The sequence below is a fragment of the Channa argus genome, chromosome 21 (assembly GCF_033026475.1).
Source record: "Channa argus isolate prfri chromosome 21, Channa argus male v1.0, whole genome shotgun sequence".
Classification (NCBI taxonomy): domain Eukaryota; kingdom Metazoa; phylum Chordata; class Actinopteri; order Anabantiformes; family Channidae; genus Channa; species Channa argus.
Genome location: NC_090217.1, coordinates 10,874,773 through 11,009,699, shown reverse-complemented (window position 1 = coordinate 11,009,699; position 134,927 = coordinate 10,874,773). Strand labels below are relative to the sequence as shown.

The 134,927-nt window shown below is 38.4% G+C and overlaps 7 protein-coding genes and 1 long non-coding RNA gene across 13 annotated transcripts in view; 4 read left to right on the top strand and 4 right to left on the bottom strand.

Annotated features, from left to right (window-relative positions):
- Window positions 1–32,368: 32,368 nt before the first annotated feature.
- Window positions 32,369–36,721, bottom strand: pus7l (pseudouridine synthase 7 like). The gene is made up of 9 exons (XM_067490901.1): window positions 35,941–36,721; window positions 35,619–35,778; window positions 35,242–35,461; window positions 34,839–34,937; window positions 34,530–34,611; window positions 34,054–34,219; window positions 33,748–33,877; window positions 33,087–33,140; window positions 32,369–32,991 (listed from the first exon to the last, which is right to left on the bottom strand). The coding sequence occupies exons 1-9, from the start codon at window positions 36,719–36,721 to the stop codon at window positions 32,662–32,664; spliced, it is 2,022 nt and encodes a 673-aa protein (XP_067347002.1). The 3' UTR covers window positions 32,369–32,661.
- LOC137106885 (uncharacterized) lies at window positions 34,594–35,396 on the top strand. Its single transcript, XR_010912034.1, has 3 exons — window positions 34,594–34,740; window positions 34,857–34,999; window positions 35,257–35,396. It is a non-coding gene; the product is annotated as an uncharacterized lncRNA (long non-coding RNA).
- Window positions 36,722–42,232: 5,511 nt separating the features above from the next.
- LOC137106716 (tetraspanin-8-like) lies at window positions 42,233–48,918 on the top strand. 4 transcript variants are annotated; one of them, XM_067490415.1, is made up of 10 exons: window positions 42,233–42,926; window positions 43,569–43,671; window positions 44,722–44,787; window positions 44,945–45,061; window positions 45,153–45,227; window positions 45,335–45,430; window positions 46,427–46,519; window positions 46,843–46,914; window positions 47,221–47,304; window positions 47,882–48,918. In XM_067490415.1, exons 2-10 carry the CDS (start codon window positions 43,639–43,641, stop codon window positions 48,023–48,025), a joined length of 780 nt encoding a protein of 259 aa, XP_067346516.1. In that variant the 5' UTR covers window positions 42,233–42,926; window positions 43,569–43,638; the 3' UTR covers window positions 48,026–48,918. The 4 variants fall into 4 exon arrangements, with proteins under 4 accessions (XP_067346516.1, XP_067346514.1, XP_067346512.1 ...); XM_067490413.1 differs by having other exon boundaries at window positions 42,234–42,926; window positions 43,544–43,671; XM_067490414.1 differs by having other exon boundaries at window positions 42,925–43,037; window positions 43,544–43,671.
- Window positions 48,919–49,248: 330 nt separating this feature from the next.
- On the bottom strand, window positions 49,249–55,509 carry LOC137106717 (tetraspanin-8-like). 2 transcript variants are annotated; one of them, XM_067490416.1, is made up of 9 exons: window positions 55,275–55,509; window positions 54,582–54,647; window positions 53,730–53,843; window positions 53,457–53,531; window positions 53,226–53,324; window positions 51,456–51,542; window positions 50,823–50,882; window positions 50,622–50,705; window positions 49,249–50,530 (listed from the first exon to the last, which is right to left on the bottom strand). In XM_067490416.1, the coding sequence occupies exons 1-9, from the start codon at window positions 55,353–55,355 to the stop codon at window positions 50,426–50,428; spliced, it is 771 nt and encodes a 256-aa protein (XP_067346517.1). In that variant the 5' UTR covers window positions 55,356–55,509; the 3' UTR covers window positions 49,249–50,425. The 2 variants fall into 2 exon arrangements, with proteins under 2 accessions (XP_067346517.1, XP_067346519.1); XM_067490418.1 differs by lacking the exon at window positions 55,275–55,509 and adding an exon at window positions 54,725–54,868.
- Window positions 55,510–56,252: 743 nt separating this feature from the next.
- On the top strand, window positions 56,253–61,078 carry LOC137106763 (ras-related protein Rab-19-like). Of its 2 annotated transcripts, XM_067490537.1 has the most exons (5): window positions 56,253–56,268; window positions 56,817–57,230; window positions 58,985–59,168; window positions 59,831–59,934; window positions 60,028–61,078. In XM_067490537.1, the coding sequence occupies exons 2-5, from the start codon at window positions 57,036–57,038 to the stop codon at window positions 60,214–60,216; spliced, it is 672 nt and encodes a 223-aa protein (XP_067346638.1). In that variant the 5' UTR covers window positions 56,253–56,268; window positions 56,817–57,035; the 3' UTR covers window positions 60,217–61,078. The 2 variants fall into 2 exon arrangements, with proteins under 2 accessions (XP_067346638.1, XP_067346637.1); XM_067490536.1 differs by lacking the exon at window positions 56,253–56,268 and having other exon boundaries at window positions 56,320–57,230.
- On the bottom strand, window positions 58,707–84,843 carry lrrc17 (leucine rich repeat containing 17). Its single transcript, XM_067490535.1, has 5 exons — window positions 84,491–84,843; window positions 76,005–76,361; window positions 74,062–74,542; window positions 66,991–67,146; window positions 58,707–62,809 (listed from the first exon to the last, which is right to left on the bottom strand). Exons 2-5 carry the CDS (start codon window positions 76,275–76,277, stop codon window positions 62,367–62,369), a joined length of 1,353 nt encoding a protein of 450 aa, XP_067346636.1. The 5' UTR covers window positions 76,278–76,361; window positions 84,491–84,843; the 3' UTR covers window positions 58,707–62,366.
- Window positions 84,844–106,179: 21,336 nt separating this feature from the next.
- Window positions 106,180–134,927, top strand: part of ccdc146 (coiled-coil domain containing 146) — a 43,820-nt gene continuing 15,072 nt past the window's right edge. The window contains exons 1-16 of the mRNA XM_067489635.1: window positions 106,180–107,901; window positions 108,988–109,184; window positions 123,434–123,516; window positions 124,634–124,849; window positions 127,228–127,285; window positions 128,858–128,940; window positions 129,171–129,264; window positions 129,354–129,427; window positions 130,168–130,395; window positions 130,506–130,595; window positions 131,011–131,107; window positions 132,280–132,372; window positions 132,722–132,889; window positions 133,541–133,629; window positions 134,503–134,667; window positions 134,817–134,892. Coding sequence (XP_067345736.1) covers window position 107,901; window positions 108,988–109,184; window positions 123,434–123,516; window positions 124,634–124,849; window positions 127,228–127,285; window positions 128,858–128,940; window positions 129,171–129,264; window positions 129,354–129,427; window positions 130,168–130,395; window positions 130,506–130,595; window positions 131,011–131,107; window positions 132,280–132,372; window positions 132,722–132,889; window positions 133,541–133,629; window positions 134,503–134,667; window positions 134,817–134,892 — 1,812 coding nt within the window. The 5' untranslated portion in view covers window positions 106,180–107,900. The remainder of the gene's footprint in view (window positions 107,902–108,987; window positions 109,185–123,433; window positions 123,517–124,633; window positions 124,850–127,227; window positions 127,286–128,857; window positions 128,941–129,170; window positions 129,265–129,353; window positions 129,428–130,167; window positions 130,396–130,505; window positions 130,596–131,010; window positions 131,108–132,279; window positions 132,373–132,721; window positions 132,890–133,540; window positions 133,630–134,502; window positions 134,668–134,816; window positions 134,893–134,927) is intronic.
- On the bottom strand, window positions 109,822–119,652 carry fgl2a (fibrinogen-like 2a). Its single transcript, XM_067489637.1, has 5 exons — window positions 118,826–119,652; window positions 117,826–118,030; window positions 113,101–113,320; window positions 111,571–111,741; window positions 109,822–111,482 (listed from the first exon to the last, which is right to left on the bottom strand). The coding sequence occupies exons 1-5, from the start codon at window positions 119,414–119,416 to the stop codon at window positions 111,167–111,169; spliced, it is 1,503 nt and encodes a 500-aa protein (XP_067345738.1). The 5' UTR covers window positions 119,417–119,652; the 3' UTR covers window positions 109,822–111,166.

Below are 134,927 nucleotides of genomic sequence, written 5' to 3'. Positions count from 1 at the left end.
ATGCAAAAATAAGTTTTTATATGAGTCCCTGGTTTGCTGTTAAACATAGTTAAAGCACCAAACCAGGCTCTAGGCCCATGTCTGCTGGGCCCCACAAAGGTTTTCATGTCCTTGAGGCAAGGACAAAAATGTAAAAACTGTCTTTACAGTGACACACATTGTCACTAGGTCTATTTTTTTTTTAAACCCCCATCCCCTAAAAAGACCAAATGATCACACTTATTCTGGCATAAATAAGCCTTCAAATCTCTTTGTTTAAACAAATACACAAAGAAGTGATGAATATAATGACCCTGCTGTCCTACATACTGCAGCCTTGTTTATTGTTTTTCCTCATTATTACAGAACACGCACACACACACACACACACACACACACACAAAATTACTTGTGATGGGCAATAGTGTACTGTGTAAGCGTATACTGTACAGTGTGAATCAACAATGTTTTACTACTATATAATACTATATTTTTGGACACTATCCAGATACTAAAATTACTTTCAACAGTTAGTCGATTACATGTTCCAATCTTTCTGATGGTCACTCCTAATGGATATACAGTCCATTAGGACAGTCCATCAACTGACTAGACAACTCTTCCACATCCCCCATTATTATATGCTGTCATCCTAAGAATACACAGATTGACCCCAGCCACATCCCAACCCCCTCTCCCGTCTGTATGCCCAGATGATGTGGGACAGCTTGAGAAACAATAGGGACGTTTTTGAAGTCCAGTCTCTTTGTTTGCATTCTCCTACTTATGCAATGCCTGATAAATTGTATCTCAGTGTAAAATCAAGTCTAAAGGCTGCGGTGGGAATTTTGACAAGTTGCAAAAAATATCACTAATAAAACCCATGATCACAAGTGATGATGGAAACTTAGGTCTAGTTGTAGCCAGGGCAACATGGTGGAGTGGTTAGTGCTCATAGCTAGAAGGTCCCTCCTTGCATCCGCTAACAGTTAAGATAATGGAGAGATAGTTATAGCCATTACTACATACTGAATGTAGTGCACATGTATATAATGGAGGTTGATGTTACTATATGTTGGTTTTATCTAAGATAGAAACGGGCCCAAAATGTAAATACACATTCCAGCATAGAGGTGTTTTAGGGAAATGAAAAAGTTTTATTTGATCTTTTTTCTGTTTACCATTTTTTATATATATATATATAAAATATCTCATACTTGCTACCACTATAACGTACACTCACTGGCCACTTTATTAGGTACACCTGTACAATCTAATGCAATCCAATACAGCAGCTCTGCCATGAATTTTACAATTTTAGAATTTCTCAGTTTTATGAGGTGAAAGTGTCAAAGGTGATGATTCTAATGTTTATTATTGAGTTCATAGTGGGTAGTTGAGTTGTACTGAGGTGGTTCTAATGATTTGGCCTTCTTGCGGAGGCCAAAATTTTAAAACCACCTCTTTGTGTAATACACTACAGTACATAATGTCTGCTGACAAGTGGACTTGAGTACATTTCCTTACAGTACAGACATACATCTCTGTAGCGTCTCTGAGGACTGGAGATTATTCAGGAGAGAGGTTGAGTTGCAAAGGTTTTGGTGACAGGACTCTATGTCTCCATCTCTCCCTACTTGACCCCCTGGAGTCTCTCAAAAAAAATCCAAAAAGGCCTCAGTTGGAAGCAGGATCTCTACTTGAAGCCATACCACACACGTTAAAAAAGCATGAATACAGTATTGTCCGACACACACAGGATATAACACATTCAAGCTTTTCTATGCAGGGGTTAATCAATGAGCATGTCTGCCCAGCAAGGACATATCTGTGGACAGCTGGAGGATGAATCACAAAAGAGAGGCAAATATTAGGACAACTAAAAGATGCCAAAAAAAAAGAGAGAACAGCCATGATTACAGATCAAATTAGTAAAGAGTAGACGGAGAGACAGATACAATAATGCTGCACGTGTTCTTCATGACAGCTGTTACGACATACAGCTTTAATTTTATTTGGACTTAAGGCCACTTTGCTGTGGCCAGTGTTCATGCTCTGCTGAGTAAAAATCAGTCTCATGTCTAGAACGTTTGTAGTAAAATCCCCAATGATCCACTTTACAAATTGGAAATATATGATTTTAATTGATCCCAGGGAAGATTTTTTTTTTTTTTTTTTTTTAAGAGTCGACTATAGACAAAGGTATCAGTAAAGCTTTTTATTTTAAGGGCAATTATGTATGTGAAAACTTTAATCTTACAAGCTTTCATATAGAAGTCAAATGTCTAAATTGTAAATAAAACTTACTTTTTTTAAGCCAAAGTAAGTAAATTACTTAACTGTTGCCTAACATGCAGTACACGTGTTTAAAAGCATCTGCATTAATTTTTTCAGATTTTTAAAATCCTGCATTTGTCCCACTGAAAATACAGCAAAATTCTATAATATGCTTTAAAGGAAGCAGCAGCCACTACATATCAGCATGCAAGAGATTCTTTATCTGGTGTGTCTGTGTATATACAGTACATTAAATTTACTGTCCATTTGTACCCTATGTATACTGTATAGTAGCAGCAACAGAAGTAGGTAGGAGGAGAAACACCAATAGTACTAAATGTGCAGTGAAAGTTTACAAGCATGTCATGCTGTTTGAGTTTCCATATGGGATAGAAAGTATACATGTAAAAACTGTACATGTGTATGCATGTACTGCAAGTACTTGTATACAGAGAGGCGCTGTTCTCAGGCCCATGTCCCCATTCCTCTACAAGTCCACATGTGTTTTACTAGCAGCCAGACCCATCGGACTGTAAATTCCAGCGACAGGCTTGCCTGGGGATATGCACAACCGGAGGCTGAGAAGGAAAGATCACAGAAAAAAATGACAGGCATGGAAGGAAGCACCATTCTCCTGTCCACGTTTTGCATGTCCTTCCTCCAAAGTGTCCTTTAATTTCACTTTCTTGAATTGTCTCTGCCTTTCGTTGCATGCACAACCCCATTCTGCTTCTCTTTTACATGTACTGATAATAAACTCTGGTTTGCATACAAAGTCTTGTAGGCTCCTTGTTTTCTGTTTTTCATTGTCTGTTGTCTCAGCAGGTCTGCCTCTGCCTTCTCCTCCTCCCTCTATCTGCTTTCCTTTTCTCCTCACTTTGTTTCTCATACTGTGCCACCACGTTCTTGTCCTGTGACTCCCAAACCGCAGAATTCCCACAACAGCAAACACTTATAAGACATGGGTTGAGGCCTAAACAATGGTTTCCGTTTGCCCCGGGATAAAATAACTCACTCTTCACCGCTGCTACATGAACTCAAAGATGCGCACACACACACTACCACACTCCGACATAGACATATCCACAGCCCAGCACCTATTATTTAAAATTGGAGCGTGGCACTGTGGGTCATGACCTGCACCCTTCTGATGTCCCGTGAACCCTGACAGCCTCTGTTGGGTGACTGGCTTATACAGTATGCAGAGAGTTCTATGGGGTCCAATAGTGGGCTCTCACTTTGATTGTACAGATGATAAAGGGAAGGTTTGGTGAGACGGAAAGGGAACTAGATGCTGTTTTGTTTTTTTTTAAATAAAGATATTAGGGTGCATTATTATGATTATGATGATTATTATTGTTATTTCTTTAATCAGCAACTTGGGTGAGAAGATCAACACAACACTAAAATATAATCGCCTTCTAAAAGTTAAGGGCCATAAAACCAAAGCAATGAGCTGAGGACACTAACACATACAGACGAGAGGAGCTGCTGAGTTGGGTGATTATTCTCATGAGTTTATAGAAGTGACCACTTATGCATTTCAAAGTCACATCTTCCATGGTTATTATCAAAATGCTGCTTATTGTAGCTTTAATATGTCAGATCAATACTGCACCACCGCAGAAACTGTAATTCACTTTAATTGCTACATAACTTCATTAGACATCCAGTAATTGGGCTACACTTAGCTAATTTCAGCTGCTGGCTTCCAAAAGTAAATTATAAGCAGGGACACGGGAAACAGCATCCATGGGAATTGTCTGCTTCTAGGGAATAGAAAAACTATTACTAACAATCATGACAAATCATGACAAATGAAAAATAAAAAAGCAAAAGTGGACAACACATCAGTTCTCCATATTTTTACTCTAGATAAGTCTTTCACGGGGGACAATTTAGCTCTGTCATCAAATTAGGTGTAAGTACGTTTTACAGATCTTAGAATCAATAGGAAAAGAAGGAAGAGTAGGGAGATAAAAACTTGAATTGAGGAGCAAACGTGTGGTGACGCCATTGTGCTGTACAGTTTAATTACCTCTCTACCAGCAGGTCTGGTTCCCATTATGTCTAACAGCCAGCTCTCCTCTGTGCTGCTCTCCTCCCTGCTGCCTTGTCCTCAGTTGGCATCTCCTTTGCCACAAAAATACTCTTTTCAACATGTGTTTTACTCTGGCATTCAGATTTACAGTCACTGCAATAAATAAAATTGTTTTCCGGCAAAGTTGCACCTCTTTCACTTCAGTCTTCTAAACCAGCATGTGGTGTACTCGTGTCAAATGTCAGTCACAATGGGATACCTGCATCATAAACGGCATTAGCTAGAACCTTGATGCTGGGTCATGAGTGTTTTTCTATAGGACAAACTTGGCACTGGAGAAGGCGTTGCATTCCTTCGTGATGTGTTTGAAGCTTTACAGCTTGACAGTTCACTGGCGTTCACCCAAAGGATGCTAAAATGGACATGGTGGCTCCAACATACATGCATGTGGTACTGAAGGCATGTTCATGCATCCCTTTCCAAATTATTCTTGATTTCCTAGCAGCTTCAAAGGCAGGATGTTAGGGTTTTACACCACTAGGCTGCATACAAACAGCAAGAAAGAGGAGTGAAATCAGACGAGAGGATTTAACACAATCCTTTTCTGGCATGACCGGATGTGGTTGCTCTCTGAAGCTAAATAGAATTATTCAACACAGCATCTCAATGACGTATGCATTTGCAACATTATGATGGTTTTGTCTGTCTTTGGGCTTTCAGAACAATGAACATTTATCTTCCTTACACAGACCTATGTTGTCTCGGAATGAGTTAGTATGATGTGTTGTGCTAAGAATGTGCACCAAATTGAAGTCCTTGGCGATGTCTGAGACATTTCTCAGCACCCACTGCTCGTTTGTAGTGATTTAGTATTTCTTTTGAATTATTGTGGAGCTATTTTTGTTTCTTTTAAATAAATATTGTGTCTATTCGTGGTCATCATGTGTCTCATTTCCCAAATTTTACATCTCTTCTAGAGGCACACTCAATAATCCATTCATGTCCCCACATGATTAAAATTTGTTTATTTAAATAAATATCTTGATAAGTGCATGGCTTTGATAGATTTAGACACGTGACTGATATCCCTATAATGCTTAGCTGTACGTTGTGTTTAGTGCTAGAAAATGTTAGTCTGCAAGCATTGTTGTTTTGAAGATTTGAGCATGCAAGCACGTGCAAGCTCACAGAACTGCTAGAAAGACTTTTTGAATGAGCTTTTTAGCAGCTTCTGATAAATAGCCTTTGCCTGTTTTTCATGTGGTTATATCCAAAGTCACTTGTGTGTTTAACTGATGTTTAATGGCTTTTTCCTCTATCATCTAATATTTTTTGGACACAGATGATAATGATAAATTTCATTTTCGTGGCAAAAAAAGGCCACATATTCAGTTCTTCTCTGGTTTGTTTTCCCACGGTGCTGCCGATGACCAGTCAAGATAATTAGCTGTAAACGGTGGTCACTCACTAGCTGGAGGCTCAGTACCTTTCGAATCATGCTGACATGCAGACACATTGCAGTCGGTGGCTGCCCAATCAGGCATTAAAAAGCAAATTAATGTTGTCATTTGTGGCAAGGCCTTGGCCGTTTGCATGTTTCACTTTGATCATATTCAAATTACATTTGTGTTTCTGCAGCTGGGCCCCCGTGCAGAGGTGAGGATGTGCAACTGAAGCCAGTTTTAGATTTGACGACGCAGCTAATAATGCTATGTTAAACATTTGGGTTAACACGCATGCACGCACCTCTGTTTATCATTACACATTCCCAGCTGTGGGCATTCTCATCAGGCGAACAGTAAAGTTGTGTAATTTCAAAACTTTTCCTCAGGTTAATACACCATCTAATGATTTGGAATGAGACCACAAGATAAAATGCGGCAATAAATTGAGGGTTAGAGCCGCTGTCTTTCCAAGTTTAAAGAGTTCTTACTGTCAACCCTTTAGATAGTAGAAAGTGTTTTTTGGCAATAAATTTTACTTGCCCATGCCATTTCCTGCTGCCTCTTAAAAATGCACTGTAACAACACCTCCTGTCTCATTACCTGTGGGGCTTTAGGGTGAAGAGTATGTGGTCCGCTTAGCCAGGATTTACTAATGTTTTCCCCATCACAGTGTTCAGACTCCAGCTGTGAGCACAGACAGACAACTGTGGCGCACACACACACACACACACACACACACACACACACACACACACACACACACACACACACACACACACACACACACACACACACACACACACACACACACACACACACACACACACACACACACACACACACACACACACACACACACACACACACACAAGTGTAGTCCATGATGTGTGCATGCTGAGCATATCACCCTGCAGATACCTGTGGTGAAGGTGTCAGGGTGAAAAGACAGATATTTTAAATAAAGCTGAATGCCAAAAGGAGAATGAGAGGGAAGTAGATGAGCCACGATGCCCTTAACTTCAAAGTCTCATCACTCATCACTTCAAACTACATTATTAGTCATCTGTGGATGAATGTTTATCATGGGGAGTGGGCGTGCCAGTGTAAGCAGGCGTGGGTGCCGTACATTTGCATTTCAGAATATTAGTATGGGGTCAGCCATGAGTGTGTGGGCAGACACAAAAATAGACTGAAGTCCTATTGTAAGGCTCCTTTTATAGATATACATTGAATTTGGGTGTCACAGGACTTTTCCTGGCCTCCTCTCAGCTGAAGTGAGAGAGATGGACACAGAACACATGAAGTGAAGAGGGTGAGAGAAGACTAAAGCTAGAGCACATGAAAAATGGGGTAAAGAAATGAGGAGTGTGGTGTGGGAAAGAATGGGGGGAAGACAGATATGATTAGTGCATAGTTTTAGCTCTCTTTGTAGGTTGTCCAGGCAGTGTCCTTATTAGGGTTGGTGCCACATTCCAGACAAATGCAGCACTACATTTCCTCTCTCTGTCTCTGGGATGTCGCTAATGTAGCCATTATCTCTGTGATTTGGTGAAAGGGGATGGACCTAAACTCACAAAGGTCCAAGTAAATGATGAGTTCAAGTAACAAAAAACATTAAAGGTTTCGCATGACAGCAACTAATTGCTATAAACTCCCTAAATGTGAATTATTAGTAGCAATTTGTGTGAGTCATCTGGGATGCTGCCAAAGTTTGAAAACAGTCAAACATGCCTAGTGATAACTTTTAAAAGGAGAAGTGGAGCTAAGTGGTAAATATGACCTCCGTGCAGAATTGTGATAACATTCAGGAGCTCATCGCTCATTCCCAGGGGGTGAAATGTAGCTGCGGGCAGAAGAACCAGCTTGACCCTGCTGTTGTCTGAATAATTGCCGGAGGGAGAACTATCTGGTTTGATTCTGCAGATGGAGAAGGAGGGATACAAAGATAGAAACTACATCAGGCAGGTGGAGGCAGAAATTTTCTATCATATAAAAATGTTGATTAATGTTAAGAGAGGAATAAAGTTGAAAGACAGGGAGAGATAATGGACTAATGGGCTGGGATTGGCTCTAATAAGTCTGCAGGTAGGGCTGATACAATCTCTCTGGCAGGCAAGTAGACAGTAAATCACTCACACACTGATTCATAAATTCCTGAGGAGGTTGGCCTTGTGCAAAAGCCAAATCTTTAACATTACATAGTGTGTACAGTATACAGTACAAGTACAGTTTCAGAACGTACACATGCAAACTTGGCTGTGTAAACTGCAAGGGCCTGTGGCTATATTCTTCAGACCATGCAAGAAAGAAAAGACTCAAATTCCTCTTTGCCTTGTTGGAGTAATGTATCCTAATTTAAGCTACCAGTGACAATAACTAAACCCTTTGTGTAAGAAGATTGATATCACTCTCACATCTATGCGCAAATTATGGAACTAGAGCCAGGAGGTAATTTTCCTGGTATAAAGTTTAAGGGGGACACAGGTAGGCCTTCTCAGTTACCTAGAGTACCTGTAGGTGTACAGAAAATTGTTTAATTTCCAACTACACTGAAATGTAAAAGTGCACGTGTGGTATGTGGTTTTAAGGTGAATCACATGGTGCTAAAAATTGACCAATAGGAGATTTTTAATTAGTCTAAGCTTGATTGTTATCCATCTTACAGTCAGAAAAACAAAAAAAGGATAAGCCTATCTAAAACTATGTGCAACAAATTGCCTTTTGAAGAAAGTCTTGCATTATAAAGTTTTAAAATGATTTAAAGGCTGCTGTTTTGCGATTGTCGTGAAAATTTCAGTTTTTTACTTTTTTAAATGTATTTTTTAAAGGCTGACCTCACAAATTATGAACTTGCTTCCTATGGATCTATCGAGGGAGGAGGCAAGTTTAACATAAAGCAGAAAAAAGTGTAATAGCATTTATATGCATAGCAGCCTTGGTTGTCCACACATAGACTGAGTTTCCTTGGTGACTCATCAAAAGGAAGTAAATGGACTTCTGCTGACTTACTGATGGTGTTGTTTGCAGTGTGAATGTGGAAACACCACCTTCTTTTTTAGTTTTCAGTGTTAAACAGATGCTTGTGGGAAGTGTAAGTTCTGTTGTTGCAACGTCACCACTGGAAATCGGACAGAAGCAGGTTAAAAAATACTGAGAAAAATATTAAAAGGCTGCCTAATTTGTCAAATGGAAAAACTACAGTATTTGATTAAGATCCACATCATCATCTCACAAGGGTTCATCCCATCACAGGATTCTGGCTCCAAATCATTATTGTCACACATAAATGAAGAAGGACACAGTTGGGTGAACAACATGTATGTGTTTTTCACGCGGCAGGAAAGAGTTGTGAAAATGCTTTTCACACTGGCCCAGACCTCCTGCTGGTTTTCTGAGTATGTGTGGAAAGGCTCATTGGATAACACTTTAGAGGGCAGTATTTCTTCCTTTCAGTTAGCTGTAAAGGCTGCACTTCTTCCAGAAACATGTAGTTTGTGTGCAAAATTATTAAAAAGAGGGAGAGGATAGCATGAAGGGAGGTGGACAAATACAAGATAATGTAGAGCGATAGAGCTGGGAAGACGGATACGAGAAAGATAAAATTAAGTAGGAAATCCAAGCAACAAGACGGTGAACTTTTTATTGCTGTGATTTAAGAAGTGGTCATCTGTTCCAGGGCAGGGTGATGTGGTTTTTGGACAGAGCAGTAAAAATGAGCTGGTACCTGAGAGCATTTTAAATCAAAGAGATGTTTACAGAACAGTACTGGGGAAACAAAGTAATGGATATTGAAGGAGGAGGGCGACACATCAGACGCTTGTGGCTAGTTTTACTTTGTACCGTGGATTGTTTACTTTGATTTTATTTTCCAACGACAGCTCATCAGATTCATCAACAAAGGCCACGATGCAGCGGCACCTTTTTTAGGAAAGAAATGATCTGGGTAAAATAAACAGCCAACCATAAACATTGCAGGCCCATTCAGACTGATAACATGCACAAAGCAGGGCTATGGTAAGATATACAATGTCAGCTGCACTTTCTCTCTGTTGTTTTATAGCTTCACCATTCATCTTCCCATTCACATAACTATGCACCACCATTTGTCTCTGTTATGTTGGAGGATGTCATAAATCTGAGGGCTGTGTGTGTGTCAGTGTATGTGTGTGTTTGCATGTCTAGTTTAAGTTACTAAACAGACGTGATATGAGTGAATGTGTTTTCATCGATGTTTTGGGTTCTGTTTCCTTAGCCCTATATGTCGGTTTCCTGGCAACACCTTACCTAAAAGAAATATTTAAATAAATTATAGGCTTATGTTCATTTGTCCATTCAAACACACTTGTTTTAATGATGCCGAGGCCACTAATTGTTTTAAGATGCTTCTGTGCTCTCTGGCCATACTGCTAAGCTTAACAATCAACATCAGCTGCAGGAGCACAGCCGGGATTTGGTGTGATGAGAATGGATGTGTTTTGTTTAAAATTACAGAGCAACTAAAAAAAGTCGTAGAGAACAGTTTAATTGGTGGCATTAAATATTTACATAAATGACACTTGTGTAAGGATAACCGTCTAAATCCGTCTTTATTTGCTACTTAAACCACTTAACAAACTACTGTAGGTGGCACGCTTCTTGCTAAATTACTAGAACTATAGCTAAAAGCTTACTTCTAGATCCTTGATACTATGCAGTTGATGGTATTTTGTTCTTAAAATGATCCAGTATTTCCTCCATTCATTTACAATTTTACTGGAGAAGGGGAAAAAAATCTCTTTAGCCTGCTAAAGTGGCATAAAGGTGACACAGTTGAGCTCCTATTTGTACCATTCATTCCTGTTCCTCAGCTGTCAGACAAGGTTATCAGCTGTAAAAACACTCTCCATTTTAAACTCCGATTCTCAGTCATTCAAAGATCACTAGTCTCGTGCTATCAGTCAACAATGTGAACCTGGAGGTCAGTCAATTTAAAATTTAACATGACCTGTAACTGCTGAAGTTTTGATGAATGTGATGAACAATTTTCTTGTGGACTTAATGTCAATGCATCTGTACCACATGTTTCTTTGTCACATTTGCATATTTTTGCACTTAAATTGCAGGAAAGACATCTGAATGAAACATTGCCTCTAGTACAGTAGGTAGTACTTGCCACTCACTTAGTTTTGACCCTCTCTCTCTCTATCTCTCTCTCTCTCTCTTCTTCCTTAGACTGAGTGACAGTCTGGTATGGCAAGAATGTCACACTTCACAAATGCAAAGGCAGCAGCCATCAGGGCGACCACACACTTGCGACTTTACGGTCAGTTAGCAAGTGGATTATTGGACTTTGAGAACCATGTAAATCATGCACGTACACAGACACACACCAGTGGAAGAAAATGTACAGTTGAGGCTGCAAATACATAAACTTATCATGTAAACTTCTTGTAAATGATATATGACCTGTATGTATAAATTTGAGCCTCTGTTGTTAAAAATTAATTACTTCAATCCTTCGCTTTTTGTTCATTAAAGATATGTTAAACTGTACAATCATTCTGCCTCAGCAGAAAAAAAAATTCCAATAAATCATTTAGTCCAATATTGACAGTTATGACTGCATGTAAATGCTAGATCACAGCTGTAGTTTCTTTGGTTTATGTCAGTTCTGTAAAAAATTCACATCGTGCTGTGTTTATTGTTAGGCAGAACCATCTATGTGGTCTGTTTTCCTGTGTCTGCTACAGTGGTTAAAATGGATTCCTGCATTTTGTTTGACTAAACAGTTATTTAGACTGTTTAGAATTGATGGAGATGGGAAGAGATGAAGATGAACGAAAGGGACCCTACATGCAGAATTTAGGCCTCAATAGCAAGCAATGGTATTCAGAAGTACTAATAATGATAAATAAATGTGTGTAAACAGTTTCTAGTGGCTCTGTTGAAGAGCTGCTAATGTGAGCTAACACTTGTCTACTGACCTACTATGGAAAGTGGGAGCACAGACTCCTAACTCACCAACAGGAAGGCAGGGGAATCCACATAAGATGGTCTCCCAACAAATTTGCAATCTTTAGACACAGTGGATGATAATGTTCTCACCCCAGACATACAACCCTCAGAGCAGGTCAGCAGGCATGGGTCAAGGGTCAGTCTCTGTATCTAATGAGAGACAAAGGCGGATGGAGATACAACACTAAAGTGAGGTAATCATTATTGGTATGACATTGAAGAAAAATGGCATCACATGAAAATGTTTAATGCTCTGAGTGTTTGGTGAGTTTTGAGCGCTGGTCCGATTTATTTTTTGGCATGTTATGCATAGCCGGAAGTCTCCCTAATATTTGACAGCAACATGGACATGGTTTTCAGTTATTAGTTTTTCAGATGTTTTTTCTTTCGTGGGACACTGTTTTAATTAAAAAGGCCACCCAACAAGTAGAGTGATGTAGCCCGAATAAAAGTGCAGCTTAAACTGTAGACCTTCATAAAGCTGACCACTGTCCAGTCATGGAGATATGCTGATCTTGAGTTAAACTTTAGGAAATGTCATAATGCTTATTTAAGAGTTCAGTGCTCATCTGATGAGGTGTATATATCCTCATGCAATGGGTTAATGTGCTTTCAAGATCCACTTAAGTATTTTAGGAGTGGACAGAGAGCTCATAGCTGCTCCGCAAAACCAAAGAAGGGGGAAAGCAAATAATTATAAAAAGACAGATGTATAGTTTTGTCTAAATTGAAAGAAGAAAGGAACATATCTAAAGGAAAGGAGTGAAAACAAAAAAAACAAAGGAGGTGAGGAAGAGTTAAGTGGCTTCAATTAAATTCAGAGGGAGACTTACAAACTAGAGCAGAATGAGAAACTGGCTGAAGCCACTTTGTGACATTTAGACGAGAGCATGTTTTCCTCATTCAGTACTGCATGTATGGCTTTGTCAAATATTGCATTGCATATTTCCTAATTGCCCATCTCTCTCTTTTTTTTTTTTAAGTGCAGACATATGACTTTATGTTTTTCACATCAGATACATTCTTTTAAGCAATCTTTGCTGTATTGATTCAAAGGAAAGGGACAGTACTGTAAAGACCATACACACAGTTGCAGCTAACTCTTCTTGCAGAAATAAGTAATTGATGATAATAATCAATATGGCTGTATATTGTTCATGTGGCTCAGTTGGTTGGTAAACTGAATGTGTCATTCTGATTGTATCATTCTGATTGTAAATTGAAAAGCTGAGAAAGGAAAACATTTTCATTTATCATAATCAATAACATCACCAGTGATATCAGGGCCTATTAAAATACAGTGCTGCTGATGCCTTAATTTTTTTTGTGTCTACCACTACAATAGTATTTAGCCTCACCATAAATGCAGGATTTTTGAAAATGAAAAAGGTTTACCCAGAAATGAGGGGGAGTGAAAATGGCATGCTGATGAGTCAAGATTATTGTACTTTAACTGAAAATCACTGCATATTCTAACCATCTGTTTTCTCTTTCTGCTTCCACTTGTATAAACATTGTTCCACAGAGCTAATAGTGGACGAAAAATATGACGGGGTACCTTTAAACTCAACTACCGACCGAGTTTAGAAGTCAACCCTTCTTGTTGACACTCCCTGATCTTTGTCTTGAGTCAGGTTGCGCTCCAAAAATCCCAGAGCTTCAAAGTAAAGGAAGAAGTTAAAAGAATGAAAACAATTCTGCTAAAAATGTTGAAAAAATGTCGCCACCACTACAATTCTCTCCACATTCTCTCTGAACAACTGATACTGATATTATGGAGCAAATGAGTGGTCAGACCATTCTTCCTCTGACTTCATGTTGAAAACAAAGTGAAGTGTTTTGAACACTGAAATATGTAGATGGATGATTGTTACAGTGAATACTGTCTACTTACAAGGAAAACATTCTTTGTGAACCCCTGCCAGTTCCTTCATTAGGCCCTGCACTAGATCTCATGCAATCCTGTGCAACTTTGTGTTCTTTGTATAAACATTTACATGTTAGGCGTCTCCCTGATACATTCATTCAACATGATTTACACTGAAAGTAACAATAGAGTGAGCTTCATTTCTCAAATGACCAACTTTGCAGCCAGCTAGATAGCTAAAAGTAGACAGACTAAATAGTCAGTTTCTCAGGAACTATGATAGTGCTAGAACAGATTAAAGCTGATTGCAACTCAAGAAGCAGCCTGAATGTACTGTACAATTCTAATTTTCACAGCTGATACACACCAAAAATGGCAGCACAGTCAAAGAGCAAAAGTGATGCAGAACAGAAGAAAAGAAGAAAACACAAGGAGGGAGACAAAGCCAAGCTAAACCCCATTCAACACAACCATGCTGAAATGATCAGATCTACCTCTCAGCAGACATCTTATCAATCAGGGACATAAGACCACAGCGTGTGTTGTGTGCGTGCGTGTGTATGAATAGGAGAGAGAAAGCATGTGATGTGACCTGCCAGGAGATGTTTGTCTTAAGGCTGAGTCCAATGAAATGCTAACAAATGCTGTGGCAGACGTCCGAGTTTGAGCACACATAGACTGAAGCTCAACACACACATAAAGAGATGCACACAAAATGTGCACACACATACATATGCACGTGCAATCACAATGACAAATTACTCTCTGAAGGTCTGCAAATTTGATAGAGATCTTGCAGATTTGGGGCACTTAGCCTTGGCAGCTGAACAGACAGAGTGATTGCATATGTGTATATGTGTCCGCATGTGTGTGCAGGAGTCTTCTGGCTAAAGACGCTCTTCAGAACAGGAAGAGATGAAGAGCAAAAAAAAAAAAAAAAAAAAAAAAACATACTCACAATGATCTCACAGCTGGAAACATGAATGAAGCCAAGGTCAGGCCTGTTTTCTTTTTCACTGTCTTCCCTGTAAAAGTATCTTCAGCTTCTTCCACGAAATGTCTCAACCACTATTGTATCTTAAAAAAACAACAACTAACACACAATGTTAAAATATGTCATCTACCACGTTTTGCCAATAGCTCTCTGCCACTTTGGGAATTGATCACTCTAACACAACAAAAAGGGAGGGATTTGGGTTTTAACTTAAATGAATGGCTTCAGGTTATCACGGTGTCACCACACTCAGCTAGTCTTCCAACAAGGAGTCAACTCTTCAAGAGGGAGACTATCATATTATGCAACGTGTGTAACTTGTCCAACCGAATATCATCATTCAACTAAAGCTCTACACTGAAGATCAGTGTTTATTTTTCCATCAGAAATGATGTTTTCCTGATGTTTAAATATATGTCAGACTTTGTTGTGCAATATTGGATTTGTGACCTTTGATTTGATCCATGAATGATGATGATAATGTCTAAGAATTTGTATTAGCAGGAGTTTACATGAAAACTGTGTACAGTTTAAGGATTTTCCTTGTTTGAGGTGTGAGGAAATGGCTGAGTGGTATGACGCTCTGCCAAAAAACAATTATCTTCCTGAACATAAACCTAAAATTTTAGCAAGTCTATAACGTGCTCCTTACAATTGTGGAAAGGGGATATCTATGAACAGCATGTTTTAGATTATCCCAAAGATGAAGTATTTTCATACAACAGTAAATTTTACAGCATGTGCTAGGTACTTTAAAATATGCTCTTCTGGTTTTTCTTTACTTTACAAAGACATTATGAAAAAGGAAACATTACTGTGTTTGTGTTTAGTTAGAAATGTGTGCAGATTCCCAGTTGTTTCCAGCCAGGATGCCACAGTTTATTGAGGCCTAAGCTGCTGACACACTACAGGACTGTGATTCAACCATTTGCAGATCAGACTGTCTTTTTTTTCAGTGCTCATGTGGATCCAGCAGTTCTCCAATAAACCAAAGCCCACTATAAGGTCTGTTTCTCTGTCTACCATTTTGTGTCACTCGTTCCAAATTTCTAAGGGGAGCTCAGGTTCAAACACACACCTTATTATCCACAATTGACTTCAAAGTTTGAAAGGGGAGCAATTGTAAGGAAGAGGAAAGGTGGCAAGAGGGAGGAAGAACAGATAGAGATTTAAAAAAGCGACATACAGACGAGGTTAAGAGGGGTGATCTCCTGACGTGTTTGTATGCGTGTGCGTGTATGCATGTGGACGCTCTGCTCCCCTGCAGTCGTCTAAATCCCAGGGAAGATTGATTGCGTTCCAAGGATAATCTATCCCAGACACTTACAAGCACCTCCCCACAACTTCATGCTCCGCTCTTCTCCTCTCCCTTTTCTCGCCCTTGTCTACCTTCTCTGCCCTTTGCTCCTCCACTTGCCGTATAACCTCCCCATCCTGTCTGCACGCCCTGAAACCTTCTGCCCTCAAGCATTTTTTTTCCACCCCCCCCATAAGGTTTGTTTTCTTCATTCACACATGCACACTTTCACAGAAGTAGAAGGGAACGTGATAAGAGTATTATCCAGTTCCTGCCTTTCACCTAAATCTGAAATCTAAGTGATGACTTATGTGACAGTTTACATGTCCAATGTATCAGCTGCTCTGTCTTTTCTCAACTTTCTCTCAGCCTGTTCTGCTGTCTGGAAAAAGGGAAAATATCACACTCTTTCCATGGTCATTGTGTCTAATAATGCTTGATTTCCATCTCTTCATCCCCAACCGAAGCGGATGTTTCAAAAGTTTATGACAGGCTGCGTAACAAACCTCTTCCATCTGGCTTTAAAGGAGAAAATGAATAAAACATCTGACAGAAAGGAACCTCCTGCCTTTTTTTTGTCTTGTTTACCCTCTTCACCCTGTCCCCATAAAGGTGTAGAAGGAAGAGTACACTGGGTGATAAATAACAGTGATAAACCAACTGTATGAATGATTCTGGCATCCATACAAAAAAATAAACTCGTGATTTCTATCTGCAAACACCCTATTGCTATGACTTAATAAGTAAACAGACACGCAAGAACACCTATAACCTGAAGCATAGTTTAGTCCAGCACAAAGAGGCAAGAAAGCAGACCACATGAACTGGTCAAACCAGATCCGGTTCACCCGTAATGGGGCAAATAAGCACTGAGCTCTAAACCAAAAGCCATAATCATGGTAACAGGTCTGAGTACAACAGCAAGGCTAATTGTGAAAATGATGCCCTCTTCCCTTGAACTCCTCCTGAACCTCCTCCCAGCATTCAAATGATGCCCCTATATTTGCGTTTGACCCCTGCATCAGAATAACCTCCTCCAGTTATCCTTGGAAAATTATAGGGTTTGGGTAGAGTTGGCCGGGAGCTCACATGGCTATCAGCTGTGCAGGCATCTGCAGAGAGAGAAAACATCACTACCATTAGTGTGTGACTCAGCCTTTAACAAACGGCTGATCTGTTGTGACATGCTCTTCCTGTCCTTGGTGGATCTGTGACTGGGCTGCTGTCATTGATAAGACTTATTAAAGGGGAATTTAAGCCCGGTAAGTTTAGGTTTTCTTTCACGGAATAAGAACGTTTTAAGTGGAAGTTTGATCCTTTTACTTTGAGAGTTTAAAACCAAAATAACTCATATCTCATGGTTTTCATTAAAATATTTGTTTACTGCTACGATATGAATATTCAAATATCTACAGTATCCCAGTGTGATTTGTCATTGGAAATAGTAAAACTGTTTCAAACAAAACAAAAACCTTTCATGACACAAAATAAGTACAGTAAAACTTATTTCAACTTTCACTTTGCTCCACATGTACACAGCTCCACCTAACAGGAGTGCAAGAAGAGTTGCATGGAATGAATCTACTTTTGATTTTTCTTCAATGGAAAAAACATCCACTACTTAAAAAAAAAAGGTGACAGCTGCTCCTGCAAAATGATTTATACTGATGCTCAAAATGAAAGCACGTTGAGGTCACTTAGGCTGACAAACCAGCAGAAGTTTTCTTTATGAAGTGATGACACCAAACTTTCCTTAAGAGCAATGTTAAAGTACACACATGTTTTCGATCCTATTGGGAGATGTAGGGCAATAACTTACAATAAAAAAATGCTGATGGATGGTTTCATCCTTATCTCATGTGTCAAGTGTCTCCAAACACACCGTTAGCTAATTCTATTACAGCAAGTACTTTAATGCCACTAGGTATTTGAAAGTGTATGTGTCACTCCTGTCAGATGGTGGATATGGCTGTGTTGGCATAAACTTGCGTTTTGTCTAAAACACTGAGCCAGGAGTCGGATATCAAGATAAAGGTTTGTTTTGACCTCAGTCTGGAAAGCCTGCAGTAATACTGCACAGTAAGAAGTGTTTCTTCTTTGTGTGAAAAGATTTTTATTTACAAATGTCCCAGAAAAATGACTGTAGAAACAACTCTTTTGTACACATTCAGTTCAATGTTGCTGTTCCTCCATTTACAATGCGGTGAATTTATTTTTTAAATGCTGCCCACATCTCCAAGTTGGAATAGTGTGACCCTAATAGTCTGAGTGTAGATCCTTATGCTGCCCTGATAGTAGGTAGGAGTACACTAGTGATACAGATCTCCTGCTGAGGAGAGAGTTCATCCACTCCATTAACGGGTGAAAGGGAAGCTTAGCCCCTAATGGGACACCACTTGATTTATGTGCTGACTTTGCTTGTACAAAGAAAAAAGATGAGTTAGAAAGGTCAAAGAAGTGGCACAGTTCCTGAAAACTAAGCATACGCTTGTCACTCTAAAAAAAAAATCACTATTATTATTGATACATTTGAGGGTCGTGGTTTGAATTCTAGATGAATATAATGTATTCAGGGGAACCTAATGCCTTCCAGGTTTTTCTCTACAACTCTGTCATTTCTGTTCATAAAGCAGCCTACAGTGTTTCTTTATTATACCAGACAATAAACCAGCACATGATTCGCTGTGGCGACCCCTGAAAGGGAACAGCCGAAAGGAAAAGAAGAAACCACTCTAGTTTCCTTGGGTGTTTTTTTTATATTTTTTTTTAGCAGAGTCACAGAGCTACACTGGCCAACCTTAAGCAGTGTAAACTGCAGTACCTCGTCTTTCTAACCAATCAGAGAAAAGTCAGAAAACAAAAGAGTGAACCTTCTGCATACCTATGATATACAATGGTGTGTTAGGTTGATCTTGAGTGACATGCTACAGTTAACTTGATTCCTAAACGTTACATATTGTAGCATTTAAAAAACCTAAGAAACACTGTTAGAACATCTTTGCAGTGCAAAGGACATATAGTACAGCAATGGGCCAGTGCTCATCCCAATTCTCCGAGACATGGTAGAGCCTGACAGTGAGGTCTCATATTACTAAAAAATAACATCCATTAGTGATGGAAATATTAACCTGATCCTGTTTCTATTGGCTGGTTTTGCTTTTCAGTAGCTAAGGAGGAAAAATTGGCAAAGTCAGAGACATTAAGGCACTATCACACTAATTTAAGTGTATTCCACGAAATCCTGATGTGTGGAGCTTAATCTTGGACATTGCTCAGGTCCTTAAAGAGATTAATTCCATGCTGAAGGGGATGGCCTGTGCTACTAATAACCAGCCATCCAATGACATGAACTACCACCTTAAAAACAATGTCCTTATTCTGAACTTTAGAGTCAGAGTACATATTATACTGTATATGTACTTTTTTTGTCCGTAAAACATTTGCCAATGAATGAGATCATTTCATTTATTTTCCAGGGCAATTTAATTTTTTAGCTGTGATTTTCCTCCGTGGACATGTGACTGTTAGCAACTAAAGACCATCATCTCACTGCTCTGACATGGAGCCATGGGTGGAGGTGTGCAATCAGGGTAGCGGTCCCTTTGGGTTGACAAGGGTCTGGTGGCCAGAAAGATGAAAACGACTGTTTCCATCACATTTATCCCCTAAGTCCAACTTAATTTACAGAATGTTTTTCTTATAAGTTGGGCTAAAATGACAGACTCCACGCCTCAGGATCAGACGATACAATGAGAGGCATATCAGTAAGATATAGCATATCCAATTCTATGACTCTGTTCCTAACAAAATCAAAGTCTTTGTGCAGTTTTAACATTTGGACATTTTTCTTGAATCTTGCGTATTGTTATACAAGCAGATCTGTCCTTAATCAGTACTGTGCTCTGAGCGATGGTTTAACAATACTTTTCATGATGAAACTGTATGCTCAATCGTAAAAACCTCAAGCCAGAAACCATAAACATCACAAACACATGTTTGTTTACTGGCCAGCCAGCAGTGACCATGTGGATGTGGTGTCGTAAACTGGTGATACTAAGATGTTAGAGAGTCTGTTGGTTGTGGGAATGGATTAGTTACAGATTTAGTGCAGGCCCTTCCTTTTTTTTCTCCTCACACTCTCAAAGACACACATACATCCACATAAGCCGTCCACTAAAACCAGCCCTCAAAGGTATGTGTGAAGCCTTTCCTTCCAACGTTAAATGTCAGTCCATTCATGTGACAGTGCTGAACTTTGATGTCTGATTCTCACCCCTTACTCCATCAGCCTATGGAATATGAGTCCCATGTGGGTGCTGTAAAAGCCTCAGGAGGGTTTTTTTTTTCCTTTGGAGGCAATTTACAAACCTCAAAGACCTCAAAGTAGTGTGATCAGACAAGTAGTCTTTTACAGAAACATCAGCTCCTGGGTTAAAAGTCAAGGACTTATTTCACTGTCAGGGCTATTTCCTTTAAATAAATAATTGGGCAATTTGGGAAACACACACTTACTCACTTCCTCAAATGACAAGTAATTGTATGCTAAGTATTGAGTAACAGCCAGCAGCCTTTATCTCAGCAGCTACCCGGGTAAATTCAGATTTTTACATTCTGTTGTCTGTATGGATTAAACAAAGAGACGTGATGATGTAAAAACAAGAAAAAGAGAGTTAGAGGTGCTGACATGTAGATTTGTTAATCATGGACAGTTAGGTAAAACACGTGCTTAATAGCTTCATGTTTGCTATAGAAAAACGAATGCATATTTCCCAAAATATCAAATGATTGTTTGAACATGACACAGTCTTCATCATTAGTTTTTTTCTCTATACTGTTCTTTCTTTCATCTCTCGTATCTATCTTTCAGCATTGTCTGTGTCTGGAGACTTTCTGCCCTGTTTTCCACAAGAATGTGATCATTTTAATCTTGTTGACAGGCTCGTAGGTGTCTTCTAACTTATCTTAGTGTGATGTGCATATGAGTGCATGCTTTTTCATTTCTTACTGCAGTTTATACACGCACAAGGACATCACTGTGACTTATCTGCGTAGGTGTCTGCATCCCTACAGTATCTGTGTGGGACAGTTCTGTTCTGACTGATGCAGTGAGGCACTTGTGAGGCCTGATCGCACCGTCTTGCCCACCCACCTCACTCTCCCACGCTCGACTGGGAGTGTGGGAATGTGTCATCCAATATCATAACTCCAGCAGGACCTGTGAGTACAGGGAAGGTAATGCAGCAGGGGTGAGTCCCGATCTAATCTGATCAACACAGCTCTGCTGATGGGAGGAAAGCTAACGGAGTGATATTTCATAGGCTATTACTACAGTTGACTTTATGGTGCAATGTAGTTCACAACCCTGAATTGGAGAAGGGTCTTGTTTTAGCATGCTGAAACAAAAGATGCCCAGCAGATGTATGAACTTGGACTATGTGTCAATTTACATTCTTTAAGAAGAGGTAACAGCTGCTCAGGTGCTGCAGTCTGCCACTTCAGCTGCAGTGAAAACGGATTCGTGGACTTCAACCTCAACCCAAATGAACTGTGCTGGGGTCATTTTAAATCAGTGTCACAAACTTTATATACAATCAAGACCTAAGTAAACTAAAGCTGTTTGGCAATAATGAACCGCCACTCTATCAGGATACTTAGGTAGGTGTTTTCTTTAGCTTAGGGGTTTCCTTTAGTCCACATTTGCCGGTCACACTATTTTCCATAGTGGTTTTCCAGTGTTGCATACTTTTCTCACACTGAGCCATGCTGGCGTACAGTAGAAATATTTCCAGTGCAAAAGGTGCTTTTCACAATAAAACATTTGAGAAAAATAGAAAATACTATATAAAAAATATAAATATAAAAATCGTTCCAAAATCTGTTTATTTACATTTTCTGTATTTATTTATTTATTTTTTTTACAATTTATACAGTATGATAGCCTATAAATATTTAAGCTTTAATTTAATATGTTTCCTTGTTTGAAGCGGTGCAACACCTTGTTGAAATGGGCCCCTAATTTTAGTTGGTATGGTGAGGAGGAACTTTGGGAATCATTTTTTAGTTGTGTTTTTGGTATCTAATGAAAATAATATCCTCTCCTGCTCTTGAGGGAATTATCTGGTTCCCCAGCTGCAAAATGCTCCACAGCTGTGGAAAACTATACCTAACTGTGCTGGCGCTGGGCAGTGTATGGTGGATTTATAAGACTTTATGCAGAAGCAAGCTAATAAGGCTGATTAGAGCCCAAACATTAGAGTTGCAGGATCTGAAACTAAAACAGTGAAACAAAGGCCCTAAAATGTTCAGAAGAGTTGAGTGGAATTGAATGAGCTTCTTCTGTTGGCTTATAACTAAAAAAAGATTTGTTCATATTTCCTATAAGCAGACATATCATTTGACTTTGTGCACAGGTTTTGGTTTACGTAAATTACACCATGTCACATAAGAAAGCTTTCAATGGCTGTACCCTGCATTATGCTTAGATATTAGCAATAGTACAGAATGTCGGTCAAATATATGAAAACATTAAAAAGTCCAATTCACAGGGATTGGGTGAATTTGCATCAACAGCAACACGACAAATTCCTGAAAACGTACGTCTTAGAGGAGTAATGATGCAAATGTATGACACTCAATTCAAAGTCCATTAAGTCACTAAGCAAAGGAGACGGCAAAAAGCACAGGACAATATGCTGTAAGTAAAATAATGCAAACGATAAACTAGAAAAATGGTGTGTAGTCTAAACACTACATCTTTGTTATTGGGTTAATGAGAAAAAAATTCTAATAGTCAAAGGGAGTTTGAGTTTCGACCTTATCTGTGTCCCTGTAAGACCATCAGCAAGGTTAATCCAAATAAGCTCTTCACAAGAGAGCACGGAAATCAAACTGAAGAGTTACATAATCATTCACAAGCACAGTTTTATTATTCTAAGTCTTATCGGTCATATTCTTTACATAATGTTTCTTTAGGCACCCAGTCTAAATATACCCAAATAAGGCATTTCTTTCCCTTATCCTTGTATCACACTGTATATACTGCAGCAAATGTTAAGATGTCTTCATGTTAGAATCTGGGGAATTTTCCTTGAATGCTGCATGCTCCCATATGAGAAGGTTTCCTTCATGTGCTCTGACAGATTGTACATTGTACATTGAAACAAGGAAAATAAGTCTTCAGATGTAGGTGATTGTTACTCAGGCTTACTCTTGGTAAATCATTCAGACTCTACAACAATAGGAAGTATCAAAGTGAAGCCCTGACAAAGGCCAGCACAAAGCAGCAGAATTTAACTTTTGAAATAATCTTCTGAAATGCTGTGTGATAATGAATTTCACACACTGTCATTTATTACAACTGTTACTCAATCAAAGAAAGTTCAAAGATTCTATGCATGGATGTTTTTAAAGATAACCAGCTGTTCTCCCACAGCAAATGCATAGTTACTTGCAATGGAAGTTTATAAATTGAGGCAGTTGCTCTGGGCCACAAGCTGCAGCTTTGTGAAGTATACACGACTTTTATCACCAAAGTCAGTAGAGAACATCTTTAGAGAGTCCTGGATGCCTGTATCAGACTTTCTGTCAATCTGTTGCTTTCATTCTTCACATTTGTACGAGCTATTTAAGAAAACATGCTCTGTGACCTGCTACCCTGAGCATTTCTCAGGCCAGAGCAGTGAAAGTTTCCCTCCTTTAACGCTACATTTCTTCTTACTTGAATGCGTGACTACTCTAAAGCAAACATCCAGCCCAAAGATAACCAAGCACCCTGTCCTTGCCCTCTGTTGAGACATCTTTTGACAGCTTGACTGTTGACGAATCAATTTGGGATAAATTGACTGTAGCGGATGTTCTCATGTCTCTCTCTGAATGTGGTGAACTCGCATTGGAGATCAGTGAGACATGCAGGCTTTGTGCCCCACCAAAGAACCACATTAGGGAGGACATGGCATGGTTCTCCATTGAGCCTGTGTATTCACACAAATCCTAGCAGGGAGCTGATAAGAGAGCTCAACAATAGAGGGAAAATGACTGAGGTGGTTTGGATTAGTCATGGTATGGCAGCATAGCTACAAAGTAATTATGGTTAATCACTTCGAACATCTACAAACAGCAATACTCATATCTGTTTGAGTTTCATCACCAATTGTAGATCATCCCATCTGTTGTGCTCAGTTGATTCTATTCAGCAGAACACCACCAATTTTGTATTTTCATCTTCATTAATGATGAATGGTTTTCTGCCTTTTTTCCCCTCTAACCTGCACCTAATTCATTTCCACTGCAGAACAATAGTTTAGAAAGAACTACACGCACAGATGCATGTCAGCTTTTTCCACATGCTCCAAAACAATGACTCCATTCTTGGCAAATTTCCCCATGCTAAATTTAATTAGACATTGTTCCATTGGAGAATTTGTTCTTTCTGTTCTTGCTTCTCAAACTCTTTGTTTTTGCCGTCTCACTCTGTCTCTGCCCTCTCTCCACCAGCACTTTGTGCCATCTGGGTTTACAAACCAGCCATGTGAGTGCACAAGAATAAGAACTGTAGACATGTGGAGGCTGACAAAAAACGTGGGGAGGCTTAAATCTACTGGTACAGTGGAGGCTGAGGAACATCTCAGTAATGTTTTGCAATGTAGATCATACATAATGGTGGTCTTCCATGTTTTACTACTCCACTCAAATCACGTAACAAAATCACGTTCAAAACATAACAAAAATATATTTTATAGGCCAAATTTAACCTTTAAAGAGTTGGCTTCATTCAGTTTTTTTTTAATTACCAAAATACTGCCGCACATGAAAGTAGTTGCAAGAATGATCTTGCTTTTAGTGCTTTTAAGTTCTTGGGGAAAATTCAAACCTCTGACACCAAAACTGTTTTTACTTCAGGATTTGAATGCATAACGTCCAGTGAGATGAAGTAAAAATCAATGTTTTTGAAGAAGACAGAGAGAATAAACATTTAAGAAATCCGAAACACCTTTTAAAATAGAGGTTAATGTTGAAATGAAGATTGAAATTTAATTGAGGACCGCAAGATAATTAAACAGGAAGCTAAAAAGAGGGGGGCAATTAGGGGCTCTGATGCTGATGAACTTGTTTCAAATAATTGTGGGAACAGAAGATACAATGTATTTCTCTAACATGGGCCTCACTCAATTTATTAAGTATATAGGCTGGTAGTTACAGTGTTTGCTCAGGAAGTAATGTGATGTGTTTTTACTAGTTTTTATGGAGTTAAACGAGAAGAATGGTACTGTTTTAATGTTTGTGATGTGAAGCCAGAAGCAGGAAGTGGTTGGCATAGCTTATGCAAAAAACAGACTACAGACGAAAGCCTAAAGACCACAGCCAATGGCCCAAAAGCAAGTTTTTGTATCCCTGGAATGACACGACACCCAGCAACGATCGAGTTAAAAACAGTCTCTGCACTAAGTGATGTTTGGGAAGTTGGAAGATTTACAGTATAAGGTGGAAGTTCATGAGCTTTCAAGGTGCTGGTAGCTGAGTTTTGTTAACCAGCTGTTTCCAGTCTTTGTGTTAAACTAAGCTAAATATATCGTAGCCTGAAGTTTTCTTGGCAAAAAAATCTAAAGAAGCATATTTCGTCACAGTTTAGGCATGAGGCAGAAAGGAGAACGAAGTAGGATGAGAAGCGAAGAGAATGGGAGCCGAGTAAAATGGTCAAACACAGAGATAAATTTGGTTGATGTCTGACTGTATGTATAGACAAAAAGTGATTAAATGTGTACCATATCTAATTTTAGGCTATAACGTGTCCATTAGTTTACATCTCTGATAAATAGTGCTTTTACTTCGGTCAACATATTACCTAATGGTCTAAGCATGCTGTGAGATATGGTGTAGATAATTTAGGGTATGGAGATATCAGCAGGCCACATGTAAATGAACGTGTCTGTCATTACTATGTAAAAAAGGAGGGAGAATGAGGGGTGAAGGAGTGAAAAGGATGGAGAGTTAGGGTGGGTTAGAGCAGAGTATTTAAGAGCTTTGTGAAATACCGATGTCCCTCAAAGCTCTTCAATAACCACCACCAGGACAGGAAGTGGTTCAATCTGTCAATGAGTAGCTACAGCTCTGTTTCTCTCTCCCTCTTCTCCTCAGGCACTGAACCCAACAGATGTACTGTTGCAGCTGCTCCAAAGTGGACTGCCTCCTATTTTCATTCCTATCTCTCTATGAGCACACACACACACACACACACACACACACACACACACACACACACACACACACACACACACACACACACACACACACACACACACACACACACACACACACAGCTGGGATTTGGTCAGCAAGGTAATTACAGGACAACAGTCAGGCTCCAAACCAGCTCCACCACTGAGACACCGCTATGAAAGTGAGATGTCTATGGCAATAACAGGGCACAGAAACATTTATGTGAAACTAATTTAAGAAAACGAATGTCACGTTTTCCGACTTAACATTCTGATATGATATGTATAAAATGCTTCACATCTGAAATAACCTCTCTCCGCTCTTCTATCTTACTAGTCTGTAAATGAAGATGCCCACCATGGAAGATTTGGGGCTTGGCATGTGATGTGACTGCATATAAAGTCACTGGAAAGACATAAGTGGTTATGATTTGCCTGGACCCAAACCTAAATCTAAACCAAAAAACTGGTTTAGTTAAAACTACATACTCATATGTATGTACTAAACTGCTTTTGCAAATACCTTGTAGTTGGACACAGTATTACAGCTGCAATACTTACATTTTCTCTCATAAAAATAAGGATTTGTTGATGGCTAACGTTGAAGGCAAGTTGTAAATACAAGTATTCGATCTTGCAGCCTGATATGCAGCTTGTCTGACTGCAGCATGATTAATCGTGTTTATGGTCATGTTTATGCTGTCACAACACTTGGTTATTGTAATTTACTTTCAGAAAAAACCTGAAATCCTCTCTAACCTCACCCTAACTGCTGTTGTTACCTAAACCTCAGAACACTGTCACTGTCGGAGCTGGAGTCAAACTTGAGTTTTTTTTGTGAGACAATCTTTGTGCACCTGCCATCCACTCCAACTACACTATGACTCACTTTCCATTAACAAATGTAGCACTTCATTCATTGAAAAGATCAGTGATTATTTTCCCACAATCCTACAATCTTAGGAAAGTGGATTGAAATGAAAAGCCTTATGGGCCTAAACCTGCTAGTTTTCATGTTTATTATTGTAACCGTGGCAAGGAATGTCTGGTGTGTCTTACTGAGGCATCGCAGTACAAAAGCAAAGTTTATTGCAAAAGCTTGAAACAATGTACAGTATACAATACCTCCTACTTATGGCCTTACAAACTCACAGCTGTTGTCGCTATCGCATCAGGTGCCACAATATCATTCAAAGCAGTTGATATAACATACCGTTTTCCCCTGTGTCTATCAAAGACAATTGTGTCATGTTAAATTCATAAATGGAAATGGTATTTTCAAGTTAACTTTGTTTGCCAGGTGAGAATTTATGATGATGGAAGCACATTGCAAGTCCATGTTTTTGGTTTGTACATGACAGCATGGTGTGCATGCTTGCATTTATATTGACAAGGTCTCAGTGTTGCAGGCTGGAGTTAGGCAGTATTATGCTTCAGCCCTCTCTGTCTCCAGAGAAGAGGCACCATTAAAAATAATGAGCTTTCCTTCACCTCCCTGTGCTGTGCAGCAAGTCAACAGATTCTTCCACTCTGGCACAGACTGTTCACTGTACCCAGGCAAAGTTTTTTTTTCTTTCATTTTACAGTGTGAGAAAAATTCCCAGTTGTAGCAAAGTCTGGTTGTTCGTTAGGTCACAAACAGGGTAGGAAATTATCCGCAGACTGGACATGATGACTAGTTGGATCCAAAAGTCAGACAGCACCTTTTTTGTATTTTAGCAGCCATCTGATTTATAGCTTTTTCTTTATTTTATGGTAGAAAAGAGCCGTGCTGAGATTACATTTACCAACACTTACAGTATGATTAATTGTCCAACCAGGTCAAATCCACACTGTGGCGGTGCTATTCAGACCAATCTAATAGCAGGATAAAGAAACATTTTGGATATTCAAAAACGTGTAGACTCAAGCATCCGAATTGAATTTGTCACGTGATGGTTTTTAAATCCTTGTTACTGACCTTTTTAGGGACAGTTGACTGAGCATTTTGCAGGTTGGTATTAACCAGGGTCTGGTACTGTGCATGGGGCAACGAGGTTTTCTAACACTACTACTACAAGATCTTTCTGATTTTTGATGAAAAAATATACATTTAAATTATTTTTCCACATACATCTATTTTGGTACCTTCAGATTGAGCGAATAGCAATAACAGTCCAACAGTTGTTCTCCTTGTCCATCAGATTAGACTGCTGTACATGTTCAGGAACAAGTGATGCTCACAAAGCAACACACCATTACTTTATCCCTGTCGTCAATATAATACAGTCATTGTTTTTTCTTTCACTTTCCGCTTGTCAATAACTCAGCTGTAGTTATCAGGTCAGTGTATTTTCCACATGCAGACCTCTCACATGTGGGACACTGTCTGGAGTACTCTAAATGGGTGACTGAGCACCCTCTGGGCAGCAGAGAGGTCCCGTGGTTTTATTGCTAAATGGCACTGTCCCATAATGAAAAGATCACAGTTCAAGTCTTGCACATGGCTCGTGTGTCCAGCCATGTGTGCCGTTCATCTTCACTTGCATTCTTCTTAGAATGCGTTTTAAGCTAAATGGATTAGTTACAATTACTCTGAGCTTCCCTTAAACCTGTTAAAACAGGTTTCCTGCTTTAATAGAAGAAAAACATCTCCACATTATATTAAGCGCTTTATTTCACTTTTGTAACAACAGTTTTGCTTATGCTTATCTGACTGTCTTGATCACGCTTAGCCACCTTGTGTACACATCTGCCTCGGAAAACAGACACACACTCTTTCACTCTCTCTTTCACAAGCACACTCAAGCTCATACACACACACCTGTGCTTTTTTTTTTTAGAAAAACAGTCTCATATCAGTGTCTAGTAAAAACACAGCGCCAATCAAGGGCGCTGTGTTTCGGGCAGGTCACAGGCCTTTGGAATTTTTATGTCTATATACATGTTGATATGAACTGCCTGCATTGCCGGAAGTGCTGATGTATTTATCACACCAGACAAACTAGTGGGCATATAAAGTCCTTTATTTACTCGCTGCTTATAAAACTGAGTTAAGATGAATTTAGCTCAGCTTCTTTACCTCCACACCAGACATTGTTCTCTCCTTCCATCAATTTGTCATCTCCATCCAGAGGTGATCCTAGACTCTGGTGGGAGAGTATAGGGAGCCTATCGAGGCCCCCTCAGCAGCGAAAAGGGATCCCAATTAGGGGGTTTCTGGGGCAGCAGTGGTGCACTTTAGAGTGTTTTCATGGGAGGTTTAAGGGGTTTCTACTGCCGTTGCCTTTGCAAAAGGTGCTAATAGATCCCTATGCAGACGTGGGCTTTGGTTTTCAAATTCATTGGCCCTGGGTTCAGATCCAAAGTTGTTCATGGTGACATTGCATTCTCATGACTAAATAAGCTGCAAACAGAGTTATAAATTATTACTTTTATTGCTGCTGTTATTGGTTCTTATTGGTCAACTGATGCTTTTGACATGTTTTTTTTTCCAACTGACTGTTCACTTCCAACCAGTGACAAAAAAAGTGCAGGAAAAAAATCTCTCAAGCGAAGTAACTGTAACAGTACTGGGAAAATCATTGTTAATGCAGGACCCCACTACTCATAGTAAAAAGCTGATTGAGAATAAATGTTCTCAGGGTCTTTTGAAAGCCTTGTTTTAGGCTTGCAGGGGCACATATCCAGAGAAAGCTGTACTGCTACCCCATTCCAGTTTAGTATACTCTGCTGTTTGAGACATATAGTACAGTTGTCATCGTTGTTGCTGAAGTGGGTCAACATTCATCAACATCCAGCTGGATTATGAATGAGCCTGAGGTTGAGGTGAAGTCACTCACCCATGTCTGTCAAAGTAGAGAAATCCTAGTTGAGCGAAGTGTTCATTAGTCCTGTTCTCACTTTGTTTGATGGAGAATATGACCGATTGTTCTTACTTTCATATGTTACCTAAAGTAGGGGTAGTGATAGGAGACTGTAAGTGCATCATAAAGGTTATGCAAGGTTTGGGAAATCTATAACTGATTAAAATAATGTTGTGATGTGAAGGAAGTGCAGTTAGGGTGAGATAGATTCAGTAGTATCTGCCTCACATATTTACTACCCCAAATAAAGATTCTATTCACAAGAGGTCTCCACTTGACTTGAATCTTATGGTTTTATGCAATAGAGGTTTATGGTTAGGACACTCAGGAAATGCTTTATTTCACATCTGCAGGCAAAGTTTAGAGCATTTAATGAGGCTGTCCCAGGGGCCTCATGATTAACCATGCAGCCTTTGTTCCCAACATGATGGATTCACCCAGCACATGACTCTCATTTAATATCAGAACTATTCAAAACAAAAACCAAAAAACCAAAAATTACTTTATTACAATGAGCATAAGAGCCATGAAGATGAATTTGCACATTACCTGCCAAGATTAAGTTTGCCTCCTGAGGTTAAAAAAAAAAATCATTTGTTTTAATCCAGTGTAGGATTTGATTTGAAGTGTTACTACATGGATCTCAATTATCCACTCTCCTGTCTGTTTGGGTAATTTGTTATTTAGTTACAAAGTCTTCAAATTGCGAAGAAACTCATTAGTGCTAATGCGTCTCTTTGGCAGACAGTTTGGCTCACAGGCAGGCTCTCTATTACACAGCGCTGTGGGTTGATGACAGGCTGCATGTCAGAACCCACCTACAAATAAAGCATCCACAGAGTCACTCACTTCTCACAGTAACAGGTAGTAAAAACAGCCCGGAGGCAAATCCAGTGTGGTTTATTCATGAGAGGGGGGTTTCTGTGCTCCTGCCTTTTAAACATTCCCATCAAACTTGCATAAATTAGTCATAGGAGGCAATGTTCCTCAATTTTTATATACTTTAGATACTGCAGCATAATTACACAAGGGGTTTTGGGCTTCATCATAATTTATATTGGTTCTTAAAATGGCTTTTTCACTCTGTGTTGAGGATCATATGAACTACGTAGCTTCATTTCCATCTCAGATTATGTTCTGGACTTTGGTCACGTGGCACAGATGCTGTTTACTCTCTGATGATGAACTCAAGATCCTGTCAGGTTGCCCAAAAATAAATTAGTGATAGTTGAGCAAATAAATATTCAAATACAAGTTAGTATAAACAACCCTCAAGTGTTACACTTGAATCAAACGCAGTACCACTGGTGTGTAATGTGCCTGACAATAATTGTAGGGTGTCTCCACCTAGTGGTGATGGGTGCACAGTCATAAGAGCTTTTGTACTTTATGTGATTTTTTTTTTAAATTTGACCAGATTTCACCATATGGTGTTTTAACATTTGTGAGAAGAATTAAAATGAATATACCTAAAGAAGTATAGTCACTAAATCTGCTTTCTGTCAGTGCTGATGGGTTGGCCCTTTATTCACTCCAGTGTGTTTTTGGGCAGTGGCAAAATTTCTTCAGGAAGCTTCCAGCAGACAAAAAAAGTATTAAATATATGTTTTTTAATATTTTTACATTTGTTTATAAAAAATTGGAAAGTATATCTCTATACTTTAAAAGCCTTATTGTTAAAATTACTTTAATAATTTTACATTTAACTATCAAATGTATTTTGTTATTTTTAACAACTATTTCTTGAGCACATTTTACCACAAGATTTTTAACAACAAAATAATTACTCTGGAGGTAAATGTGAACACTTTTGGGGCCTTTTTTTGTAATATTTGTAACATTTTCATGGTGTGATGTCATGAGGATTTATGTATGTAAAATGTATTAAAAATAAACGGCTTTATTTCTATTCTTTTTTACTTTGTGAATAATCAGAGTATTGCCAGACTATTCGGGCAATTTAATATGAGCTAAATCACAGAATTCACAACTTGCAATTAAGAATATAGATTTATTTGAAAGCGTAACGAACTGTGACCATTTAGGGTCAGATAGGTGGCTTGTGAAAGTGCTCCACAGCCACCATAATAATATTTTAGTTTGGTTCATTTATCTACCACTGGTAAAACATTGCATGCAACCTAATCAGATCACTTCCTTGTAGTGATTTGCAAATAATTAATAAGCAGTAGGTACAGTTCAATATACAAGGTATTTGTACAATATATTGCACCAGCAACAAAACAAACCACCAAATATCAGGTATCAACATCAGAGATGCACCTAACTGTTTGTGAGGTAAGATACTTACTGTCCAGTAGGATATAAATAAATGTAACGCTTTATGACTGTTTATTGTTAGATGCAATTATGATCACTTCAAAAGGCTGAGAGGAAAGCAAAAACAAATGTATGTAGATTTCCAATAAACAAAGATTTATTCATGTCACAGATGTTTCCATGCTTTTACATTTAGATTTGTGCAATGGCCCCATTTCAATCAAGTTGTATCAATTGCACATTCTGCTTCGTCTTCTCGTTTTCTTCTCAATGACAAACTAAAGTGCTACTGACAATGTATCACTATCACTGTAGGATCAAAGAAGGTACAAAACAGTGTTGAGTGAGTTACAAAAAGCTGCCTCTTTTACACACAATAACCCCTTTCTCTTTTAAATTATACACAATTACAGTGAGCACCTTAAAGCTTAGGGATCACACTTCATGGTCTCTCTGAGGCAGATGGTAGCATAGCACGAGGAGTCTAGATCAAAGCTTAAGGCGAGAGCGAGTGAGTCCTGCTTCCTTCCTCCTGATGCCTCTCCTCCTCCCTCCCTGCTTGTTTCTCTCTGGAGCTGGTAGCGTAGGTTGCGTGGAAAGGCCAGCAGGGGGCGGTAGCAGCCAGGCAGATTCAGTTTCAAGCTGCTGACTCTGAAGCGACAGTCACTCAGTCCGTCTCTGGTCAGTCTCTCTTGGTACCAAGTCCCTATGGCATTTTCCGGATACTTGACAGTGTTTCCTGGCATTGGTAGTAACACCTGATGGGATAAGAAAAGCACAGTACCAATAAACGTGCAAAACGTGCAAATGTCATATTTAAAGTACAGTCACAGTAGTTTCCTGAACTTCATACTTGTCCCAGTGTGTAGATTCCTTCTTGCTCCTCTTGGTCAGTCACCACATGGATCTAGGAAAGCAAAAGAAATGTCAGTAGCATAGACAGCGTGTCGTAAATATGGTGTCTTGCAATTCCTGAAAAAACTGTCCTTAAGCAACACTATTCCCAACTGAAATGTCCTACAGCTAAATGCGTCAACATTCTTCAAAATGCCTTCAAAATGAGTATATATTATAACTAGTCTGAGTGAAGTTTAACCACAAATTTCAAAAGACTACAGGGGCCTGATTCAACTACTTATTTTAACTACTTTGGAGAGATTATTATCCTTGTTACTGGTGTTATTGATGAAAACACTTTCCAATCACACAGACAAGATTATCTTAGTAAGCATATGCATAACTGTTTTCCTTCCTACTTGTTGCAAACATCCAACAACTTTATGCCCCTCGTTAAAGAAAAGGGACCTCATAAGAGCAAAAGCCATCACCCTACCCTGCCTTCTTTTGCATTTCCCTTTTACACTGTCAGGCCTAGATTAAAGTGTGAGCTACCACACTGTTTGTGCATACACTCTCAACACTGACCAGCTGTGTATATTCAGGGTGAGGGGAGTGAACGATCTGAAAGCTATGTCACCAGCATTTGTGGACACGTATTCAGTCCTCTGTCTTACCTGAGCCGAACAGGTTTCTCCAGCATCCTCCAGTTTGTTTTGCCCTTTCTTCTCCACCCACACCAGGTCTCCTCGCTTGGCTCTGTGGCCCAGGGTAGATAACCTATGAGCCACCGCCTCATTCCACACTCTGACAACCAAAAACAGAGTGATCAGCACAATTAGCACTATTAAAGAATTAAAGCACTGTGAGCCGGCTCTCCAAAACCTATAAAATAAATATAATAAACGTTCAGGTCCCAAGTCATTAAAATGCTACAATATGTTTGAAAAGGGCAGTGTTGTATTTTTTCCCTTGCAGCTGACCTGCTACAGTAGGCATGTAGGTAGAAGACTCTCATGCTGTGGGGCAGACTGAGCCAAGCTTGAGTACAACCATCCGGACCTGTACCGTAACGGTTGAGGGCCCGTAGCATTAGCCGCTCCCTGGCCTTGGACAATGGCATCAATGCTAAAGTCTCCTTAGCATTATCTGGTGTGGAAAGCAACACAGACAGGTTTTTTAAGCTAAAACTATAAAACTGTGCATTTTTCTATTCCAACCTATGTTAGCTACACTCAATGGTACATAAAACATTGTGTTTTCTGAATAATGTGATAAATATCAGCATAATCCTTAAATATAAAAGTAGAATTGGATAGTTACTGAGGTGGTCGTCATAATGGCAAAAAAGCACCCAAAGAAATTCTTAGCTCCTGTAAACCTGGCCATAAAAGCTTTGGAAAGAAACTTTCACATCCCATTTGATCATTTTCAGGGGAAAAAGAAACTTAGATCGCACTTGTTTGGAGGAAGTGTCTCTTTGCATGACTCGGAGGATCATCGCCTTTCTCTGGAGTGAAGAAAAGACGGACAGCACTCACCTGCAAGACACAAGATTCAGTGCATGAACAAAATACAGCAAGTATTTAAGGGCATTTTTATTTTACTGGCTTGAGACTCTTTCGAGCTTCTGGAGATGTTATAGGCATCACGTAACCACTGAAGAACAAGTAAGTTCAGCAGCAACAGCAGCTCACATTAATTTCATATCTTCATAGCATAGTATTATCCTATTCTGTGGTATATGATATATATCTGCATCGCTTACCATGTCTTCTTTGAGTAGAGCTAGCCCTACTTGGTCAGATTGAACACTCTGTCCGCTCCCAAACCTCTGTGGTCCATAGTAGTTGACGAAACCTCTGGCCTGGAAAGAAAAACAACCAATGGCACTGGGTATTGGCTGTTACTACAGACGATTATATGATGGTAAAGCTTGAAATTATAACACAAATCAAAACATTTGTTGTAAAACTCTATTATTATATTTAAATGTTGACATAACATCCGTGACGTGACCTAAATGTGGATAATTTCTGGTGGTTCATATGTAAAAATTATATAATTTCCTATGTCTAGATAAAGCTAAAAGTTGTGTGAAAAAAATAAAAAGTAACATGCATGTAACAGGAAGTCAAAAAATGACTATGGTCGACAAAAAAGAATAATACTTTGACATTCTCCAGTGCTTCCTCCACAAGGGCTGCCAGTCGGGTGTGTGTGTGTGCACCAGAGGAGTGTGCGTCACCAGTCCCATGCGGTCGCAGGTCACGCACTACCAGGTCAAAATGGTTCCCCTGCAGTCGTCCAAGCCTGAGAGGCTCACTGACAGAGTGGATCTGAGACAGGTGGATCCCTCTCTTCTCAAACTCAAATGTCTTCTCTTTTAATCTTGATACATGCAGACAAATAAATAATGAATGCTCTAGAAAACAGGACCCTAGTTTCACAGGAAATAAATTTCACATATAGGGACTATTGCAAGACTATTGCATTATTTTTTGACAATGACAAGACCAACAATACTTGTGAAGAGATGCAGCATTACCGTTGAGGTGAGACTTTTTTGATCACCATTGACTGGTAGGTGATGGCACGCTTATCCTTGATCCCAGCGTAGGTGAAATCTGATGGCAGGACTCCCAGAGCTGCTGCCATGTAACTGATGGCCTCCAGAGTTTCCAGGTTCTCCTTACACAAAATGAATGCTGAAAGAGTGCACACACATTATAGCACTTGCAAAACCTTTGAGTTTTAAGTTGTTGATTTAGCAGGTGTTACCTTGAGCAAATGTTTTTCAATTTTATAGACCAAATGTGAATTACATATGAAATTAATCAATTATGAAAAGTTGCAGTCCTGCAAGTTACCAGTGTAAACTTCTTCTTCCTTTCGCTCATCTGCACATCTCTTCTTCGGCCTCCCTCGCTCTCTCAGCCTCACCGAGATCGCTGTCGTCCCTTTGTCATTGAAGCTTTTAGTCTCCACCAGTTTCCCAAACCTCTTGCTCAAAAAGTGATGGACCGCCGTCCTGTGCTCCTTGCTGTCATCAGGACCAAATGTATAAGATGATCCTTGCACTTTGGCATCTATGAACCTGAAGAAGTCCTCTGCTTCGTCCTCTGTGACCAGCTGGGAGAGCTCTCTGTAGTCTGGATCTTCTCTCACCCTGATCTCCGGCTGAATGGTGACAGTCATGAGGAAAGGAAAACGGTGTCTGATGGCCCGGTGGACATTAGCTCTGTGGTGTTTGTCAGCGAAGGATCCCAAGGAGAGCTCCTGCTTGGCTGGATTCTCATCTTTGAGAGTCAACACAAACTGCTCAAGCTCATCACTGACTGATTGGCCTAAAATCACACCTAAATCAAAAGTCTCTGGACTAGGCAGGGCGATATCCTCCCCATACTCAGCTGAAAAATCTGTACCCTGTGAGACTAATGAATGACTATTCTCCTTACATTCTGCACTTGTTTTATATGAGCTTGAACAGTCGGATGTTTGTTTATCTGCTACTGTATTAACCTGATGTCCATTGATGTCTATTTCAGTCACCACAAAGTCTTTAATAAAGTTTTTGATGCTTCCATGAAAACCTTCATGGCTAGATACAAAGCAAGCAGGCACATTCACAGCATCACTGTCCTGCTTCATTGTTGCTTCATTCAATCTCTGCAGGGTTCCCACAGACAATAATGTAAAAAATAAAAAAAGAAATAAAAATTGTTACTAAAAGAAAAAAAAGTTAATAATTCATATGGTATAAATCGAACAGTTTATAAAACGTATATCAGGAAACGACTGCAAGTAAGATCACTTATAATGTGCTTAATAAAACATCAGCAATAATAAAATGTTTAAATCTGATATAAAAGGCAGTCGTAGTTAGGATAGATCTTAGAAAATACCATTAGTATTCTTAAACACTAATGTTTATAGGAGCTTTATTTCTAATTAAACATGCGTTAATCATGCAAAACAGTCTTATTAAAGTAATAACCGTTTCTTAGACGTTAATCCCACCTCGAAATTGATGACAAGGGGGTATATCTGCGACACTACAGAAAATAAAGCGGATCCTTGTCTTTAAATGGGAATATTAATGTATTATAGGAGAATAATAGCTCTGTGTTTTTTACTCTACGAACCTGGGAGAGTATGTAAACGAGAAGCTTTCGATGTAAATACAACCGCGGTGAAACCGTCCAGTCTACTTCCGCATCATGTGATCAAATCACGTGACGTTTATTAAAGCGACACTCTTGTCAGCGACCTGACCACATACATGCTTTTTTGATTGTTTTTATTCGTTTGCTTGTTGTCTTTTATTAATAATGTATTTTCAAATTATTAAACCACACAATTTCAAAACAGTTTCCTTTTCTCCCGCCTCCCGTTTTATGAATGAAGACATTTGCTTACAGGTTTTTTGGTTCTGTGTGCACACAGCTTATAAACATTGTTGTCATTGGTTCAGTTTCTTCATTACAAAAATTATATCAATTTTATGACATCTGGGCAGATTTGTTACAAGGGTATCTGTGCTCAGTAGTAAATGAAACATCTTTCCCTTAATTAGTGAGGAGAAACTGATGTGGTGGTACTAACTGACCTTGTAGTAAGACCCATTCAAATATAGCTGCTGGGGAGGATTTCCTGTTCAGTAGTTCTCTTACTTTTTTGTTTCTATGTTGTTTAAAATAAAAATAGTTTCTTTTGGCATCAAATTATTTTTGTTTGGACAAATGTTGATGTTATATTTTTGATTTTATTCATGCAACAGTAAGAGGAATTGTCACTATTCAAAAAACGTTTTTAATGAGACAATGTCAATGTGTCATTTATAATACAGTTATTGGTCCAGATTTAACATTTGTGTAGAGAAATGTTGTAATTGCACAGTAATGCAAAGCATGTTAGTGCTTGCTCATGAAATTCTGGAAGGAAGTTTACCCACAGCATGGGGACGTCAAATAAGAAGTTGAGCCATCCTGGCTGTAAAAATATTCCACATGCTGAGAGGGATTTTATCAATGCAGTTTTCAGAGACTGATTAAACAGTAAAAAGTCAATAATATTTAAGCCACCATCGGTGATTTGATGTCTTGAATTTTTTCAAGACATTGAATTTCTAAAGTCATTTATCTAGGCCAGTACATGATGAAGGTGTGATTTGTTGGAGTTGGCCCGCAAACAGATGCAAACACAGAGACACAACCATAAATGCACAAACTGCTTCTAAGACAAATAACATACGTAGCTACAAACTGACCGCGATACACTCAAAATAGCCACAAAGAGACTCATAACAAGCCCAATGTTGTGCACAAGGGCCCATTTGCTCATAAGCTGCTGAAGTAAAGGGACATGGAAAAGCGGCCTAAATATTTAGCATCAATGATAATTTGGACTATATAAATATTATTGAATTTATATTATTGCAGGGATATTAGTATTTAACTCTGCAATGGTCTGAAGTAATGAAATAAAATGTATCCTAAAGAACTTGTCCTAAAGACCTTGTGGATGAGTGCTGGGAAACTGACTGGGGCATTTGGATGGTGCATAGTGCAAAGCTGAAAAATTCATTAAATTATATTGTGTATTGTACCCTAGTAACACAAACTTAAATTCAGGGATTTAGAGTACATTTTAAATAACAAAACAATGCAACAGAAATTACAAATTCATGCACGGAAAGTTCTTCTCCTAAAGATTTGGTTGCATAATGATGATGATGAATGATCCTGGAATTCTTAATTTGAGTATCTACAACCTTTTGGTGTTTTGCCTACAATAATGCTTTTTTCTACCTCCTTAAAGCCTTTGAGCCATATTTTGGTTCATTATTATGTAAATACACTGTGGAGATATTATAAATACTATAGATATTGTGTTGTGACAGGTATCCTGAACGTGTGAGAACAAAAACATTAAAAATGAAGAGTGGAGGGAAGTAATGCAAGAGCTTCATGGAAGTGGGTATGTGAGCTGAAACTAGTTTGGGATAACTTGAGCAGCTCCTGGAAATGGCAGTGTTCAAACTGTACTTTGACAATAACCAAATATTACGTTACAGACTGACATGAAATAGTCAATAGGTCAAGGCAATAGGTCATCTGAAAAATGTTCCACAACAGCCAGACCCTATAACCAGAGCCCATTTCTCCAGAGTGAAGATGCATTTCCTGGCTGAGGCTGACCTCCATGTTAAGCTTTCAGTTCCAGATTAGTTATATAACTTCCTGCAAAATGTTAACCCACTGACTCACAAGTGCACATTTTATTATTTATATTTTTAGGAAGTGTCGCTGCTCCTTCTGGACAAGAATTAAACAAAGAAGAGTAAGAATTAAGTTAAGAGTTTGAGTTTTATGGCGGTACATTTAATTCATTAGCAAGACTTCAAACTAGTGAAATAAGGCAGCTAAAACAAGTAAAACTTTAAATTATTCATTTATAATATATTCTACTGTGTGCTTTTTTTATTCATGGTTCAGGTGTCAGTATACTAGACCACTGTCAAGTCATGCCATATTTCCTTATAAAGTAACTAAATGTAATGTAAAATATAACTCAAACTAACTAAATGCCAAATCTTTCACACTCTATGCCCCAGTTTGACAGACTTTCCATGCAGATTTTTAGTCTTCAAGCTCAAAAAGTGATAATTCGCATGATACCACCCAGGTTGTTTTTCATAAACTTTTCCAGAGCCAAATAGGAGCTGATTTTTTTCATATGAAGCAATACAATTCCTGTGTGACACTAAATATTCATTTTTATCTTTCTCCATTTATCATTCTAATTTCTTTAAGATGTTATGCAAAAATGTGAACACTTGCACAACATTTGTTTCTAGAGAAAATATTTTCTTTCTCTTTGTGTCTTTCCACCCACTAACATCCTCTGTGCCACAGAATGTCTCTATGCACATACAGTACAGTGTGCACCAAAGATCTTGTTGATGTATGCTGGGGATTTGTTTGTTACCTAATTACAGCCAAAAAAGTTTTTCCAACAATGTGAGGACATTCTGCCGATACAAGTCTGAAGGCCTGTTTAAAGGTTAAGACTTTATTTTAGGGTGAGGGTTAAAATTGGGTTAAAGTAATGGTAAGGGTTAGAGATTTAGTTGGGATGGTTATGGCACTAAAAAATCCATCATGTCAATGACAGTCCTAACAAGAATAGAAACACAAATATGTGTGTGTGTTCGTTATCCACTCCAGATGTTCAGTGCTCCACTCTGGATCTGCTTTAACAATTGAATGTGAGCCAGTAATGTTGCATGTGTGGCTGTGTGTGTGTGTGTGTGTGTTTGTGTGAATGACTAGATAGATACATGGTACAGGTGTGTGTCGGATTCATGTGATGCAGCTTTCCCCTTGTTCCCTTGGCTCATGTGATAATGGGTGATTGAGCTAAAGGGAAGTTAATTCATTGAAACACACACAAACACACACATAAAAAATAAAATCTCTAGAGACCTTTTTGATAGCAGTTTGCCTCTTGATTCATCTGCCTAACAGTGTCTTTGTCTCGTGGTCTTTCATTGGTAACATTATCAGGTTTGGTAACCCCCTGCCATAAGTCTGTTGGTGCAGGTTGTCAATCTTTTTTCCACTTTTTCCACAATGAAGTCAACACAATAAACTCCAAGCTAATTGTCTAATTAAAAGCTAAACAAACACAACGTTCTTCTGAGTCTTGTTTACTCATGGATGGATTGCTGTATGGTTACTGTTAAGACACGGAATGACTACAAAGAGTCTCAAAACAACCAGAAAATGACATAAATCAGGTACAAAAATACACAAAATGACCAGAAAGAGATGCAAATAATTAAATAGACACACGGTGACTGAAAATACACACCAAATCCTTGCAAAAGAGACAAAAGTAGCAACACAATAACCAAAAAGAGAAACAACATACAAAGACAGTACAAAGAGTACAAAGACATGCCAGTTTTGTCAAAAGTTGGGGGCCTTTTGCTTTTTTGTGCCTTTGACCCCATTTTCTCATAATCCGTCCATGAGTTGCTGCAGGTGTGAATACAGATGTTATCCGTCTATAGATTCCTCACCAATAAAGCACATGGCAGAAAAAAACATACCGAAAACAAAATGGTTGTAATTCCTAAATAGTAAGGCCCACACTAATGAGCTTAGTGCCACTGGAAAGGCAATTTTTACATTTTCTAGTTTTATAATAAAAGGATGCAAACTTACAGAAGCACAAAATTAGTATAAATTTTGGGATAGCTTATCTATCTGTTCCTGTGTGCTAAACTCAATGTTGTGCATCCTGCATGCGCACTGCAGTTGTGCGTGTCCGTTATTCTCGGTGAAAGATGCGCATTTTACTGAGAGCAAGGGGCTTCTGCCATTTACAGAGTGCCAACGAACTATACATCGCCGAAACCGTTATTTCATTGGCTATGGAACATTTTAACGTCATCGGTTGGGTCGATAATCGTCACCACATACGTAAAGTGCGTCTGTCACTGTCGGGGGCTTTGATTAGTTTATAGGTCCCCGGAAGGGCCAATCCGTGTCCCAGAGCCACAGGCGAAGACTTGTTTCAAACCAGAATGTTCGCCCAGTTCAAAAATGGTTCCGGTAGCGATGTTTTTTTTATATATATGCAGCGAAAATAAAGAAAAATACAAATTTTGTAGCAACGACTGAACAGTGAAGAACAACAGTTTTATGGCTTTTTCTCTTGGAAACGATAGTTTTTGGACTGAGAACTTGGTACCGTTTTATTCTGTGGAGTCTCACGTAGACAATGGTGTGCAGCACTTGAGGATTCAATAACGTTATGCGCCTGCAAACATCTTGAAATACAAGGGACGGCAATACGCAATTTATGAACTCTTGTTACATTTTGAGAAACTATTGTTGCAGTGGTTCTTTAATCTTAGATTGCTTTATATAATTGGAATCGTGAGGTTTCTTGCTTTTTACTAAGGTGCAATTGTGAAATATATTAGCTGGTTGTGCCTTTGTACCGCGGGCGACCCAGGCTACAGCCATCAGGTTAACTACGGTGGCCCTGAGAGCTCAATGCACTGCAATCTGAGAAAACAAATGCAAATAGGAACAAAAAAACGAAAACAACTTCATCAATTTGATAACAGAGGCGCAACCTTAAGAAAGGCAGTGGAAAAGCCACAACACGATGAAAAAGGCGTTGTAGATAACTTTCATAGCAATATTTCCAAGGGACACTAAAATGTGACGGACATTCAACTTTGTATATGTATTTGTAGTTGCTCACAGAGGCATTTGTCATCATTTTGTGGCTTCCAAGTGTTTCTTAATGCTGCGCCGGTGTTGTCAAATTGATAAAGTTGTTTCGGTTTTTTTTTTCTATTTGCATTTGTTTTCTCAGATTGCAGAGGGCCACCGTACTTAACCATCACTACTGTCAACACGAATCAAGGACTTTCATCAAAAACACATTTATATGAAGCTCATTTTGCGTCAGATACAGATTCACATTTTCCATGACCAGGTTTGTTGAGGTGCTGGGTTGCACTGAGGTCTGTGTTGTGCAACTCCCTCACTGAGATGAACGGCTGCCTTGGTGGTACCACGCTAATGTGGTCACCTCCAAAACTCCACCCACACTCCTCAGACCTGGAGAACCAGCAGACCATGAGTTGACATTTGCAGTTCTTCATCCGTTCAACGCGACTTTAGACCGGGATTATCTCTCTGTTATTCCTGGATTTTTTATAGATAAGAGAGCTTCAAAGTTTGATATTGACAACGTGTTCAAGCTTAACAAAATGACAAGAGTAAACGTTTGGTTGAAGAGAAGTTACATAATCGCAACAACTTTAATCGGGGTAAGTGTTTTTTGGGTTTTGTTTTTTTTGTCCTTTTGGCTTAATAAGTTTTTATTTATTACTTTTTTAATCCCTTTTTTGGCTGCTGGCCAACGCAAACAGGACTCATAGGTAAGAAAAACATGTAAGCAGATCTTTGGGTTGGGATGTGTCTGAGTTGTGAGTGTTTTAATGGACCTAGTGGAGCCGTGTAAACAAGCAGTCAAAGCAAAAACTAATAAACCATCTTTCAAGACATTTGATCTCTGTTTACAATGTACTGGGAACTTTATAATGTGTTTGTTTGCTTCCAGTTAAGCAATTAGGTTTTATTGCCATGTTCTAACTGTATTCTAACAATAGACTATTAATATAAATTAGTACTATCCTGCTGATTCCTTGCTTAGGTGAGTCATTTTGTGGCTCATAGATACCGTGGACGTCTTGGGCCACTATTAAATTTGTTGTTTTAGCAATGCTACCCTGACCGTACGTTTTTATTTTCCAGTCTCTGTCTTAGAATAATAACTAAAACAATTGTTGGAAATGTCTACACAATGTTAGAAAAACACAAACATGTTGGGAAGTAAGCAGGTTTTAATGTGACTTTTTTCGCCTTGTTCCCCACCCAAAAAAAGGGGTTTCTCTTCTGCTTTTATAAAGAAAATGCCACTCCCGATCAAGCTTTGTCCACCGGGAAAGAATCAACTTGCTATCCAGATGAGGCTGCCAGATGCTGAGCCAGCTCCTTGCTGGACTTCTTCCGGTCTGGAATAGAAAATTCTGAGAAACTTTGTGGTTTCCACTGCAATTGTTTTTGTGCCCAAGAGACTTTAATTCTGTGTAAATATTTCCTAGATTTTCTAGAGACTATGAAATATCATCATACCGTTGTTTAAGCAACAACAATGTTGGCCTAACACATGACACTGTATGTGTAGACTATTTATTGTCATTCATCTAATTACAGTTTTGCAATGTGTCAGCTTTGAACCCACAGTATGTCACTGAAAATATATTCTTATTAAAATCCTGATTAACCTGCTTATTCATTTTTGAATGAAATTTGATTATATAAAATAGCCACTGCAGTCATTCAATGTGATGCAAATCGAAAACTGATCAAGTTGCTTGTTTTGGTTGAATAACAGACAAAAAACCAAAAAATCTTGTTAGTGCAAATGGGGAAAATAAATGCAAAACGAAACTCTGAGCATGTACATGGAAGTTAAAACCTATAAGTAGCTGGAGACTGGATTGTGCAACATGTGGTTTTACTTGTTTGGGTGTCTTACCAGCAATAACTGTCACTGCTGTTCTTCAAGGCTGACGTTTGCCTCTCAGGTTTTTGGTTTCATAGATCCATGACACAGTTTAACTTCAGTTATAGGCTGCAACATGCTCTTTCCCTGATTGACTCAAAGCTCTTACTGTAAAAGCAGACTTTGTGAGGTCTCACTAGGTTTAACAGTACCAGCATTTGGGCAGGTCTTTTAATGGCCAGACAGAATAAATCCAGGAAACAATCAGCCCAAATCTTACCAGCTTTATATGTATAAACTTGAAGAAATGAATAGCAAGTTACAGCAAGTTACAGCTACATACCCATTATTTTAGGATAACCTCAAATAATGCAACACATCAATCATCACATTGTAAACTTTTAAGTTGTTGCTTGCTGCCTGGATATGCAGGTTGAAGACAACCCTTTGGTCTGTGGATACTATAAAAATCTTTGACAGATTGATCAATAATGTAAAGTGCTGGCTGCAGTGCTGACAGTAATGAATAATGCAGTGTGTTGTTATTGTTGCAGATCATCAGTACCCTGCTGTTGGCCCTCACTCTGTTTAGCCATGGATACTTACATGAAGAGGAAGAGGTATCATGTAGATTTACTGTAAAAAAGACACATTCTGTCTAACTTGCTGTCAAGAGTACACAGTCATCTGCCCATCAGACACTTCAGCTGTGTAATACGCTCAGGTTGATCAGGTTTTATCTCTGCTAACCCAGTTTTCTGTGTGTTTTCATCACAGATTGAGAAGGTACTCATAGGCCTACATTTCCTGTATGGTATTTCCATTGCAACTCTGGTCTTGGCCATCACTGGTGTGTTTGGAGCATGTAAAGAGAAGAAGTGGGCACTAATTGTGGTAAGTAAAGAGAGGTAGCAGTAGAAGAACAACCATAGTTGTTTAAATCCTTTCATCTGATCGTTCATGTTTGTGTATGTGTCTCTCTCAGTATGCAGTTGGAATGATCCTGGGCTGTCTGTTCATGTTTGTTTCTGAAATTAATGGTCTGGCTGTACAGCCTAAGGTATTATAAAGTCAGCTTTGAAAAGTGTTTGCAATTGTCTTCTATTCTACTGTATTTTAAAAAAAGAAACTGCTGCTTGTCTAATTATACTTTGTTTTGCTGTTCAGATGATTAGAGACATGAAACAGCAATACCTGGATTTTATGCCCCTGTCTAACGCTAGTGAGGATTTTTTAAGAAGTTTCAATCAAGCACAGGCTGGTGTAAGTAGCCTTGTGTGGATGTCTGAGTGTGTGGATGCGTTCAAGCCTATTTTGTTCACAGCACAATCTCTAAACACAATGTTCTAAACCAATAAAAAGAATATACAGCCACCACGTACTGCCAAAACCCTATATAAGAAAAGACTAAAGTGAACAAAAACACAAACTAAATAAATCCGATTTTTGTGAGAGAAAGCATGACAGGGACACTGATGACACGGTGGCTCAAATACAGAATGAGCTACAATTTTAGAGTTGCTCAGAATAAAGACAGAAATTCTGTGCATTGCTATTGTTGTTTCTCTTGACACAGAAAATTAACCCAGGCAGGTACAGGATTTCTTTTTCTTTCCAGACAAAGCTCAGAATAGCACTGTAGCTGAATATATTAGTGGTAGTGGGAGTAAGAAAGTAGAGATGTAAAAAGGGGCAGACATTGCTGAAAGATATTGCCTTTGTGGGGTCACCTGCAGAAATTCTAAATGGGGTGGTGAGTAATTTCTGTGGGAAAATATACAAGTCTGATTCTAAAGATATAGTATAGTTATTAGAAACACACTGATGTTTCACTATTGAGTAGATCATTAGCTCAACACATACATATTAAAATTAACCATCACTGTACTAACAGAAATTAGAATAGCGACACCCACTGTATCTGTTGCGTGTATGCTCACTGCTTCATTAGTTGCTCTTTGTGCTGTGAAGGTAGAGTGATTCAGCTCCTCATCAGTGAGAGGCTGTGTGCTACTAAGCTGAAGTTTAATAAATAAAATGGTAGGTTATATACTGTTAATTTGGTGCGGTAAGGGCTGTATGAGCACCCACAAGCCCATTTGATGTTTGTAGGTTCCGAGATATTTTATTTTTATTTTCAAAACTAATGAAACATTAATGTGTCTTGGAACAGGTTGTAGGCCTTAGATGAGGCAGAAAAGCCTGTAAAGTAAATTGATTGTGTCTCTATGTATTTTAATTTTATCCTCTTGTTTTTAGATTCAGTGTTGTGGACTGGAGCAGGGCTACGTGGACTGGGGCTACGACATCCCACAATCTTGTGTGTGCACTGAAGAGTCCACACATCCATGTGTGAGTGGGCCACTACAGGGGAGACATTGGTGCCTCAGGATGTAGTGTCTCAAAAACCTCTAGTACACACATTCAGATAACTTAACTAGAGCAGTCATAATCAAGTGAGATGTAAACATTTGTTCCTGCAAAACTACAGCTGTGCTTTCTGATGTTAGCATACAAAACTTGTAAGGTAAATGTAGTTAATGTTATACATCCATCAGCATGTTGGTATTTAGCTCATTAATATGCTGCTGGTATTGATGTAGACAACGTTGTTCTGGTTCACCTGTTAGGCCTCATTAATTTTTGGGATAATGAATCATATCTGTGTGTTCCAGGTGGCAGCTCCTAGAAACAGCAGTCTGTATGAGAATCACACTGATGACGTGCCCATCAGGATCTTTCAGGAGGTAATAAAACCATTGTAGTTTGCCCTTCTCCATTGATACTGCACAGCACGTGTGCATGCTCACCCATCTTTTAGCACATTTTACTGTGCATTGATAATCTGGTGAATATTAGCTAATGGCTATTACAAACATATACTCGGTATATTCCGCATAATGCTGTGCAATAGTTTTTATGTTTGGGAAAACAGTCACTTAAATGATGCAAAGGAAGCATATTAAAGCAAACAAATACAAAATGATGTACAAAGACATGTAGTTAAGATGTCTATGAAAAGTGACATTGTGTTATCCACTCTCTTGTTTCAGCCATGCTTTCGATACTTCACTGAGTATGTGGTGTATCTTCTTGGTATTACAATCGGCGTAATGGTGGGAGTCACACTACTCTGGGTATGTTGTGTTGGTCTGTTTTTCCTCACTTTTCGCCTCCCTGTTTCTTCTCTAACTTTACCATTTCTTGGTCTTTGTTTATCCCCCGCTTTTTTTTTTTCATTGATGACCTGAGCATTACAGTATCTCCAAACTGGCCTTTTTTGTCGGTTTGATTTTACTAAACTAAAACCTCAGTGAACATTGTTCTTTGGCTGCAAAGCTGCCAGCATCCAGACCTGCTGATATAATGACTGCATTAATAAATGTTTAAGGTCAATGACTTTTTAACCAAAAGCAGCTAGTTTTGCACAGGCAGTAATGCAGTGCAGCTAAAAAGCATGCAGAAAGAAATCTGGGGTAAATCTGCTACCCACACAAATTATTTTTCCCTTTCATGACCCCCTATATGTTTAATTTTGACCAAGACAGATCCAGCTGTTCTGTGAAGGTCCTTGTGATATTTACTTTGCTGTGTGTTTTCTGCCTCCCTCAGTCTCTTTTTGAAATTGCAGCTCTGCTCAAAACTGTATTGGCATAGAATGAAATGCTCTAAATGAACAGGAAGTAAATAGTGTGTGTTTCTCTGTCCTTATAGGTTTTGTCAGTAGTGTTGTGTATTATCATCTTGTGCCGGCTAAATAGGAAGGTAAGTAGTGGTCCTGGTCCTACAGTGGTCTACAGTCAAGAGGCAAAGGCTGGAAATTACAGCATTCTTACAGAACCTGCAGAGTTGACCTGATTTCTTTGTTTTAGTTTAGTTGTCACAGTGGTAAATGTCTTTGTTCCAGCATATTTACCAAACAAAACAGTGGTACCAATGGGCTTTGTACAAGGATATGGTTTAATAATGTTTATGGTTTTTTTAATATACCAAAAGTTGCCTAAGAGTTGTTGTTTTTTTTTTTTTTTATGTATGTGATGGGTGATGTTTCTCTTTTAAGCTATTGTTGGTCATTTCTCTCACCCATTATGATACATGTGGATGTCTTGCAACGTGGTATTTGCAAATTGTATGAAACAAAATGTACTGTGAGAGAGGAATACTTTGACATAATAAAAAAAGCACAAGCTGCATATTAACTCATTCACAGAATAATTTGGAAGATTAAATGTTTTTTTTTAAATTAAATTTAGAATTCTGGTTTCATTTCAGATGGGATTCATGGTGATGACATTTAAAATATAGTACTTAATTAAATTGAAAATTATAAACATTATTCAAAACTCACTATACAAAACATGAGTGCAGACATTTACATTATGGATGTATTACAGCTTTAGTAAGACTTTATGTTATTTGTGTTTCTTTCACTTCCTATGCTTTTCTGTACCATGTTCTGCCAAATTGAATTTATAACATTTGATTTGAAACTTCTTGTGCAGTTATGCATGTTGACATTTTATATTACCATGTTTGTGTCTAGTGTCACGGATAAATAAGCTATAAAACTTTTTATATTGCATGAGAGGGTATTTCCAGGAACAAGCGTTTCTCTACTTTGCACAGTTCAGGGAAAAAGACAGGAATACCAAAGAAATGAATCCAAAGTCTTATGAAACCTGTCTGTTCTTCTTTGACGTGGCTGTACCGCTGATTTTTTTTTAACCTGCATAAATCACAATGTACATGAACACTGTTTTTGTCTTTTGGCCTCTCATTTATCTGTCAAACGTAAGCAAAGATCACACATTTTACATCAGCAGTGTATGGATTGCTGTGTTACAAGTTTACTTCTCTAATGCGAAGTTATTGTTCCTTCATAACCTTAGGAGTGATTATTAGTACATGTAACACTACTTTATGTCTCATATACTGCAATGTAGTCTATAACTTTTAAAAAGTACATGTTATGGGGAAAAACTAATACTGTACATGATAAGTACAGTTTTAGTGCATCACTAAAACTATAACACTTTTACTAAGGTAGGACTTTTAAAATTAAAGCTAAAATAGCAAAGGAACAAGAATCACTTATTTTTTATTCCTGCTATTTACAAAATATTACATAATTCCATTCCATAAATAAAAAAAGTTTATGACAGAAATAAATATACCAGACTTTCCAGAACACGTGTAGTAGGCATTAATGGTTAAAGTGCACAGGTAGACATTGGATCTGCTCTTCCAGATGAAAATAATTTGACAATACATCAGTCAAGGAGACATTTTCACTGCAGGCAGCTCATGCAGCAAGTCATATTATGAAGCAAAGTGATGTAAAGGCTTCTTCGGTGATAGTAGAATCTGTTGGGACAGTACAGTCTCTGCAAGATCACATGTTTTCCTACAAGAGCCTCAACCACAACATGTCTGCACAGGCTTCAACAAAAAGTTCCCCAGAGATCACAATTTGAGTTTATCTGGCAAAATAATTGTGGATTCACTGGCATGTGCATGGACTCAGTTCATTTGTCTAACCTGATTATTTATCCAAGAAATTACGCTGTGGAGAAATGAATTATATTCAGATCACTTTGTAAACAGTTTAAGAAAGATGCTACATACAGTAAAGGTTAGTATTATTACTATTTGCTCAAAGATTATTGGTTACTAATACTGAAAATGTGTGCTTACATACAAATAACTGAGTATACTTTATATATTTAAAACACTTTGGTCCAGATGACAAGTGTTAAATGAACTCATGATCCTCCACTTTCTACAGGTGAGAAAATGGCTAATTTCTGTGTACCAGGAGGTGTTGAACAGGCAGCTTCACTCCCCAAAAGAGCAAATGAACACTGAGGTTTGAAGTTTGTAGGTACAATAGATGAAATTGGAATAATATCTGTCTTTACTCATGTACAGTATATGTCCAGGTGAGGAGGCAACAATTAATGCTTGGCAAGATTTAAAACATAACCATAGAGATCTGATAAAAGTATGTGAAAATGTAACAATTATTAACGGTTACTTAATATTGTTAAAATTACATTGTTTATACAGCCAAAAAAAAAAGAAAAAGGTAATTTGCATGTACAGTAGATTACATGTAGATTCAGTTACATGCATTAACACTTAGAAAATCATAACATCAACATATGTTGCTAAATAGCCTGGTTATGGTATATAGCATAATACGTTTACATGTGCAAATTCAAACAATGTATGTTTAATAATTATGTGTGTATGAGGTGACTAAAAGGCACCGGGAACGTATCTGTTTGATTGGAGAAGAGCCATGAACTCCTGCTTTCTTTTTATCTGGCCCATCAGCTTGATGCCCATAACCAGTAAAACCAGCTGGAAATGGAAACACGCATCAGATCAAGGCCAACGTTTCAACGTACTTGGTGGCTGTCATATATGTGTAAATAAATAAAATATAACTTACCCAAAATACTCCACTACCGAACTGTATAGCCATTGCCAACGAGAAGGCAAGCTTCAATTCAGAGACATAAATGGGTAGGCAAGGCTGTGAACAAACACAGAAGGTTTAGTGAAGCCGATTCATTAAAAAGTAGCTACATTGTCAATAACTGAGACAAAATCTGGAAGGACTTCAGTAAGGTTTGTTTTTTCTCTTCTTTACCTCTTGATAAACATACTGGTTCTTCGGGGCCCCCAGTGTGGCGCTGCCCCGAAGTCGAATCTAGAGAGAATTACATAATAATAACGTGACAAAATGTTACTAGTGATAATACAATTTCAAATAAAACAGTAAGGCAGTTATCTTCTAAATGATACAAATATTTACAGGTTTTACTAAAAATACAAGTTTTTCCTCTAATTCCTCTCCAGTTTTCCTCTTTGTTTTTATCAATATCATGCTATATATATATGTACGTGTGTGTGTATACATATATATATACACACACACGTACATATATATATATATATATAGGTGTGTGTGTGTATATATGCATATATATACATATATATGTATATGTATCTGTGTGTGTGTAACCCTGTTGCTGTCATTTGTTGCTGTTTTCTATCCCTGATGACTTAAACTCTTAATCTTAACACTCTCTTGACAGTAAAACTAGAGCTGTGTGGTCACTGGTGTGTCAATAGGTTTCAGCAGTTAAACTAAAGACACAAATATACGCAAAGATGGCTAACACTATGACAATAAAGAGATAAATGTATTTTAAACATCTTGGTTGCCTGAAATACTCCTGATGAGTCATCTTCACTGCCTTGTGTAAAATGTGATACTCACACATTTTCCTGGATAATGACAGTCACAGGAGGGAGGGATGGAGGAGCCCCAGTCTTTGTAGCCTTCAATAAGACCACAGCACTCGAACTAGAGGGGAGACACAAACACAGGCAGTTCATGTAAAAAGCAAATAACTCAAACAAATAATTTGAAAATGCATTAAACAATAAAAGAGACATTGTTATGTTTTCCTACCTTCAAGGCAGCTTTCTGTCTAATAGCAGATTTGGGGGCTCTCACTCAGGAGGCTAAAATTAAGCCCTAAAGGTGACTCTAAACTAGCAGCAATTCACAGGAGAGGCGTGAGCAGCAAGTCACATCAAAAATAATGCCGCTTCTCAACCATAAATCAGTTAAATTTGAACATATAGATATTCATAGACATATTTTAGATTGAGTGTAACGCTTACTACATGAGAATATCTGTCCTTAAGTTGACTGTGAATAATTTTCCATAAATCGCAGAGATAAATCTGCTCCACCGAACTTGCATGAGAATCCTCTTGTTTTTTTTTAGCTTTTCTTCATTGTTAACATACTCCAGTTATATTAAGCTGTGCACCCACGGCTACAGTATGTAGCAAACATGAACTGCTATCACCAAATTTGCCATATTTTTAATGGTGCCCCTTTGCCAAATGTAAACAAATATGGACTAAAATATCAAACAGGCCACATGTCCAAATTTTACTTGAATCCACAAAGCATGATGGAGGTATACTGTAGTTCCAAAAGTCCAATCCTGATTATCCCAAAGATAAGGAATACTTTGAATAATATGAGTGACAAAGCCCTTAACATAATTTGTTTGTCATGTTAGACACAGCAGGGATGTTTGCAGATGACATTGTGATTGAAATTCTCGAGACGTAGATGTCTGCTCTGGAAAGCAGAGGAATGAACGTGTCACAGCAAGACAGAATACATGTGTGTGAATGAGAGGGACCCGAGTGGAGGTGCCAGACTTAAGTACGTAGTGTCAACGGTTTAAAGCAACAGAGAGTGTGGAAAAGAGGTGAAGAGGCGAGTGCAGGCAGGTTGGAACGGGTGGAGAAAAAGTGTCAGGTGTGTTGTGTGATAAGAGTATCAGCAAGAATGAAAGGAAAGGTTTTCAAGACGGTGGTGAGACCAGCGATGTTGTTCGGCTTAGAGACAGTGGAGGTAGCAGAGCTTAAGATGTTGAGGTTCTCTTTGGGAGTGACGAGGATAGACAGGATCAGGAATGAGGACATCAGAGGGACAGCTCATGTTAGATGTGTTGGAGATAAAGTCAGAGAGGCCAGATTGAGGTGGTTTGGACATGTTCAGAGGAGAAACTGTGAATATATCAGTAGAAGGATGCTGAGGTTGGAGCTGCCAGGCAGGAGGTCTAGAGGAAGACCAAAGAGGAGATTCATGGATGTAGTGAGAGAGGACATGAAGCTGGTAGGTGTGAGAGAAGAGGATGCAGAGGACAGGGTTAGATGGAGGCACATGATTCGCTGTGGCGACCCCTGAAAGGAAGCAGCGGAAAGGAAAAGAAGAGAAAGCAGCAGAGAACAAACAAAAAAGTGTTGTCAATGAGATGACAAAGGTTAATATACTGTGCACTAAAATGTTTATAGTGTAAAAATACCAGATCATCATGAGACATCCTTCTCCAGAATGTCAGAAAAGAGTTTTAAAAATTATTTGGGACGGTTTTATGGCTAGACACTCTTAATTTGTGAGGGCGATGGCAAAAAATAAGTACATGAACAATGAACATAAATTAATAGAAATAATACTTACCTCTTCTTGAATACTATACAGCAGAGTCCTGTTGGCTTTGCTTGTTCCACTGAGGGGCATCATGGACAGCAGCTTTGACTCCTCACGGAGCACACGTTTCTGAGTAGGGAGAAAACACACTGAACTTTGTCGTATGCATATCAAGATATAAATAGCACTGTTGTCAAATAATAAATATTTAAAAATCATATTACAATTTGCATTCAAAAACAAGGCATTCAAATACTATACCTCATAAACATCCTGGTAACTTAGTGCTGTTCTAACAATTATTGTTTGACTGGCTGCTGCCATCCCGGTTGCATACTTCGCACACACATGTGAACAAAACACATAATGTCAAGAGTTTGGAGAAACCACGTTTGAACACAAATGTAGTAGGTTACAGTACAGTATTTACACACCTTCCTATTGAAGTAAAAAATATATTATAGGACTCTGCAAACACACACACACACACACACACACACACACACACACACACACAGCAGTAGTAGTTTTTACCAGAATCAAACACCATCTCTTTCCTTTACAGGCTCCAAATATCCCGAGCAGTGAGAGCAGCAGACAGCCGATCTCAATGACGTACATTAACACGACAGAAACACTGGACACCAACTGGGGAGATGAATAAGAGCGGTGTTAACGGTTTGCATCAATTTTTATGTTTAAAAAATAAAGTAAGACAGCCTGGTAGCTCAATGGGTAGAGAAGCAGGATGGGATGCAGAAATCTGCAGGATTATATCCCAGGTGCGTCCCTGAGCGAGACACTCAGCGCTGGCTCCCCGGGTGCCCCCCCTGTGGCTGCTCACTGCTCCCCCCAGGGAGATGGGTTAAATGCAGAGAAAGAATATGATTTTAACGTGTATGTGCTCAATGATGGAAATAAAGATTCTTCTAATCAAAGAAAAAGAAGGAAAATCAGTGTGAGAAGCGTTACTCATCTCTAATAGTTTATAAAGAGAACTGATTTATTTATTGACTCATGGATGCAGTGCTACAAAACAGGTCAAAGGTCAGGGTCAGCTACAGAATTGAAGCTTCAGTGCATGATGATAATTCACTGTTTTGTTCAAGGACACTTTAGCAGATACATGTAGATGCTTACTCTGCTCTTGGAGAGAAAAACAACACAAAAAGGTGCTGCTCTAGTGCGGTCAGGCATTATTGACCACGCAGACCTGTGCATTAATAATTCCACAGCTGTCCCTAGATACCCCCAGCATCTCTTCTGCTCCTTTAAAGCCTGACAAGAGAGCAGTTATTTCTGGCTCCAATAGAAAAAAAACAAACATTATCCGTTCAGAGAATTTTTTTGTCATCCAGTCTGTAGAACATCAGAAGTCAGTCTTACTTTGCCAGTCTGTATGAGGTCTCTGTGCCACGCTACTGTCATCATCAGCATGAAGAAGCACAATGCCTGTGGAGGAAGGAACACAAAAGATTTGTTTACACATGACTTGAAGAAATAAAAAAAATAAAATAAAAAAACATTACCTCATCTATTAAATCATATCCAAGCTGTAAATGCTATTCTGTCAGCCCTTGGAGAAGTATCACCTCCATTGTTTTACATGTATTCAGTCTCATGCTATCCGGGAGACCTTAACAGGGTGTTTCAACCAACATGAGGCCTGCACTGCACGTAGTCAGAGCTGAGAAACACAAACACCTAGTAAACATGAGCATTGTGAGAGATTATTATTATTATTATTATTATTGTAATCATAAATTACAAATTAAATCACTGCAGCGTCCTTTTTAAGCTACCATTAATGTTCTTTCTCACCAAGTTCTATGTGTAAAACCTGAAAACATTTGTGATACTGTATAAAACGTGCTGCAGACATCGCAACACAGTCCGTTATATTTTGTTGGGGAGGGGGTTCGCTGCGGCATGTTTCTGACACAGACGTAACACGAGTCTTGTTCAGGATAAAAATAGACTGAGTGGTGAAATAACAGCAGCAATACAAACATTTATTCAGAAAAAAAAGCCTTTAGAGGGAAATCAAATAGGCCTCTGGACTCAGTGAAATGCACCTACCATATGCACAGCATTGGCAAAAATAAACGGCCTTTTCAGGCTCGTTTTATCCGCCACCACGACCACTGCGTTCCGCTGCATGCTGCTGCTCTCCGCCGCTTCAAAATCCTCCTGTTACATACAGAAACTATTGTGGCGTTTACAAACCTGTGATATTAACAGTAAGGGCATCTACCCACTGTGTCTATCTGCACAGGACGTCACTGTGATGTGCGGTGCTGCCTTCACGTACGGTCGGGAAATATTGGAGTTCAGACTAATAAGGGACTAATTTGAATGGACGATTCAAGGGCAATTCAAGTGTGCGTAAGTGCCTCACAGCTCACAGAAATCTATGTCCTGGATCTAAAAAACTCAATTTAGGTTATATTTTTGTTATTATATGGATGTTTGTAATTAGGTTTTGGTAATTTTGTTACCTGAAGTGAAAGTCAAAATTATGTTTCACAGCCCTGTTCGTTTAAAAAAGTAATTCGATTTTAACCAAGTTGCTAAATAAATGTACTTAACTAGGTTACTCCTTTTGGTGTTCCCCTACATTTCAAAAACAAACGTTGTACTATTAACTCTACTAGATATACCTACCAACTCTGCGCATTTAGATTTAAATAAAATACACACCAATAGCAACACAATCTGATGAACAGGGGTCAGCATGGACACTGTTTTCTCACCAAATTTGTAATTTGTAATATTATTTGTAATTCACCTATCACACGAGACAAAAAACAAAATCAAGTAGTACTACATGTTTGACCAGCTGCAACATCATGTATATTTCATGCTAAAGAGATTTAAACACATATAAATATATGTATTGTGGCAGCCATAAACTTAAGACATATTGATTAACAGATTTGATTGTAAAAAAAGACTTCATTTCCCAAGATCCAACTGTGATCAATGGGGCTGGGCTACATTCATAGAACAGGTAGGGTGGGTTTCTATTGTTACCACAGGTGCTGTGAAGAGAGAGAAATGCAGGAGCTTGCAGGTAAGAGGAGAAACTGATGAGAGAGGGATACAGAGATAGGAAACTAGAGGGGGGGGGGGGGGGGGAAACCTGACACATGTGAGTAGGAACAACAGGTGTCTTGGATAGCAAACTGGATTATCAACCATTATCTTTTTTAAATTCTGTTTTTATTTAAGTTCCTGTTTTTGACTAGCACAAAACTGAGCGGGAGGACAAAACGTGATGGGAGTGTGTGTGCCATCTGTATCTGTGGGCCATAAAGTGGGGCAACACCTGAGAAGGAGCTGAAAGGAGAAGCAGAACTGAGACAGGTTTTGTCCAACTGACAGAGCACAGGACGGGAGGGAGAGACTGAACTGGCAAAGACACAAGACTGACAGAATCTAGCGTGTTTAGCTGAGCTGAAAACAGACACGGCTGGCTTGTAGTTCTCTAAATTGAGCATTTGAATTTTATTTTTGAATTATTGATGAAGTGGTGAATAGTGCTTTCTGTCCTTGTCCTGTGAACACCATTTCACTTTTTGTCAAACCCACTTTCTCACAAAACCTAAACTGGTTTTACAGGCTGCATGTGGACTAATTCAACAAATCTTGATGCTGGAAACCTAACCTGTGGGCTGACTTATCAGGAAGTGGAGTTTTTATGGATGAAACTTTGATTCAGCATTCGACATTCTAAGTCAGCCAGAATATACAATAACTGAGAGTTTCTGCGCCTCAAAACCCAAACATCAAAGTATATGTGGGATCATTTCCTCCACTGGTACACACTCTACCTCCACCATGCAGACGCAAGGACCTGAACACGATGACTTGTTTGATTTTCTTTTTAAGATAATTCTGATTGGGGACTCTAATGTAGGAAAGACCTGTGTGGTTCAGAATTTCAAGTCCGGACTATTCTCAGAGAGGCAGCAGAACACCATTGGAGTGGATTTCACCGTGCGAACCGTGGATATCGAGGGGAAGAAAGTGAAGGTTAGTACTGTGTGTTTAGGGAAGATATGTGTATGTGGAGTCATTTTAACATATGATTGTAAATTATTTACATTTTCTATATGCAATAAATTTGTTATCACTGAATACATTAGCAGCATAAATGACATTTGGACCTACCAGCTTGTGAGTGCAGAGGAAGTAAAGGTTTGGGATTAGGATATAAATGAGGACTTTAAGAACTCACTATTGAATATTGTTGGTGATAGGAGATATTGCACAATTAAACCATAGGAAGCTTTTATTATGACTACTAACTGTCTTATCCTTATCATTATCTTTATAATGTGTTTTATAGATTCAGCAGGACATTCACTGGCTTCACAGCAGCCATTTTGGTAAAACCTTTGATGAACAATTATGTGTTTGTCCCATGTGGTGGACTTTCCTAGCTTTCGAAATAAATGCAACAACAGTGAGGTGGCTTTATCTGAGAGTCTGACAGACTCCAGAAACAAGTTGAACTAGCCGCTCACCTGAAAGACCTGTTCATCACGTTTACCTGCTTGAGCCTTTGTAAAGACAAAAATAAACCTGAATTGATAATTTGGTGCAATGGTTGTGCTAGAAAAGGAACTACTCCACGCTACTTCCACATGCACTAACAGTCAAGCTGAAACCTGCGCACGTCTGGTCTGAACAGCTACAGTATTTATTCATTCAGCTAAGTGGTGGCTACATCCTGGTTAATTTGTAGGTTTGTCATAGCTACAGGGGAAGATCGTCTGTTACGCACACATTATGGCACCTACAGCAACCGTATGGTTCTGTAAACGAGACAGTTTGTTGACTGCAGGATACAAATTCGTGGCATGTGCTCTGTACTTGACACTTCATCATATGACCTTTATTACAGTAGTAAATATTTAAAATCTCTCCATCCCAGGTATTACCAATTAAGGGAACTATGATGTGAAATAAAACCATCCCTGGTTTTTATATAATGAAGCCGAGAATATGAATGTAAGGTTCACCAGTAATATCTGCAAACTGAAAATGTGAGAAGATGTTTGCAGACAATGGTTTTCTGTCTTTTTGAATCAGTAAATTTAAAATATATAAATATAATAAATAAATAAAGGTTTTAAACAAAGCATGCTCACGTTTTAACTCAACCCCCAGTTGTGAGCCCGAGGCTGTAAACAGTACAGAACTGAATCACCTGATACTGAGTTCACCTATACATTTCTCTGTACTGCTGCCATACGGAGGCACAGGGATAATATGTTTCTTGAATCCATTATAATAAGTGCTTTTGTCTGTTTAACTTATAGCTATTCACAGTTACTAACAACAACTGGTAAAACATTAACATGTACCAGCAGTAAAGAAAAATGCATAAGCACACATTTGGACAACATAAATAAGGGAGATCTTAAGCAGTTAAAAACACTGCCAGTGACTTTTATGTTTTACTTTGTGGTCAGTGGTGTATTCTTTGAGGTTTAGGAACAAAAATATAAACAGACTGATTTTATTTTCATTACAAAATAGTAAAAAAGGTATTATGTAGTTTTACACAGATAGTACTGCAAATGCAGACATGGGTTAGACTTATCAACATTATAAACAAAAGGCTCGGCAGGTGAGTCTGGATTGGTTGCTATACCAGTTGTTACCACGTTAACTTTGTTTGTCAGATGCTTGGGGAGTATGGTGCAGAGGGAGAACACGGCATGTGAAACACTGTTTCCCGTGTGTGTGTGTGTGTGTGTGTGTGTGTGTGTGTGTAACAGATACAGGTGTGGGACACAGCAGGCCAGGAGAGGTTTCGTACCATCACCCAGAGCTACTACCGCAGTGCTCACGGTGCCATGATCGCCTATGACATCACAAGACACTCCACCTTTGACTCAGTGACCCACTGGATCAAGGAGGTGGAGATGTATGGAGCAGCCAATGTAGTCCTGGTCCTCATAGGTAATTGTGTCCTTATATGTGGTTGGGATTGCTGTAGAAAACTGTTTTACTTTATATATTTACATTTATTTTATTCTCATCCGCTAAGTGGTGTAGCCTCTCCAACTTTCTATTGAATAATTCCAGTACTAAATAATAATAATATCTTCCAGCAAGATGCTGAGCTCCTGTAAAGTAATTAGATGATTAGCCTTTTTTTAAGGCAGCAAAAGCTTTAAATATGTCATGGTAAAATTTCAAAATTGTGTTGAAATGGTGTCATACATAATTCAGCACTCAACAAAAAGTAAATAGCTTAGCATGTATAGCTTAACAAATAAAAACTTTAACAATTTAATGTGGATTTCTTCATGCAATCATGCAATAAAAAATTACAGATCTCAATTTTCACCACTGAATTATTACCCTTTTCCATGGAGCACACAGTATATCCAAGTTATTTCCTGGTAATTTAGAAAACCTGCATCAAACTGATACATTTACACACAGCTTGTGTCAACTGAAGTGATCAGCAAGTTGGGCTTGAACTCAAATTTGGTTTCTTTAAATCACACTACTGCATGTAAAAGCTAATAATACAAACATTTACAAAATACAGTTGTGATACAGACCAGGTCATCTTGAGGCACCGTCTCATCTCAAAGCTTACTGTCTCCGTCTAGGTAACAAATGTGACCTGGAGCAGGAACGTCAGGTTGAGTTTAAGAAAGCTTGCAACCTGGCAAATGACAGAGGTATACTAGCTGCTCTAGAAACATCTGCAAAGGTAATGTGTGTTTCTGCACATCAAATGCAGTTTTTAATTTCACATTTGATACCAGTTTCATTTAAAGTTGTTTATCTCCTCCTCTGTGCGTAGGAGAGTCAGAATGTTGAAGAAGCCTTCATGATGATGGCCAAAGAGCTGCTGTTTCGTAACGGTCTGAATATTCAGCAGGATGACACGGAGAGTAACACCACACCTCGGGTTCTCCTCCGCACCAACTCACGACCGGTAAACGGCACTCTAGCTGCCCACGCGACACCAGAGAAGAAGTCGTGTTGCTGATACAAACATAGATAGGACATGGAAAGAAGGGGACTGTGGATGTTGGCAATGAAGAGTTTACAGTGGATGAGGAAGAGGGGGAAGGACACTTTTAATCAAAAACGTGAAAATACAAAAAGCACGGATGTGGATTACGACCAGCAAGGCCTCAAGAACAGCGAATTAGAGATCTAAGGATGTTTTTATTGGAAATTATTTAAAAATCTGATTGTACCTTTCTATGACTTTCTCGAACCTGAAGAGAATCGTTGAGCTGGTGAAATGAGGTCATAAAGGCACGTGAGTTGTGATCGGTGTGATCAGTGTTGTAGGAAAGTAACAGTATCTCAACTATATCTGTGCAGTTTTTCTCCTCCAGTCGATAGTCATATCTAAACTAAATGCTATGGGACTTTTAAACTTTTTTTTAAAGTTTGCACTAACAAAAGTATAACACACTTCAAACTAAACACAATGTTTGCCCTAAGTGACCTCTTGCAGTGCCTCATGTGGCGCTGCATGCTGATAGAAAGGGTCCTGGAGAATTCATTTGCCCAAGGACTCAGAAGCAAAGACAGACAGTTACATGCATAATGATGTGTTACATAGTTATTTTCGTGTCTTTTCATAAGAATTGGACAGCATCCCCTTTGCTTGGGGGTTGGTTGGACTGTGGCTAATTGGTGGTAACTGTAAAGAAGCTTTTATTAAATCCCGATGAGCACTTCATTGTGAACACTAGATGGCCCTGTCCATATAAACTTGATCCATAACTGCTGGTTGGATGGTTACTGCTTTTAAAGATCAATGTCGTTAAAAAAAAATCTGTAACTACAAAATGTTTACATGCAACCTAATAAACAGTAAAAAGAGTCAGATCAGCCTTGAGGTTGTAGGATGTCAAGATCACTTCCCGCACACAAACAGCCATCATGAAGAACCTGAGCTAACGAGGCTCACATCCAGGATTTAATGTTTCGTTGCGAATGATGCCAAGTTGGCAGGCTCTACTTAAACATCCACCTGGAAGCCATGTAGCTGGACCTTTAGACATTGATTCAGTTAATCTGCCTGAATGCTTATTTGTTTAGTTGTTAGTTGGAACAATCATGGGACCGATCCAGGTGTAGCCTGGTCCTTTATGCAAAATAAAAATTCAGCTCCAAGTATTAAGCAATAATTAATCAATTATTGGGACAAAAGCTGTTTGATTGTTGCTGACCTAATTTGACGGCCAATAAGTTCTGCAAAATTTTAAAATTGTCTCTGTTTTAGTCCTTCACATGCAGCAAGAAATTGAGTATTCATGTTTTACATGTTCTTGGAGGCCAGAACATTGCATACATACATATTAATTTAAAATAATAAGAGAAATGTAGAGAAAATTTAATAGAAGGAACTTGGCAGTTGTGAGGTCTACTCTGGCCCACTAGGTGGCACTAAGTGACAAGTGCTGAACACTCTTTTCACTGGGACTTTTTCTTGGAGCGTGGGAGGTTACTTGTGTCTGTTAACTTTTGACCATTCAGATGCCAAATAAAACAAAGGAGCCTTCGCAATACCAGTCAAAAATGTTCCATAATTGGTATGTTTTTAGGTCAGGTTATGATGTGGCATGTTTATTCCTCATTTTCCACTGTGGAACTGGCAAATTCCCAGTAAAGTATGTCTTCAACTGTCCTCATTAAACCAGTGAGCCTCCTGTCATATTTGGTGACTAATAGTTGAACATGTCTCCTTTTTGTTCACCAGCAGGTCTGTCACTTAATAGTTTAAAACATTTTTTCTCAAAATAAAACACATTTTATTTTCCATGAAAAAACATTAAAATATAACAAAAAGGCCAAAACGTACTTTGTTTTTTTAAAAAAAGGATAAAGAGAGAACCAATGTGCAGGAGGCATTTTTGTTTTTAGATTCCATAAAACTAAAAATAAAATTAAACAAAAGCTTACACTGCATCTCCCAATGCTTTGCTTAAAGGTTGACTTAGCAACATGAGACTACAAATAATAATCTTTAATCCATCAATCACATTTATACTTAAAAATTATTGCATAGTAAACCATCGAACCATAAAGTCTATCTTTATTCATCCATTCTTCAGCCTGTCCACAGACCAAATTTTGACTTCTCGTGTAAACATCTCTCTCTATAAGTCCACCTCCAACCTAACTCAGCCTGATGATCTCAAATGTGTTGGGCTTCCTCTCTTTCAGGGGGCGAGGCAGACTGTCGCTCTGCCCCTCAGTCATCTCGCTCACCTCTTCCTGTGCCTCGTTCTCTGACCCTCCTTGTCCTCCCTGCCCTGTATCCTTCCCTCCTATTTGCTTATCCTTGGGACATTCCCCATTGTAGGTCTTGACGTATTCCTCGACACGCCAACCCCTGAACTCCTGTGGCTCGGAGCAGATCAGGCCAGTGTAGGAAACCCCTGGGTGGTGTTTGAGCCAGTAGATAAGGTAGTGGATGTTGTAGTCGCAGATCCATGGGTTGTTTTCCAACTCAAGCTTCCGTAGGAAGTAGAGGTCTTCCAGAACACCATACTGGAAGTAATGGAGGCTGTTGTTGGACAGGTCGAGTTCACGGAGGTGCAGCAGGCCAGCGAATGCAGCTGGAAAGTAACAAAACAGAATAAGCTTGAATAAAAAGTTGTGCACTCTTTCCTACCTTTAGGTTATTCTCCTCCTCATAACATAATTTATTTTTTTGTTTAAAGACTCACTAATCAATATTTTCAGCAACAAAGATTTAGATGACTATGTAATATGAATGAGGTTGGATGTAGTAAAGTCACCACAGACAACTTTCTGCATCTTTTGAATCTATGTTTTTGTTTTGCTTTAGTTGGCAGCTGTTTTTACTAAAAAGCTCTCATAAATCCACTGTACACTATTTGCTCAGCACAAAACCACTCAAAGTTAATGACTTGTAACATTGCTGGGCTTTAAGCAATCATTTCTCTAATTGGTCAGAGGGTTTAGCTAAATATTGTTTTATCAAGAGCTGGTGGAGACCAAGAACAGAGCTAAAAAAAGATGTTCCTTCCATAAAACACTGATACTGTTTGAATCACTTGGAAGAAACATTTTACTTAGTTACATTTGAACAAAACACACAACTCAAACATTCATATATAACACTTACTGCTGTCTGATAAAAATGGCCTATGAACAAATGTAGCCCTACAACAAATGATGAAATTTGCTAATGTAATCTGATAAAAATTAAAAAAGGGTTAAAAAAAAATCTATATCACAACTTTTAAAATACTGTAAAGTACAAACTTAAACCTGAGTTAAAAAAACAACATGACTGTTGATGTTCTTGAAAGTTTCTAAACCATAGCAGTCTGTGTTTCTGTACGTGTGCACGTGCATGTGTACGTGTGTGCTTGTGTAGGAGTAATGGGACAGTGGAGACTGCTTCACGCTGTCCACTAGCCTTGGGCCCAGCTTTGATCTTTATACAGCGGAAGAGAGGAGGGAACGAGAATGAGAGGGGGAAGAGAGTGTGTGGACTCTATAGAGATAGACAAACCCAAAGAGACACTGAGAAAGACATTATAGAACAACTAATATGGGTGGAAGCCGTCTGGTGTCCATGTTTAACAATTGTTAAAAAATATGCTGCTGTTACTGCAATTTCATCATTCAACCCTAAAGGTGATACAAATGATAAACTGCGTTGGAGGGAGGAAAATGTATAAGGATGAGTGACACCATGGACGTCTCCCCGTCTTATCTTTCGCCTCGTAAAACTGACTTTTCTAAATCTGCTACTGTCCGTGGGCTTTTCAAAGCCACAGTGACCACATGAAGTCCATTTGTGGGATTTTCTTCGACAAAAGGTCTGTGTCAGTTTGCAGTGTATTTCTTTTAGTTTTTGGTACATATACTACCATAGACAGACAACAAAAAGGCCCCCTGCAGTGTTTTTTTACTCTGTATACTCTGTATATATCCCTGCTAATTTTTTTTTTTTGGACACATTGTGTATCTTTTAATTTTTTTAGGTCACTTTTGTTCTCTCCCTTTTGAGTCTCTGAATTTTTGTGTGTTTTGTGAATGTTGCCCTTTGTGTGTTTTGGTGCGGGTGTTTTCTCTTTTTTTGTCATTTTCTCTGTTTGGTCACTTAATGTCTCCACTCTCATTTTTCATTTCTTTATAGTCATTTCACATAATAGCTCCTGGGCCGCTGCATCTGTGTCCTGAAGCCCACTTTGGTAAATTATCCTTGTCTATTGCCAAAATAGTAATGTAAGACTCTACATTGTTAAAATGCACGTACCATCACATCTACAGCTCCTAACTTGTTGAATACAAAAAACAGAAAGCTCCTTGATAAGACCTTAATATTTAGTATCAATCTTCCCAACTAACTTTCTACTAGAAAGCAGATATTTCCCACAAAACCAAACTATTTGACAACAATCCTTTTCCCAAGTTTGTCTAACATGTCAGTTTTTCCATATTGTTCTTTCCATCTGTTCTTTGTTTCCAACCATTCTGACTTCACTATCCCTTGAGACCCCTGTCAGTCGGCTGTCAGGGAATGAATGCGAAGAGCTGAAAAGTATTTTAATCATCAGCACTCCCACCAGGAGCACAAATCAGTAAATCACAACAAAAACAACAGAACTTTTTAATATTTTAAATATGCATTATAATCCTGTTAACATACAAAGACACATAGCCCAGTCCCACTCCAAAAGGAAAACATAATAAATTAAAGAAAAATAACAATATATTTGGGATTAACCCCCACACTTGCCCTGCTCTGGGCTGTTCTTGGCTGCAAGTCTCCACAACAAATAGACAGTGTCAAAGCCCTTAGTCATCGGTACTGTAGATATCTCTGTTGCATAAGTCACCGTATTAGGTTTTAGCCTTGTTGTTGCTTCACTTAGAGTAAAAGAAAAGACATACAGTGCCTTGCAAAAGTATCCATACCCCTTGAAATTTTCCAAAATTTATTTTACAAATAAGTATATGAAGAATGTGGCATGGATTTGTATTCAGCCCCCCTGATTCAATACTTTTTAGAACCACCTTTTGTTGCAATTACAGCTGCAAGTTTTGGGGGGTATGTCTCTACCTGCTTTGCACATGTGGAAAATGAAACTTTTGTCCATTCTTCTTTGCATAATAGCGCAAGCTCAGTCCGATTGGATGGACGTCCTCTGTGAACAGCAATTTTCAAGTCTTGCCCCAGATTCTCAAATGGATTTAGGTCTGGACTTGACTGGGTCATTCTAACACATGAATATGACAAATGATCTAAACCTTTCCATTGTAGCTCTGAATTTATGTTTTTGGTTGTTGCCCTGCTGGAAGGTGAACCTCTGTCTAAAATTGCCCTGTATTTGGCTCCATGCATCTTCCCACCAACTCTGACCGCCTTCCCAGCCCCTGCTGAAGAAAAGCATCCCCACAACATGATGATTACACCACCCTGTTTCACTATGGGGACGGTGTGTTCAAGGTGATGTGCAGTGTTAGGTTTCCACCACACATAGTGTTTTGCTTTTATTTTTTATTTTTTTTTCGAAGTTTGAAAATTTTGAAATTTGAGTTCTGAAGTTTTGAAATTTTCATCTGATATGACCAGAGCACCTCCCTCCACATGTTTGCTGTCCCTCACATGCGGAAAATGTTCTCTAACAATTTCCTTTTACTTCACAATCATGCCACTTTGTGTTGGTCTATCACATAAAATCCCGATAAAATGCATTTAGCTTTGTGGTTGTAACGTGACAAAACGTAGAAATGTTCAAGGGGTATGAATACTTTTGAAAGGCACTGTACAGGAACTTGTTAGAGTATAGAAAGAGTATTAAGAAATATTTTCAGCAGAGCTTGAAGTTCAAGATAGGTGGAGTCCTCAGTTTCTAAAATGCCAAATAACAGCATTAGTCATAGGAAAGTGAGCTAAATTGACCTCCAAATAGGGGTTTTTAATGTCCAGTCTGGAAAAACCACAACAGTCTGGCACCAAAACCAATAATCAAGGACTACTGCAAATAACTGTGCACAGTATTAGTAATTATCCCAATGTGCAAAGGCCACAGTGTTCATGTTTCCTTTTCTCCACATAACTGGCATAAAAAAATAAACAATGTCATGAGAATCCTAAACAAACTCTTATTTTACTCCAAAAGATTAGAAGATGCAACCATGATTGAAACCATATGTGACTGTCATATTTACACAGCTTTTTTTGGCTTCTTAATACTATTAGATACCCTGGGATGAACCACAGTAGACTGGTTAAATAAAACGGGAAGCATTTTCCTTCTTGGCAGGTAGACATGAAAAGCCCAAAGAAGCCCAAAGAAAGTAATGAGTCTGCAGGTATCACAGTATTGCTGAGGCAGAAGTAGTATTCAGAACAAATGTTCCGCTTTAATATGGTGATTTCTTGAACAATAAATGATCATGTGGTTCCCTGCTGAGGTCCTTTTGAAACTATATTTTAAAACATTTTTATAACCTGTTTAGCCCAGTGGTTTCAGAACTTTTCAGCCTCTCTGATTAAAACTAATAAATGTTGATTTGTGACCCTTCAGCAATGGTAGATCCTGCCAACAAGTAGTGGAAGATGGAAACACTAACAGATTTGTGTGTGTTATTGTTTTTTTACTCTTTTTGTGTTGATCATCTGACATCCCCTCAGATTTATCACGTTGGGGCTGTTTCATCCGTAAGTTATTAAACTTTTAACCAGAACTACATTTGAGGGGTGATTATCGCAATTTCTGTTTCTACAGTTATGGAGGTCGTGGCTGTTCGTTACCTGTGTCTATATGATGCAGGCTGTTGCTGCTAAGGTTGAGCAGTTTGAGGTCTTTGGACAGCAGGAACTGTTGGGGCCTGAGATGTTTGATGCTGTTACTGGAGAGATCGATCTTCACTATGTCAGGTGGCAGATCAGCTGGCACATGGTTTAAACCTGTGAAGAGAGAAAGACAGATAAACATAAGGTCTCTAGCTTCAAAAGGAAAAGGGTTGAGAGGGGCAGCAAGGCTGAGGAGTGTTGCTTAAAAGTGTAAAAGCACTTGTAAAACTCAAATTCTTCATTTGTGTATGCAGGCATGATGTTTTTACAGGCTCTAGGCAGATGCGCACAGCAAAGAAATCAGAATAAATAGTAAAAAGTCCCTGAATCAGCAGGAGAACTAGAAATCAGATCCGCTGTATCATTATACATTTTCAAGATGTTGTGTGGGTGCAACATTTAACATTTTCAAGATGGAGTCAAGTGTGACGGCATGTATGACAATATTTCACTTCTGTGCCAGGACGTAGTTTTCCCACACTCTTCCAATGCTTCCAGACGCCCAAACACACTCCCAAACACACACACAAACACACTCACGCATGCACACACACACATAACACACACACAGACTTTAAAGACACTAATGTATGTAACAGTGATTCCCTACATGTGCCTATTGCAAAAACAGAGCCCCTCTGGAGCTTTCAATCAAACATCCCACACTCAAGGACATTTCGTTAAATGTTTTACCATCTCTGAAGTGTCGTGACACTCAACACTGTTAATACATTTTGTCTGAGCGGAACCTGAATCTAGATATGCAGACATAAATAGAGCCAGATTCATGTTAGGTTTCATGTTTTAGACCAGTTTGCAATATAGTTGCAGATGGAAGGAAACATCGTGTGTTCAGCAAACTACTAGTTACTACTGCTTAAACAGCTAGTATGTTGTATGTTTGTATGTGTGTGCAATATATATATCTGCATGTGGACAAGTCCTCTGTGTGTACTTTTTTTAAACAGACTGCACAAAAGAATGCTTATGAACACTTTTATAGTGCAAACATTGCAACATCTATGCAGATACAATTACAGATGTTGTAGCCATTTATCAGAGAGATGTGGTTGCCATAACTCTTTACTGAGCCTAATAAATTATAGTTGCACACATGCACACACATATACAGGATGCACATCTACAACACACACACAGATGTAGCCAGTGTGCTCAGGAAATGTAATCCTTATTTTTTAGTGATGTGGTGCAGGCAGAGTGATTCACAAAAGCAGGAAGAGCCATTGGAGGCTCCACAATACAAGCCATCAGTCCTGTTCAACGAGAACTTCTCTTCTGAGAAGTCTAAAGGGGATCCCACTCTGTCTGTCTGAACAAAGCTGTGTATGCATCTTCGTCCAAGTAGATTTTCAGATTAGAAAGTTTCAAGGGGACTCTGGCCCATTTAAGCTGCAGACTCAAACTCTCAAGCTCCCTTTGGAGAAATCTGACTTGAGATTTTGGAGCCAAAAGCAAATCCATGCTGTGCAAGGGATATCTTTGATGTTCTGTGTTTTACAGTTAGTGGGGATAATCCTCAGCACTGTGTATCCAGCAGTGACAGTTGGTTAAGATTGGATAAGTGGAGTCTGTCACCAGAACGTTCTGAAGTATGTTCCTAAACAACTCGCTGAGTTAACGATGGATAGAGTTATTATTTGCTCATTATCTTAACTTACAGTGTCACGTGTTGCTTTGCTGTTTTAGCCTTTCTAACTGAAATTAAATGTGTTGTCAGGATCTCAGAGATCTTATTAGGAGGCTTTATTTTGCTGTAGTTTGAGATTTGGAATCGAGCGAATCTCTTAGTTACAATGTTAGGATCTTTCCTGTTTTAGCATCTGTTAGATATCTCAACTGAGTGGCTGCTGAACAAAGAAACATAAAACAGAGTGAAGGGGAAAAGAAAATCAGAAAGAAAATCTTAGGAAAAGTAGAAACCATTCATAACCCGATGCTGACTGTTTTTTGGTTTTTGGTTTTTTGTTTTTTTAAAGTTGTTATACGGACACACATGTGAACATCTGTTCCTCTTGGATGTTTCTGTCAAAAAAGTCTGTCTGTAAATCTAAAAAGTCTAAGTTCAGTTTGGCACTAGAGTTTCTCCATTTATGAATTACTTTAACATTTATTCAACAAAATTATTAAATTATTAAATTGGTTAAACGTGTTCAGGTCATGCATTAGTGTGACATGTGGATCACACATTGGAGTAAATGTACAGCAATATTTATATAGAGATAAAATGTGGATATACTCGTGATTTAAAGGGAGTGCTCACAACTCATCTATAATCGTTTCCAGTAAGTGTATCTCATTGAGTGTATGGGTTACCAAAAAAGAAAAAGTTTCTTTCCCTCTTTTTTTAACACGTATTCCAGAATATGTATTATTATTGTCATTTTGGAAAAATGTAAATATACAGCTACATTTGCATGATATATTTCTTTTCACCATTAACCTCAGACTATTTGAAACTGACTGTGTAATACTTTATGTTTTATAGCGAGGAAAGCAGTGCATATTTTAAAAGTGCTGACATAATTACTCTGGAAGGAATTTTATGGTTTGGACTAGTCAGTGGGATAGTGGGAGTGATAAGGAGAAGAGAGAATTTTAGTAAAAGGTATAAATGCACATGTATGTGCTGCAAGGCAACAGTAGGTAGCTGTAAATCATTTCATGTTTAATAAGGGCCTTCCTCAGTTTAACCCTGTTTTATGTGGGCCCACCTGCACTGCAGCTGCTACAACTGCATGCGACATTTAAAGCCAGATTACAGGTTTAATGGTAGTAGTATGGTGCATTAGTACATTAGTGTAGTATAATTTGCCATGGTGAGTATATTCTGTTTGCCAATGCAATTAACCGAGCACATCAGGAGTTTTTTACATCATTGACATTTAACTTACACTACTCTTCAAATGTGATTCTAGCCTCTGGATTTTTCATGCAAATTATTTTTGAGTTCTGTATAATGCAAACAGCTCTCTGTCATCATTTAGACACATGATATAAAGGCATAGGGTGAACCTTTTTTGAATCAATCTGACAGCTGTGTTTGAAGGATATAACTACTACTGATTAGTAGTCATGTCCTCCCTAATAATACTGTTTAAATAATTTAAATCACACTGGTAATATTTATGTTGTTTCTGCTATAACTCACAGATAAATAAAAGAAAGAATGTGACGTTACTGTACAAACAAGAGCTAAATAAGGCACAGTCCAGCACTAATGGTTGGGAATCTTATCTGGAAACATGCTTAGAGCATTGGGTTACTATGGTAACATGAAGATATCACCAGAATCCACTTAGCTTAGCTTGGCAAAAACATTTAAAGCCCCGTAACAAATCATTACCCCACAACATTGTAGAAACAAGATACTTCAATAAATAGTTAATGAGGTGTGGAGGTGTTGATATGGGTTTTGTTTCCTCTTGCTTCCAGTTTCAGTGCTTAGCCAGTGTCATTTTTGCCAACACAGTTCCAAACATGTTCGTGTCTGGCACACAGCCTTCACTCTTTCTGAAAATTTGTAGCAGTAAGAAAAAATCTGTGGTCTGGCATTGCATTTGAAGATGCACTCTTTGATTTTGATTTTCAGCGTCCGCACCACCTAAGCCACTCTTTTAGTGAGTCCTTAAGCTTTGTTTATTTTACAAGGCTGTGTGTTATTTTATTGCACACTTATTTGTGAATCTCTATAAATGAAAGCAGAAACTCAGAAACTTTTTTGTCCATGTCAGGATGGCATAGACAACCTGCCAACAACAAAATTAGAATAATCATTAAATGACCACTTTGTCATGAATTTAAATCCATCCAAATTAACTGTGGAGGAAACTCCCAGTGTGACTACCAAAAAAAGATGAGTCAATTTAGAAGAAATTCTCAGTAACTCACTCATTTTCTCCCACATTGCTTCAGGGACCTTTTGACTTCAGCCTGAAATGTTTATCTGGCAAAGTAAAAACCCCAGAAGTTAAAATATCAGTTTCCAGAGAAGAAAACACAGCAGTGGTGCTGGAAGCTTAATCCTGATAGTGTAATACTGTTTTTTTTCTTTTTTATTTACTAAGCTAATGTCATTTGAGTGAGATGCAGATCTCACCTTTCTGCCTCACACAAACAACATAATCAAATTACAATATTTAATAATTTATATAATCTGCTGATTAACAATCCGGACATTCTGGACATTCAGGAAACCTGACATGGTATCAGTGTGGGTGTGTGTGACCTGGACGCAGCCAGCCTTTTTGTACTGTGAGTGACTCCCTTTTCTGCTGATTCACTGAAACTTATATGGAGGATTTATGTTTCGATCCATGACTTGCTGACCCTCACGAGCTCAGACCTGAAGGCAGCATCCAGAACTATGCCGGTGCAATCAATACCACCCTGTAGATAATATTATTTAGTTTGTGTGTGTGTGTGTGTGTCAAAGTCATAAAAAGGTGGATACAAAGAGCTGTTTTTTCATGTACTCATTGTAACAAATCTAATACATCTAGTATCACAATGTCTGGAAGGAGGTGGCTGACTTCAAAAACTTCATATATGCTAAAAGTTCTTTTTTAAGCTCATTTATCATTTAGGACGCAGACAAAGTGTCTAAAGAGTATAATGTCAACTCATTTTAGCAATGAGCAGTGTTTATTTTATAAACCCAGGTAAAAAAAAGTTTGCATAACTATAAGCAGTAATTTTAAAGAAGATTCATTATGTCCACTGTATAACAGCAACTTGGATATAATTTGAAGGCATATTTTGTGTTGACCATGGAATCACATTAATGTGTTCCTTGTGAAACCAAACCTTGAGAACTCCCATGTTAACTCTAACCACCATAGATCACGATGGATCTCTAGTGAGAATGATGTGGAGCCTGTGGTTGACCTCAGAGACATAGTCTTCAAGCCACAGAGAAGGGGGATATGGAAACAGGGGAGAAAAACAGGGAGGAAGAGACGGACGAGAAAAATACAGGGTAGAAGGCCGAAAGATCAGTGAAGTTTCCACTTTGGTGTGGATTTTGTCTTTGTCGCTGCCTGCTTGCTTTGTAGGCCTGTGTAAAAAATAAATAAATACAAAATATCACGCTCCACTTCCCCATTTGTTTCCAATTCAGTTTAGTCACCTCGATTCAACAAAAAAACTACTGGTTAAAAAAAACTGTTATATATTAAATTTTGTTTTAATGGCATAAACACTTTTGAAACATTGCTTTTTAGCATGATCAAATTCTCCATGAGTCACCTTTATGTAAAACATCAACCAAGACAGGGCCTATATTATACGTTCATTTGCTCCTATAGGCTTGACACACCGAGCCAGAGTGCACAGTGTGTTCCTCACTGTTGGTGCTAGTCGGACCCCATTTTGTGGTTTTTAGCCAGTTCAACATGTTTAAAGGTTTGATGTGTGTTACAGCCTTGTCAAAGAAACCCTAGTTTTCTTAGACAAGACATTCAATATATTAATGCATGTCAATGCATAGTTAAATTTGCTAAACTTTATATGGATAATGTATTCAAATATTGAGAAAACAACTATTTTATGACCCATGCCCCCCTATGAAGCCAATATAAACAAGTATTCATTATTTAAGAGGATGCTGAGATTTTGTTTTTTGGCTCGATTCAGGTAAATTGTAACATTGTACATTATTTGCAAGAGAGACTGAAAACTAAGATACATTTAGTGATGAAAGCTAATTTAAATTTCACCGTGTTTGGATATTATACTGCATATGACCAATTTCTGCTGTCATCTGTAACTATAGATTAGGAAAGTTACTCCATTTGAAAAAAGAAAATAACAGAACTAATGAAACTTATGAAAACTTGGAAGTTGGAATCCACTTTAAAACCATGTAAATAAATCGATCAGCTGGTGTCAGCTTACAGACCAACTATATGGAAATCTTTTTAAATGAGAAGCATAGAAATCATGTACTGAATGTCATGCACAACAGCTGTAATACATCAAGCTGCATGAAGGTTTAGAAGGAGGCAGGATGGAGTGTTATTTTCAGGCATGAAACAAAAATGGGAATGATGTGGAGAGATGGATGGTAGAATTAGCCTGTGAGAAAAACAGAGAAACCTCATAGTGGTTCAGATAAAGAATCAATTCAAAAAACGGAAATATGCAAAAAGCTTTCTCAAGCATTTACACAACACTGGACTGCATTGTGTGGGTTTGGCTTGCAGATGTTCTGTGAAAGACTGCTTTCTCTGAAGGGCATAAGCTCGCCATTTATAAACGCATTCAATTGCTTATTTCATCTGGGAGCTCACTGCATCTGAACTATGGATGCAGACAATGCTCCATTTCGCTGTGTTGACAGTGGATGCCATTTGGACATCAGAGGAGTCATTTTAAAGTGCTTTGAAGCAGACAAAGATAAAGGACTTTAATGGACCGAGAAAAGATGATGAGGGGAAGATGATGAGCGAGACAAAGAATAAAGTCGCCAAGCTCCAAATGTAACGAAGAGTGATTTGTCACCTTAGAATTCAGAAATTGCCAATTTCTTTTTTCTTTGGAAAAGTAACGATAAAACTTTTCTTTTTATGGAAACTTCTATTAAATCATTACGAAATGCATCAAAATGGCATTTTGCCCCCCCACACACAGAACCAGATGTGAAACCTGGAGAAGCTGAAATAAAACTGCAAAATCACTTGCTTTCCCTTATTCTCCTTTTTCACTGTGATGAATGCCTCCTACAACCACCGAGACCAAAAATCTGCAGAATATTACTGAATGCATAATGCAAATTAGGACACAGTAAAATTCAATAGAGATAGGTCTGTATTTTCTCAACAACCAAAACATGCTACAATGATACAAGACGGGTTGAGAGATAAATGACTTGAAGAAATTTGCGGCACGTCCTTGAGAAACCCCACCTCTAGTGGATCTGAAAAAGCAGACCACGATGTGTCCTGGGCAGGAAGTGGAAACAAGGTCCGGATCATGACACATGCACGTTTCACAAAAGTTTAACAAACTCACCTTTGTTGCTACAGTCCAGCTGAGGCCTAGGAAACATGTAGGTGCGGCATATGGACGTTACCTCTGGCCTTAATTTGATGGGTGGAGGCTTCGGTCGTCCCGGTATCTCTATATTAATGTCATTGTTACATAACGAGTCCACGCTGAGCTTCTTCAGCTTCTGGCCCCTCAGCTCCAGGGGCTCTGCACACTTGGCATAGTTGCCCAGGTTGCGGTTGCTTGGCACCTGCAACATCCTGACCAGGCTGTCCAGCTGGCACTGGCAGCTCCAGGGGTTGTCATAAAGACGGAGGTAGGTAAGGCGAGGCAGAGGGAGCAGGACCTCCTCAGAGGCTGTTTGAAGGCCGTTGTGCTGAAGGAGCAGGGTGGTGAGCTGGGAAAGGCCTCTAAATGCATCATCCTCCACCCTGGAGATGTCATTCTGCTGTAGGTCCAAGCTCTTCAGCTGAGTGAACTGGGAGAACATGTTGGCCCTCAAAACCTAGAAGGTAGACATAAATTTTTTGTTTTGGGTTTTTTTTTATTCATTTAGTTTTAGAGTCAATTGTCAACTACCTCGACCGATTATTTGAATACACTGCACCACTTTACTGGAATGAATTTCTCAACTAATATTACATTGACCAGAATATCCAAAACCCGATATATCTTTTTCCTCTGTGCTAAGGTGCAGCATTGTTGTCCAAAAAGTGCACCATCTCACTTGAAATGTTGCTACACACATATTCCAGATATTGTAAATAGTGATTAACAAATGTGCATTCATCACCAGCCTAAAATAGTCCCCGTTAAATTAATTATTTACCTCTGACAGAGAAACATGGTGAATTTATTTGGTTTTGTCATTCAATTTTTGAAGGCATATATGAAGGCAAGAATTTTTTGAAAGCATATATTAGTGAGCCCTTCTTAAAGATTTGCATTATTCAGTAGGAAATTCTGAGCTTTCAGTCACATACAGGGAAGATAAAATGTCAAAAAGATATCTACAGATGTCCCGACTTAAGGATCCAAATCAGTATCATTTCCCTCCTCACTTCTCCTTTTCCGTTTTGCACTTTAGAAATTGAAATATCTTTGGCAAACTTATGAATAGTGCTTTTATCTGATCAGTTCACGATGATCACTAGTCATTTAGCACAAGTAAAGACCTACTGAGCCTCCTTAGATCCTTATGTCAAATTATAGTAAAAGTCAAACTGACAAGATTTAAATGTACACGCAGACAAAAAAAAACGTTTGGTCTGATGTCTTCACTTTGGAGCTGCAAACTTATTCTGGGCAGGTATGCAATATGTTTGAGGTCTCTTCACTGTTAAACAGGGCAGGTGTTGGTGGTAAAGCTGAACCAAACATCGGCTCGTAAAATGAAAACGCTGAGCTGAAATTCACTAAAACACTTGGGACTTGGAGGAAATGCAGATTGGGATCATATATTTCTATGCCCATTCATGCTTCACCCATCATGAAACTAAAACTAGATTTATTACAGCTTTGATGACAAAAGGCAGTTTATGGATCTAATGCTCAAAATGAAGCTTTAATGAGCATTTTTGAAAGTTTCCGACAGAACATAATTCTATCCCTCACTAATCTTGGTCAAAAAGTAAAGCTTAACGATGACGATTTTTCAGTGATTTAATCACTGTTTATCCCTCATTCATCTTCATTTATTGCCTTGCAAAACATTGCATTTTGCTTGTTTTTTTTCATCCCAACACCTGTGACACACATCCTGTGTGCTCATTCTACACACACTACACACACAGAGAAGAAAGCCTGTCTTTGATCTCAGGCCCAAATAAATGGTTCACAGATGCTCATTTTTATCAAAAAGCTGGCCTGGGACGGGTTCACAGTAGGACTGAGGAATGAATTAGTTTCACAAAACTCTGTAGCAGGGGGTTTATGTCTTGCCTCATTGCTGCACTTTGCTTACCTACCTGAATCTTATTTCTTGCTAGCAGCAGGTGGTGGATATCAGTGGGCCAGTCCTGCATCACAGAGGTCAGCTGCTTGTCCTGACAGTCCAGGTACTTCTCTCCTGCCTCCATGTATTCCTTACACTGCTGAGTTTGACGCCTCATGACCCCGGACCTGCCTCTGCCCCTCACACGACCTGTGGCGCCCCTGTCCACAGCCCCTGAACGATGGCCTCTCCGGGGCTCAGCTGAACGGACGAGCAAGAAAAGGAGTAGGGTGACGAAGAGACGCATGGTGGGAGAGAAGAGGAATCAGGTCAATCTTAGAAGACTGTTGTCGGCTGATTGATGTGACGGGACACAGGAGGCCGGTCACAGCTGTGTATATGAGGAGAAAAACAGGAGGAGAGAGAGGGGAGATACATTTTAGTTCACAATAAATGACTCACACTTACACATTTGCAGTGTAGCTATTTAGCTGACAACAAAAAGCAACTGTCTTAAGAGGTGAGTTGTTTTATGCTTTAACGAAATGTAGCAGGAAAATATGTGTAAAATATTCCCCATATGACTGACATCACTGCCTTAAGCAAAAGTCACTAAAACAAAAGTAAATGATGCAGAAAGTTTTGTCTTTACAAGGTACTGATGCTGCAGAGTGTTTTGTATGTCACTGGCTTCCAAGTTTATAGATGCAAGCAAAAAGGATGCACTGTTGTATATATACTGTATGTTCTCCGAGAAGAATGTCTATTAATTCACAAGCAGGGGACGAGCAACCAAGAAGTGGCAGGGGAATTGTCATGCAATGGTTTTGCAGTCTTCCATTGCATCTATGTACAGAATTTTTAACTGTTCTCAGCAACTGATGCATAAATTGTGCAATAGAAAAGAGTAGTGGGAACAAAATGTTAAGCGTTTATACATAACTACATGTCAAGACGTGATGACAACTAAATGACACCAATCATACTGGAATATTTAGTGGAGAGGTAGAGTGACAGGAAAGTGAGGAGGAAGAGAGAGAAAACAGGAGATGAGAATTTTAGGCAAAGAGAGAAAAATGTTTATTAAAATATCAAAAGTAAAAAAATTTAATATTGTAAAGTGCTGTTTTCTTTCTGTGATAACATACTGTGTATGGATTTTGTCGACAGTCAGTCAAAATGTCCCTGATGTTTCTCTCTTCGTTGCTTCCTGACATCCCTTCAAACTTAAACTTAATTAAAATAGTTTTACAACTTCCTCACTCACTTACATTTTGCACATTCCTTTCTATTTCACTTACACTCATTCAACCCAGGTTTTCATTCCGATGTTCACTCGCTTGCAATTTGGTTCTAAATAGGTGTGAATTCGAGTGTGAATGGTTGTCTTGTCCAAATATGTCTCTGCAGTATATACTTGTGATGGAGACTGGCAACCTGACTGTCTGCAGCTCCTCCCCAACCCCAGGATAAGTGGTTTACAGTAGGTAATGGATGGATGGATTACTGATTCTTAAACATTCATCCTTGTGCAGGATGTTTACATGTGTGTGTTTATGGACTTGCGTGCACGCTATAGTAAGCTGAACCATGTGTTTCCGTCCATCCTTTTTGAAATAGAGAGACACGATGGAAAAGTGGAGACATTCTTGTCTCACAGCAAAAAGGCCCTGGGTTTGAAGCCATCAGCTGGGTGGGTCCTTTCTGTAGGGAGTTTGCATGTTCCCCCAACACTTGCCTAGATTTTCTTTGCTACTCTGGTTTCCTCCCACAAACTAATGACATGTCCTTAGGATAAATAGTGACTTACAGTAATTGCCCCAGGGTTTGAATGGCACCATTTCCAATGGGGGAGCTGCTGGCATTTTGTTGTGGTTCAGTGTCTTGCTCAAGGACAGTATGACATGTGACCTGAGGAGCCAGGGATTGAACCAATACCTGCGAGATTGGTGGACAACCGCTCCACCTTCCTGTGCCACAGTCGCCCCATAGTGTTTTTAGTAAAAAAAACAAAGCCTTTTATTTTAACTTCTGTTTGAAATGACAGTTGTGTCATGATCTGTGCCTGTAAGACAAGCGACTGAGAGAATCATACAAGAATTTCAATGTACATGTACCCATTTGTCTATGCAGGTTTTAAATAGAGAATTTGACTAGAATGGTTTTTTGTCTGTCTGTATGACCTGGTAAAACCCCAGCTCACATTGGGTGAGCTTCGATGACTTTAGCAACCCCCTGACCCTTAAAAAGGATAAGCGGTAAAGTAATGGATAAATGACAAATTAACCTGAACTGTTTCCTACTGTTTCTAGATGTTTAATTAAGCTAAGTTAAATGATCCCTGTTAATCAAAGTTATGCTAATGAAAGCATCCATCTCTTCTCCAGATAGCATATAAGCATATTGTTGTAGTATTGCTGTGATGGAAGGGGACTTGGAGGCTCGGTGGTAGAGCATTGGGTTGGGATGCAGAAGGCAACGGGTTAGAATCCCACCCCACCAGGTGACGCCCCACCCAGCCACCAAGAGTGATGTTGGCGCCAGTCCCGAGCCTGAATTTGAAAAAACAAATGGGAGGGTTGCAGCAGGAAGAGCATATATGTACACATACAGCCCAGATACATATATGTATATATGTATATGTGTATATGTGTGTATGTATGTGTGGGTGTGCATGCTCTTTTTTGCTGAAATAGTAGAGTCATGGCCCTTTTGTCTGATCAGAGGCAAAAAGAGCCAGGCTCACAGATCTGCAAAGAAACACTATGTGTGCGCACACACACACCCACCCACACACACCCCCACACACACACACATGTGCATGCTGACTCAGTCCAGCTGTACCAAACCACAGCCCCCTCACAGTCTTCCAGTCTCTCATACAGTGGAACAAGGCTGTCAATGCAGATGGTGTTCCATTGTGAGTAACGGGGCATTTAAGAGTGATAGGGATAGAAACAGCTGAGAATGTATCTTGGGATTCACTTTCCAGTCCACTGGCACTCTTCAACTGTTCAATTATCCATCATCTCAAATGAAGCAAACTTGAAAGTTCGATCTTCCCCACTCCTCTGCTGTCGTATGCAGTAATTTAGATCCACAGTAGTGAGCTAGAATCTGTCTTTTCAGCCACCAGCTGTCGCTTATTATGTGACTTGTGTGAGTCTTTTTTCCCTATATTTATTTGTTAGCGGGACCTTATAGATTTGTGTTGGCCTGTGCGTGTGCTTTGATGCTCTGCAGCAACTGCAAACACATGTTCTTGAGTCTCTGCTGCATGATTATGCAACTGGTGATAGACGTGTTTCAACACATGGCGAGTCCTGCGCCAGTCCAAACTCCAGACTAGACGAGAATGAGGTGGAAAACTTGGAGAACCCAGACAGAGCCTCTTGGGTTTAGTCATCAGGTCTGGTACAGGTGATCGATATAAACTACTGTGATCCTACTGTACCCTTCCTGTGTGGCTTACTGGGTAAAGCATAGTGCTAGAAGTATAGGTGCAGCTCAGAGCAAATACTTTCTCCATTGCAGTGTAGCAACAACCTCCAAATCCACATAAGAAATCAGGATTGTGACAGTTTAAATGGAAAACACAGTGCCCACCACTTGGCCACTGCCGACCTGGCAAAGTCTCTCTAATTTACCAAAACTCTACTGGAGGGTTACTGAATGTTGCTCCAAGCTTCTTCAGTATCTGTGTACTAGTTACTGAAGACTGATGATCAACATTTGTTCCATCAAAATTTAATAATCCCATGAATCCAATTAAATAGCGCCATGAAGGTCGCAACAATAACATGATCATTTTGACATCACCATCTTTTTGGAAATTTGAATAAAAGCTGATAAAACTATTTACTTTAATTGAACAGTTTCTAAACCATTTAGACAAGCTGTGGTACTGCTAAAATCTTTTTACATCACAGCTGTTCAGCAGGAAAAGTTTAGTCCAGACCTTCTTAGACAACTATAGGCAGGGTCAGCCTGCAATGACCAAGACACAGTCCCACAGGGACCACAAAGAACCTCCTCAACCCTAACCAATGCCTGTGGTTTACTTCATACCCATACCAGCCCAAATTAGATCTTTCAGACTGGTATTATTTACAACTCTAGTGCCCTCTGGTCAAGCTACGCCAGTCCAAAGCATCCCTGTCTGTAAACACCCAGCAGAAAGCACAGACTGTTATTGCTACTGCTGTGATCTGTCGTGAACCAGAAAAAAGCTTGGTCTGGGAATGAACTGTGGTAGTGGCGTGTAACTCATTTTGGACCATGGAAAAATAATCTTGTGGGGAGAATCTGGGGCCTTTGTGAAGAGAAAGTGGTGGGTGATTTGCCCACATCATGTGTTGTTACACTTAAGATGATGAACACGTGTCGTGATAATTTTCAGGAAATGCATTCACATTTAATTCCACTTCTTTTAATTGACAGTCAAACATCACATAGTCAAATACTACAAAACATTTGTTACTAACATTTTTCTTGTCTAGCGTCATTATATGAAAATTATAATTCAGCTGGTTGCTCCTCCAACTGTTCATTGTACTGTCAGTCATACTCCATCCTTCAGCACTTGCAGTGTTGGCACTTTTATCACTTTGTTCACAGTTTAGCAAGTCTTCCTTGCTAACAAGGTTGCTGTTTAAATGCCTCAGGGTCAGTCTATAAACAATAATGTTGTTTGAGATTTATACTGGGTGTTAATTATAAAACATTTAATTTTTTCCCTGGTTCTGTTTTTAAGATTTTTGCATTTCAACCTTAATAGGTAGATTTTACAGCAAGACCACAATCAGATTGCACTGCCAGTAACCCCCTGAGAGAAATATACTTGTAACAGTTGTGATTATGTCATAAGTTAGAGCTCCAGTTACCAGTGTGCAATGATCAGACTCGTACTCTATCACTGTGTGTGTGAAACTGCTGAGCGAATGGAAAAAAAAATGTTATTTGTTCATTTGCATTAAATCTTTTTAAAGGATTTTCAAACCCAAACAATTTACTGAGTCAGTCTTTTAGACGAATAAAAGAAAGCAAGTACTCTTCAAGAGTGTGCTCTCAATCAAAACAAACCACGGAATAAATGCTTAAGTCTGTGCTGTTTCTCTATGTGGACTTTGGTTTGGGGAAAAGTGTGCAGGGAGTGTAGACTTAAAACTCACCATCATACCCCATCTCCTCCTTGTTGTACCAGCTTTAATGTGTCAAACTAAAAGCTGATACAGCCGTTTGTTGTTCTTCTGATAAGTGGCAGGGGACAGCTTCTATATTAATCTTCTTATAACTAAATATAAAACAGTATATTATGAAAGGAATATTGGTGCAGATAGACATAAAACCCACGCTGACCCATCCCATCTCTGTGTGTGTTTTCTGAGCTTTCTGTGGGCTCAAATGGATCATTTAGAAGCAGCAGACCAGAAGAAACACAGACAGCTTTGCCTCCAACGCCATCACATACCACCTACATCAGGAAGATGAGGCGAGAGAAGAGGAAACACTGACAGAGATTAGTAGAAATACAGATGGAGGCAGCTCACACTTTTCAAAACCATTTCCAAACAGGCTTCTTTTGGTCAAAAAACACCTAAGAATCACTTTTAAATCCTGACCAACTTTGGAGAAAGGAGTAATACGAGAAAGTCTGTGTAAGTCCAGATATACTGTAGGATCATATTCAGTGTAGTCCAGATTCCAGTCATAACAATCAAACACGTTTGAAGGTTTTGGCTCTGACTGGTCTGAGGCTCAATCTGGTGGCAAGAAATAAATCTTAAACCACTGATGACATTCCCTATTTCGTCTCTTCACTACAGGGACATTACATAATCAGGCAAAAAAAAAATGTGTCTGGCTTACAAAATGTGACTTGCGGGCTGAGGAGTAAGAAAGACAAAAGTTAGAAAAATCTTATTCAACTCCTGCACTAGCTGCCCATACAGGCTCTTCATGCTCCAGTTGGACAAGCCACTGGGGTTTTAAAAGGGTCTGGAGTTCGGAAGGAAGTAGCTTTCCTATAGCTGGAAAGAAAGATCCGGCTTCCATCCCATTTACAAGCACAGTGAGTCAGTGAATTGGCGGTTATGGTTGTAAAGAGAGGTGGAGAGTAGGAACAAGGAGTAACTCAATAGGTGAGTTTTCAGAATGTCCTCTGCCAGTTAGCTTCTAAGTAAGCTGAACTTACTTTGTTTCCTTTGGATTGTTTCCTGTTTAAGTAACCGTGTAACAAAAAGACAGAGAGGAATACAAAGAAAGAATGACAGCACAGACTAGGAGTCTACCCACAATCCCTAGGTCCTACAACAAGGGATGAGGCAGTGACAGACACACACATATATTGTGTATGTACAGTACAGAGAGCAAATGAGAGAAAGGACCCTCACACATCCCTGAGAACCTAATTGAAACCAGACACATTTATTTCTGCAGAGTAGAAGAGGCAAGAGAGACAGAAAAGAAAAAACATGCACAGACTGAAATTACACTTTTTTAGGGAGGGTCAGAGGTGAAGAACCCATAAACATAAACAGCAGAAAGTGTATTTGTTCTGAAGTAAACAAGCAAACAAACAATTACGTGTGTTTTACTCTGCGAGTCTTCCTTCACAGACTAACTAATGTTTTACTATTTGTTCTGAGCTACCCACAAGAATAGCAACCCAAAATACGTCACTGTCTGTGGGTCTTCGCAACTCTTTTTTGTGTGTGTGTGTTTTTGTGTGTGCCAGCTTTCAATTGATGTTGTGCAGGCATCAGTGTGGTCTCTCCCTGATTCTTGGCTGCATCCAATTGTGATCTGAAAACACTACGAGGACTCAGCTCCATCATAAAACATTAAACACCGGATTACTATGGAGCTTAAATGTGTCAGGTTTATATATCCCAGTGCAAAAAAAAAAATAAAAAATGAAGAGATGGGGAAGCGATTTATTTTCCTGTTGTGTAATATCCTTTTTCTCCTTCTGCTGTCTGTTCTTCACTATTAGAAATTCTGTTTTGCTCACTGCTTTGTTTAAATCTGAGGGTTAAGAAACCAGCATGCTGATTGGCTTGGACTGGCATCAGACAGATCTACACCTTAAACACAGAGTTCTCACACTCAAGCTCCTCTTACTACAAACCTTCTATTTAAACTTAAATATGGTTAGCTGAAACAGCAGAAATTGCAGTAAAAGGGACTCTCGCACTTTGTAATCAGGCTAAACTTGCAAGTTAAGCTTTTTCTCTTCCCTCTTTTTTTCAGTGCAAAATTCCAGAGTGAAACCACACATTGCTCCACTCAGGGCTGCATGCTGCTGGAATTTTACTGAAACTTACACAGGGGCCCGTAACTCACTGTGTAACACTGTAACACCACATATCCATATACCGTAGATCCCTTAACAAGTGTTGAAGCTCTGCATTCTTGGAGCATTTTGTAATCTTACCCTCAACATTTGCAAATCTGCAGAAAAGCTATCTGATCCATCTAACAGCCAACACCAAATTCTCCTAATGCTATTTCATTTTTAGAGTTGGCTGCGTATTCAGTGCACATGAGTCATTTGGTGGGAATGCCTCTCCAGACTTCCCTACAGTACAAATGGGGTCCAAGTGGGTAAATTAACCCCTCGCTCTTGTAGAAGTGCTTCTCTTACCTACTGAACTACACAGGATGTGTCGCAGTGTTTGAAGTTATGGTAAACAGGACCATAGGTTACATAATAAACAGATCGGAGCAGCACTCACATTTAGCAGATGAATGCTTTCTTTGCTGCATTTGAAGAAACAAAGATGAACTCCAAGGGTCATTGCACCACAACAAACTTAGCACAAGTTGAACAAATCCTTATTGGAGATCATGCAGAAAAAAGCTTACTTCAGCAATTCCTTAAGTGCTAGAATATAGTGCTGCAATAATGACATGAATACAATAATTTATTGATTATATTTCTGAAGCACAGTGTAACAAGATTTTGCATGTTCTGCAGACAGGCTTTGTGTCTTGTAAGTGGCTCAGCTCTGTCCAGTCATACTTTCCCATTTGCTATTTCATCTTGTTTGTGCAATAGACATCTAAGCTGCAAATGATTTAGTCCAAACCTGACACTGAATTGATATGATCTAATGTGCTGCTGCAACTTATCTTTCAAACACTTATGATTAAGCAATTACATAGCTCTCAACATGACCTCACTGCAATTATTCTTGTGTGTGCGGCCAGTGCATGATTCTGATATCTGCTAAACAAAGAAAGAACAAAAGGAGAAGTTATACAGTATGTTGCTGAAAAAAATATTCAAAAAGAGGCAGAAATAATGTTTTCGTGGGTTTTTATTTTTGCAATCTAATAACCCATTCACATCAAAAGTACAGCAACATGTTGTGGTTTATTTGTAGGAAAACAAATTTTATCACTAAGGACAAAACTCTAATGCCAAAATCTAATTATTCAGGAAGAATACAGCCCCCTGTTGCTTTCAGCTGCATAACTTCTTTGTTAAGTTCCCAGATTTAATGTTACAGTACCTACCTGCACAGGGAGTGAGTCTGGCTCGGGGTCGTCCACTAGGACCTGCAGATCTCCAGTTGGTCCTGTGTCCCTGGCTCCTAATCCTGTCATGAGCACTGTGTCCAAGCCAAGAAAATCTGCCTGGCTGCCTTGTAAACTTAGAGCCTGGAGTAAGGGATGAAAGAGTAGCTGATCCTCCACTCTCCCTCTCCTTCCCGCTGTCTCTCTCTCTCTCTCTCTCTCTCTTTCTCTCTCTCTCTCTTTCTTCCTCTCTCCAGCTGCTTGAACTGAGTGATTGACTCCTGCCTTATACAAGCTGCCTCTCTCTCTCCTCTCTCTCTCTCTCTCCCCCTATGCTTTTCTCCTTCCTGGTGGATTGCACTGAGACCATGAGGAGAGAGACAGAGAGACCAAAAGAAAAAATGATTCTCAAAGGGGCCACAAGGCTGTGTCTGCTTTAGCGTGTACACACACATGTGGGAGGACTGCAACCCCAAACTAGTCTCCTCCAGCATATTCTGCTTACTGGTTTGAATTTGTGTGATGAATTGCACCTTAACTGAATTGAGAGTTAACACTCACTTTATACTCATGGGTTGATGTGTCTGGTTTTCTGTCATGCTCCCAGCATAAGGGAGTAGACATGTGAATCTTTGTAGGTTTGTTCCTCGGTCCACTTCCAACATCTGCCTTTGATCGCTGCTCCAGTGAAAGATCTCTCCTTTGTTGTTAGGCCTTGGAAGATGTTAAAAAAACGTGCACTTTGCAGGGGATGTTTGTGGTTTGACAAGGCTTTATAAACAGATTGCCACCTATAATCTGTATTACATCAAGTTATCTGACTTTAATGTGATTATTGTGTCAATAGTAATATGTCCATGATTTTATTTCCGATATCTTTTAAAAGGAGGGTCAACAAAAAATCTCTGTTAGTATATTGCAGATTTATCATAAAAAAATGTCTCTTTAAATATAAATAACATCACATTTGCGTCTTAAGATATAAAATAAAGCGGTCTCCAGCCATTCTGTCACAAGCCATCTATCTTCAATGGAGACAGAGTTGCATTAAGTTGTCATTTTCATCACTCATCAGTGGTTATGTCTAACTATTTCAAGGTAGGTAGTGTTGACCCCCTTCTTAAAAACTTAAAAAATTGTATTATAGTATCTCTTTTATATTATCTCTTTCAAGCGTGAGCAAACTTGAAAGTTTGACTTCCTCCCAAAGTCCAAAGACATGCATGTTAGGTAATAGGTGGCTCCAAATTCCCTGTAGGTTGTGAATGTGAATGTGAATGGTTGTTTATCTGTGTGTGTCTCGGTATTGGACCTGAAATAGACTGGAGACCTTTCATTGACAGCTGTGATAGGCTCCAGCCTCCCCGTGACCTTGAATAGGATAAGCGGTTACAGATAATGGGTGGATGAACTTTGACCCATGCTGTTTTTTGGGTGCAGCCTACTTTTCTTTGAATAGCACATTACACCTATATTGAGACCAGACAAATACAAATAGCCTAACTTTAACATGCAGATTTGTCCAAATCCTACAAAGCTTCTACTAGTGTTTGGTACACGTTTTCAATACCCTAGTTTTATCATTTCAAAGGTTTTCTTTATTTATTAATGAGACTCTGTGGCTCACTGATATGTTTAGTGCTGTTTGATTTTTCATCATTTTTGTGATAAATGGAGTCAAGTTCCTGGTGTCTTATTGGAGATAAATTCTTTGTGATTGTTTTGCACTGCAGTTTATCTGTATATTTACTTATGACCAGTGGAGATTCCCTCAGTAGCTCGACACTCCCTACCACTTGTTGGTAATATCAACCGCTTGGTCTCTCTGACAAAACCACCTCCCAAAGGAATAACTTCATCAGCTAAGAAGGGCCATTGTGTGTAATTTCATGGTGCCAGAGGATCCTGATCCCTGATAAATAACACATTGCTCTCTTCTTTTTTCTTCTGTTCTCTTCTTTGGATCAACACAGAGTGAAACAGCTCCATATTTGGACCACCATTCTGCACTGTCTTAAATAGACTGTTTACTGCCAAACACTTCAAACGGCTTCAGGGCACTTACACTAGAATAACTGTTTTTAGTTGTAGGGGGGAGATGATATGGAGGCCTGGTGAGTCTTTCTGCAAAGGCTGTAAAACAGTCACTCTGTCTGTTTAACAGTGTTCACTGGACATACGGTAGTCCAGTCAAACATGCAAACACCTATTATACATACAAAGTGTGTGTGTGTGTTTGTGTATGTGTGTGTGTGTTCATGTCCAGGGAGGAACAGGGATGTGCCAGGCTAGTTGTGGTGCCAGCAGGGAGTTGAAGGATGTGTACCTTGTTAAAATACTTCAAACACAATATTTAAAGAACTTAGTTTACTACTGAACCCAGTGCATGTCTTACTTTCATAACCACTGAACTATATAGATGTCCAAATAAATCTTTTAACAAATGAAATGCATCATTCTGCTTACTAGTAATTTGATAATTAATTCAGTTTTGTCTAACATCTGTATGTTTTTTCTTGAATCTTTAGAAATCAAAGAGACAGACATGAATATATTTTCTGCGTGGTGAGAAGTTGTAGTGGCCCCCTAGAGACAAAGCACACACAAAAATAATAGCACACAAAAGCACAAAAGTAAGAGTTTTACTATTGCATGTGTTTTCTGTTTTGTAGCATATTTGCTTTGTCCCAAGGGGCCACCGTAAGAAAACTATCTAAATATTGTTATACTTTATTTTAATTGTATGCTTTGGAAACTGGTTAGCTGTTAAAAAAGTTGTATTTTATCTATTTCCACAGGGCAGACATGTTTGGTGCCATGCTTGGTGGTTGGATGCTTTCCAGCACCAACAGTGAAAGAACAACTCCAAGTCCAATTACACCAGTGGCACACTTCCTCAGCCCCACTCACCACCCCTAATGGTTTCAATACAACAGATCCAGTTCCCACAAAGCATTTCAGACTGCTGCAGTGTGCACAAGCTAACGAGGAGATCAAATTCAAATAAGTGTCACCCGAACACATGTTTTAGTAATAGGAATTAAACTCTAATGAATAAAACTACCTGTGTCTTAATCCTCAAACATTCTAATTATGTCCAGGCTTACATTAAAATATCAGATCATATCAAATATGTGGTTTTACACTTACACATCCCTGTAGCAGACAGCTGTTTTCACCCACTAGCTTTAAAAATATGCTCTACACTACCAGTACCCCAGCACCAAATGGCAGATACATACACAGTATGTTTCTTGTATACTTAAAGGAGCATTTAGCACCTAAGAAGCCAGATGTTTCTGTCAGTAGTTAGTGTAGACCACAACTGAGCTAGAAGAACTTGAGACTTTTTGTTTTTTCTTTGCTGATGTTAGTGTTGTGTATGTCAAAAAAATGTTACATCTGCCCCTGACTGGCCAAAAATGCAGCTCCTGCAGGTTTAAAACTATATAAAACTTTATAAAAGCGTCTTCTTTGAAAGAGACATGCGACACAAACTGCAAACAAGGGTTACACTTATTAACAAAAAGCAAGGAGAGTGGGTGGGTGTACACCTGTCATGCCAGTGTCAGTGTTTATTTTGTAGTTCCATTGTTCATTCCAGCAACTTCACCACTCATCACCAGTCCTGATTGTTTTCACCTGTTCCTCTGCCTACTTAAACCCAGCTCTCACCACACTTCTCTGCCAGGATGTCTCTCTGCATGACCTTAGTGAGTCTTCCAGCAGGCATTGTGTATTTGGATCCTGTTTTTGCTGCAACAAGATACTCATCTGTCCCTTGAGTTCATCTACAGAAATAATACAGCACTCACCTGCCACCTGCCCCTCGCTTCTGTTAAGCCATCATCCTGCTCTCCTCAACTCAACAGTTTGTCTGCCATCTTACTTCCCTCCTGGTCCCTCCATTTTGTCTGGCTGCCAGTCTACTCACCCGTTCCTCCAAAAGAATTCAGCATTCTTTTCCATCTCCACCATCTCCATCTGTGAGTAAGCTGAGTAAACATTTAGTTTATTAAGTCGACCACAGTCCTTACTGTTAGACATACTGTATAACCATGAAAACTCAACATAGTCAGGTGAACTGAAAGTTGTGCTGCAAAATCAGATTCCTGTAGAGAAAAACAAATTATCTGGTGATAATTGTATTTTTGTATCTATGGGTTTGCATCTTGCCATTTACAGTAATGGTCAACATATCATCATTATGTTCACAAAAAACAATCTGGTTGCATTTTGTTGCTTTTTTATTTTGAGGTTGGATAGTGAAAACACAGTGCAGCGAGAAGTCAAGTTCAAACTGTAAACACTGGAGTTAAATTAACTTTATGATTAGGGAGTAAGGGAGGAGTAGGACCGGGGCAGCTCCCATTAGGAAGAAAGTGTAGGTACATAATTTGCTCTACAGTTTCTTTTTTGTGTGTGTGTGTGATGTTTCTTGTATCTGGGTGGAGAGGGGTTTTCATTTATTATACCAGCAATGGGACAATATTTATTCCATGATCTGCTCACATCTTTTCTCTGTTTACTCAGATTTATTTTTCCCTTTATCAATTTTACCTTCCTTTATTCTGTGCATCGGACTCCCTCAGCATCTCTTTCTTAGTGTCATGCTTCTGTACCTGGCCACAATCCACGATTGTGGAAACCCATTGGAATGACATGTACACACAAACACAGCCGTACAGAGGCAGCCATTGAGACGATCCAAATGACCCCAAATCATTGTCTGCTATCGCTATAAAGTTAAATCCCTTTAACTGAAGCACCAATCATTCTAAAGCACTGATTCAGGCTCCACAGGTAATAGCTTACTTTAAGCACAACAATCATTAATCACTCTTTAGATCCGGAAGTCATCTTCTAGTTCCCTTCTTCATTTTCTCTGTTTTCCTTCTTACTCAGACATTTTCTGTTTATCTGTCTCATTCTGTCTTGCTCCGTGTGTGTCCTTTCCTCCCTCTTTCCACTCCATTTGGTGATTTATTTGTTTTGTAAATCTTTTACACAACCTCCTAACCATCATCTGTCTTTCTTTCTTCATTGCTTTAGTGCTACAAAAGAAAGGCTAGTAATCTTGCAACTCTGCATAACTTTGGACATAGCATAAAAAAACTAAAGAAGCAGCCATGTAAACAAAGACAAATCAGTCAGTTACTTTTGTACTTAACATTAACTGTCTCAATTATGTCAAACAAATTGGATGATGTCTGTTTCTCTGGGTAACAGATTACAAAATCATAACATAATACAAAGACAAACTGCAAAGACAAAGAAAAGCCTGGGTGGGGAAGAATAACTGGAATGAAAAAAGAGAATTACAGGTTTGCACTTAGTTCCTTGTGATGTAAGGTTTTAAAAATGACCTAAATGTAATTGTGTTTAGGGTAATGACTACTTTTAATCCAGACTAAACTTTGGAAGGAAACGTGTTTGGATGAAATTTTTGTCATACTGAGTACTACAGCAGATAAACGAATCCCATCACACATGTTGCGAGTCATCCATCTGTTGTGTAACACTGGAATTAGGTTTTTAATTTACTGCCTGATAGAGGGAACTATCTTCAGTAAGATGGGTGAATTGAAACGCGTAGGTAAAAAAGAATGTGAATATGAGTAATTCAGATGTGCAGATGACCTATTGTATTTGCAATAATGCTTGTACATGATTGAAATTAGATTTTTTTATTAGTGTTGGTCTAACATCATTTAAAGTTACTCACATTATTTTTGTACTACAACAAACTGATCGGTGGTATTCAAAGAGAAAGCAGTTACTCACAGTAAATTATTATGAAATTATATATAAACTATATATTTTTTCACTATCTTTCAGATTATTGTTTTGGTTTTACATCGTCTCACTTTAGTGTTTTTGGTTACGTTTCATTACCCTCATCAACCTAATTCTTTGTGACAAAAAGGTTTAGAAAAAACTAACTGTCTGGTACCTGCTCTGCAACAAATGCAAGCCAGATGAACAAAATTGCTAGTCGGTGAAGAGTGTTCAGCCAATAAAGAGCCAGATGTTTCACTCACTAGTTGGTTGGACCAGAAAAGAGCTGAAAAGAGAGAATATTGGTCTTTACTTTTGCACAGTAACCACAAACACACCATGTGGGCTGTGCTGATGCAGTAGTATTAAAAACCTGTCAAGTCAACCATAATATCATCATGCTGTCTCTCTTTCCCCTAATGACCATATCCCATTTCAGAGTTATCACCATTTATGCATAGCTCTTCTCCCCAATGAGATAAAATAACAAGTTGGATGGAGAATGACTTATCTGTCTCCCTTTACAGAGAGATTCTTCTTTCTCTATATCAGACGATAACATGATGTTGGCCTAAAAAAATGTCATATTAATTGCTATAACTTCAGGGAGTATTGGAGATAAAGTGGATGAAATATTTACAAAGGTTGCAGATTAGTTGTACTGTATACAAATAATAAAATTTAAAATAAGTACTGTAGTCTCTATTAAACTAACAACCTACTTGTAAAACATCTGCCTGTGCAACTCTTAGCAGACAGAGAAAAGCCTAAATTAAAATGATGTTAGACTAGAGGCAACATAGTTATTCTCCCTGGGAGGCGTGCACTCTGAGGTCACCATAACAAGTTATCCAGCACCGGAAATTTCCCCTGCCAAGCTAACATTGGTCCAAGGAAGTGCACTGTTTTTGGATGGAAGAAGATGCATTCATGTACTGTGGAACTCTGAGTTTCACAGTACATGAATTTTTGGCTTCTTCTAGGATTTTGTGTTATGCTTCCAAGTCTAGGTGAGCTCCCTTTAGGAAGAGCCTTAAAGATATACAATAAGGATTTGGGTTTATGTCAGGGTGTGGAAATTTTTAAGTATTTAGGTGCTATCAGCTTTTGCATAACTAATTGTTAGGGGAAAAAAATAAGGAAAGAATTATTAATTTCTGTCATTTTTTACTCCTAGATGTTTTACAACTAGATTGTAAAAAGCAAAAATAAGAAGTAATGCTTGTCATTTACTGTTGCACATGAAGAACAACTGGAGGGTTTTTCTAAAATAATTAGCCTTGCTCTTTGAGACATTAAAGCCACTTCCCTGATTGCTTAAAGATGTTGGTATTTCTGGGTTTTTGTCTAATGTAACTACACCACAGTACACTACACCACCCTTTTGATTTGTAAGAGTGTGGTTTGGTGTTGCTTTAGTGTGTTAAAAGTTTCCTTTACATTGCACGATAAATCTGTAAATTGTAATTGGTTATTGGCTATGACTTTGCTCATTTATATTATACATTCTGATTCCATACTTTAACCATTATCTACCTCTTTCTTTTAAAATTTACAATTGTCCTAAAGTTTCTAATCCTCCAACACTCAAGGAATGTTTGTGTATATATAGAGTCTAATGGTGCTGAAAATACTCTAGAAGATTCTAAACTGGAAGTAACTTGGCGTTCTGTGTCTTGCCCAGGGACACTTCACGTTTAGCTAGGAGTCCAACCACTGACTCTGTGGTTTGTGGAGGAGCTACAGCCCCCTAACAGATGAAAGTCAGGCTGTTGGTTTTTATGTGTTTATTTAAGTGCTTATTTTGAGAGCAGAGACATGAGTATTCACACACCCTATTCTGGGATTCTCCCTTTGTCCTTAAGTCCTCTTTTCATCTGTCCTCTATTTAATAAAAAAGTGAATAATACATCCAGATAGTGAGTTTTCAAGTAGAAATTGTGCAATCCTATTAAATCACGTTATAATTTTCCAATCTAATTACAAAAGAAAATGTCTGCCCCAAGTTATATATAGTTCTCTATGATTGACAGCTATAGATGAATAATTCTAAGTTTAACTTTCAATCAATTGACTGTGCACTATAAAATGATTTGTAGTACTCCTGATCTGACTGTGAATCAACACTCACTCTACAGTACATCCTGATTTCGGGTGCTTTCTGATCATTATTGTAGATTTGTTGGTTGTTTTGGAGTCCTACCAGCTTTCAGTGCTCAGTCCAATGCTGGAATAAACAGAGGCTTCAGTGTCCAAAAAAAAAATGGAAAAAAAAGTACAACGTATACAATAACTGTTTGTACTGTCAAAAGGTTACCTGAATCTCAAAAATCAGTTTCTGGGGCTCAACATCAAAAATGTTGTATTACAAACTGCATAGCATCAAACCTATTACGTTCTTACACTGTTGCATAAGAACTAAACAAACATTAATGCATCTTGGAAAAAGTGGAAGTAACAGTTTCTTTCCAGCACAACTGCTTTGACTGAAGTATCTTTACCTGCTCTACTCCACTACCGTGAAGGATAATGTGTTCTTATTGTCCTAGAGACTTTTTAGGGAATGCCAGTTTACGACTGGATTAAATGAGATTTTCCAAGACCTCAATTTATTATTCCACAGCACATATGGAATCAATGTAATCTTGTCCTAAATGCATCCAATACTTGTTTTATTCCTGCATGTGTACAGCATGGTATGGTACTTGCACCTTTATACTTGTTGTAGTGGTTCAGTTTTGGGGGATTATGAGGATTTGGGAATCTCTACTTTAGACATGAGTCAGAGCCAGTGTATTCAGTATGTTGAGATATTAAGAGGGGGGAGGCAGGGGTGGCACTGGCATCCCCAAAATCAACCAATGTTATTGTGTACGTTTAATGTATTTTCGTTTTTCTGTTTATCATATATTTTGTCACATTAGTATTTTTTCAGCAGTTGCAATTAGGCAGATTACCCTTCCAAAGGGGGAGGTTTATTAGACATATGACTATTTGAAGTTAAAAATGATTGATAGATTGTTAGGGAGCCTGGTAAATGGTAGTTTGATCTGGCAAAACAATGTAAACCTCCAAAAGATTTTAATGAACTTCTGTTGATGAACATATTTTTTACCAACACCAATCCATCTCCAACACACAGCAGATTGACTGTTTACAAACTCCACAGTATGAGCAACAAGATGGCATAATCCGAACTGAAAGTTCCTACAAGTGATGTCATCTGGAGGCATTTTCTCAGCTAGAAGTAGAGATATTTTGATATAGGGATGTCAGAGGGAAGTTTAATGGTATTTTTGTACATGTACTACCCGAACTAAAACCAAAATAAGCAATTCCGAAATCATTAAAGCCTTCCTTTGAAGGATGTGGTTAGAGTTTACACATCCAGAAGGAACCAAGATGAGAGATGCTGCTTTCATAGGTATTCAGGACATCTGGACTACCCTTACTTAGGTGAGAACATTTAAGCCAGAAAGTCATTAAGAGATGCACAAAATATTTCTTCTGTGTGACAGTAAAACTTCCACTTACTAGTTAAGCAGCCACCAGACCATTAGTTCCCACTTTACACTTTTGCAACTCTGACTAATCATTCCAGTGTGAAAACATAATTTGTCCTGCTTGTTGTCAACCAGAATTCATTGGCAGGACTGAGAACCTTTTCCTAGTAATTTTATTACCCAGGAGAGCTGAGAGTGAATCCTGGCCAAAACTTGTCATCCCAGTGAATACCACAGCTGCTCCTTTCACATTTAAAAGGTGGTGGAGATGCCCCTGCCACTGGGAGGATGAAGGAGCACTATGGAAAATCTTACAATAAAAATTACAAAAATAGTCTAATTGTGTTTCTCTTAGATAAATTGTTTTCTTTGAGGGGCTAAAAGCTGACTCCTGCAAAACTCATCCACCCTTTTTTCCTAAACTTTAAACACATTCTCAGTCACTATACATATTTCACACTTGTTTTGCAAAATTGCAAACTCTGCCGGAAAAATTGACCACACCTCCAACACAGCTGTTATCTTTTACACACGACAACTCGAAATTGAACACACATGTTTCTAATGACCAATCAGGCAGGATGAAAGTCAGTTCAGAGTGTGCAGGTGACACATGCTTCCACTTAGAACGGAGAGAAACGTAGAGATGCAGAGGAAGAAGAGTCTGTGTGAAAGGCGATGGACTGGGAGGAAGGAGAAAAGGAAAAACAATTCCTGTTGAAATTCAGGCAGCTATTGTAGACCATGTCCTTGTCCATGGGATGACAATGAGGGAAAATATTGCCTGTGACGTGAATGAAGTCATCTGGCCAAGCCGTGCACAAAGACATGATGTTGCAGAATTAATCTTATTTACAGTGATTACGCAGTAAAGTGCTTTTCTTTTTTTTCTTTTTCTTTTTTCTTGTTTGGAAATTGCTAAATGGAGATATCACTTTTTTATTTTTATCTTATTGCATTTAAAATAAACATGTTCTGTTACTGTAACTAAACACACTAGATGCTGTGTCCTAGATTATTTTATGTAGTGTCTAGCGAATGCACTGTGGTGAAGATATTTTTACTTGCTGTGTTTATGATCTGAACACAGGATATCTGGTTTCAAGGTGATAGTATGGTGTTGATAAATAGATAGCGTTTGTGAATGTAGGTTGAATTCTTGGATTTGTGTTCAAGGTCCTGAGAAAATGGAAGATTACAAGAAATGTGCTTTTGCAATTGGGACAAACTAAGTATGAGTTTACAATTCTTTTTAGTTACTTATCTGATATTAAGATTCAAAATTGTGACGTTTCTTTTGCTGACATACATTAATCAATTCAAACCTACTTTGTTTTAATCACTTAGCTGTTTGTGTGATTCAACTTTTTATTAGATTATCTAGACTTTTTAATAAAAAAAATGTTTTTACTACATGAGTATGATCAGTAAGGGTCAGTTTATTTTATATTTACCTCATACGTTATCCAAAGGTGGTCCTTGTCTGTGCATAATAACTGTGGAAAGCATTTTATTTTGAAAAGTATTCAATAATTCTGTATAATTCCTTATATTTTTGGCTAGAAAGGTGAGCAAGATTTAAATTTGTTTTCCTTACTCTACTAGTTGCCATTTGTAACTATTGGAATAGCAGCTTTGCTACTGTCACCATTACCAAGACTTTCCGTTATATGTTAACTCCATGCAAACCACTATCTGCTTGGCTTTACCCCATTTTCCAACCCAAATATCTACTCAGGCTATGATGTCAAAGCTTTGCTGCATATCTCTTGTTTCAACAAGTTGGTTATGATTCATCTCTGTAGTTCTGCAAGACAGAAAAACCGGGGCAGCAGCGGCTGAGTGATTGCCCACTGACGCCAGTCAGCAGGTCAAGGCCCAACAAGAACAAGAAACAGAACCCCACACATTCAACCCAGCCGTTGAGGTTGCACAGTCGGCAGTAAGTGGTTGCATCAGGAAGGGCATCTAGCATAAAAATCTGCCAAATAAATATGCAGACCACATGATTTGCCGTTAAGGTTCTTTCATGTTTTATACTGTATATTTGTCATAATTTTCCACACACACACACAAACAAACCAATACAGCTTTAACAAGAAAAACATAATCATTTACACATGTAACCAGCTTCTCTGTAAACTCACAAACTTAACAAACACTGTAATTTTGGAACTAAAAGCAACACTTGATATTTTGCAAATGTGTACATCCTTATTAGTGAATCTGGAGCATTACAAATGCTGAAAAGTGTTTCTCAAAGGTAGTGACAGAGAGATAAGGGTCTTTTTATTCTTGGCTTTAATAAATACTTTTTGTTCCTCAGTGTAAAATCGCAAAGACTTTGAAGACCCCACCATGTACAGTATATAATATCATCAAAAGATTCAGAGAATGAAGAGGAATCTGTGAGCAAGGGACAAGGCCTAAGGTCAAAACTGGATCCTCGTGATCCTCATTCCCTTAGGTGGCACTGCATTAAAAACAGGCATGATTCTCAACTGACCATCCCTGCATGGGCTCAGGAACACTTCCAGAAATCACTGTCTGTGAACATAGCTGACCGTGTAATTCACAAATGTAAGTTAAAGCTGTATCATGCAAAGAAGATGCCATATGTGAGCACCATTCAGAAACACTGCTATGTTCTCTTGGCCAAAGCTCATTTACAGCATGTCTTTACAGGAGAAGAGTCTGGGTTCTGAACTGGCCTGCCTGCAGACCAGACCTTTCACCAAAAAAAAAAACATTTGGCACATCATTAACTTAACAATCCAGCAACAAAGGCCCAGGACTGTTGGGACAACATTCCTCTCCTAAAACTCCAGCAACTGGTCACTTCCCAGACATTTACAGACAGTTCACATCCTTTACACCCTGTTCCAACATAATGAGATGTGATGCTGCCATCAAATTCATATTGAGCTAATATTTTCCCTAAAATTGCAAAATGTCTTAGTTTCAACATCTGATATGTTTATTTTCTGATGTGAAAAGAATATGGGTTGATGAGATTTGGAAGTCCTTTCATTCTGGTTTTATTTACGTTTACACATCTTCCCAACTTTCTTGGAATCAGGTTTGTACATCACTTTAATTGCATGTTTTCTTAAAGGAGATCTTTTATGAGTTTTGAGGTTTCACCTAAAGGATTGTGATTTAATGGGATGACAGCTTCATGAACTGCAGCAGGTAATAAGAGTTGTGATGTGTCACAGGGCTTTGATACTATGCCACTCTGTGGGCCATTCATTAATATTGTCAGGTGTTTAAAGCAGCTGTCACTCAATAATCCACCAAGACTTATTCTATTCAAACACTCGTGTCATTTTAATTTCCTAACCTATAGCATATTTAGGGCACTTGCATGAGTAGATGTTTCAGTTGTTTATTTTAACACATTAGCAATCACCATTGAACATGACTATCAAAAATCAGTGTGTTTGAAATAAAATTGATGGATTTTTCGATTTTACACTCTGCAAATCATTCATCACTGTGATCAATAAAAGTACTGTATAATTTGTACTACTTGAAATATGTTAAAACATATTGTTATCATTATTGGAGTGAGCAAGTTAGAGAAGCAGATTGTTCAGAATTTGTGTGTTTGTATCAAGCCAAACTGGAAACGGCAGCTCATTCCGTAGAAGTCATAAAGTAACTCTGCTGGCTTTTGCTTCTCATTCAATGCAAATCCCCTAATGCCTGCCATCTCTTCCCTTACTCCTTTCCCTCATCCAGATTTTCCATTTGTGCAGCCCAATAACAGATTCTACTTAAATCCCTTTTACTTTTTGTTTTTCTTTCTTTCTTTAAGGACATTGGCTGCCAGTCAATTAATGTCCCCACAGTTCACCCACGATGATGGTGAGATTAACCTGCTAAACGACTGCAGGTAATTTTGAGATGTGCATAGTTTTTCTATATTGGAATTCAGTCTTTTCCCAGATTTTTTTATGGTCATTTATTAAGGTTATAATTCTTAAGAGTTTCATGAAATTTCTGTGGAAAAATTATGATTTTTTTTAGCAATAGCAATAATATGTTTACACTAGGTATATAAATCTTTATCCAGTAGTTTTGTTGTTAGTGGCACAGTTCATCATTCTAAAACTGGTTTCAAAATGCCTTCCTACTGTATGTGCAATCCACAATTAATGAATGAAGTGTTACTGTAATTATTACTGTAATTTATTACTATTTCCACTACTATTGTTTACAATAAAAGCAGTGAACTGGCACAACACAGTCTGGCTTTTATTGCAGAACAATGCCAGTTTGTTTTTTACAGGAGCATTCACTCAACTAGTCTTTAAATATAATTATTTAAGATTTCTAACATGGTAGCTGCTTCCTGAGCTCACAGGTATCACCTAATGAACCAGCACTGAACATCTGACAATTAACTAAGGAATTTCAAAAACAACCAGACAGCAGAAGAAACTTACAGTCTTGAAACTCAATCTAAACAAGTTTAGCACTCAGTGAGAAATTCAACCAAATTAAAGTAGAACAAACCTGAAAAGACTCTTTATCTTTATCAGTATCTGGGACACTGAATGGTTGCTTATTTTTGCTTGGCTTGTAATCCACCCTTTGCCAGTCATGGTGTGTCTGTTTGCAGGATGGGAATAACCAGCCCACTTATTCCATCCAAACATTATATCAAGATATGAAAACCAGGGTAAAATTCTAGGGTACTGTGAAAATATTTGCATAGGTGAGCCCTTGTTTTAAGTCATGTAGTAAGAAAGAACAGAACGAGAAATGATGAACTACATGCTGGAACTCATGTCCCTAAGATGGTCTACAGACTGGGACTGCTCCATGTATTCCAGTTTGTGTGAGGCGTGGCAGCTGTTAAAAGTATCTAATCGCACCCCATTAAAAGACTGACTGCACATTGTTGACAGTGAATCATGTCTGACTCCAAAAATACACAAACCACAGTCAGCACCCATTGCTTTTTCCTTCTTTTTTTGGCCAACTTTATCACAGCTGTCTTGCTCTTTTTTCCTATATTGTGTGAAGATTTTATTCAATCTCATCAAAGCTGAAGTTTTTTTCCGAATTTTCAGAGGCTCTTCAGATTTCACCTCCTCTCTGCTACTGTAGATCCTCCTGTTACTCAGGCAGATTGTGCGATCTGTGGATGACATTAACTTGTATGTCCTCTAGCTCAGGCCAGTTGCACCTGTTGCAGCACATGCAAATGAAAAGATGGATTTTCATAGCTTGTTGGCGAAGACAATTTGCCACAGTGGGTAGCTTATGTGGATGGCATCCACAGCTAGCAATACACAAAATAAAAATGAACAAATCAGCATTCCTTCATGTGATGGAGAGCATGTGCAGTGATTTCATAGACACTGTTACAGTTAATCTGCTGACTGAAATAGCTGTCAGCATTATCTTAGCTACACTGGATGTAATGGTCCCATGAATTGCAAAAACATCATGCTAAGCAGCTTTCTACTGTTTCCCCTGTCCTATTAATGAGTAACCCTTCTGATTAGAGCAACTGTAGTACAGCCGTAACACTTCTGTGTGAGCGTGAGAGTGCAAGTCTACAGGGTCATCAGATCGGCACATATTCGCCAACATAACCCCTACAGCCAACCAGCATTAGTAGAACCTTCACTTTCCTGGCCTTGTCCCTCTGCCTCTGCTGCCAGCTCAAACTTTGCACAAAACACACAACCTACTGTGCTTCTGACCTACTTCTACAGTACTTGTCCTTTTTGCTACACAGTGCTGAGGTAATGAAATGTTATGACACTCATATGGGTTGTGAACACTGCCCTGATTGAAGAGTCTCCCATTCTACAGTCCACCTAGATGCCTTAATCATGAGCTCCATTGCAAACATTGGGGTAGTGGATCCCGCAATAATGCCTATTTTAAACTGCTGTCATGCCGTTTAAAGTGGTGCATTAGTAAAATGCAGTGTCGTGAAAATGACATGAGGGAGAGTTTACATATAGGGCAAATAATTATTATGACTAAAGGATTCCACCTTAATTAATTTGAGAAAAGAACACAAGTACTTAGCAGACAGCCATAGGGAAAATCCTACCATCTCTCTACTTCTGCTTCTTCTCTTGCTTTTATTTTCTTATTCTCCATATTTATCCACCCTTATCTTGTCATCCTCTCCTATCATCTTTTTCTTATCCCCTCTGTCACTTTTCCTCTCCAGTTGTATCTCCTGTGAGGGAATGCAGAAAGAAAAACTGCATCCAGCACACCTGTTTTCCTCACACAGATGTCACTGGAGAGCTTAACCAAGCGTCGTCTTTGCTCTGAAACACTGTGCCAATATCGAAAAAGAATTATAGAGGCCAGTTATGCAAGTCAGAGTAGGTCAGAACCACCGATAATGAACTACATTAGATGTCTCCCTAAATCCTCTCTTTAAACCCTTTTAACAGACATACAGCAGTTGAGTTTGTGCGTAGTTTTGAAACCACGCCTGCTCGCACACACCTAAGTATACAAACTCATTTCTGGCAGAAAAAGTGTGGAACAATTGGAATGTGACTATGCAATGGAACAATTATAGTGATCCGCTCTAGTATAAAGTATACAGAAGATGATCTCATGATACGTTTTTTGATTGAGTTTGAGTCAGGTATTTAATTCTTGTCACTTTTTGAGTTTGTGAGCATAAACACATACACATGCACACAGTAAATTAATTAACAAAGTAATGTTAAGGCCCCTAGATTTCTCATCACAAAGAAGAACATTTAGCAGAGTAAACTGATTACTACATAACTAAAGCAGTGTTGTTTAATTCCCTTTTATAATTGCGAGACTTAAATATAGACATAATAAGCACAGCCATGCTCAAACACTGGCCAACATTCCACAAAGCCGAATGGGGGGTCAAAGGTCACCAATAGATGACCAGCCTGGGGCTGCATATCTTTAGCAGGAGCTCAGCTCACCCAGTCTCATCTTTACTGAGCTCAAGTGTTAACCTACTTGACTTACTCACAAAATAAATGTGACATTAGGTTTTATTAAACATGTTGCTCTTGTTTACATTACATAACATCTATATGCTGTATGTATATATTCTAGATGTCTTTTGTAGACTTACTCGTCATCATTCCATATGGTCCAGTGGCAAAAACTGTCCCTGCCCTCTTATTTACCCACTAAACGGTTGGTATGGGGGATTTCAGGATGTGTGACTGGGTCACTGTGGGGGTCTTTTACTAGTTATACACTGTAATTGTTTTATGGAGACCCAGCAGATAGAGATGGAGTTGCAACTTGTAACAACAAAGTGGTCTCTGAGCAGACATACTGTATGTAAAAATAAAACAAATGTCTTTTTATTTCTTTTTAAATAGATGAAGTTTTCAAGCAACTCAGAGGATGTCTTCATGATTTTAAAATGTTTAAAGGAGCTTAATTGCAAGTTATTTGCATGATTGTAGTTGAATATTCCCTCCCTCTCAACCTTCATTAAAGTAGACTCTGTAATTTCGGTTTTTAGAGTGTAGGCTACTCCCTGAGGAACTGTTCCAGCCTGTTTCTGACCATATACAGAGGGAAAGAACACGTAAAAATAAGTTTGGGATATAGTGTATCATGCAATAAAAACAAACTCCTTCAAGATGGTACAACCAACCATGGAAAATTATAGGCTGTCTTTGAGGTTTGTACATTTAGAAAAATAGAAAATAAAACAAAGGAAAGTAGAAGTTTCAAAGATAGGCTTAAGGCCTAAAAGAACAACACTTAATCAGAAAAGTAAACAGTTTGAGCATAATGATTTTTAATGAAGTTTGTTAACTGTGCTTCTATGAAAAAGTATTTATGCACTTTTTAATAATCAAATGGAAGAAACAGTAATAGTGATAGTTATATATTATTATAGTTATAGAGTATAATGCAATCTTCAATAACATGTAACATAACTTGGTATTCACCACATGCTTCTTAGCCAATAAGTATAATTGATCTACAATTCAAGTTTTATTTTTTAGAATTTGAAATATGACTTAATTTCAGCGTGTGAAAAATGTCACTCTTACTCTTGATTTTGTTTTTTTGTTTTTTGTTTTTTAAACCAGCCTCCTCCCTTTTCCTGCTTTTCTTACAGCTGTTTTCAGACTGACAAACCTGAGGAGCTAATTGGTGAACGTGATAAAGCATTTTGCAGCTAAAGAGATGGAAACTGGAGTTGATGTAGAACAAAAAATTAGTAAACGGGGAAGAAAAGTTTTGTACTTATATTTGGAAGGTGACTAAAAAATACAACTCCAAATTATTGGCAATGTTGCCCTACATTTATAGACCTTTAATGTCAATCTCATTATGTAATGATATTAAAGGTTGTTTACAGCTTGTACCTCTGCTCTCAACTGGCCAAAATTGTGCAGGTTTTAATTTTTATAAACTATTTCTGAACATTCTTTGTCCAATAAAACTCTGTGGCCTTATTAATGTCACTCTACTGAGAAGCCACATGAGTTAGTTAATAGGAGGTATTAGTGTATTATTTTGTTACCACTGTGCAGAATACATCTACAATACTGAACAGGAGTTTTCCAAAAGGGAACATCAGACAACACAGTTTCTCAATAGGAGACATCATGTTGCCGTTCCAGAAATATGTCTGCTTTTCCCCCAGAGATTTTGTTTTTACCATTTATTAGTGGTGATGAGTGCTAATGTTTAGCAGATGTGGTGTGTGTGTGTGTGTGTGTGTGTGTGTGTGTGCGTGTGTGTGTGTTCTCAATGAGAAATGTTGCTTAACAACACAGAAAAGATGAAAGATACAGTATCTACCGCATATACACTATATATTAAATGCAACATATAAAGAAATAAATATTAGATTCAGAAAACTAATTACAAGAAGGACAAGGAACAAGATCAAACAAGCAGGACAGAGAAAGAGGGAATTTGTGTCTTAGATTTTCCATAGTGTTGTGGATGTGGCTGTCTGTGGCTGGGATGAAAGGAAAGGAAGCCAAGCGGCCTTCGAGGAGGTTCCCCCCCACCCACCCCCACACACAAACACGATGGCACATATTCACAAAGTGAGTATGTATGTATGTATGTATATAAATGAGAGGCTGTCCTCTGGTGAACAGATGAACTTAATTGTTTCCATCCTTCTCAACAGAATGTGAAGATCTGCAATGCAATGCCCCATAAAATCTAATTACACTAGACAGACATGCATCATAGGGCTCTTCTTTGTTGGTTTCTTTTGGTCTGCTTGATATGCTTATGGTGATTAAATCTTCTCAGACATGGGGAACCATAGATACAATTATTATTCAGATTGTTTTTTAAACTACTGCTTACACAACAATGTATATGTATACAATGTATATGAAACTGCTGGCCTACACTATAGTTCCAAACTGCTAAAAGAGTTTTTTTTTCATGGCTGGAACAAGAAAAATCTCTATTTTGTTCCATTTACCTGTCTATTTTGATGACAAAACATAAAAAAGGACTATGAGGACTAATTTTCAGATTTTACTTTCTCAAACTGTGTCCAACAGAGATAGATATGGCCATTGACAGACAGTAATATGGTCTTAAACCATTGTTTTTTTGAATACTCTTTTTTTTTTTTTTCATATACTATAAAACTTTGGTTTTGTGGCCCCTTTACCCAACCACTCTGGCAGGGCACTAATTTGAATCACAAAGCTTCTCAGAATTAATGAAAAGACAATGAAACAGATGTCACAGAGGTACACACATTTATTGAGTCTAAACCCAACCAAAGGATGTTTATGTAACTTGAAGCAGGAGGACAACCTGACCCATTCAGAGCTCACTTTTACAAGTTACTGTGACCCATGTAACCTTTTTGTAGTATTCTGTTTTAACCTCAAATCCTTGACCATGAAACTGTTCAACTACTCTGAACAAAGCATTAAAACAGATCTTCTCTCTTCAGTGGAAAAAGAAAGGTGGTGATACTTTTCCGCTAATCCCTCAGCATATGTCCTGGGAAGTGTCCTTGGGTGAATTCCACCTCAGAGGTCATGAAGGCTCACATACCAGGCTGTGACCACTTAACTTGTTCAGACGCCTGTTATTAATCTTTTGAAGGTACAAGCAGGGACTTATGAATTCATATAATCTACAATAAGAATTCCTCTGTTGGTTTTGGGGGAGGTAATCCACTGTCTTTAAAAGTTATGAGACTACGTTGTTTTACTGTATGGTTACAATCCAAAATCATCAATAGCCATTCAGTATGTTCCCGTAAACCATGATTAGAGCGGGCATTTAGGGTGAAAAGCATTAACGAATGTTAATTTAGCCTTTTCTTTAGCACGGAACTGTGATTGCATTTTCACCCAAATTATTTAATGGCTTTCAATAATGTTTTCCATTGACTTTTTCCAGAATTAAAGAATTAACATTTATGTGAACTGATATACAGTCCTTGTTTAATAAACATAATTAGCACTAAGAAGGAAATTTGTTAGGTAGCAGAAACGTATATTTTGTAGACACGACGACGTCCAAAGCACAGAACTGCTGATATAAAAAACATACACTTAAGATCATAAGAACAGTCTACAGCTGTAAAAAGTGTACGGAACCTTAGAGTGCATAATAAAACCTAACTGTTTCTGAAAAGGTGGAAGTAATTGTTGACTTCCTCTCAGGTTATGCTTTCCATGCAGTGGTTGATAATTAGCTCCATTTTACTGGACTTCAGCCGGGTGCACAGCCTGGCCACAAATGATTAGTTAGTTGTTTTGAGCTGCACCACATCCCTTATAAGTGAACAAGACCTTGTGTGGAACAGGCTGCAACTCTGCAACATGGCAGCATGACAAGGAAAACCACATTAAAGGTAAAAAAAAAGAGAGAGAGGCCTTTTTAAATCATCTGGTCTTCACTTTAGGATAAATTGATTGATAAATAAATAGATAATAGATTGAACCATTTTCTCTATACTTTCTGAAGGAGAGAAGGTATAAAGGCCCAGCGTTGCTTTCAACCTAAAAAATCTACTTAATGAGCGCAGTAAGTGGCATCAACTTGATTTTTTTGGCCCCCAAATAAAGCAATGTAATATAAATAACACAATTAAATAATTAATCAAAATGACCAAATAAATACTTATCATGTTTTCCTTTTATTTATACATACATTTGTTAGTATAGGTTCTACACCACTAATTGGGTTTAAGCTTGTAGACAGTCCATAAGTTCCCTTTGTTTTGTTTGTTTTTTTTTTTTTTTTTTTTTGGTTTTTCTGCGAGGATCTTGTAAGTCAGAGCAATCCAGGCTGGGGGGGTCTTTTGGTTTTCATTACAGTAAAAGACTTTCCTCTGGTCTGGCCCTTGACACACTGAGGATTCTCTACAGAAATCCCATAGAGGCTCTGAGAAATGACATCAGACTCATAGTTTGCCAAAAGCAGTTCTCAGTTTCTCAGTGACTGTAGGTAGTCCACCAAGTTTTCTGTTTCTATCCCTCTGATGAGACAGTAATCATATCTGGTGGCTTTTCATTTAATACAAATTAAACTTCTGAAAGACACACATGATTTTAGGAAGTGCAAAAATGATTCAGTCCAAGTCTCCATAAATGATTGTTTCAAGGTTTTAAGAGACCCTAAACTTCTGTTTATAAACTGTCTTCAGACTCTTTGTCTAAAGGGGCAATGTCTTTGACAAGAAGACATGCAACAGCAGATTATATGTATGAAAACGTAACAGTGCACAGTGTGTGTTTGTGTGTTTAAGTGTACGTGTGTTAATAAGATCTGTTAAAACGGTCTCACAACGCTCGTCTGCACATGAAAGAAAAGAACCTGGATGTGGCAGGAATTGTAAAATTCCCATTCCCCAAGTTGCATTTGTTGTGATTACAACGTACCAAAAAACAAAACAAAAAAAAAAACACCAGATCAGGACACTGCACTCTGATTCTTCAGTAATGTTTTCCTGTCGTCCTGGTTTGTGCATGGACTAGTTTATGAAAAACACATGCACGACATGTAGACGCGCCGTGACCTTCACGTTGTGTTTGCTGCAGTACGCAGTCTGGTTTAATGCAGTTCACACGGTACACAAGAACACAGGGGAATAAAAAACTTAGTTCTAATATCTACTGTATGTGCTTGTAGCGATTTAATGTTGCAATAAAACACACGTTCTCCCTAGCTGTCAGTCCAAATTTCTTAGTGCATATCGACATTTCACATGTTGACATCTATTTTTATGTTCTCACTTATACTCATTGTTTCACCATGTACTGTAGGTTCAGTTTTCAGTTGTGCTCGTCCGCCCTGGAGACTGATTCAACATGCATCCTCTCCAGCTGTTATAGAGTATTAAATTCACAGTAATCACACACACAAAAAAAGTTGAGTTTAATGGGAAGACAAGGTGGAACCGTATCTTATGTATATCACGTAGAGTCATCAGGTTTTTCTCAGCTAAGGATAAAGCAGCAAGTACAGGTTATATGGCACAGTTCATTTTGTTGCATTATGTCCTTGACTGACTCAGCAAACAAACAACAAACACTAACCTAAAACAAAATTTTACCCCAAACCTTTTAGGTTGCTCTTCTAACATTCTTTTGAAAGTTGCTGTCCAAGCTAAAAAAAACTAGGATTCTGTTTCATTTAGCCAAAAATGGTAATACCAGGGTTAAATGAAGGACTATGTTTTCACCAAAAAAAACAAAAAAGGATTTTGCAAGAACATTGAAAGGGTGGTAAAATTGGCACTGGACAATTAACATGTTGAATTATAGAGCCAGTTTAAAGAGTTGTTCTTTTAAGAATTATGGAAAGGATTGTTTTCATTCACACTCACCAACACTGGAAAAACCAACACCATGAAATCTCAAATCTCAAATGTAATTTGATGGATGAAAGCTAGTGCAGTCATCTTTTTCTAAATATAAAATAAAAGAAACACAACAGCAGTCACTTGGAAATCATTTCAGCTGCTAACTTTGTGCACAAATTTAGTATAACTCCTCTGCCAAAACAGTCCAATTTCAAGGGAGTGTACGATCATTTAGTCAGATGTGGTTAAAGTGGCATAAAACTGAGTAGCAGACAAAGCTTTTATTTTAATATCACAGTTCAAAACACAATGGTCCAAGTGTGCATTAGAAAACAATGTTCAATTTTGTTTCTATACTGTCTTCGATGTATGTGCTATCAGAGCTTTTGTTTATGATTTTACATTCATGTCTTCTTGTTGCACATACACTCCTCTTTACAGCATGGCGTTAAATCTAATGGTTTTGTGAACATCTGTAGGCAGAATATACATAACACATAAAACACTCTTTGGTGTAGACAGTAATTTGTGCGACAGCCAGTTAATATAAAGTAAATCAGGAACACATTTAGGAGTGAAACATTGTCTGCCCTAATTCATCACTGCCAGAGACTCAAAGCTGACCATGGTGGCACACAGCATTTTTTAAGACTTGCATCATGTCTGTGTCTAACTTTACAGATTAATGTTGAGAGAACAAGCTAAACTCTTTGTTTTGCATGGCCTATATAGGCTATGATTTGACCAAATCGGGATGCCTGCACATACCTAGTGGAGAACTGCAGCAATGCACCATTGCCACTTGGATAACCTTGAATTCAGGTCAATGGAATCTAATTTCATTGCAATGTTCTCTTTGCTCCGTCATTCATTTAACTGTTCTTTAATGCTGCTCTGTGTGGCCAATGCATGACACATGTAGACTCTGGGTCTTAACTTGCTATTTTCTGCCATCTGCTGGACTACCTCTGCCTCTGCAAGTAAAAAAATAAATGAATAAAACATTCAAATCAAATAAGATTTAGGATTGAATGCCTGCACTTGTTTAAAACGTAACTTTTAAATACCCGTTGAAGCATGAGATTCGCGTAAAAGATAAATACACTAACATATAAGCAACCCAAATTATAAGGGAAACTTTTTAGAAAGACGTATAGCGTCGTAGCTATGGTAACCACAACACCGTTCTCGAGCTTTGAAGGAGTCTGTGATTTGGTTACGCTAATTTGCTGTAAAATTGAACTATCCTAAACGCGTAGTTGTAGTTTTTAAAGGACAAGTGGACGGAGTCTAAAAGACGCGTAAAAGCCAAGATATATTTAACAGTAAGGCTTTTTTCTTTGTTTATTTGTTTCTGTGATTAGCAGAAAAACTGACAAATAACTGGTGTGACGAGTTTCCTAGCTAAGCTCATTAACCTGATAGCAACATGTGGGCATTGAGTAGCTAGCGTACAGCATATGCTTTTTAGCATTAAGGTGAGCTAACGTTACACATTTTAACCGTTTTTCTAACGTTATTGATTGCAGCGTTTCATAGACAGCTCAGACCCCCCTACAGGGACCGCTAGTTAGCTAAGTGACTACCGTAGCTGGTATAAAAGTGTTATAAAGATTGTAAAGTGTTATGTTTGAAATGCGTTGTCGATAAGCAGACATGGGAGATTCCCACACAAGTAGGTAAACGTTACTCGAGTAAACATGCAAGACAATTGTGCCTTTTAAACGGTATTGTTGCTTTTAAATCCGTTAAAAATTTTAAATTCTCCAAGGCTTGTTCAAGAAACTCCCAAAAGTGATAATTATGGCAAAGACGATGTAAATGATAAAAATAAGGTTTGTAATTATGAAACCCAACAATGTCAACAATACATTTTCTGTTACTTATTTATTTTTATTTTTTAAATGTTAAGATGTTCAGAAACTTCCTCAAAACCCACATGGGTCTATGCTTTTGATTACTATCAGCCAAATACTTCCCCAGTACCTACATTAAATACTACTTAAATACAAAATTTAAATTTGCACATGCCTCAGTAATTCTGCTCTGTTTGTACTTTGCTGTATCATCATACTGACGTTTATTCTATAGAAAAAAATCTACAGTTCCTGAAATTTAACAGTAAATATCAGCGTTTGCTTGCTGGTATTTCCAGTTTGGAGTGTATCCTGCAACATAAAGGGGAAGAATTGATTGTGTTAATATGCTTTAGACAGTTGTGTGACACCAGCTGGCATCAAATTAGTCTGACTGTTCTTCCAAATGACATTGGCATAATCCATCCCGCATCAGCCTATTGCTTTGGCTGAAATTTGTTTAGTACAATTCCACCTTAAGTTCATCATTGTGTTGCTCTTTCTCCACTTGCTTTTTTTAGTCGTGTGATTATATCTGTCTGTACTGTGCATAAGTGAGCTTATCAGAGGATCAGCAGCATAGCAGGCCCCCGAGCAGAGAAGAAGAGATGGAGGAAAAAGCGGATGGGGAGAATGGAATTGGGCAATACACCCCTCTCGTGGCCCTTGCACCTGATGTTTCCCTCCCAGAAGAGCAGCCCCCTGCCTTCAGAGATATTACTACGAGTCCTGCTTTCCTTTGCCTAGATGAGGTAACACTCACGACACACCTGCTGGAAATGACTAATTATTTAAACCCTACCATAAAACAAAAGGAATGTTTTAAAAAGATCACTAGGAACAAATGTGTCTGTTTACAGGACAAACAAAGGTTAGTATATTTAAGTAAAGAAGTCCTAACCATTTTCTTTCAAATCTAAATATGTTTTTTAAAATTAAAATCTGTTTTGTAAATTTATGTGCCTTACATCATGTACTTTATTAAATGCTTTTAATTTGTTAGCCGAAATGATGGTAAGCATTGAACTAGGAATTACCATGTGAAAGAGCACAATACGTTTTATTAACTTGATCATCACATACAGTAAACAGACAAGTCACACGTAAACACTTGGATCATTTATCTTCTTTAAACTCATTCCTTTATTGTGTCACTTTATTGAGTCAGTACCTCATTATCCCTTTTATTATGGACATGCAGCATCTCATCCCTCAATCTCTCTAGCATTCAATATCCTGCATACACCTCTGTGGTTCCACTATTTGCACCCATGCTAAACATGTATACACTTTTGTATACATTGATTGTAATCGATTGCATCGAAGGAGATGCTTTTAAGGATGAGCAGGCATCAGTATGTTTTAAAATGTACAAACACTACGCAGCCATGTAGTTATTACTTTATTCATTTTTTGATATAAAAAGTGCATATCGTTTGGCATGACAGTTGAGTATGAATGATAGAAAAGATCAATATTGTACACACACAAAGCTCCAAGTACACACAAATTTACCGTGAATGCTCACAATAATGCATAGTCTTTATCACTGCCCAAATTGTATTAGACCTTGCACTGTATGACCTATGTATAATATAAAAGCTATCATACCTCACAAATTAAAATAAATACTGTACACATCCTCAAAGCGAAACATTGTTTTCCCCATCTTGCTCATTCACAGTGTTTAAAAATGAACTAAGATATGCTATACAGTTTTGTAACATTAGGCAGCAGTATTGTACAAGTAAAGAGTCAGGGTGGCTTTTTTACACATGAAATCTGGCATATGGCATCAACAGACATGCAGTGGTTCAATGCACCCAGAGCTAGGAAAGATTTATTTATATATATTTTTGTTGCAGCAGTGTCCTGTTTCATAGTGGCTGTCAAGTGGAATTTACTAAATCATAAATATTGCAGATACTTGGGCATGTCCCAATAGAAATGTAACTTAGGCTGCATATTTATACTAGGATGTTTTCTCTTGTATAAGACCGTGATACATTAGCGTGTCAAAGTGTCCTAATGTAATTTAATAAAAGACAGGGAAGGTATTTCTTGTGCACTGCTGCCTAAGGAGTACTGTGTGACTCTATCACTGTAGTTTTTTTTTTTTTTTATGTTTGACTCTGACCAAGTCTTTTACAATGAGTTTCAGACCGACTCAAAACTGTATCATCAGCTCTCATATACCTCACTTGAATGGCTGCTGTTAATTATGAAACCATTTAGAGTGAAGAAAATTATAGCTCATTAGTTTTTACTACAACTCTGTGCTTTGCTGTGTCTCAGTTCGGTTTATAGCAGGAGGCAGGAGAACAGAAAGTAGTGAAATGTCAGAGAAACTGTGAACAATCTCTCATGGTAGCCCTCCGTATAATATTATTGCCCCTGTAGGAGGGTGGCCTTTACGCTGCATGTGTGTGTGTTTTTTTTTTTTAATTTTATTTATTTTTTTATTATTCCATCATCATTCATAGTCCATTTTCTTTTATTGTCCACATTTTATTCCAGCCTTTTGATGGCTATACTCACTACAGTGGAAAATAGTATTAACAAAGTTATTTTTTTTTTTTTTATTATTTTGGTTTTTACTGCATACAAACCTTTAATCAATGTACACGTATGCATGTGTAAATGTGTGCCAATGTATGACTATGTGTATGAGATTCTGTCATTGTGTTCTATCATCTATCTGGCCATCAGACTATATTATACTTTACTTATATTCTTAAGGAGCATAGTTCTTGGGCCGTATCATCATCTTGACAGTTTTGAAAGCCTGCCTGTAGTTAGTAGGGTAGTACTCTGTCGACATGTTGTGCCATGTTCCCCAGAAGATACCATTCCTCACTCCCTTGTACCTCTTGTGATAGTATTTCCCATTGAGGTTTGCGGACATGCAGGCATCAAACCACCAGCCAGAGCTGTAGTAGGCGGCACAATTTCCAGAAGGGTACATGTCATTGTCGCGGTCAGGTGTGGAGAAAAATTTCTGGTCATGGTTGAAGTGCTTGTTGAAACTTATAGCGTTCCCAGCCGTACCACTACAATGACAAAACAATATATCAATGATGTAGTTCTCTTTTATGAATATTTGATCAGACGTGTATACATGCACATCTAATGTTGTACCTGTATCCACTGACAGATAGCCGGTAGTGTAGGAACTCGTTTGCCACATAAAACTGGTCAAACTTTGCATATTCCCGGACACCCTCAAAGTCCTCCAACTCGATGCGCAGAATCATGTCTTTGGCTTTCGTAAGTAAGTGGATATGGTCGTTGCCCAACCAGAACTCACCACTGTAGAAGAGCAGAAGGGAAAGAGATGATAAAAGCGATGAGGAATTGGGGGATAAACAAGCTCACATAGTTGTACACTTGATTAAAAAGCTTATATGTTTACTCAGACTGAATTTATGATTGCCACAGGCAAGGGGAAGAAAGAAGAGATGCAAGGGAAGGGTATTGTGACAGTAAAAGCACAAGAAGAGGCATTTTTCATCAGTGGGAGGTAATGCTAGATCTGTAGGCATGATTATCAAGAGATTACCATTGGTATTTTCCCTGTAAGATGCATTCCTACAGGAGCAAAGACGAGCATACAGAAAATGAGCTGATATTTGATCCCAGCAGTAGCAGAGGTGAAGTGTTTAAACACATTGTGACAAGAATGAAAGTGCAACACCGGGTGTTCCACTTCCTTTTCAATAAGATCTGTTTCAGAACATTTTCAGTCACAAGATTATGGTTTGTTAAAGTTTAATCTCACCGGTAGAATGTGTGTTTATTCTGTTTTAAATGCAATAATCAATCAATGATGATCAAAGCAGGTGGCAAACAATTGGTGACTGTGAGAACAGGTGTGCATCATTAGGCCCTCTAAACCGTGATTGACTGTGCCCACTCAAAGTGTGGGTCGAATGATAAAGTTGCTCTAGCTAATAACTATTGTTAAGGTGTTGGTGCACTCATGGATGTGCATGCACCCCTTTGATAAATGATTGTCAGCATTCACAGATGAATTTTGAATTGATGATTTATATCTTACAATAAAAGATCCATATTACTCCAGAACACCCCTGTGGTTACCTCAGCAGATGGTAGGTTCCAGTTAGGATAAGGTATAAGGACAGTCTCTAGGATGTAGGAGAGTAAGTGGTAATTGTTTCTTCCCTTATATATCACAGGGTGTTTCAATAGTAACATTTTTATTAGATAAACGTGTGTATAATGAATTTATAAATAGAAGCTTTTTTTTTTTTTTTTTACATGGACTCCTGTTTATGTGTAATTTGTTTTCTGCAGACCCTTTTGTGCACCATAATATCACCTGCTCTTTTCTTTGGGTTAGCAGTATAAATGCCACCATCGAACAAAGTCTATGATTTGTGACCATAGTTGAATTTTAGCCTGTTCTACGTAATATGTGAGTTCCTTGCCTGTCATACAGATTAAATGTATACATTTTACCACTGTCAGTAAAAGTAACATAACATAATATAACATTTTGTATTCACTTTAAGAGGGAATTTCTTGCTTAATTTTGGGCATCTATTAATAAGTTTCACTTGACTATTGTAGCTTTTAGATTTAGTACAGTAGATATTTTTCCCCCACGCCAGACATAACTAAACACTTTTTATCAGTGAAGTTCAATACCTGAGGTTCCCGAAGCCCTTCTTATACTCATTCCAGGTGTGATTGAAGCTCACAGAGCCATTAAGTCGTTGCTGTATCACAGTCCAACCACCTCCAAACGACTCCATGTCGCAATAAACTTCAAATGTCCCATTGCGGGCATCAGGGGTCACACGATACACGCCATTTTTCCTCACCTTCAGTAGACTGTATTCTGAACAGTCCCGAGGGGCTAAGATAGCTGGTGGAAGATGGGGAGAAAGAGTTTTAGGGAATGTTGCAGATGATATTTGATAATCTCTTTACTCTTTTTTTTTTTTTTTTTTTTTTTTCTGTCCAACCAACAGACTAATGGAAACAGCCCTTGAGAATAAAAATGAGATACTGTAAGTGAGCAGGAAATACAGTTTTAACCATCGTGGAAGTTCTCATTCCTACATTAATTTTCTCATATGGTGTTTAGTAGTAGCTTAGTAGTCATTTGTTATGAGATTGTTCCAACAACAAAGCATACTTGACTTGAGTGTATTACTGAATACTGTCTATCAGAAATCATTTCGGTATGTACCAGTCTTTCCCTTCATATCTTAGTGTCCCTAATTTGAAAATCAGTTTGAGAATCAAATGGTTCTAACATGGAACGAAGTAAGTTCGAGTACCAAGGCCACTGTTAAAGGATAAAAGACTTTCCTGTTCTATGCCACAGGTCTCTTTACTTGCTGTGTTCTGAGATCTCCTTTCCCCATTTCTTTCATACTGTACCTATCTACTTATTTCATTACCTCTTGATCCTGTCCTCTGTGTTGTGATGCAGGCCACTAACAAAACCCAAAACCAACATCCAAAAGCCTCTATCACTAAGCATTTGGGAAATCAAAGGAACAGACTTGTCAAAATGTGGGAAAATGTGAAACTGGATAGGCAAGGCATACCCCTGCCTGCACCTGAGGGGTAAATCATCCTGACAGTGGGCAGGCAGCATGTGAACTCCTCCTGAGTTTGTTCAACACCTTCTATTGGTGATAAAGTTTTGGCATAATGTTAAATCTGTTTTGTGGTTTGGTAGATATTAAAGAGTCCACACTGAGTACAGAGGGCCAGATGTCACATTTCCTCATGTATACGGAGGTGACATCAAGACTGAACTAGACTGGTTGGCCTTATATCTTCTGTCCTCCTTGTCAGTTTAAAGCTCTGGCATTCAATAAAACTGTAATTGTAACAGGGATCTGGATTTTTGGGAAAGCTCTGTAATGTCTGACTTGCCACTTAATAACAGAGAAGTAAAGAAGTAAAGATAAACAAATATGGTATTGAGTATTGACCTGTAAATTATTTTAATGTCTCTTTCATTTTAAATGTCTGCATGCAGTTTCACCACTATGCATCTCCCTGTCCCCATTTGTCCTCATCTATCTGACCTGGCTGCCAGAGTCTCTTGACACACAAAAACCATCTCATCTCATTCTGGCACAGTGCCTGACCTAAATAACTCTAATATCAGCCACTTACTGATGCCCAAATGACTGTCAGGTTATTGGCTGGCTGTCTGTTAAGGTGACAAAGTCAAATTAGTGGCTTATTGGTTAGCAGATTGCTTTGCCAGCCTTTTTGCTTACTGAATTTCATAATTTCAGAGTCTACTCTCTGAAAAGCTAATCATTTGCATGTCAGATTGACTGACATGCTTTTATAGAATACTTCTTGACTGCTTCAATATTGCGTTCCCTCTTTGACTTGAGACAGATAATGATTGGCGTAAAAGGAAGACAACTGTTATCAAACGTGTTTTGTGACATCTGGTACTTTGGTACTCCTTTAATGTGTTTCCGCAAAACCAGCTTACATGAAATGCTATTGTCAGTTTTGTCTGACAGAAACTTATCCAAAAACAACACCCTTCCTATAGGAAGTTGTGTCACAAAATCATAGATCAGCAGTTCCTGACAATGTACTGGAATAAAAATGTATTCTCTTTGTTTGTAATTGGGTTAATGTAGATTAACGGCAACATGAATTGCTGTCTATTCACCTCAAGCCCACAATAAGTCTTGCAGAAGTGAAACTGAAAGTGAAGATAGAGTACAATAAGCGCTTGCAGCAAGGATGACAATTGGTAAAGAGGGTGAAATAAATGCTTATAGCCCTATTTAGCTGTAAGGATAACACCAACTTGACTAATGTAATATTGCTGCAGCTGTAGCTCAGTTGGTAAGGCAGTCATTCACGGTCGGTGGTTCGGTACCCGGTCCCTCCTGGCTACGTGTCAAACTGTCCTTGGGAATTTTTGTATGTGCTTAAATTCCTTTTCTAACCCTACTGTGTAAAATGTTGTTTGAGCTACTGTATAGCGTGACTTGATGAGCGGTGCCTGGTTTTTAAATGCTTGCAGATTTGTGAGTAGTTAACATTTGCTTGCCAATTAGCCATCCATCATCACAGCTCTGATGTAGATATTAAAACACATCTGCCTCATGACATCTGCTAAATGATGTCTCAAAAAAGTTATCTTGATATGATCTTCAGATGACTTCGTCACCTTAGGGCTTATTACTTGTCTTGCTTTGGATGACAAACAAATCCAATTTTTAGTGTAATTCCCTATTTAAAAGTTGCTTAATGATTTAGCTACAACCCGGCAGCTGGATAGTTTGTTCTTGAACTAACTCAAGAGAATTATTTAGCCATAAATTGCTTCACTAAGCACTTTTGACATTCTGATAAACATCCGGAAAACATTTTTTCACTCAAGGCCTTTTTCCACTATGTTGTTGTAATAGCAAGTAGAGGAGCTTATTAACTGAGGAGCTGGCAGTAACTTTTAGGATGAAGAGAAATTCACATGTTTACTAAGATGGGACTGAATTACAATAGGTATACAAGGGAAAAAAAATTTCTTTTTTGGTTTTTTAATTTCTTTTTTGATTAAGAAGATCACTTGAATAAAACAGTAATTCGAGCTTAGCTTCACAAAACAGGAATAAACTAAAGGTCAATTTATTGAATTTGTTTGCCTTTTTTATGGTAACAGGTGTTTCTTGTCTCCTTCTTTTGGATTCACTTCAGACACCATCAAGCATGATTTCCTTACTTACAGCGGAATAATTTGCTGGTTCTTAATCTTAACATGACAGATTGATGCGCAAAGACAAGTGCTACTGACCCTGTATGCCATCCATGACTGATGTTGGGAAATCCGCCTACATTACTTCTAGTGGTGTTGGCAAGAGATAATGAGAGCTAGCTGTTTTATGCAGGAACGAGCACTCAAGAGCATGACCTCAAGAACAAGAGCAGTAGGGGGAGAGGCAGAAGGAAGTCACTGTGAAATAGGATTAAAGGAGGGACACAGGGTAAGATAGGGCAAGAAAAGACAAATGAAAGGGCATGCAACAGAAGAGGAGAAAGTACAGATGCACTTAGAGTAAATATGTGAGGGAAAAGATGACAGGATTGAAGGACAGTTTAAAGAAAGCTAAATTTAGGACAGAAATTTGAAGGAAATGGCAGAATTCTCTACATTCACTCCACTGTCCCCACTAATCTACTTAGAAATAAGCTCACATCTGTTTTCTGCATAAAAGCTCTAATGTAATGTCACATTCACTCATGCAGTATTTGAATATTATTCAGTCTCAGTCTGCAAAGTGGCCTGCATTTCAATGGCACCATCATCCAAATAAGCTTTTACATCAAGTAGAATGTGTGTTATGCTTAGCTAGTTTGCAATTCCTACTGATATGTTTTGCCCAGTCTCCATGAGATTCCACTCCCCTTTAAGCCTTTTTTAATATTCACACTATGTACTCTAGTACCGTGAGCGCCAAGTATCTGTCTCTTGTCTCTTTCTCCCCTTTTTTGAATTTCTGCATATGGAGAGTAGTTTAATGCCAGGGTACTTCACTTGGTTACATAATAGGTTATTAGAATTTTCTCCCTTTGACCCTAGTTGTCATCTTGCTTCACTCATGCACAGCATGATCTCAACCTAAAGCTATTTTGCTGCAGGAATTTTAGTTATGGCTTTTGTGAGTATACTGAGGCTGTGCTTTAGGATGGACATGAGGCGCTTTTGTTGGCGTAGTAATCTGTTGGGATAGTAATCTAACTGGAGTCATATCTACAAAAGTGATCAAAAAATATTCAAAGTCTTCCTCAAATATGTAATGTTTTTCATTCTGGCAATGGTGAAAGTATGTTGCAACAGGGCCTTGTCCGCCTAGAAGATTTCATTTCCCATTTCCCAGAAGGAGAAGGCTCATTGTGTGAAGGTTACCACCCAGAGACCAGTTGTTTGTATTGTTTACAAGTCGCCATGTCCACTTAGGCTTGATTGGACAGATCGTATGCCAGAGACAATTCACCTCTTAATAACCCAAACTGCTCGACATGGTTGGTGTGTGCTGGAGTTTCATTACATAACAACATCTGTGGTGAATGTTTGGGAATATAAAAGAACACACTGGAAAAGAGAGAGGGACTTTTCAGTGAGTTTTCAAAAAATAGGAACATCTTTTGAAATGGCAAAGATAGAACAGAATACATTGTAACGCAACAGAAAACATAGACGAAGGGGGTTTCAGTTGAAAGAGAATACATGTATACTGTAGTAAACAGCTAAGAAGATAGACAGAGTTTTGATGGTAAGCTGGAGAAGAACAAAAAAGCAGGGGAAAGGACCTGACTTCAAAATATCTGCCTACTGTAAAAATGCTGCTCAAATAATTTTAGTAAAAGCAGGCTTACACAGAGGAGCGGGCTTTGTTTCACAAGGGGTGGTGCATGTGGAGCTGAGCTTGTTGACAACTCCAGTGAGGTTCTCTACCCGTCTGTCCACCATAGCCTGCACGTTGTCCATGTTGATCAGGTTGAGCCCCTCCAGACGACCCTGCAGAGCCGAGATCTGGGTCCGGGCGTTGCGCAAGCTGGCTGACATCTTATTCATCTTCACCTGGGAATGGCCAGAGTGGTGGGAAGGAAATTACTTCTGTGCACTGCATACAAAACAGGTGGATTACTGAAGTCACCACCTTCCTTCATTGTTTTATTGGGCAATTTAAATTTTAGAATAGGAACAAGCCTGTGTGATGGTTGGCTGTCTGCCAAAGTGACTGAGAGTCAACAAGCTTAGCAGACAGAGCAAAATTTACCGCCAATTGGCTGATGTCTAATGCTGATTCCCCACCCAGTTGACAGTACCAGGAATTTTCCCTGGTGGATTGGTGCCAGGTAGGACTTTACAGGTCTTTTAACATCTGGTCAGTCTACATTCCAGCTGGGTACATTTTCACTGGACAAATTTAGGTGACCTTTCTAGGATGTTTAATAAAATGCCACCTTAGTTTGGTTTATCAGTGTCTCTAATGTGTTGATAAGGAAAAAATATAGCTGCGCTACTAGTAATTTAATGAATTTTGATGAAGGAGCAAATTGGTGCAGTGCCACTATTTCAATGTTGACTTAGTGCTTACTGATACAGATTACATAGTTAATAAAATGGCCAATTTTGTGGTCTTTGTTTCACATTAAGCTGACAAAGTACTGCTTACTCCCCTAATTTTGATTAGGGACAACTTTTATTGATGATGACAAATTTTTTAAACATTTTCTCAACATATATTTAGAGGTTTTGCATTGCTTTCCAGTAACCAATGTATTTTTAAAAACAACCTGAAATAAAATACTGTTTTTGTCCATTTAAAGAGTTTAAAATTGACCCTTAAGTGAGAATAAAGTGTACCCCTACCTGCATCTCCTGCATAGAACTTGGATTCGATGTAATTTTCCCAAAAATAGCACCTTGTCCCAGTCCAGTACCATCCCCAAGAGCTCCAGGCATCATCCCATCTCCTCTCTCCTCTTGGCTGGTTCCAGCTTGCACCTCCTGTCCTGTCCCATCCTGTCTCATTTCTTCTCCAGCATCCCTCTGTACTTGGTCAGCTTGCTGATGTCCAAAAGCGCCATTCCCCCGTGCCCCACGGCACTCCACGCACCTGCCTTTCAGCTTGTTCACCACCTCCTTCAAGCTCTGCAGTTCCTTTATTGTCTTTTCCAGCAGTCTAAACTGCTTGGGCAGCTGGATGGTGAGGGGTGGCAAGGTGAGCTGGTAGGGGCAGTCCTCCCCGTCCTCTGCCCCAGAGCTCCCACACTGGCCCGAGGGTCTAAGTTTCATGGGACAGGAGGTTGGAGTACCAGACTCGGATCCCAGTGTATAGATTCCACTAGTGTCCCGTCTGTGGTGTGAATTGTCAGTAAACTCCGCTGCCCAGCTCGTGCGCAGCACCAAGATAGCTGTAACCAGGAGAAAGGCACAAACACAACGCACACTTGTCCTCATTTTTCTGGGTAAGATTTGTAAATTGACAAATAAGCAGCTGTGAATTTAAAGCCTGTCTGCATCCGCTTCTGATATAAACTTTGTGTGTGTGTAGTATTGTATGTGTGTGTGAGTAGCGGCAGATTCTCTGTAAGTATGTAGATGTGTGTTCAGTATCCTGTTGGTTCAAGTGTGTATGAACGCTGCCTGCAGGAAGAGGAGAGTGCAGGGAACTGCCGCTGCCTCAGATAGCTTTGTCATTAATATCAGGGCGGGTAAAGGAGGGAGAGAGGCAGAGAGAGAGGGAGATAGGAGAGAGAGGGAGAAAAGGGAGGGCACTGAGTTAGAGGGGAACGGGAGGGGCGGCACTATTGCGTAATGCAATACACCATATCAGCAGCATTGTAAAAAAAACACATAGATGCAGACAGATTGTGAAAATAAAAAATGGGAGAAACGGAGGGAGACAGAGGAGAGCAAGTAGGTGAAGAAAGAAGCATTAAGTCCTTTGCCTGCAGTCAGTGCATTGTGCCATCCTGCCTCCCACTCAAGTTAGTTAATTTCATTGTGCAAAATTACTCAGGAATTATCCACTTTTTTGGCATTTTGAGTTTAGATTTTGCATTTCTGCAAAATGTACTCACTTAAAACAGTTCAAATTCCTTACTGAAAACACTGAGTCACCTCCACCATTAACGCTCCAGGTGGGCACAATTACTGTAAAATCCATGGTATGCCAGCACCAACAGTAGAGAGTGTTTTCCAGTTAGTGCAAATACTTCTGTAGGCGACTGTGGCGCAGAAAAGGTAGAGCGGTTGTCCACCAATGTCAGAGTTGTTGGTTCAATCTCTGGCTCCTCTAGTCACATGTCGAAGTGTCCTTGAGCAAGACACTGAACCCCAACTTAGTTGCTCCCGGTAAGTGTTGGCCAGCTGCATAGCAGCTCCCCCACCGGTGTATGAGTGTGTGTGTCATTGTTAGTGTGAATGGGTGAATAAGAAGCAGTGTATTGATTGCCAATAGGTAGAAAAGCGCTATATAAGTGCAGACCAGTTGCCATTTACCTTGTTTTTCTGAAAAAAAATTGAAAAAAATCATGCTAAAACTTTCAAACCTGGGCCATAGAAATAATCTTTTTTGTCTTTAAGCTGTCTGTTTCATTGGTCAACTCAAAAAGTGTGTGTGTGCCCGCACGTGCAGGCATGACTGAATCTAAATAAAATATGGCTTCTTTCTCATCTCTCTGGACTTTAGCTGAAAATAAGGTTTCACAATAGTGTACTTCATTTAAAATTTATTAAAACTTAAATTGATGTGATGTCACTACATGGATGGATTTATGTGGTCTGTCGAAATATTTCGCAAAGCAAGTAGATAAGGAAGCCATTATTAATGAACAAACTTGTTTTTGTATATATTGATGATGTGGTGAAGTTGTAAATTGTGGTTGTTTGCAGATTGCCATAGTAAAGTGACACTGTAACCCTCCCACAAACATTATTCAGACATTAGCCAAAATATTGGATTCATCTTATAGGAAGGATTTAAATAGTGAAAATAATTTAAAGGATTTCTTTATTCTGCTGGTCCAGACTTTTATTCTGAATGTTACCTACTCTGTCTTGTTGTAAATTTGTAGTAAGTTCACTAACTTTGTACTGATTTTTACTTTTACTTTTTGTTTTTTGTTTGTGAGACACGGCTGCTGCTTTGTTTTATTCTATGACTCATATCCATGTAATTTTTCTTTTTTATGGGCAATGTCTCATGCACATATGTCATATTTCTAGAGAACTGAAACAGTTTTAAATAAGCCATTTCTTCCCCAGAAGGGGTTCTTAGCCCTGATGGAGGAACACTCCAGAAATGAAAATGTTACAACAAAAACTTCTCCTAACAAAGTGATTCAATCTGTGTGTAGGCTCAACTCCAATTCAGTCAATATGAGGACATGAAGGTAGAGACAGACACACACACACACACACACACACACACACACACACACACACGATTCTCTCTATCACTCAGTGGAATGCAGTGCTGTGCCTCATGGCAATGGTCATTATTTTTCTCCCTGAGGGTGCAGAGCAGTAAAGCTCACAGCTTCTTTTTTGTTACACCTTTCACATATCGGCCACACAACACACTTATGCCAACGGAAGGTTTTATTGCTGTTCTACAACACATAGTGTAGAACTTGCCAAATGGTACATGTATGTGGATGGAGGGATAAATGGGCGAATGGGTATTTGGGTGCCTGCATAAATATCTTGCAGTGATTGCTCCTAACTCACTTCGGAGATGAGCATTCTCAACTACTGTATACTGCTGGAGATAACTCCTGGCACCAGAATTAGAGTGGCTGCCTGAAGTCACTTCAGGCAGTTCAGATAAATGTCCAGTGTACAGCCAGGATGGCTGCCACATCACCGGTGTGTCATCTGTGCCGCTGAGTAATACAATACTGACCCCTTTTTATGTAATTTTTTTTCTCAAATTCTGTTTTAAATTTACATTTTTGTGTCAGTGGGATGATGTTATTTTCCTGTAATTGTTTTTGAGGACTATTACATTACAACTAGTGATCATTTGGCACCAGATAAGTCACTTAACTGGAAGTGTCATATTTTTAACTATACTTGAAATGATGATTTAATTCTAGTCAGGTGTTTTTCCATGTAGTTATGTGACCTTGGGTGACTGCTGATGCAAATGGACTAAAAAAACATCAGAGTAAATCATATTAACAAGAGCCCTAATCTCCATCATTCTCAACATTCATATCTCTGTCCTTTCAGCCCTTGGAATGTGGTCGGTAACTTGCAAGCACATTTGACAATAGATAAACAATAATGGAATGAATCTAAAAACATAATCTGCTATCCCTAATGTTCCAAGTTGGATGGAGATATCGCTCCATGGGCACTTGGGGTGTGTGTGTGTGTGTGTGTGTGTGTGTAATGAGAGCATTTGTGTGTCTCTTCTTTGCGTAGCAGGTAAACCAACGGCAGTCTGACCTGAGATATCCTCAGTCCTGCAACTCTGTGATACAGACAAGGCTATTCCTCATTACTCCCCACTCTTCCAACCTGGTTTTGAAGATAAGAGAGAAACAACACCCTTTTTCTATCACAGGTTCACAGAGAACTAACTCATGAAAAAAAATATTTAACAACTCTTACAAATAATTTTTCCCCTTTTGCAATGCAGTTGACCTGATGTCTTTCTCTCATTGTTTTGTTTTTGCCAAGGTGTCAAAGCTGTGTATGCTTTTATTAACTTACTAAATTAAATTACTCAGTAATGGTACCTTTTTAATAATCAGCTGATGTTACTTAAAGTATGGACCATTTCCAAAACATTTCTTTATCAGTTTGGATTGCAGATAGTTGGAGATTTGTTTTTTATGCTGACTATGATAAGGTTTCCTGCTATTATGATGATAAAGGTTTATTGAGCCCAGCTGGCGTTAAATGTCTTTTATAGACATCAGGGAGTGTGTTTTGCTGATCAGTTTCTGTTGGACAGTCCAGTGAGATAAAAAAAAAATTCCTTTTTTAACAGAAAATAAATGTGAGCATATTACAGTAGAAACAAAGCAATTTTAGTCAGAGTTTCAACTACTATGAAATTTGAAACTCCTTTAGAGTGTCTGGTAATTTAGTTTTCAACTTCTGCAACTTAATTTGCAACTAAACAATGTTACACAAAACTTCTTGCTGGTCAGAATTGTGTGTCTAGTCCCTAGCAGTATTGCCCAACTGAATATCCTATTCAGAAGAAATGGCAACAGGAGAGTTCCTCAGAGGGCGATAACATATTAATATTTGATCTATTATACAGGTAGGTCTGGGTCAGGTTGAAAACTTTGAAATAAAAATTGAGAATTAACAAAGTCACATATGATGTGTTGGAAATACAGTATCTACCAAAATCAAATACATTTAAATGTTATAAACTATGAACAAGCAATTATATTACTAACTAATTCAAATAGTTTTCTTTTCATGTTAATATCTTGTTTTTGTGTTCTCCAGCTGTTTACATCAGGCATTATCAGCCAGACCAAAGTAGACAAATTGAAATCCAGCTACAGGCTACTGTATGACACTCTTAAGAGGTATGTCTTCCTGTCTTTTATAAAATAACATTACATTTTGTGTCTTTGTTGTTTTTCTTGTTAGAGGATGAAGACCATTTGAATGTGGCCATTACATTTGGCTCAGTATTCAAAATTCCACCATATCTTTACCTGCATGTTGCACTGCAGGTTTTTTTAACAATGATATAGTTGTATATGGATAGTTTTTGTAACTAAAAAATTTGCACTTTCAGTAAGGTTTTTATATATATATACACATACACATACATACACACACACCAATCAGCCACAACATAAGTACCACCTGATGGATTTAATATACAAATATTATATAGTTTTTATAAAAAATATTGTGAACAAATCAATGCTAATGTATCATTATGGGTTAACCACCAGTCAGCACATAAAGTCGTTAAAACCATCTTCACCTTTATTTTTGACCCTAATATTTTATTAATTACTATACATGCTTTGTCATAATTACCATAATCAATATTGTTTTAAAATATTTTTTTTCTTGGTGTAGTACTGTTACTTAAGAGAGAAGTGGTACATGTAGTAGAGTTTTGTTTTATGCCAATACTTGGACTTTTACTTGAGTATTGAATTTGTGTACTTCTACCACCTTTGCACAAAGTGTAACACATTTTCCTCTGAATGGAGCTGCAAAGCCACAGACTGCTCAGGTTGGTAATGCTGACCAGATAATGTCATGTATGACATGACATTATCAAGACCATGATTGACTGGTCACCCTAGACACATCAGCCTCTAGGGTCAGCTCTCTACTACAAGTACCACTTCAAATCTTTCACTTAGTTAATGTACTAAGCAGATTATGTACATTTTACTTGAAGGACCAATGTAAAAGTACTCCACTAAGCATTGCTGATGATGGTGCAGTAATTAATGCAAAACTGTAATTATAAAAAAACAATTTTCAGAGATGACTGTTATTAAAGGTGGCGGTGATTTTAACCACTTTATGTGCTGAACGGTGATTAAGCCACAGTAATGTATCAACATTTATTAGTTAATAATATAATTTTAAAAACAATTTTTACTGTATATTAAAAGCACATGTTTTTTTGCTTTGCTCCAGTGCATATGACAACATTACATATGTCATCAACAGTGCCCAGGACTCTGAAATCAATCTTCTGGAAGAGGCAAAAAGGTGTCATGCTGAGCTGGAGAAGCTGCAGGCAGAGGTGGAGAAAGCAGAGGGGCAGAGCACCTCTGAGGAACCTGAAAGTGAGGTCAACAAACTGAGTCAACAGCTACTGCAGGCGTACAATGAACTGAAAGCTGCCGAGGACAGAGAATATAAGACACAACACCAACTGAAGTGGTTAGCTATGAACTGTATATGGACATCAGTACAGTACACACATTATTATCATACCCACTCATTCTGCAAGTTTAATTTTTAATCAGATGTTGAATCAAATGTCATTTGAGCAGTTTCAAACTTTGCATTTGCCTGGTCTAACTTACAAACACACAAACACACACAGATTAACCTCATACTGGTTTCAGAAAGGCAAGAAACAGAGGAGAGAAAGCAGAAGTTAAAGTGGACTGGTGAAGAGAGAATCTGTGTACAGTGGATAGCATGTGTTGAAACATGTAGTCACATTAAGTAACTAGGGATCCAGCATTGATGTGTGCTACATGAGGCAACATCTTTGCAAGTTTTTATTGACTTTAGAGGGGGAGGAAGTTGAGAGTATGACACACAAACACACACACACAGTATAGATAGTCAGTATACTCGGCCCAAAGCATTCTTTCTCTACGACTAAATAAAACCTCTATTATGTTTAGACGGCATTTTATTGACATTGCCCTAAAATCTTGTTTGTGTTTGAGTAGACATATTTTCTCAAATTTATTTAATTTAATTTGGGGAAACGTTAATGTACACAAAATAGATTTTTGTTTTAGCGCTGGCGATGTATTGTGTTTACTTGTCTGTGTTCTCACTGCACTATTTAGTTTGTAATGGTGTGTTGTCTGTTCCTCTTTTCTAATCCCTTCCTTTTATTCCCCCGAGTTTCTCATTATAGTCCATTTTGTTATTTTTTTTGCTGCAGGTTCCTCTTTCCCTTACTCCAACTCAATCAACACCACTGTCGGTGTGTCCAAAGCGTCAAACACACCCACGCAAATGGAAAATAAGACTCTTGCTTTAATATCTCCCCTCTTTTCTGTAAACAGACTGTACTTTTAAAGGACTAAAGGGAAGTTAGTGGAAAATTGCTTAGTAACATGGTAACGCACACCAGTTGTGCCCAAATTTGGCTCTCAGTTTTTATCCACTGGTCTTATATGGGATTTGCAAAACTGAAACACAAATTGACGAAGTTCAGATGACATTTGAACTGTATGCAAATAAAACTTAAGACATTAGAAGAATTTAAACACACTAGAGTAAATTCAACAAATGGCTACAGGAGGTATGACATCAATAATCCAATATAGTAAACTAACATAATATTGTATGAAAGGTGGTTTGAAGTATGAAAAAGATTCTAGTGAATGATTATGAAAAATAACTATTTTCACTAATATTTGCATTAATAATTGCAACTTTATATCAACTCACATGCATCTTTAGCTGATTCTTGTACTTCTTATTTCTTACTCATTACTTTTGACTTTAGATTATCTCAGCAGTATTACATCACACAAATTCACCACTGTAGTGAAAAGATATGATCTGTAGGTTACAGTGATTTATTTTTTGTGCCAAGCACACAGTGAGGCAGAGTTGTAGGTGCAGCAATAACTGAAATATTAACTGAAAACCACTTACAGGGCATTCTCCAAGTATGCAGTCATATACACTGAATGTGCATATTATTTGTGACAGTCATTGTCCTCACATCATCTCAGTTTCTCTTCTTATTTCTGCCCTTTCATCCTCACCCAGCCTAATCTCTTCCCCTTTTCTTCACTGTTCTTCTGTTCTTTTCCCTTCTTCTCCTGTGCACATGACTAGTGGAGTGCATATGACAAACAGATGCTCACCAAATACTTTCACCCCTTTTTTAAAATCTTTGCGCCCTTTATCTTTAGCCTCACAGATACACTGGAATTCAGCACTTTTTCCAGTCACATATTTTAGCATTCATGCAGTTTTCTCATGCAGTTTTCCAATATATCAACTTGTCAGAAAGATTAATATAATTTACTTCATGAAACATGCAGCCGTACAGTAACAGCCGTGCAATTGTAAACCTTTTCACGACAGAACTGACTTGAAATTATTTCATACACACTTTAATGAACTGCTAAAAAAGTGTCTGCCACAGGGAAATGAAAAATTCATAGTTTTTTTTCATGCACATTTATACTGTATGTCATACCCTGAGATGTTTTTTGTCTTTTCCAGAATTGCATAGCGATTTAAGTAATACTAGCAACTTTCAAAATGCTTTGAAACCTTTTTCAATATTATAGTCTCTGCCTCTTATGTTTTTAGACATTTTTCAAGTAATAGTCTGAATTTGCTTAGCTACAAACTGAATCCATGTGTTTTGGAAATTTACTGTAAATGCAAGTTCCTATCATGGCATTCCTCTTTCAAATGAACCAGGAAGTGAAACATGTGTTCTCTTTCTTAAAATATCTCATCAGTTTTATTTTCATTTTTAACATTCTCTCTTCCCCACTCTTCTGTTCTGCTCCCTGCTCATCCCTTTACCTTACCTCACCTCATTGCAGTCTCTGGGAAGAGAAGCACTATCTGGAGAAGGAGAATGAGACTCAGCCAAAACCCGCTGTAAGTTCATTATTGCACCATCCAGGTCTAGTTATAGAGGCATGGATTACAACTGCAACAACGGTTGTCAGAGAGTATAAATATAAATTTTACTTTAAGCCTCCATTCTAGCTTAATCCTTATAAAAAGACTTGGCACTGGCTCTTTTTGCGCCATTTTAAAATGTTAGGCTAGGACATTTTTACATTCCAATCTCCCAGTCGTTGGTTTCCGCAGTAGAAGTAGTAACATCAGGAAAATCTACATTTTATGTTAAATGATTAGGACAAAACCCCAAATTTAGCTGAAGAAAAACTGGGTGAGAGGGACAAGAATATGAATAATGACTTTTAGGATACTCTGAAGAAACTCTGCATTCACAGTTCTATTGCCTCATGGCAAAAGGTTTAGGTTTTTGAAACTTTTATTTTCTTTTATCTTAGATACGGTCCATATTTGTTAAATTTTGAAACTGTTGATTGCAACAAAACCGAAATTTGCTGAAATGCAGTTCTTGCATTTGGCTACTTTCCATAGCATTCAAAAACTACAGTGTTCATGGGAGGCAATCTATCATTTGTAATTTTCTAATCTAATCCTTTTCTTCTACCACAGAAAGGTGTGCAGTTTTACAGAGATGGCATAACATAACCCAATCTTTCATGGGATTTCCATGTGTTGTGATATTGTATAATCCATGGTAAATACAGTTATTAAGATTGAACACTAAAAAGAGAATTTACATTAGATAATTACTTCTACAGCCAGTGACATACTATATTTCCTTGCGCTACTTCAAAAGCAGCCACTATTAAAATACAAAACCGTCGCAGCATTATCATTAGGCTGCAATGAGCAGACAGGAGTGTTTCCACTGTTCCCACTGTCGACTCACACTACACCACCGCCCATGATTAATTCTTAAAATGTAAACCTTTTAGAAGTAGTTGGTCAAATAATGTTAAACAGCAAACAGAAAAAGAAGCTCCTGCCTTTACCAGAATACTTCAGGAAATTTCGTGTTAATATAAGGGTGTGTATGTTTAAAAGGGCCTTTTATAAATCTCTTTACAATTATGATTGAAACAATTTGCGTAATATGTGTTACAGTATATTAAATCTAATAAAACACTTGCAGTCACCCGGGAAGTTTGCGGTCTCTCCATGTCGCAAACAGTTTTAAGGACGTACTTGCCAAACTTTATTAATGTTTGCTTCACGCATTTCAAATTGTTACTGTATATATGGTGTATGGTATGGTAGAGCTTTTACTTCCTGAAATATCTGAAGGACTTAACTCAGCCTTCATACAGTAATATTGAGATTGGAATTCAAATATTAGTCAAGTTTGAAGTACTTGATTTTGCTGCTATATTATTTATTACTGCATTACAATATTATTGCTGCATCGTTCCTTTCTTTGAGCAAGAAAAATGTGTTTTTGCAAACAAAACAGTGTTGGACATGGGTTGCAAGGGTTACAGGAGGAAAAAAAATATTTTGGCTGTGCAGGCGGAATTTAATTAAATAGCCATCATTTCATGAATATCTTGAGATGAGTTCTAATGTTCATATTGTTGGTGTGCCCTGCAGGAGCTGGAGAGCAGAATGAAGGACCTTCAGGTTAAATATGAAGATCTGAGGAAAGAGGTCGCCCAAAGACAACTGGAAGTCAGGTAATTCATTACAAAGCTGTTACCTTTTATTTAAACAGATGGTGGGATGGTCGTCATGTTTTCACTATACTGTATTTGCTCCTTGGTGTCCTATCATTTTTGTGCACTTTTATTTCTTTATTGTTGAACACTATAAGAATTACTGCCACTGAATTTTTAAAAGCTGTTAATCACCATTTTTTGAAGATAAGCACTTTTATGTGTGTATCTTGTGCTAAATCTGTGCACAGAAGCCTGACTGAAGATGTTGAAACCCATGAAATGCAGATATTGAAGGAACAGAAAGAGCTGGAGGACCAGAAGGAGATCATAAAGCTGAAAGAGGTCTGTATGTATGAGAGGGTATAGCTTATAGCACGCCATCATATGCTTTGTTATGTTTGTGTGAGTATATTGTCTCTGTGTGTTGTAAGGCTGAGAGAGCCCACCTCATCAGCATCCCAGACCAGATTCTGAAGGAGATCGAACGGAAGCGCTCTAAGAAGGAGTAAGTGTATTTAACACTTGATGTTCTTTACTGGGGAAAAGCAGGAAGGTTAAAAACCTTAAATAAAAATGAGCTAGTTAGGTTGGTTTCTATGGATCTGTATTCTTCTCACATACAAATTCAATGGATTTTGCTGGATGGCCTGTGATTTATTAGCAATGAGATAAATCTGGTGTGATACGATCTGATATGATAGAGAGCCATGATATAGCTACATATCAGGGGGGATGTTTGTTTTGTTTTTTCAATTCTTTCTTTGCTTAAAAGAAAACCTGGTTTGCTCTCTGCACTGTATCTTATTTGTAGAAATGTTTTTGTAGACTGTAAAGAGACTAGGAAAAAAAGGTCCTCTTTATAGTTTATGTTTTCAGGAAAAGGTGTCAATCCTTGTAATGCAATAAAAATGACAAGCTTGTGTATCAGACATCATTAATTTCATATTTAAGTGCAGCTGCAGTCAAAAACCGCTATCATTCCCAGATATTATTTCCACTTGCAGATTCACCAAAGGGTCTTTTATGTTTATTTTAAATTGGCTTGCAAGTGATGCAGGGGAACTGACTGAGCCATGTGAGCTACAACACGTAATTCAAAATTCACAAAGTTGAGTGGTCCTGGGTGGATGTACTATGATGCTGTTATTTCATAACGTGCAATCGTGCAGGGTATGTTTAAAGTCTTAACGGATAGTTTGGTTTTGTGTACGTTTAATTTTTTTTTCACCTCCACAAAAACATTAGAGCTGCAATGAGGAAGATAGAAACCCTAAATACGGAGATTTCAGAAATGGAGCAGCAAGTCAAGGAGGTAGAAGAGTGCAACCTCTCCTTCAGCATGAAGAAGAAAGAAGCGAAGCAGGAGCTGGAAGGTCTCAGGGCTCAAATAGAGGTCAGACAGAAGCAGTACAAACAGCTGGTGAAAGAGCAAGAAGTCAACAGAGAGCAGGAAGCTGAATTCAAGGGAAACAGGTACAAAACTAACACAATCACCATCTGTATGGGACCAATAGATATTTGTAATTTGGAAGATTTTCTTTAGTGATTTCTTCTGCATGTTACTGTACATTCTTCTTTACCAGAGGGATCCTGGAAATGAAGCTGCAAAACATCATGTTAGACCGAAAGCACCTGTACGAGAGCCATAGTATACAGCTCAGAGAGAAGAATAGGTACAGAGCGATGTCCGATTGTTTACTATCAAATGTCCTGAAAATATGTCTCCACTTATTGATAATATTCATACTCAATAATTACACAGCGTATGTAAGGGCTTTTGCTTTATTATAGATCTAAAATATATAGTGAGAGATGTTCATTCAGAGCTTGTGGTTTACTCCTTGATATGTAACAGACATTCTTGTCAGCTTGTTGTACACATTACCACATAGTTGCTGTTTCTCTATGAGTTGTTTCAAATTTTGTGTCGGTTTTGTGTTCAGTTTAACAAAAGACAAAAAGTTCAAAGCATTGATTAAGCTCCATTCCAAACACAGTTGAAAGCTTTCATATTTGACTGTAACACACATACTACACTAACATAACATAACTCTATAATGATGGTAAATACCATGCCTTTGTCCCCAGGCAGATGCAAGCACTCAAAAGGATGGAGCATAAGTTAGCCATGGCTGTTGAGCAGCTTGGACTCACCCAATCTATCTACAATGAGTTACATGCAAAGGTGACCTGTGGATTCTTTCTTTCAGTGTGCACAATAGCAACATTGGATCAAATATAAAGCAGTTAGCGTCCTTTTTTGCAATTTTGAAACTCATTTGAAATGATAAAAAATTGCACTATATATAATTGCGGCTTGGAAACCAATTTTACCGATAAGTATTTTCCTTGTGTTTTGCAACATTATGTTTTTACTGGTACGGTCTGCTGTATAGGAAACTTTTCCAGGCTTTAACACAGTCATGGAAACGTTTTAAGTGTAAATGTCTGTTATCAGCCCATTAAATTGTTAATCTGCATTACACCAGAAGCATTTTTATTTTGAGCTTCCTGTAATTTTACTGATGTGCACAGTTTTTAATGAGTAAATGAGAGCAAGAGTCATGGGAAGTACGTCAGCACATTTTACAAATGTGACAATAAAGACAATACGGAAGTCACTATGACACACCAGGGAATTTGCACATTCAGCAAAAATTCAATACAAAGTTGTTGTACAGAAAGAGTTACGAGTCACCAATCTGCCAGTCAATCAACAACAAGCAAACTATTACACATACTAAATTTACCATTTGATGAGGATTCGAGGGCCTGTGGGTTTACCACAAAAATGCATCGCATTAAATCAAAGTTGTAATTAATGGGTGTAATATTTGCATGGTATTTGTTATAAAATTTAAAGAGCATGAGCGGTAGCATACAGAGATATTAAGTACTATGCGTATGTAGCTGATATAAAGTTGTAGTGTGGCATTGTTTCTGTGTGTCATTGTTTTTCCAGGGTGCGGTGTAGCTCAAATCACTGAACAAAAGACATAGCAACCCGGCAGAGAAGGTCAATTACTGTGTCTACAGGTGCAAACATTTGACTTTCTGAGTCACAGGATCTGATGACTATCCGAGAGTATTCAGATGAACTCTGATATATATTATTAACTGTGTTGCACTTTGTGTTTAATGTGTAATAGTGTTTAACTGAAAGTGCACTGACTAAATTCCTTTTCAGTCCACACTATGTAAAATAAAACGGGCTGCAATAATGAAAACATTTGCTTTTTTCAGCCATTATTCCCAAGATTCAGGAGAGACTGCACAGTACAATGTACAATCTCCACAAATTCTAAAAATCTGAACAGACTTTTCATTTTGAGATAACATGCTGACTTAAATTTGCAGTTAGACGCCATTCCCAAAAGAGAGGCAAGTGTTCAGCAGAGGATGGAGCTTCATAAAGAAGTGGACGTTCTCAAAGTCAGCTTTGAAAAACAGGTGGGAACAAAAATGTGTGGGTGGACACAATATCATTAGCAAATGCAAAATGTAATGCATTTGCTAATGTGTAGCAGGAGGCTCCTGTTGCAGGAGCCTTTGAACAGGTCTATCTTTGACGAGGCTATAGATTTAGTTTTTTGTTCATTTGAGTTCTTTTCAAAGAAGACAAGCTGAGTTTTCCTATGTTACATAGTTATAGAAAACTTTAACAATCCCTTTAGGGAAAAAGTCTGTATTTTAAACAAAAAAACATGCCTCATCTGTTCTATGGATGATAAAAAGACACCTTTTATACAAATACTTAAAATGTTCATCTATGAACATTCTTAAATGTGTGTACAATCAGCTTTTAGTGGCTGAGGAGGAAAGCCAGAAGAAGCAGCAATATGGGATTATCGAAGAGCTGCTGAAGGAGTCAAACCACCTCAGAGAAGAACTTCATAACCTCAGATGTCTGACAAAGATCAAAGCAGAGGAAAGGGGCCAGAAACATCGAGAACTCCTCAGGGCAGAGGTGCAGCACAAACACACACATTAAGGCACATTCAAACATAGCAAAAATAATCAGAAAGATACATTTGAGTTTTGTTTTTATGTCCTCAGGAGTGCCTTTTTAATAACACAGGCATATTTACACACATGAAATATGAATTTCAAGAGATTAAAGTCGGGTTGCATATAAGGTCTGTGTGGCAGAGAGAGCAGGCAAAATTCAAACTCTGCAGATGTCACCGCAAAATGGAGTGATCTTAAAAAATGTATAGCGAAGCTGAAATGGCTCTTCATACACTTTTGGACTGTCTTTTTTATTACGAAGCAGATTAATTTTTTCCTTTAACATTCTTATGCAGTAAAGGTTTAAGTATTGAAAAGCCAACAATAGCCATCTCTAATATGAATCATTAATTCAGCAAAGTAACCTACTCCTTTGGATAATTTATGTTAAGTATGAGCATAGAAGCTGCTACAGGTACAATACTGAAAAATGTGCCCCCACAAATGTTATTGAAGGTTTATGTTGGTGAGTGGACATACTGTGTATACACACACACACACACACACACACACACACACACACACACACACACACACACACACACACACACACACACACACACACACACACACGAAGAAGTGATAATCATGTAGTTTTACCTGTCTGCAGCAACTGAAGCAGCAGATTGAGTATGAGCTGCGAGAAAAAGACCTGATCATCATGGACCACAACAAGCTGAATACTATGCTACAACGCAGGTCTAACTGTTATTTTCTCCTGTCTTTGTCAGCCTCTTCTCATTAAATGCGAAGTTGTGTGCGCCTATGTTTCGTGTTTTGTTATAAATTTTGTTTTATATTGTACAGCACAGCACCCAGGGTCAGCTAGTACCTCCACAGCATGTGTATGGTCTTATGGAGCAGCAAATTGAATTCCTCTATACAAGACATTGGTGTCACCAGTTTAACATCTTATAATTGATTCCCTGGTTATTTGTTTCTCTCCTCTGATCTGTGTAACAGCTGGGATCACAATTAATTCAGAGTTCTGCATATGTTGTCTGGGTAGAAAACCATAACTTACTAATTGGTCTTACTTCAATGAACAGACTTAGACTAATGCATCTGGCACCGCCCGGTACAACAGCAGACTCTTACAATACATTCAGTTAGGTCACGACAGATTTCAGTCTGATCTGACTGCTATTGAGTTGGAATCCACATCTTAAAATTCTGAAGTCAAGCAAAAACAGAATGGCATGAACACTAAATATTACAAATCCGTTCTGTTTAATTGTAACATGAAAACCAAAATTCTCACTCATTGCTCAAAACTCATGTCTAACATGAAAGGCTAGGATTTGAGATTATTACGACCTTTTGCCTCTGTTACCATTGTTCACCAGCTATTATTGGCTGTTGGTTTTAAATCCTACACTAGCTAAAAAAATGCTCAACAAAGGGAATATTAAATATTTATAGCCGACACTGGCCTAGTAAAAGCAAGTCATCAAAAGAACACATACAATAACTGTAAACAATAAATGTCTAAAAAAATTATTTTGATAGGAATCAGATTTTGTAACACAGATCAAAAATGGGTTTAATGCTAGTGCTGTTCTTGCCCCTCAGGTTGTTACAGTATTGTAAACTATGCAACATGATTATGGATGAGAAGAAAAAGTATGTTAAACTGAAGGAAATCAGCTCAGAGATGATCACAGAGTTGAGAGAGCAGCTTAAGGTGCTGGAAAATGAGAAAGAAATCCAACGTACAATTGTCATCAACAAAGACAGGTGTGTGATGTATAGCAACGTATGTAGGTACTGTACATTAAAATAATAAATAAAAATATGACACAGACAAGCATAATAACATTGTAATGTTTTAGTGTTAAGATATGCATTTAACCATTTTTCTTGTGTGTGTTGTGTTTCCATCCCAGATCACTTACAAAAGCACATATGAAGACCTCTAATATTTCCAATTGGAGAGACAAACTACGCAATGACCTCTGCAAGGTGCAGGCAAACACACAAACACAAAGATGAGCCCA

Coding starts and splice junctions, on each gene's coding strand:
- pus7l (XM_067490901.1), bottom strand. CDS start 36,721: ATGAAGCAGGACAGTGATGCTGTGAATGTGCCTGCTTGCTTTGTATCT. Junction 34,612..34,838: donor CTCTACTCAAAGAAGACATG/GTAAGCGATGCA, acceptor TGTGTCTTGCAG/GTGAGTGCTGTCCGTCTTTT. Junction 34,220..34,529: donor GAGACACTTCCTCCAAACAA/GTGCGATCTAAG, acceptor TTTCCACACCAG/ATAATGCTAAGGAGACTTTA.
- LOC137106716 (XM_067490411.1), top strand. CDS start 42,867: ATGACAAGAGTAAACGTTTGGTTGAAGAGAAGTTACATAATCGCAACA. Junction 46,520..46,842: donor AAGAGTCCACACATCCATGT/GTGAGTGGGCCA, acceptor TGTGTGTTCCAG/GTGGCAGCTCCTAGAAACAG. Junction 47,305..47,881: donor TGGGAGTCACACTACTCTGG/GTATGTTGTGTT, acceptor CTGTCCTTATAG/GTTTTGTCAGTAGTGTTGTG.
- LOC137106717 (XM_067490416.1), bottom strand. CDS start 55,355: ATGCAGCGGAACGCAGTGGTCGTGGTGGCGGATAAAACGAGCCTGAAA. Junction 53,844..54,581: donor ACCTCATACAGACTGGCAAA/GTAAGACTGACT, acceptor TCATCTCCCCAG/TTGGTGTCCAGTGTTTCTGT. Junction 50,531..50,621: donor TCGGTAGTGGAGTATTTTGG/GTAAGTTATATT, acceptor TTCCATTTCCAG/CTGGTTTTACTGGTTATGGG.
- LOC137106763 (XM_067490537.1), top strand. CDS start 57,036: ATGCAGACGCAAGGACCTGAACACGATGACTTGTTTGATTTTCTTTTT. Junction 57,231..58,984: donor TCGAGGGGAAGAAAGTGAAG/GTTAGTACTGTG, acceptor TGTGTGTAACAG/ATACAGGTGTGGGACACAGC. Junction 59,935..60,027: donor CTCTAGAAACATCTGCAAAG/GTAATGTGTGTT, acceptor CTCTGTGCGTAG/GAGAGTCAGAATGTTGAAGA.
- lrrc17 (XM_067490535.1), bottom strand. CDS start 76,277: ATGCGTCTCTTCGTCACCCTACTCCTTTTCTTGCTCGTCCGTTCAGCT. Junction 74,543..76,004: donor TAGCAAGAAATAAGATTCAG/GTAGGTAAGCAA, acceptor TCTACCTTCTAG/GTTTTGAGGGCCAACATGTT. Junction 67,147..74,061: donor GCTGGACTGTAGCAACAAAG/GTGAGTTTGTTA, acceptor CTCTCTTCACAG/GTTTAAACCATGTGCCAGCT.
- fgl2a (XM_067489637.1), bottom strand. CDS start 119,416: ATGAGGACAAGTGTGCGTTGTGTTTGTGCCTTTCTCCTGGTTACAGCT. Junction 118,031..118,825: donor GTTCTATGCAGGAGATGCAG/GTAGGGGTACAC, acceptor GGCCATTCCCAG/GTGAAGATGAATAAGATGTC. Junction 111,742..113,100: donor AAGGGCTTCGGGAACCTCAG/GTATTGAACTTC, acceptor GCTCTTCTACAG/TGGTGAGTTCTGGTTGGGCA.